Source organism: Arachis duranensis, chromosome 4, assembly GCF_000817695.3.
Source record: "Arachis duranensis cultivar V14167 chromosome 4, aradu.V14167.gnm2.J7QH, whole genome shotgun sequence".
Classification (NCBI taxonomy): Eukaryota; Viridiplantae; Streptophyta; class Magnoliopsida; order Fabales; family Fabaceae; genus Arachis; species Arachis duranensis.
The window spans coordinates 91,228,256-91,329,201 of NC_029775.3; the positions used below are offsets into that span (position 1 = coordinate 91,228,256).

The following is a 100,946-nucleotide window of genomic DNA, read 5'->3' on the forward strand; positions in this document are numbered from 1 at the left end:
TGTTTGGGCTGAGCTTGATCTATCCACGAGCTGAGGCTTTTCTTGGAGTTGAAGTCCAAGTTATAACGTGTTTTGGGCGTTCAACTCCGGATCATGACGTGTTTCTGGCGTTTAACTCCAGACAGCAGCATGTACTTGGAGTTCAACGCCAAGTTACGTCGTCAATTCCCGAATAAAGTATGAACTATTACATATTGCTGGAAAGCTCTGGATGTCTACTTTCCAACGCCGTTGAGAGTGCGCCATTTGGAGTTCTGTAGCTCTAGAAAATCTATTTCGAGTGCAGGGAGGTTAGATTCCAACAGCATCAGCAATCCTTTTGTCAGCCTTTTTCAGAGTTTTGCTCAAGTCCCTCAATTTCAGCCAGAAATTACCTGAAATCACAAAAAAACACACAAACTCATAGTAAAGTCCAGAAATATGAATTTAACATAAAAATTAATGAAAACATCCCTAAAAGTAGCTTGAACTTACTAAAAACTACCTAAAAACAATGTCAAAAAGCGTATAAATTATCCGCTCATCAGCATCCAATCATTCAAATGGTTATTTGAGTGTTGGCTCCATTGCATGGGAGTCAAGGTACCAAAAGGTATTCTCACTGACTAATGCACATCGATGCAAAGGGCCATCGAGATGTGCATGCTAACAACAATTCATCGTTGGTGCATCTGGAACATCATGAAGAAGATTCCAAACAAACTAAATGGGTACACGACACCAAGAAATTAAACAAGAGATGAGCCACATCATTTGAAACTCATACACAAAAGACGCATTCAACAGAAACTAGAATGATTTCCTCACAAAGTACGGCCTCGAAGGCAACAAATGGCTCTCAGATAACCCAATTTTCAATTCAAATTATTTTCATGCCGTTACCATTTGGGTCAAATCATGCACAAATTTTGGTTAACACAGCTTATTGGTTTGGTTCATTCTGCAGAGTTGTACGAGGATCGGCATATATGGATTTCAGTTTACCTGGATCACCACTTCTGGGCCAGGATGAGAAGCACACAAAGGAGCGAGAATATACACGCATTTTTTGACAAGCTCATTACACACAACAGCTCCCTGAGTCAATTCGTGAAGTAATACAACAATTGCCTAGCAAGCAGAGAGCAAAGAGAGAGAGAGAGAGAGAGAGAGAGAGAGAATTTGACGCTGTAGATTTTCCCACTGTGATACCGTGTACAATAAAATTAGCAATAGAGGTGCAATTTCAGCACGTGTATACCCACAAAAAGTTCAGAAAAGTTCAAGGATAATTAAGAGGAAAGGTGAATTGCATCACAAGATCAATGGATTTCACCCTAGGTTTCACAACATATGAAGTCGTAGAGTAGGTTTCCGACTCCACACTCAACACGTTTTTCATCACCTACGATGCAGTATCACGAGAGGTAAAGTGCCAGTGCCTGCTGTTCGAGTCAAGGGGCACACTGTGTCGCCATTCTTTGAGCATCCTAAGCTTCGAGAGAGTGGATAACGTGGCACCAAAATACATACTAGATCGCTGGAGAAAGAGCATAAAGAGGAGGCACACACACATCAAAAGTAGCCAAGACGAGCCTCTATTAGAGCCGAGAAGCAATAGATTCAATGATTTGGTGTTTCGGTCGCACAATATATATGAATTTGCATCCAAGTCTAAGGAGTTGACCAAAATTCTACACCGGGCGTTTGACAATGTCATGGCCGAGATGCAAGAATATCAAGCGAGAAACAAAAGAAAAAGTTTGTTATCCCACGCAGAAGCGACATTGAGCAATGTGAACGACCTTCAAAGCCAGCCACGTGTCAGAACAAGAGGCCGGCCCAAGAATAAACTTGGATCAAACCTGGAAAAAAAGATCTCTAACGCCACAAAGAAAAGGAAAAAGCCAACTCCAAGCGAGGTAAAATTAATTTGCTTTCGATTAGGCAAACATTTATTTGTGCATTTTGCTAATATACAATTTATTTTCTTTTTTTTTTGCAGTTGAATCTTTTAGACGGCGGACCAACGATCTAGCCAAGTTCAAGCTTTTACAATGCAGCAGATATGAATTATCCCGGAGAGGGTTATACGAGTTTTTATTAACATAACTTTCCTTTCATCTATGAGCACATTTCGGTTCACTGAAGTTATAGGAGGGTTCATTTCTAACTGTTATTAGTCTTTATTGAATAGTCACTTTTTTTGTTTATTGAATAGTCAAGTTATTGTGCTATATATATATATATTGATAAACACCCTGATTCCATTCACTGTGATTCTGGAACAAAACAGTAGCCAAACAATTCCAACAGATATATACATCTTAAATCAGATATAAATATTAACATTAGATATATACATTAAGATTTACATTAATACTCAAATATATACATTGAAAGAATGCTTTTTTAAACACAATAATGTTAATTACAACCAGTCAAACAAAATATATCCTATTTACTACTATATATATCCCCAGACGTGAATTTACAAAAAGGGCTGGAGAGGGCAGCAGATGGCTTCGGGAGTCTTATTTCTTCACATGCCCAAATGACTTGGTCTCTCATTTTGTTCAGTTTGTCGAAGATAATATTTGGACCACATTCAAGCCTGAAAGCATCAATCTCTTCCTACATTTCAATTGAAAGGAATTAGTTACATAAGAAATGAATTCAACTCAATAAGAATTTTATTTTATTAATTTAGAAACTACTTACTTGTGTCCAAACTTTATATTGATACCTCTTCCCTCTTTTGATCTTTTGAGGATCAATTGTTTCAAGCCATTTCACGACGTATATGCCACAATCATAGCTAAGCTAGAATTCAAGTAAAATACGATTAATAGTATACAAAATAAAACACATTAAAAATAGCATTATAAAATTAGGAGAATTAAAATCAGTAACTTCACTGAACCGAACACAAATCATAACATGAATAAAATATAATAAACATTGAATCAACAAGGAAAAAATTTAAATAACTTACAACAAATTTGTTTAGTTTAATCCTCAAATCGGGTATTTCTTTCTTTTGCTTGTTCACAGGGTCAAGCACATAGAATGCCTTTTTTCGGACATCGACAATCCACAACCACCAGTGCCCTCCATTACAAATCGGCACAAATAGCTTAAGTTTGGAAAAATGATAGAATATCTCAGTTCGAACAATAGCAAACAAGAGAATTATCAAAGAAGGTTTAGAAATCATGACTTACAAGTGGATGCGATGCGAGTTTTCTTTTGTCAAGAAACTGGCGTTGGTGTGCATATCGAACAACATCGAACCGGTAGGCCTTCTTAGTCATTGGATCAATGTAATCCTCGCCATGGTTTTCCAACATAAACATTTGCAAAACAAATCAAGTGAACGAAAATGACAAACTCCATTGAACCGAACGCAACTCATGTGCTGAATAAAATGTGATACATATTTAATCATCAAGAAAAATATTTTTTGCATGCAAAAGGACACAACTTAAGACACAAACAAACAAGTGAATGAAAATGACCAATACCACTAAACCGAATACAATTCATGTGCTGAATAAAATGTTATACACATTCAATTAGCAAAGAATAAAAAATTTGGCTTATCACAATATCCGTCGGAACACAGTATATATCTTTCTTAAACTGGGGACATTTCATGTCGTTGAGAATCATGCAATGTGTATTGACCGCCTACAAGAAGAAAATTTACGAGATATACGGTATTAAAGTCTCTAGAAAAATCATTAATGTTAATGCAATAGGCAAAGAATTTACCGTGCTTTCCACTTGTTCTCCGGGCATTAAAGACATGAAGTGATGTCTAAGCCCCTCAAAATTTGCTTTATGGTTCAAGATGAATAAGGGGTCATATTCATCAATACTATCTTTGGTTAATTTGACATGCGTCATCAAATGATAACACTTCTCCTTCAAATCCTCTGTGATTTCTTTTTCTTTTTCCGGAGTTTTGTAAACTTCAGTAGCTGTGAAGCTCGGCTCGGCACTCATTGCTTAAGCAAACTTCAATGCCATTGTCACCCCAGCATCTACCACCGCGTCTGCCAAGACTTCAAGCTCTGACACCGTCGGCTCAGAGGACTGAGTTGGTTGAGTCACTGTCACTTGAGACAGGGGAGTTTATTGAGATACTAGGGGACTTATCCCAAGGCTGAAGGAAGGCATATCATCTTCCCATCACCTAGGACGAGCAGCACTACAAGACGATAGAGAGAGTAATTGATTTTTGGATTAAACAAAGTAGTGAATCGAAACAGAACAAAATAGTGAACCAAAATTATCCAGATTTGAACAAGCAGAAAACTTACAAATCAAGTTATGCTTCTTGTTCCAATTGCCATATCGTCGGAGCTTCTTGGCATGGTTTCTGTTGTTCTTTGGGAGGGTTGCTGCATTAAACAGAAAAGAGTTCAATAATGACCTAGAATTATTATCCTATACCATTAAAACTAATAAAAAGAATTCTAATTACAATGTAAAAGAACAATGAAAAACCAGTATATAAGACATAAGATTATAAAAAATGATATTAATTAAAACTTACACATTCAATGGAGGTTGTGGCTCCGTCTTCTTCGGGGAAGATTCCTCCGCGGTCTGCTTTTCGGGTTCCACAGGATAGCTATAAGAAACAAAAGAGAGTCCAAAAATAAGAACACATTGAATTCATATTTGGATCCAATTGAACCACAATTAAACCATGTAGTGAACCAAAATTATCAAGATTTGTACAAGTAGTAAAACTTACACATCAACTGGTGCTTCTTGTTCTAGTTGTCGTGCCAGTGCTTCTTTGCAAGGCTGCTGTTGCGTTTCCAGAGGGATGCTGCATTAAACAGAAAACAGTTTAATAATAACCCCAAATTATTATCCTATACAATTAAAATTAATAAAAATAATTTTATGTGCAACTTACTCATTATCAGAAGGGACATAGATATAGTCATCTTTGAGTAACTCTTCCTTAAGAGAACTCGGAAGAGACACCGCAATAGGATCTCTAAGGAATGTAAAGAAAGAAGAAGTTAATGTTGAATAATTAGAATAGGTTCTGAGAAACCAAAATTTTCATATTAAAAAACTCACATTTCCAAAGGTTAAGAACGAGTTTCTTCTCGAACCTCAATTATTTGTAGGTCAGAATCAGGTGTAGTGCTACAGACATTTGAACACGATTTCCGTGTGATTAACTAAACAAAATTTATTACCTAAATCTAAAAGAGCAACATAAATATTTTTAACTTACACTGGTGGATTTTTAAAACTCTTTTTTTGATGGATTTTCTTTCTTCAAAAAACCTTTACCGGGATTTCCGGGGTATTTTTCCTAATAAAAAAGATACCAAATTAAAATCAGCAACCAAGATTAAAATCAGAGGTCTAGAAACACATGAAATTCATTTCTAGAACCCATTGAACCAAAAGTAAAGCCTACAATGAACGAATTTACCTGGTATTGTCCAGGGCATTCACAGACGGTGTGGAACTCACCTGAGTCTGTAAGATAGATTCACTACCTAGATTTACAGTCAGCAGTCTAAGCAAGATAAATAAATATTACTTAGTGAATCCAGAGGAATTAGAAGAGGTTCTAGCAAATGTTAGCAAACAAAGAAAAAGAACTCAATATAAGAAACCGAATCTTATGTCTTAGAGAAATCATTTCATGCATCTGTGGAGTCAAACCTATCTAGAGCAATGTTTTCTATATGAGATCCATAATTTCTTCTCTTTGATCTCTTTTCTCTTAACATCTGCAATGCTTATCTTCTTCTTTCTGCAGCGCTGTCTTTTTCTTGTTCAGTTCTGAAAATTCATAAAATAAATATCAATGAACCTAAAACGAAAGCATTAATAACCAAAAATATGATTCGAGAAACTTATTCCTTGTCAGATTCAGTTTTACTCTATGAATCTGTGAAAATAAGCTTTTCTGATTTGGTTTGGTTTTTGGCTAGCCTCCCCGGTTGTTTTCTTTTCACTATGGGTGTTTTTTTATTTCTTTTTCTCTGCAACACAGACAAACACATCAAATTTATACTGGAGACAAATATCAGTAAGAAAAACATTTCGAATGCGAAAGGACCCAACTGAAGACAATAACAATCAAGTGAATAAAAATGAGCAACACCACTGAACCGAACGCAATTCATGTGCTGAATAAAATGTGATACACATTCAATCATCAAGAAAAACATTTTTGCATGCAAAAGGACAAGTGAATACACTAACAATTAAGTGAACGAAAATTACAAAGCCCACTGAACCGAACACAATTCATGTGCTGAATAAAATGTGATACACATTCAATTATCAATAGAAAAGATTTCTTCATATAAAAGAACTCAATTGAAAAATTAGCAATCAAATGAATCATCTTAACCAACTCCACTGAACGAAATTATATTTGTAATTTACTTAACAATAATACATAAACAATTTTCAGCAAAGAAAAGCACAGTTCAATATCTTACAATCACATAAATGAACATCACTCGATACTTACTGACTTTCAGCTTGGCTTGTGCTCTCTGAATCTATCGGAACAGGCTTCCTTTTTTGCTTTCTTTTGTAACCACCTTCTGCGGTTGTTTTCTTTTCTTTGTTGGTATTTTTTCAATTTCTTCCTCTCTGCGATACATAAGAACAAGCGCATAAAAACAATTTTAACCAAATACAAGTAAAATGAAACCAATATGAACATCAAACTTACTGGTTTTTGGATTCACTTCTGCTTTATGAATCGGTGGGACTACTTTCAGTTTCTCTTGTTGTTTCTGAATCCATCTCAATAATCTTTTGTTTTATAACCAGCCACTGTTGTCTTTTTATCTTGGCTTGCGGTGTTTTGTCAGAATCGGATTCGGATTTGGAAAAAGTATCTTCTTCCAAAGAATAATACAGATCAAAAATTTTATTTTCTTCTTTCTTCCCTTTTTCTTCCTCTTTCCCCTTCAAAAAAGTTTGTTTCTTCTCCACCTTCTTTCTTTTTGTTTTTTCCTCCTTTATTTGCTTTCTGTATAGAAGTCCCTAAAACACAAACTTATTTAGTTAGCAGAGTATTTTACAAGCATCTGAAATGAGCAAATACGGTAACAATTAGGTGAATCAAAATGAGCAAAAACACTGAACTGAACACCATTCATGTGATGAATAATACGTGATAAATATTCAATTACCAAGGAAAATATTTCTGCATGCACCAGGACTTAACTGAACACACTATGAATCAGGTGAATCAAAATTACAAATCCCACTGAACCAAACAACATTTATGTAGTGAATAAAACGTGATAAACATTTAAACATAAAAAAACATTTCTGCATGCACAAGAATTCAAATGAACACACTAACAATCAATTGAATTAGAATTAGAAATTCCACTAGACAGAAAGAAAATAAGAACATATTTCTAAATAAGTCGATCTACTAAATGAAGCAACTCAATCTAATAAACTTAAAATGCAACTAAGATAAATTTTAGGGAGAAATTTTTGTTTAATTTACCATTGTGTCCGTTGCTTCTTGATTAATCCGGTCAAGCATCATCTTCTTTGTCCAATGGGCCACCCATGGTGTCGGGGGAGCATCAGGTCCATCCGAGCGAGGGAACTTGGTTTCATGGAAATAAATAAGCATCAAAACAAAAACACAGCCATCAACAGACTATTTCTTTCCCTTTCTTTTGTTCTCGATTCCCTTCCTCGAGAAGTTGAGTGCATGATTTGCCCAATCCCAGTGTCGAATGTTGTCCACATGAAAGATAGGCGGCTTATAGATCGGGAAGGCCATGCTTACCGTCATCTGCAGCAAGAAGCACTTCTGTATGAAGACGACAAAAGTCCTTCAGAATTTTTGCCGGTTCCCATCCCCTTCGACACTCATATCCAGGATAGACTTTGTCAATGACGCCAACGTAACACATTTGAGGCTGTCAAATATTGCCTTGTCTACCTCATTCAGTTTGCTATTCTCAACCTTTTCAGGAAAATGATTTCCTACAATATTTTAATCAAGTATGCATCGACAAGCACAAGTATGCATATCTTAATCAAGTGAATGAAAATGTCCCGGCTCACTAAACTAAACTCACTTGATGCACTGAATAAAACATGATAAATTATGAAACAGCTAGAAAAGTATTTCTGCATGCGAAAAAAGCTATCTGAACACACTAACAACCAGGTGAATCAAAATTATCAACTGCACTGAAAAGTGATAAACATTCAATCATCAAGAAAATCATTCATGCATGCAAAAAGACCAAACTGAACACACTAACAATCAAGAAAAATGAAATGGCTAACCCCACTGAACCGAACGTCATTCATGCATTGAATAAAACATGATAAATTATAAAACACCTAGAAAAGCATTTCTGCATGAAAAAGAAGCTATCTGAACACATTAACAACTAGCTGAATAAAAAATTATCAACTCCACTGAAAAGTGCTAAATATTCAATCATCAAGAAAATCATTCATGCATGCAAAAGGACCAAACTGAACACACTAACAATTAAGTGAATAAAAATGTCCCACCCACTGAACTGAATGCCATTCATGTGTTGAATAAAACATAATAGACATTGAATTAGTAACAAAATCATTTTTGCATACAAAAGGACCCTACTGAACACACTAACAATCAAGTGAATGAAAATGACCAACTCCACTAAACTGAACACCATTCGTGAATAAAACGTGATAAGCATTCAATTAGCAACAAAAGCATTTTTGAATGCAAAAGGACTCAACTGAACACACTAACAATCAAGTGAATGAAAATAACCAACTCCATTGAACCAAACGCCATCCATGTGCTGAATAAAATGTGATAGACATTCAATGATCAAGAAAAATATTTCTGCATGCAAAGGGACTCAATTGAACACACTAACAATCAAGTGAATAAAAATGAGTAACTCCACTGAACCGAGCAACATAGATGTGCTGAGTAAAATGTTATAAATATTCATTCATCAAGAATAGTATTTTTGCATGCAAAAGAAGTCAAGTGAACATACTAACAATCTAGTGAATCAAAAATAACAACTCTACTGAATTGAATGAAAATAAGAACACATTTCATTTGAAGCCCTAGTTATGCTGTAAAAATAGAATCAGAATACGTCGATCTACTAAACGAAGCAACTCTATCCAGTAAACCTAAAATGCATCTAGGAGAAATGTGAGATTACAATATTTAAAATGACCAGTAGTTTTTCTCATACCTTCGTCAATCTTTGTTGCTGTGGTGGTTCATTTTTACTTCTTCCTTGCGAAATCTTCTGGCGATTCTTCTCCAGTAATGGTTTTCGCAGAAAACGTGAGTGAAGTTCGAGTGATTTTGAGAGAGATTCAAAGAGAAGGAATGGTTTCATGTATGTTGAAGAAGAAGGAACGTTTTTTCATAATAAAGCGCGAATGAAGTAACGGTTCGTGTGTGTTGGGCGCGTGTATTTCACGTTTCATTTAATGGTATTGGGTTTTTTTTGTGTTGGACCAGCTTGGATGGACTTGGATACAAAATTACATGGATGTGTAGCATTATCGTTCGAAAAAACACCATTTTAGTCCAATCTATTCTATTATATAAAAATTAAATTTTTGCACTTAATGATCAAATTGATGTAGCATATTTCTAAGAGTGTTACTTAATTTATTTCTTTTAACTCATTAAATACAATTCATTACGATAGCTTAATTATATCAACTAATTGATTTGATTAGATATTTAAATATCACACAATTTAATATTATTTACATCAATTAATTGAATATAATTGTTAGAGTATAATTAGGATCAATTAGATCAATTAGCATTATTCAACATATCTGAATATTTATTATAGGATATTACGTCTTTATTATTTCGATTCTTTTATCACCTATAAATACTCTTCTATATTGCATCATTCTACACAACTTAAATACTCACAAACATTTTTCCTATTGCTCCCTCTTTCCTTTTCTAACATAGCCATGGTATCCTCCTTGAGGAGGATAAGTTGATTTTCTTCTGGTGAAATCACCATACTTTTCATACTTTTCTTCCGTGCCATTTTTTTTCTTTCTCTTTTGTCAATACTTTGATGCTTTTCTGACATCACCAATTAGTTCATCCACTACTTACTTATTCTCATGAAGAAACCATATTTTTTGTCACCTTCCGATAGTTTGTCATCTCTTTGCACTTTGTTACTTTTCAACAGTTTTTTGGCAGTTTGCCATCATTTCAGCAGTTTTTCGGAAGTTGGCCACTCTTGTGGAAGTTATGTTTGCGTTCTCTTCCGGTAGTTCCATCTACATTCCCTTCCGACAGTTTTGTCTGCACTTCCTTCCGGCAGTTCCGTCTGCGTTTCTTTGTGGCAGCTCCGTCTGCGCTTCCTTGTGGTAGTTCCGTCTGCGCTTCCTTGTGGTAGTTTCGTCTGCACTTTCTTGTGGTAGTTTTGTCTGCACTTCCTTGTGGTAGTTCTGTCTGCACTTCCTTGTGGTAGTTTCGTCTGCACTTCCTTGTGGTAGTTTCGTCTGCACCTCCTTTTGGTAGTTCCGTCTGCGCTTCCTTCTGATAGTTATGTCTGCGCTTTCTTCAGACAACTCCGTCTGCACCCGTTCTATTAGTTTATGCATTTTTTATTTAGTTGATTCAAATAAGTTTCAAACTCAAGTTATTACTTGAGTTTGAGGAAGGATATTAGAGTATAATTATGATCAATTAGATCAATTAGCATTATTTAACATATCTAAATATTTATTATAGGATATTATGTCTTTATTATTTCGATTCTCTTAGCACCTATAAATCCCCTTTTATATTGTATCATTCTATACAACTTGAATACACACAAATCTTTTCTCTACTGCTCTCTCTCTCTCTCTCTCTCTCTCTCTCTCTCTCTCTCTCTCATAATAATGAATACAATTTAATTTAGTTAGAAGTTCATTATTTTATAGTCTTCTATATATATAAATATGATAGAATAAAATTGTAAAAATAATCTTTTTATCACTTTGAATATTTTAACTCTTTTTTTCTCTTTACATGTAATTTTGTTTTGCGTTAATTTTATTTATTTACTTATGAAATATACTCATGTTAATTCTATCATATAATAGTTTATTTTTCTCCTATGTATTTTGATTTGTATAGTTACTATTAATCTTGCAGTTTTTATTTTCTTGAATTGTTCTTTATTTTTTTATGACTTGATAATTTAAATAAAAAAAGCAAAAAAAAGAAAAAAATGATAGCCAATGGCAGAGGCTAGAAGTTTAAAGTAGCAACATCATTCCTCAGCATTATTATTATTAATACGAACTTTATTATTTTTTTCTAACATTCTTTAATATAAGTTTCATTTCTTTTTCTTTATTATTATTATTAATGCTTTTATTATTTTCTTCTCTAATTACAAATTTCCTTATAATAATTCTTTGATATAATATTTTTTTGATTTAATAGATATTTTTTCCTATTTTTTGTCAAAAATAAATTATATTAGGAAAAAAAGATACAAATTAAATTTTAAAATTTAAATTTAAATAAGATGTGCAAAGAGTAACTATTGAATTCATTTGGTAAATTTAAACTCTTTGTATTATCGTCATTAAAAATTTCAAATACTATTATAAAGTTCTAGATATTTTTTATCTTATTGTTCTTAAATTATACATTATACTGTGTATTTGAAGAGTTTTATCTTTTTTGAAATAAGTGTGACATTATATACTTTTTTGGATACAAAGGGATAATGAATTTGAAGTGAGTAACAAAATTGATTATATAATAAAATACAAATTTTTAGAATTTCTAACATAATTGACAAATTTTTAGTTTCAAAATAAATTTTTACTCTATTTTTTATCTTTTATTTGATTTTTTTATAATTTTTTTCTCTATTTTTTTAATTAATTATGATTGTAATAATTGATCACAAATTTGTGTTTTGTAAAGAAAATTTATTAATCATAAAATACAGAAAACTTAACCAAAAAATTTAAAAAATGTTGATTAATCACAAAATAAAAAAGTATGAATTGTGCTTTAATTATATTGTAAAATAAGAATTGGAGTTATTTAAAATTATTTTTTTACCATCAATGTTAACTTAAGTTATAATAAGGTAAAAAATAAAAATTGTATATAACAATTTAATTTAATTATTTATACTACCAAAATTATTCTTTATTATATCCTATTCATTTTTATTCATTGGTGATCTTTAATTGTTTATTTTAAATAAAAATGTGAATGGATTTAATTGATTTTTTTAATTAATAATATAATTATTGTGATATTTACTTTGTTCAGTAATATTTTTTAATTTGTTTAATCTGATTAATCATCTCTTTCTTATTTTATGCTAATTTAACTAATTAAAGTTAATAAATTTCAGTTATTTTAATTCTGCAACTTTTTATTCTAATAATATATTTTAATTAAAGCATTAACATAATTTTAATATTGAAGGTTGTAGAAGGCTTAGAGAATGCCAGGGGTGAATCTATGACCTTCTTTTACTTTAATGAAATAACCCTTTTAAAACAAACTTTCAGTCTAAATCTGTTTGAACTCAACAGCGAAAAATTTATGAGACAATTTTATTTTGTCTCATGAATATCAGAAAACAAAACAGAGCAGGGAAGAGAGAAGCTGACACCATCATGTATCCTGGTTCGGTTGCCTTGTGCAATACAACCTACATCCAGTCTCCACCACAACAGTGGTGGAATTTCCACTATAGTTAAAGTATTACATACACCAATTCTGCAGGATTGACATAATCTTTTCACTCTCAAGTGCTGACCTAACTTGACTTATTATGCTAATATCTAACTCTTCACTTTTAGTGCTCACCCAACTAAGAAAAACGTAACTCACTGGTACAAGATACAAGACATAGAATCCACTTATTCTCATAAATCTTGCTAAATTAATCAAGGTAGTATATATATATATATTTTGTTCTTCTTTTATATACACATAAAATTTATTAAATTATTTTTCTCCCGTCTAATAATTTTGTTTCTCTCCTATTTATATTTCTTTCCTTCAATATTTTATTGGTTCTTATTTTTCTAAATTTTACTTTAATTATGTATTTGTTCTTATTATGTAACACCCTAATATTCAAATCCTTATGCTCGAGTCATAAGTCAATGATATTACCGTGGCACGACTCTCAGGTGAATTTTTAATACATAAATATAAGTATAATTGAAAGGAGTATTAATTGAGAAGCCTAAAAAGATTAAAAATAAAATCGCAAAGACGTATCACTCACGTTTCGACAACAAAAAGATAAACCGTGAAGCCGAAAGCGATATAAGGATAGAGGCATAAAGAAGATTAAGAGATAGACAACATATATATATATCAAAAGAGTTAAATACATAATATAAACTTTTCAAAATAAAGGTGGAGAGGTTCTACGCAAAATATAAAGTAGAGAATATAAAGATCTTCGCCGTCTCTCAGATGAACCACAACTCACTTCTGAGCACCTGGACCTGTATCTGAAAAACAAGAGATATATACGGAATGAGAACCCCTGACCCATGGGTTCCCAGTACGGTAAAAGTGCCAAATAAATATAATGCACTGCAATAAAAACTCACTAAGCATCCTAAACTTCCTTTCACCAATATTCACCCTATGTTCTCGCTAATCCATAAATTGGCAACTGTCATAAGAGAAAGCTAAATCTAATTCAGATTTCTCATGCTTCCCAACTTTCTAACTCTCCCACGAACCAAAATCAGAATCATAAATAAAATCATCACCAGTTGTTCTATCTCAGCAATTCTATAACAATACATCATATCCTCACCTGGAGCAGGTGAATTTACTTTACTCCGTCTACCTAGGGAGTTCAAAATATCTCATTCAATAATCATCATCATTATTCATTCACATCATCAATTCATCTCATCAAGAGTAGCCCTCAGCGTCTACTGACACCAGCATGAGGGACCTCTCAATTGTACAAACACAAGCAATACAGACAAGTAATGCACAATTAAGGTACAAGTAGAACAAGTAGCACATAATCAGGTAATATAGCACATATGATATAGCAATTCAAAACAAGTAGGAAAACCCAAACAATTCAAACATATGCAAATGATGAATGCCTGCCCTATGGCTGATGATATCATCTGTCAGTTATAAAGTCAACCCGACAAGTCCTGGTAGCTAACAATTGGACTGTCCCTCTATTATGCATCCCCAACTCGAGTTATTCTCGATCATCATCATGATCATAATGATAATCATAATCATACAACACCCACAATGGTTTGTATCCATACAACACCCACAATGGTGTTTATCTACGGGGGCGAGCTCATTCGGAACTTTTACAGTGTCCGGCCACACTTATGACATAAAGTCAGTAGAGTATCAAGTCTCCACTTGGAGCACGTTGTGGCTAGCCACTGCTTTCATCCAAGAAAACTCGTATCTCAGATAGTGGAAGTGCAACATTAACATTTCATTCAATAGCATATATGCATTTATACTCGACCATAATTTAATAATGGCTTCGCCGTAACTTAGCAATAACTCAGCCATCCGGCGCATAGTTCAATCTAGAACTAGCCAATTTATTAACAAATATAGCCCTTCAGCTCATGGCACATAAAGCACTTCCACCGCCATCCTCCGTATCTCATACAATCATCTTTGATCATCATTGATCATTAGTTATCCCTTTTCTTCATTCACAAGTTACCACATCGTTCCTTTCTCATTGCTAGGCATATCATAATTATTTAAGACACAAGGGGTGAGATCGAAGGCTTAGAAGTATGAAATTTGGTTTTTAAAACTCAAAAATCAACTTTGGGTTGAAAACAGGGTCACGCATTCACGTTGCCACGCGCACGCGTGGATCGTTAAAAAATCCATCGATGCGTATGCGTCGCCCACGCGCATGCGTGGATGGAAAAACAGCCAGGTGATGCCTATGCGTTAGCCACACGTATGCGTGGGTGTGGTTTATGCCCCACGCACAAAACTAGCACATTTCTCGCACAACTCTCGGGAAGAATGCTGGGCAATTGGTGTAGCACATCGACATGTACGCGTCGCCCATGCGTACGCGTGGATGGTAAAAATTTGAAAATGACGCGTGCGCGTCGGCCACGCCTATGTGTGGGTACACGTTCCACCAAAATTTTTTCTAAGTTAAAAGCTGTAGAGAATTCCCAATTTCAAACCCCAATTTTCCGACGGACATAACTTCTCCGTTTTAAATAATTTTTTGCCCGTTCTTTGAATGGCAAAAACATTTCCGGATTCAATTTCATTTCTAAACAAAATTGGTACAAATTGGGGATCCGGAGCCTAAGTTATGCTCCGTCAAAGTATGTCCAAAAACCACATTTTCATATAAAACCACAAAGTGCCATTTTCAAAACAAACCAATTCCAACCCTTTTCAAAATCAACCAAAACATACCAAAATCAACCTCAAGCCTCCTCAACTCATACATTACCCCTTTTATCAAAACACAAGCCACCACCAATCCACCATTTTAACCAATCTCAATCAATTACATCAATTTCAAACACAATATCACGTATTATATATATCTCTTCATCCCAATTTACAACAATATCATTTCCAATCAACCATCAACATATACAATCGATATCATTCTCACCATCAACATGGTTTCATCCACTACTCAACCTCCACCAATCATCAAACATATATCAAGCATGCATATCTCTCATGCTTCATACCATCAAAACATCAATATTCATAATCACACATATGACCGCATAATTTACCTCAACCAAAACCAAATCTACTTCATCTACACAATTTCACCCACAACCATCAAATTCCACATTTCAATTCCTCAAACCTTATTATTCAATAACCAAACAAATTGTTCACACATTCAATATCTAAAATCCATCCAATCATTTATATCATCACACAATACACACATCAATTTACCTTCCTTACCTCTTCCCGGCCTTTGGCCCAAAATTCACAGCCTCTGGCCCAAAATTCACGGCCTCTGGCCCAAATTCACAATTTAAATGCATATTCCACAAATTAATACTCAATATCCAATTTGACAAATTCTCAACACACCAAACGTACAAGGCCACACAATCCTCAACTCAATTATTAATTCACATTACAAATCAACTATGCATATTAGCACCAACCATTTACACAATCCAAACTTAATCCTAGGGGCATCTAGCCTAAGAATTCTCATCACACCACACGATACTTAAATGAAATTTCACCCGTACCTCTTGTAGCCAAACCAATTGAGCTTCTTCTTTGGAAGTCTCCACCAACTTTAGTTCCAAGCCTCACCAAAACTCCTCAAGCAACACCAATCTTCCAATTATGTACCAACATCACCAAATACACTAACATAACCAATTTCACATATATACATTAACCTAGGGTCATGAAATTGATAAATCACAAGGGTTTGAGTACTTCTTACCTCAATCCACTGAAATTTGTGATAAATATCACCAATGGCTCATACTAGAGCACTCCATAAAACTTAGATAAAACTGTAGAGGATGAGAAGAGCAACACGTGGCTACAAACAGCTCGTCAATCGGAGTTCCAAAGAGAAAGTTATGGTGATTTGAAGATCAAAGAGAGTTAAGTTTTCTCTCTTCTATTTTCTCTTCTCCAAGCTGCGCCCAAAACCCTTTCCTTAGGGTAAAATGAGCTGAAATGCTCATAATTAATGTTTATATATATTGGGTCTTGGGTCCACTTAGGCCTGGTTCACTTATTTTTGTCCGTTTGCTCAGTTTTGGGCCAAAACCTTTAAGATTAGCGCTCTAAATCGCACTTTAGATATTTCTACCTTCCCTAATTATAATTCCTCATTTCTTAACCTTATTTACTTATAATCAATTTTCTCAGCTGCAGTACCAGATAGATCTCCGCCGGTATTGCCGGTCAAAATTCCAATGCGCGTTTTTACACATAAAACTATGTTTTTCGACTCAGAAAAATTCACTGAATCCAAATATCATATTTAAGTTATCAAATTCCAATTGCCAAATCTTCTAACCATATTTGCTCCTATTTAATTTATTATTTAATTAATTACGGTTAGACCGGGTTTTACATATTACATACCTAGCATTTTTTATTTATGTGTAATATATATTCTTATATATGTTATATAAGAATATGATTTGATTCCATTAACTTGTCAAATTTTTTTGAAAAATTTAAAGCTAAAGCACAAAAATATATTTATAGATATTTTATTTTTTTAACTAAAAAATATAATATTTTTTGTCATATTTGTTGAAATCTTAAGTGAAATATGAATATTGATTTTTGAAATAGGATAGATATATTTTAATTTTTTTTGCATCTAAAAATGATATTCTATCAATGTTAGGATTATTTAGATAGATAAGTAATAGTGAATATAGAATTATTTAGAATGGATACGAATAAGTACATCTTTTTATTGAAAATATGAATTTAAAAATATTATATTTAATTCTCAATAGTCAACTTCTCATTGAACCATTGTATGTTTAAAATATTTTTAAAAAAAATGAAATAATTTTAGGTATATAATTTTTTTGTAAAAATTTAATTAATTCAAGATATTTATTGTCGTTGATTAAAAAGGTAAATTGAAACAAAAATTTAATATTTTTGTACTCTTAAAATAAGGTTATTGTTTTTCTATCTTGATTAATATATTGAGATTTTCTTAAGAAAAAGTTTTTATTTTTCATCCAAAAGATTTGAATGTGTTAGAAAACAATTATTCTCTTGAATTCGTTTAATATCTTGAAAAAAGTTAATTAACTAAATTAAACTTAAAAACTTCTTCTCATGATTCCTAAATTTTGAACTTAGACGTGATAAGTGACATCAAATCAACTAAGTTTAGCTCTTGAGAATTGTGTGGTTTTTAAATCAGTAAATGTTCTTAACCTCTTGTCACAATTAAAATCAAGGAATTGATAATTGACTAGGATTAGAGAAATTGAATTAGTAAGAAATTAGAGTTTGATTAATTATGATTTGCTATAGGTACATCATTGCCTGATCAAGGTAAAAAGTGAAAAAATGTTTTTCCAAAAATTTTAACATCTCTAAAACTTTAACTCTTTTGAATCATATTTTTTCTCAATTACTAACGACTTGCTTTTATTCACTTTGTTTTTATGCAATTTCTCTTGAAATCTTTGATTTTTATTGTCTAACTAGAATAATTAATTATCTATTACTTGATTAGTCCGTTAATTTTTATAAAAATGATAACTCACTCCCATAGTATTACTTGATATGACTTGATCTACTTACCAATTGTTTGTGATTTTGAAAATTCGCATCAATGTCCAAGACAGGTCCATGGAATAATTTGCTTCTTGTTGGGATCTCCCATTTCTTTGCTTGCAGTTGACCTATGTGCTCTTGTATGTAGGGATGGCAAAAATTCACGGAAAGGCGGGTATCCGCGAGGATTTATCCGCCGGAAAACAGGTTTGGGGGACATTTTTTCTCGTGGGGGCGGGTACGGGTACCCGTATAATAAATGGAGCGGGGGCAAGGGGAGAGGTCCCCGCCCCGTGGGTATCCGTTTATTACCCGTAATTGTAAAATTACAAAAATAACCCTCATATATATATACATAATTTTGATGAAACCCTACCCCTTTAAATCAAAATCCCTGCGCTTCTCTCTCACTCACTTCACTCTCTCACGAGCCTCTCTCTCACAGTCATCTCACACTCTCCGTCAATTTCTAGCTCTCTGCATTCTCACTCTCAATCCCTCACCTTTCTCTGTTACCGTCACCGTTCACCTTCTTTCGTCGCTGTCATTGCTCACCTTCTTTCATTGCTGCCATTGCTCACTCTTCCTCTCACTGTTTTGCTCACTGCTTGCTGCTAGCTTCACCGCCGCCTCCACCTCTGCTTTGCAACAAAGCCTCAGATCTGTGACGTTGATGACAAGCTTCCTCCAGCAACGCTTCTGCTCCACAACACCGATGACGCCTCTCCCACCACGACTCAGCGTCGCCTCTGCTCAGCGAAGATGATGACGACTGTGCTCCATCTCCGTGGCTGGCCACCTTACAATAAGTTAGATGTTTCTGTTAATTGATTAAATTGGTTTTAACATATGTTTTGATTTTTAATCGATGAAATTGCTATAAAATTTGGACATTGGAGTTAGGGTTTAAATTCTGTTTATGTGAACTGGGTTTAGATTTAGGGTTTTGATTCTATTAATGTGAAATTGGATTTAGGTTTAGATTTTGGATTTTGTTGATTGATAAATTTGGATTAGAGTTAGATATTATTGCTGTAAAATTGAAATTAGGGTTTGGATTCTTGGTTTTTTACTGTAAAATTGGATCATAATACTGAGATTTTTATAAAATTATTGTTGTTAACTGGATTTTTTTGTTTTAAAATTTTTTTCTTATTTGTTTCTTCGATTCCTCCAAATCCCGTGGATATCCGCAAATATCCTAATATCCGGCGGGAACGGAGTCCCCGTTATTCGTCACGGAGATAGGACGGGGACAGGGAGGGTTTTTAGAGGCGGAGGGCGGAAGGCGGAGGGCGGGGACAAGAGATGGGGCCCCATAAAGACCCGTTGCCATCCCTACTTGCATGTACCACTTTTTCATATCAAACCTACCTTTGAAAAAAAAAATAAAAATGTACCATATAAATCTTAATTGGTGTTAGTAGAAAAAACTTTTGTGCATTATAAAATAAAATGATATGAAAATTGTCATAAACTTTTTTCGATGTTAAAATTTAAATTTTTAACCTTAAATTCTAAATACTAAAGTTAGTGAATATTAGCTCACTAAAAGTTAGTTGCTATTTTTTTGTTTTTAGCAAATCAGTTACCACACACATTGTTTCTTTCATTCAACTACTTTTATGTTGTTCCATAGATGTTGCATTAAGAAAAATAGTATTTTCAAGTTCAAGAAAAAGAGAATGCACACGCTCCGCAAAACAATTACGCTTCTGAAGTTCATGTAATCCCCGGCGCTCTCAATTGTTTTCATAATGAGCTAGTTAGGCTGCCTTTCTGGGTTTAGGATGGAGTGGGAGGCGGAGGAACGGGATTGAATATTGTGTTTGATAAATTAAAATTTTAGTGTTAAAATATAAAATTGGTATCTTTTATATTTTTAAAAAGTGAAAATAAAAAAAATTAAAATTTTGAGATCATGACTGAAATTTAATAATATTTTTTTTAAAAATTTATTTAATTTTTTAAATTTTAAATTTATCTTTTAATTTTTATATTTATTTTATATTAAATATTATACTGAGACATAACTCAGTCAAATATATTTTATACTAAATACAATATAAAAATTTAATATAATTTTTGTCTTTGTTTTTTAATCTCTGAATCTCAATCTCCTTTTTAAACACAATCTTAATGTACTCGTGAGCTAGTAATAGAGAATTTTTGTGCTCCTTTTAGGGATTATTGCGCTCCATCTTTTTAAAAAAATATTGTACAAGTCTCTTGGTATTGTTGTTACCGTACGTAATCCTTTTTCACTCGATTCCATTAGTGAAAATTTTTTCACCTCCATACAAGGTATAGTGATAATCATGTATGGAAATATGTATTGATGGGAATGGATTACGTTAACAAAGATTTTTCATACAACTCAAAATTGATACGTTGAAACGTTGTGTACTCTTATATGGAGCATGTTGCTACAGGGGATGATGTCGATATCATCAACAAACATAGTTAAATATAATTCACCAACTAAATGACCTAACATGTATTGATTTATAATTTATTTACGTACATATCGAAGCTACGTAATTATATTTTTTACGTAAAATATTTTAGATGTAATTTATCCTGTACATCTTCCTCAAATAAAAACGTATCCAACAAACTTTTCTAATAATGGTAAAAGTGGCTTCATTGTTTCATCTTTGTCCAAGATTGCTATAAGGCTGGGATCCCGTGTTCGAGACTAGTGGATTAATCTGCGAGAGGCTCTTGGTAGAAATTAAGACAGCGGACAAAGGAATTCAAGATTTGAGAGGGAAAAAAAAAGAGTAAAGATCTAATCTAACTCCTGTCAAGTGTTTTTTATCTAAAAAAAAAAAAACTTCACTTTTCAACTTTTTCATTTTTAAATAGTAACAAAAAAATAGTTTTGTGTCAATTTTATTTGTAATTTAAAAGAATTTTAAATTTTATAAAATTCTTTTCAACAATATAACTAATTATGATCACTACTATCACCACTTTTTTTCATTTTTATCATTATTACTTTTACTTTTATTATTTCTATTTCTATTGTCTAACCATACTTTATCACTATCGTTATCTCCTCTAATGCCATAATGACCGTGGCTCCTGAAGCCACGCGTCAGTCCCTCAATAATCTAGAATAAAAAAATAGAAACGGTGAGTAAGGTAAACACATTACATTCTCCTCTCCACTCATCTTCTCCCTCTTTATCTCTCTTTCGTTTTAACGCGTGCCTTCCTCTCTCTTTTTCTTTTGAAACCCTAAATGGGGCGGAGGACGGCTCGAGACTTCTCCTTCTGAGCCAGTGACTCTCCCTCCCAAACACAGCAACGGCAGAATGATTACAGTAAGAGGGCGATGAGGAGTCAAAGAGGCGAGATGGACTATAACGGGGTGGAGGAGGGCTCGATGGGAAGGGAGTTCTTCCTCTGATGCGGTGAGTGTGACCTCTGGCCGATGTGTTCTCTCTCTCTCTGTGGCCGACTTCCTCTTAAGGGTTTTTTTATTTTGTTTCAGGTATCACCCGCGAAGTCATTTTGGGACCAAGAACCACTGCCTCATGTCGAGTGATGATGCCGTGAAACCCGTAACCTTCGCTAGCCGGCGCCCCACCGGAAAAGCTAGCAGCAGCTCCGATTCCTCTCACCGCAAGCGCACCAAATTTCTCCATCATTCAAGTGAGATTTCTATTATTTTCTTGTTTTTAAAGTTAACATTGTTGGAAATTATAAGCTCAAGTTGTATTTTGGTATGATTATTGGCTTGCTGATAGAATATTTTGGTCCAAGAGGATGGATTTGATTCTAACTATGAGGTAGAGGCCAAAGGTGAATGTGATGAATCTGACGTAGCAAAAGTAGATCAAAGGGTCAAAATGGATCTCATTGAGGATTTATTGCAAATAGTATGCCCCCAATTTTTAAGTCAATTTGAGATGTTAATGGTTTTAAAATTATCCACTCATGCCAATCCGGTAAATACAAGTTTTCTCATTTTTGGATCCTCCCAATCTATGCAAAGCTGTGCCAGAGTTTGTATGCAGTGGAGCCCCTGATGAGCATAATCACGGGTACTCCATTTAGATTTCTAGCTACTTCTAAAAATCGCAAATCTAGATACATTTACACCGTATCTCTGCCAACTGATTGAGATTCCTTTTTTTTTATTTGGAGGTGAATGATGGGTTGGCATGAACTACAAATTACTAAAAGTTTTAGAATTAGAATGTAATGAATGTGTTAATTTTGGAATGTGATTTTTCATTGGTAGTTATTGTTTGTGTCTTTGCGACTGCAATGGGAGATTTTAGAATGTAATGAATGTGTTAATTCTGAAAATGTTTATTCCCATTCCGTGAAATCATATCCTTCTTCAAATGATGTTTTGCCTTTACAATACTATACAAATGAGAATCAGATATCGGGACTCTTTGGAGTTTGCAATACTGGTGTTTTACGTTACGCAACGTCTGTGGTACCTTTGGAAGCATTGTGCTTTGGTGAAAATTCTTTTGCCTTGCATGATTTTATAAGTAAGGATATCTTGTGTGTTAGAAATTTCTTTATGTATCCCTTAAAACTATTATCCACATAGGAATTTTTAAAATTGGGTTTTATCTTCTGCCTGCTTATATTATGTCTTAGTTGACAAAAAAAAGTCATTTCTCCGATAATAAAGGGGTTTGTTCCTTGTCTTCTACCTCTACTATTCTAACTTTTAAGGCCTTAATTGTTTTTCATCTGAATCTAGCTATTTTTGTCTCATATTCGAAGCCAATGATTGGTAACTTGATTGGCATGCAAGATCTGTAATACCCAACCATACAGAGTCTTATGCTTAAGTCATAATTCGGAGATGGCAAGGTATTACGACCTCTAAAAATTAAAATTTAGTACATATAGTAGTGTGAATAATGATTATAACTAGGAGCCTTTGAAGGAAAAGGGGTAAAATAAAATCGTAACTCGAAAGCGCAACACTCCGATCGAAAACGTAACGAACAAAGGAAAGAACTATTGCAAGATTATATATATACAAGGAGTGTCAAAAACAGGAATATCAGAACTTAACATCCGGTTGCGAAGATAACCGGTCCGAGCATAGCAATATATGCATGTAAATAAAATAAGAAACCCCAAGGAAACCCAAAGGGACATGAATATAGGAAACCTAATCTCCAAAATCCCCTCTAAGAGGAGTCATAACAATTCGTATTATTCAGTGGAGATAAAAGTGTCTAAGCAAAACATATAAACCAAAATAGAGTCTCGAGAACAAAGGCTCTCTGCAAATCCAAAAGTCTCCAGCATGCTTCAGCGAGAAGTCTCACGTCCTGCATCTGAAAACCACAAAATCTGCATGGGTCAGAACCGGAGGTTCTCAGTATGGTAACAGTGCCCACATATCTAACATGTAATATCCTGGAAAAGCCAAAGGCAATCCTAGAACTTTCAACAGATAATTCAAAGCTTATAAACAGGCTAAACCATAAATGGCAACTGACTAAGGATTCTTCAATCTAACTAATAGTTTTCTTTCCAATTCCTTCAAACCTCTCAACCACCAGCAGAAGTATAATATGGCAAACACAGCTATATCAAACAAGAGATGTACAAATAGGAATAGATAAGACATTTAGACAATTAACAAGTAATATGCAGTCAAATAGGCAATCTCAAACAATTTACATAGTATGCATATGATGTATGCCTGTCCTAATGGCTGATGATATCATCTGTCAGTTACATAGCCAACTTGACAAGTCCTGGTAGCTAACCATTGGACTGTCCCTCTGTCGTGCATCCCCAACTCGAGTTATCCTCGATCATCATCATGATCATAATCATAATCCATATCCAACACCCTCACTGGTGTATATTCACGAGGGCGAGCTCATCCGGAACTTTCACACTGTCCGGCCACACATACGATATAGGGTCAGCAGAGTATCGAGTCTCCACCTGGAGCATGTGGTGGCTAGCCACTGCTTTTATCCAAGGAAACTCGTATCTCAGATAGTGGAAGTGCAACATTCACATTTCATTCAATAGCATATATGCATTTATACTCGGCCATAATCAACAATGGCTCTGCCAAAACTCGACAATAACTCAGCCATCCACCTCATAGTTCAATCCAGAACCAGCCAATTTGTCAAGGAATACAACCCTTCGGCTCATGGCATACACAGAACTTCCATCGCCATCCTCCGTATCGCATTTAATCATCTTTGATCATCATTGATCATAACTTTCCCCTTGCTTCATTCACAAGTTACCACATCCCCTAACTCTTTTCTCATTGCTAGGCATATTAAAATGATTTAAGACATAAGGGGTGAGATCGGAGGCTTAGAAGTATGAAATTTGGCTTTTAACACTCAAAAATCAACTTTGGGATGAAAACAGGGCCACGCATACGCATTCTCCACGCGCACACGTGGATGGCCACGAAGTTCTTCGACACATATGCGTCACCCACGCGCACACGTGGATGGAAAAACAGCCAAATGACGCATACGTGTGGGTGCGTTCGTGCCCCACGCACAAAACTGGCACAATTCTGGCACACTCTCGGGAAAATGGCTGGGCATTTGGTGCAGCGCATCAACGTGCACGCGTGGATGGTGCCTTTTTGAAAAATGACGCGTACACATAACTTCTTCATTTCAAATCATTTTTCGCCCGTTCTTCGAACAGCATGAACATCCTGGATCCAATTTCATTTCTCAACAAGTTTAGCACAAAATCGGGATCTGGAGTCCAAGTTATACCCCATCAAAGTATGCCCAAAAACCATATTTTCATACAAAACTACAAAGTGCCCTTTTCAAAACAAACCAATTTCATCCCTTTTCAAAATCAACTAAAACATACCGATTTCAATCCTTTTTGAAATCAATCAAAATATACCAAAAATCAACCTCAAGCTTCCTCCACTCATACATTAACGTTTTCATCAAAACACAAACCACCAATCCACTATTTTATCCAATCTCAATCAATTACCTCAATTTCGAACACAATATCACATTATATATATCTCCTCATCCCAAATTCCAACAATACCATTTCCAATCAACCATCATTATACATAATCAATATCATACCTGTAACACCCTAACTACCAAAGCTCACGCTTCTGGCTGCGCGACTTTGATAGCTTGGACATTACGACGACACCTATACTATTTAATACTAAAATATGATCCTGTTTAAAACTTTAAACCGTAATACCACTCCCAAAGATACTTTTGCTATACAACGTACATCCATACATATCATACAACTTGTAGAAACTCATAAAGGGTACATCCATATACATACATACATATATATATATATATAATATTACAAGCATTATCCAATACAATCCCTATACCTCTTACAGAAGATATCAAGATAAAGGCGAGGGTACAACAAATAATAATCTAAAGCATACAGAGCATTTCAACAACAACTAAATGAACTCTTCGTAACTTCTGCGCCCATATCCTGAAAGGGGAAAAATGTAGGGGTGAGAACATCATCCTCGAAAGGGTTCTCAGTAGAGGATTTTTGGAAATTACTGTAATAGGGTACGTGAAGATAACCGCACCAGTGATTAATAACCGTCTTATGCCTCTTTTCAAAAACAACGATTTTTCGATAAAAGTAAAGTCGGAAATCTTTTCTGAAAGAAAAACCGTTCAATTCTTAAAAACTCAAAAGCCTCTCAAAAAGGTTTAACCATGCTGAACCAAATTAGCATTTCATACTTTTTTTAAACCAGAAACACCAAACCGAAATCAATTATCGGTCCATCTCAATTCAACCACGGCCCTAGGCCCAAACAATCCAATCCGACAACCCATCACCACAAACCAACAGAGTCTCAGTAGCAATCACAAATAGGAAGATACAAGCACAAACAAACAGTTATTACAAGTAGAACAATTAGCAGTTAATCACATAGGCAAACCAAGTACAGTATGCACACCCAAACAATGTCACATAGATGCATATGATGCATGCCTGTCCCTAGTGGCTAATGATATCATCTGTCGGTTATATAGCCAACCCGACACGTCCTGGTAGCTAACCATGGACAGAAACACCCATCGCGGAGCAAGTAGGTTTGAGCTACAACCCCATTGCTACTACCCGCTCAACCCAGAGCCAGTGGAATAACCACTACTGCGGCTACTACCCAAGCGTCACAGTCTCTGACCTGGAGCAAGTGGGACGAACCACAACCCTTGCTACTACCCAGGTATCTCAAGCATATATTCATTCAGTCCCAGCCATGGATCAACATCCATCTCAGCCATCCGGCTTAAATTCGTAATTCATAGTCAGCCATACGGCCCATAATTCATTCGGCAATCAACCATAATTCAATATCATACACAGCCATTCCGGCTCATAACAAAATAGCACCTCCACCATTCAATATCATCAAATTCATAAATCGGCATTCAAGGCATAAATCACTTTTCTCGATTAATTCACTTTGAAATCAAGTTTCAACTCTTTTCAGCCTTGACTTTAAATATCTCATTTCTCAAATCATCTCAGGCTCATAAGCCACTTTTTCTCAAAGTAAGTTCTCCTTTTAAAAAAATAATGCCACTCTCGGCATCTTCTTTCCACAACTTCCATGACCATGGCAAGTTAAAGATTCATTTTGAAACATTCAAAATCATTCATCCAATAAGGGGATTTTATAACAAAAGTTTCTCGACAGAGTCCCAAGTCTTTAGGGGAGAATAACATAACTCTTTTCGCCAAATTCATTTAAAATCATCAAAACCTTGGCTTTCCGATTTGAGTATTAAAATAAGATCTAAGCCAAATCGAGTCACATAATCATTTACTTCTTTCAAAACCATTTCCTTTACTTAGGCAAAACCAACTCCAACCCCCATGATAAATTCTAAAGCATTTCAACTGTTCAAAATTGTTTTAGTCTTGCAAGAATTCAGAATTCAAAGAGTACTTAAAACCTTTCTCAAAACATTTCAAAATGAAACATGTCAAGAGACATTCAAGTTCTTTCAAAGTCATTGAAACTCCTCTAATTGAAACTCTCAAGTCAAATTCAAAGGCATTGCCCTTGTCACATTTAAAGCAGCTTTAAAACATAAGTTTCGCATAAATAACTTTCTCCTGAAAGAGATACAATGCCTTTCTTAAGAAGCAAGACTGAATCACAATTTCCTCTTTAATAATTCATTTCAAAAGCATGAATCATCCTTTTCTTGATAATTCAAATAAAATAGTAGAAGTCTTTAACCCGTCATTTTTCCAAACAACATTTCAATAAAGACTCAGATTTTATAGAAATTTCGGCAGCACCTCCCCTAAGACTTGGACTTTGCCACCCGGTTTGGGTCCCAACTAAACCGCATTCCTTTCCAACAGCTCAAAACCAGAAATCAATTCAAAAGCAAGCTAAATCCAACAGTCGCCTCAGTGGCATATCTCAAGGAAACCATTTCAAAATCAACTCAATATCAACTAATTTAACTCATTTCCAAAGTTTAAAAGAATTGGTTCAGCAATAAATCATTTATCAAAGACCAAATTAATTAAATCAACCCAGGCTGAATTTCAAGAGTATTCTATCTTTCACATCATCAAAATAATTGACTCAATCCAAACCAATCCTCAACGAATTAAACTCATATTTCAAATCTTTAAGAATCAACTTGAAAAGCATTCTGTTTCACAAAATCACACAATAATCCGTTCATCAAAACCAAATAATAATCCATTCAAACATATAATTACATTCATCCAGGATAATCAACATCACATAAGGCTTATATAATCACCAAATACATTATCGCACATCAGTATCCATATATAATAATTCCGACATATAAAATATAGTTTTTGGAAAGCGCCCCTACCTCAAAACGCAATTCCATAACCCAAATGCCTCATCAAGTCCTTTCTATCTCAAACCGGACTGACGACAACCAAAACCTCAGTTCTAAGCTACTTTCGCAACAGTCTCAACAACTCTAATCGCAACATATAACAACCGAACTCAATCTCATAGCAATTAATGCCACAACCTCACCGCATGATAACAGAACGGTAACTAAAGGACTTTCAAATCGAAACACTTACCGAACTGAAGGAGCGGCTGAACCGAAACAGCAGCTGTCTCCAAGCCGGTTCGGCGGCAACCCGGCAGTCAGCCCCAAGCAGCAGCGGCGATCTGAACCACACGCAGCAACAATGAAGTTCCAGGAAACTCAACTGAAGGGAAACTCAACTTAAAAGCCTTACCGACAGTGGAGCTCGGTGGCGGCAGCGGCATTCCCGGCGATTGAGGCTTGGCCAGAAGCTCCGGCGGTGATCCCGGAAGTCACAGAACCACTCCCGGCGGCCAGAATCACAGAGATGCAGCTCCCTTCTCCAGTCAGATCCAATAACCGTATGAGGATCAGCCCCAACTCACAACGCCATTTCCTCCTCCCTTCATGCTTGACGGCGGCAGACCTAGCAGGAAAGGGACTCTCGGCGTGGCGGAACGACGGCGGTCGGTGGCGCGTCAGCGGCGACTAGACGCAGCTCCTCCAGCTCGCGTTTCCTTCTCTCCCAGCGTCGCCCAGTCTCGGCCTTCCTCCTCCTTCGAGTTCGACGGAAATGGACCCACAGCGGCGCTGTGCTTCCTCCATGATTGCGGGCCCGACGGTGGCACAGCAGTGAGGATGACAATGGCAGACTCCAGACACGGCCCCTTCCTCTCCTCACACGTTTCTCTCTCTCTCGGTTCTCCATCATCAGCGATAAGGACGGCGTAGCGAGGATGCGACGAGCAGCTGTGGAACGCAGCTCGTGGTGAGGTGCGGTGAGGACGATTGGCGGCGCGGTGAGCCTCCTTCCCCCTCCACGCCGGCAAACCTTTCTCCCTTCACCCTCAAATTCGTTTCTTCCTTCATCTTGCAGCTGCTGCTGCGGTAGCATTGGTTGGAGGAAAGGAGAAGCAAATTGCGTTACTGCTGCTAGGTAGGGTGGGAAGGAAATCGGGTTATGGGTTAGGTTTTTTTTTTAGAAAATTAGGGCTAGGAGCAAATTGGTAATTTCAAATAAAAATTGGAAATAATATAGTAATTGAAATCCAAATTAAATCCAACACTAATTGTATATAGAAAATACTATTTGATCATCCATTTTTACAAATTACTTTTAATAAAATGCCCAAATCAAATAATTAGAAATAATATACTTAATTTCTTCATTTTCCAAAATAGCAGTATTAATATTTAAAATATTACTTATCTAATCCAAATCATACAAAATTCTTATTATTTCATAACTATCAACTTTATAATTCAAATATAGAAAATAATCCAATAATTATAAAATTGGATAATAATCATAACTCATCTCAAATTCAATAAATCAAAACTTGCCTTACTTATCTTTAATAAAATAATTTCTGAAATTAAGGCTATAAATAACTATGATTTGAGACTTGATCATTATAAGACTTTTCAAAAGTTTTGGGTCTTACAATACCCACCATCAACATGGTTTCACCCACAAATCCACCTCAATCATTCATCAAGCATATATCATAACATGCATTTTCCTCATACATCACACCATCAAGGCATCAATATTCATAATCACATATATGATCACATCATATATCTCAACCATTTAACAACATCAACAATTCAATGTCTATCTTAGGGCCTCTAGCCTAAGTTTTTATACCACATTAGATTTTAGATACAGAAAACCGAGACCATACCTTAGTCGATTTCCCCACGCTAAACCGGAGCACTTCCAAATCACTTGTCCACAAGTTTTCAAGGCCTTAACACCTCCAAGAACAGATTTTTATCACCAAAACCCTCTTCTAAGCTTTTCAAAACCTCAATCAAGCTCCAATATTCACATACACACTACCTAAGTCACAATTATCATACCCAAACACCACAACTCAATACCCAAGCATCATAAATCAACAAATTATACTAAGATTGAGAATATTACCACACCCAAGGTTCAAGGAGACAAGATTACTCTTCTCCTTCAAGAGAGTTGGGTCCTATAACATCAAAGAGCTCAAAATCTCAATCCATTTCTCCATGAAACTTGAAATTTAGGGATGAAGAACTAAAATGATTTTGTGGCTTACCTCAAGAATAAAGTGGTTAGAGCACTTTGCGGTGATTCTATTTCAACAACACCCCACAATTCACATAACAAAAAAGTTGCAATCTTTGAAGCCAAAAATACAACAAAATTAAGATTGTTAGATGACAACACCCCACAATCAACCCAAAAAAAAGTGAGATGTTTAAACTAAAAGTTTGAGGCAAACCTTTTATTCTAGAACCAAACCTTGATTTGCTTTGGTTCAATGTTAGAATGAAGGCGCACTCTCGGATAAGTTGTTGCCACCTGAGAAAACTTGGTTTTGGACACTCAGCATAGACCCTTTCAGGAGCTTCAACCTGTTCAGCAGTGTACCTCGCATATTTCCCAGAATTAAGGTGCTTATATAAAACATCGATTTCTGTTCAGTTTGCAATAGGTATTTTAATGTTTAGTTAATTACTTCATCAATGAATATTCATCCACAAAATAAGCAAACAATCTTGATTCGATACCTGTTGGAGACCAAGAGGACCCAAAGACCTTGGTTCTTCTTCAATATCATTTCAAAAGCTTTGGTCTTCTGAAAGTTACAAAATAATAGTTTCTGTAAACTTCATCCATGGAAAAAAAATTCAATATGAGTAAATTAAACATCCAACCTTATGAGAAAAAAACTCCAAAATATAGAAAAAAAACACACAAAATATCCAACACACTTTTATTCAAACTTAAAAAATTAATGATATGAGAAACATAAAAATTGAAGCAGCACTACAAAGAGGAGATTATCGTGTTGGTGGGCGTCAATCGGGGGGAGCAGGATCGCAACAAGTTTGGTGCGTGAGGGGGAGGCCGTCAAGCAACATGAGGTGGCGAACTTCAACGGCCACGCTAACGATGGCCAGTGTCGCTGCAGCATGATGGAGGGCGACATGAGGGAGGACGCGCCCGCTGAGGCGCGATTGAAGAGGGCGACACGAAAGGGGCTTGGTGCGGTGGATGATGGCAATGCGAGGGAGAAAGAGAGAACGTCTGTGTTGAGAGAAAAGAAAAAGAAGAATGACGCTGAGAGAGAATTAGAATTAGAGTTAATGTTAAAAAATACTGACCCTAATATTTGAATTCAAAATTACTAATTATTAAAAATTAATTAAGTTAATTATTATATCATTTTAATTTTTTTAAATTTTATTATACACATTGTATATTAAATATATTGGTTCGTCATACTTTCTCAATTTTAATGTAATTCTCAATTTTAATGTAAGAAGCTCTTATTAAATGCAGGGAACAAATTCTGAAAATATTTCACCATGTCCAAAAAACAATTACAATATCCTTGCTTTTAGCATTAGCTAAAACTATACTTATATACGAAATTTGTCTTTATCAAATGATCATATGATTAATTAGCTTTTACAATATTTACTAATTGTGGTAAACTCTAGGAAGTACAGACACGTCTAAAACATACAATACGGATACTCTTGCAATATAATTGGATAATAAGTCTAAAATATTTATACTCATGTCGATCTATTCTTTAGTTTTTTTAATCTGTAAATATGCACAAATTCTAACAATAAATATTTTTACTCCTTTTTAATGTTATTTTTTATTCTAATTTATTATTTAATAATGACAAAATATCAATTATTATTTATATGTTTTATTATATTACGTGAATTGAAATCCAATATACTATAGTTACATGATTTGAAATCCAACAAAATAAAACCTCATTAGATGAAATATCAATAATTATTCATCTCTTTTTTTTACATAACAGGCAAGACTAAACAGTTAAGTCTGTTAAAACTTAAAAAGAAAAGCCTTCAAAGACAGAAACCAGCCATAAGAAACTTTAGGATTTGCTTTCTTTCTGTTATAATCTCTTGCTTTCTTCTTAATGTTTCTTACTTTTACAAGATTTAGAAAAGCATAATAAAAACAGATTTAGTGATTTCAACTTTTGTTTTTACAAAATCTTGAAAACAAGAGATATTATTTTGTTAAAAATCAAAGAAACCATGTTCAAGTAAATTTGATCTGTTGCACTTATTTAAGCCTAAACCTGTTTTAGATTCCAACTGTGAACCTTTCAGCAGATTTAGTGTTCAATAAAACAATTGAACGAGCTCATCAATTTAAACTTTGAAGTAAAATGTCTTGTACAAACAATCCTCGTGCCACAGAGAAGAGAGGCTCAACCATTAGTACATTTGGCCAGGAACATGATTCCACAAAATGCGCTGGCGCTTGTTCTACAGCAAAGAAAATAAGATGGCAAGAGCACTTGGCGAATTTCACCTCTAGCTTCCAAAATTGCTCTCTTCAACCTCGCTTCCGTCACAAGATATCGGTTCAGAGCTCGCTGTGCTGCTTGTGGCAAGGGGAGAATCAGAAACACCAGCTGCCTTGCTCTTCAAGGAACCACCGGATCTCACGCTGTACATGGAAGAGGCTGGAATGTTTGTCACGTGTGGCCGTATATTTCCCTGAAAGCTTCGTCTTATATCCTGCCAAAAAAGAAAAGAAACCGGAGATAACTTGGTAACTGCCTTGCCTAATATGAAACAGACATAACTCAAGTAATCTTATTTACTCGTGTATTTTAGCAACACATGATTACCATATTTTCTTGCCATGTAGGAGTGAGTTACTTCTAGAGAGTGGCAACTGTTGGAAATTTATTATAATATAAACTTCTACTCTTGTCTAATTGTAATTAAAAGAAAAGACACCTATAGAGATTGTCCTCTCTATGCCCATTGATAACGACATTTTTCAATTTCTTTCTAACCGACGAGAAAAACTTCCATCATGATGAATATCTGAAAGGGGAAAGAGAGAGAAACCAATCGTGAAGTTCCCGGGTATGAAAATCACAACCTTCAAGATCCTATTTAACGTTTCTACTTAAGTTAATTTTTTACAGCAAAAACTCTCAATGTACTAATTTACTTCAAGGCAGTTATTTCAACGACACATATGAAACAGAATGCATAAAGTTATGAACATACCATGTGCCTCATTGCCATATCCAAAGATTTCTTTGAGAGTGTAGTTCCAAATCCAGAGCTACCAGAGGAAGATTTTCCATTAGAATTGTTGTTGGCAGAGTGATGATCAACATGCTTAGGAGGTGCCAATTTTCTCATGTTCACAACTCTTTCAACCATTTTTGTCCCAATGACAACCGGGCTATCTTCGTCGCCATCAGTGAAACGAGCTCTACTCAAAGCATGCAAGGAGCTCTGACCACTATAGGCAGACCCGGTTGAAGGCCGCCCCTTGGACGGCGCGCTTGACTGCCTTCTAGGCTTTTCATTGCTGGTAGCCTCGCCAGAAGATGATGGTGGTCTGGAGCTAGGTGCTCCAGGCCTACTCCTCGTGACTGAAGCCGGCCTTTCAGGCAACGATGTTTTCAAATTCGGAGGAGCATCATGAGAAAATCCAGGCATTTGTGAAGGCTCCCAAGGTCTAGACTTAACTGATGGTGAGATACCACGCGATTGAGCTGGATTCTTTGCAGCTGCAGGGCGTGCTTTTGAAGCAGAAGAAGGCCTAGTCGGAGGAGCAGACACACCAAGTGTCCTTGATGGGGTTGATGATCTAAGATTAGGTGTTGCTGATCTTTGAGAAGCCTTAGGAGCTGTCGAAGAAGATCTTGAAGTAGGTGTTGAGGCCCTGGAAGTGGATCGGGTAGTAGGCGTGGATGATCTCAGTGATGGAGCTGCAGGCTTTGCAGATGTTAAGGTGGGCCTGGAGGAAGGTGTGGAAGGCCTAGAAGTTTTAGTAGTAGAAGGTAATGTTGACCTTCTAGAGGGCGTTGAAGACCTCGAGGAAGCCGAGGATGGAGGCCCAGATGAGGAAGGCTTTTTGTTACTAGTGGTGGAAGAACCATGCCCTGGCATTGTTACATTTTTCTTAGTGACTATATTGGACTTGGTTCTTGAACTAGGTTCTACTTGGATATTAGAAACCTGTAACATGATAATAACAAGAAAGTTGCACATATCAAATCAACTAGAGAAAGAAAACAGAATGTCTCAAATATTCATAGGTGGAATTTTAAAAGATAACTTGTCAATTGAATTTGAGGTTGGTGCATCCAACCAATTGTTATGGTTTTGCAGCATACACAAATTTAGATAGATTAAATTGTTCATACACACCCTAGGCTTTAATGCCGTTGGACGAGTTTTATGAATCTCTGCTTCGCTCTTTACTGATATATGTGGTTCCTTTTCAAGAGTTGGAAAAAGAGGAGCATCTGGCGGCGAAAGAAGCCTAAAACAGAACAAACTTCTCGTCAGAACGATGGATGCAATTGCAATGGACAAAGCTTATAATGCAACAAAAATCCAGAAAATATGAATGAGTCATATGTGATTATATTATTCAGTTTAGACAATTTCAGCATAGCAGAGAAGTCCAAATTTACATAAGAAGCAACTTGGTGTGTTGCACACAAAGAGAATACAATTGTTTTTCCACTTCTTAAGGTTTCAATTTGAAATCAGCAACAATATGAATATTTTGAAGGAGTATATTTGAAAACTAAAGCTTGATGCTAACTTAATTCTTTTGGAGGATCAGAAAAGGTACCAGAATCAACTTTGATGTTAAAATTAGAAATCGGAAATTTCAAGATATACCAACACCCAATCATATATTTTCATGTAGACAAAAGTAGTTAACTTTCCTTAACAATGTATGAGCCATTCATCATGCTTGAATAATGATAAGAACAAAGACAATTAAGGTTTAAAGCATAAAAAGATATCTCAAGTGGGGACTGCTCAAAAACAAAAACAAAAAGAAGAAAACAATCATACACTTTTATCATTCTAAAAGCCAACTTATGAAATAATTATCTGCAATTTTTATATACTTCTCATCTCATTATCTTAACTACTTTCGACTAAACTAGCACACCATTTTGATTTACTATCAGTTCCACACCAGATCAGCTATAAAAATAGTGGCCCACAAGAAAATTAAGGTTTAATTAAAATTCCCTTTTGAATCCAATTATAGTAATCTACAAGATCTAGATACTCTCATAAGAGTATGACTCAAATTAAACAATTAACAAAAAGTTTAAAAGACCCAATTACCAATCATAATCAGACTTATCATTCTCCGAATTCAAGAACTCTTCAACCCCAGTCTTCCTAGGAGGCACTGAAGATACGATCTTAGAAATGGTAGAGTTCTCTCTATTGGATTCTGCAGTGAACAACAGCATAAGCTCACATAATAAAGCACCATGAAAAAAGAAAAGGGGCGTGAAGAAAAAGATAAAAGAAAAAGAAACATACCCAAATTGGACAAATCAAGTTCCTCAGAGTCTTGGAGAAAGAGCAGGTTGTTCTTCTCATTCTCCTTCTCCTTCCTCCTCATCTCAAGGAACAAGGCAAGTTCCTCGTCTCTCTCCTTCATCACCATCACAGCTTCTAGAAGCCTCTTCTGATGTTAAAAACAAGAACTCAGAAGATCACACCTTTGATTATCCCCTCAAGCACCAAGTTCCAAAGTTGAACTCTTTCAATCAGAACGATGAGCCAAAAGGGTATCACAAGGATCTAAGAATGAATGGATATGGTGTCAACACAAGTTGCCTTCAAAGTTCCAATAAGCTAAGAAACTCAGCAAGAGAGAGAGGTGAATCAATCGATCAATCAATCATTCAGATCACATGTACAAGGTAGATTGGTGTGATGTGCTTTGAATGTGCTCGAAGATTTTGATCTTATGTTTGCTATGACAATGTTGGAAGCTGCGGTGGTGGTGGTTATTGCTGCGTGCAACTTTGTCCGTAGTTGACTGTTTGGCATTCAGATGTTTGAAAATGGAAGACATAGACCAAAGATAAAAAAACAACACTAGACTAGATTTGAATTCAATTTATGCGGTTTATTTAATTGTTCTGCTGACATTATTATTTATTACATTAAAAAATTCGAAATGGGTTTTCTTTTAATCTTCCTAAATCTATAATATTGGAATTTGAATTGGCATTAGAGTTGCTCCACATGTTTTAAGTTTAATGAAGTTGCCCCCTATTCGGGTAGAAATTTTTCTCTTTCCTATTATAAGGTATGTTTACATAATTTTTAGAATCGTGAGAGCTATACACAAAAAAATCAACCATCAAATTGACTATTAATAATATAAAATATGGGATAAAATATTTGAATAAATTAAAAGGGAGTCAAATATTACTAATATTATCTAAAGCAAGAAATGGTATCTGAATCACGCAAAAGCCTTATTTATATATATATCGAATTAGAATAATTCGATTTGCAATTTTTACTAGTAAATCGAATTAAACTAAGTAGAATTATTAGACCGCATATAAATCGAATTAGACAATTTTGATTTACAGATGAATCAAGTAAATCAAAATAGACTAGTCAGATTTATGTATGGGTGGTTTGACTCCAAGTAAATTGAATTAGGCTATTCCGATTTATCTTGTTAGAGATCAAAACACATAAATCGAATTAGTTCAAGTAGATTTGCTATTGTTTTAGCAACATATTTAAATGGAGGCAGAGTAATTCGATTTAGAAGGGAGCAAATGTGTATAAATAGTTGTGGAATGTGAATTCTCCATCATAGTGAGCCTCACAATGGCTAGTGATAAGATATTTTTTGTTTTGGTGCACTATAGAGAGTCGATTAAGAAAAAAAATGCGTTCTAAAATTTAGTTTACGGATAAGGATCCGCTTAGCATTTTCATTAGAGTTTCGACGAGTTTCACCGAGTTTAAGGATAATATAATCCAAAAACTAGGTCTACAAAGCTTGAAACGAGTGGAGAAGTTATTTTACAGAATTCTGATCTTGATTTTGCGGGATGATGTGAAGTATGATTCGTTTGTCATAGGCAGTGATGAAGATTTGGAAGTGTTGTTCCATTGTCATCGGTAATTTTCGGAGGTAAGTACCCCCTGAGCTGTTGACAAAGCTTGTAGATGTGGTCTCTAAATGAGGAGGTTCTAATTGGAGGAGCTTTAAAGGTCCTACCAACTTAATAGCATTCTTGATGGCTACACGGCATAGGCACCTGTATAACCAATACAGAGCGGTAAATTTCCAACTATAACTGTCCATGTCCTCTAACCTCACCATGTATGAAAACCACCTGATATGCATACGAGTACCGGACTTGTTGTCGAAGATCTACGTTGATAGTAGCATCATAATGTACGCTCTGGTGTACCTCCGAACTGTCTCCTCGCCTACCCCCTCTGGAAGGTGACTGAAGGTCTGCTGCATCCAAGTGCACTTCACAATGAACTTGTCGATGTAGTCAGGTGGCGGCATCACACCCAACAACTCCTGAAACCACGCCCACACCGGCCGTCCTCCCTCGATGTATGTCTCAAAGTCTGTCAAACATCCACTGACATAGTGACCGTCGATTGGGAGCCCTAGCTGATAGGCCACATTCTGTAACGTAACTGTGCACTCACCGAACGGCAGATGAAAGGTATGAGTCTTTGGACACCATCTCTCACAAATTCACTAACTAACGGCTCATCCAACTTGAACCAGTGATCATTGAGCCTCGTGAGATGGGCCAGCCGAGCTATCTGGACATATGGCATGATCCTATCATTTAACGGCATACCGTCTGCCTCCTCATACTCGAGATGCAGCAATGGACTGCATGACATCAAAAAAATACTCTTATAATCCCAAAATTTTACAAAAAAATAACTTATTTAAAGCGGATTTTTTTAATTGTCTTTTTACTTTAACCATATACTTCTATTAAATTCTTAGAATCCCTTATCCAACATCTATTTTTTATTAGTATACTTTAACACTCTACTATCTTTCTAACTAATTATATTATCCCTCATCGAGATTTACAGATTCTATTAATTATAATATTCACCTTCTAAACAGTTTAATATCAGTAAATGACTTCTAACATATTGTGACCACTAAATCAAACCTCTAACTACTACTACAAGTTTACACCTTTTAATCATGTTGATAAACAAGATCTAATCGATTTAATCAAAACTAACACATAGGGTTTTTCTTACATAAAATAAAACGTTTCATTATACTAATATCAGCGTGCACACTACCAATGATATGTGCGATTTCATCTAAGCGGTAAATCTGAGTCGGGTCGTCTTCCATTATGCTAGGCAGCATTGCTTTCTCTGGATTTGGTGGGATATGGGTTGGTAAAATGTAATTCGAATGAAGTAGATTCAAATTATATAGAATCAGGCTCTATGTAAATCGAAATAGGTGAATTAGATTTAGTGTGAGTAGAGGGTCTTATATAAATTAAATTAGATTGGTTAGATATATTATTGGGTAAATCGAAACCACCTATTTTGAACTACTATGGACACAAAACTATGGACTAATTCAAATCAGCCTAATTCAAATTAATATGGGTTTCAAAATCGTGTGCTAAATCTACCTAACCATTCGAATTATATGTTGTTAAAGCTGTCCTAATAAATCTATTCTACCTAATTCGATTTACATAGAAAAAATCTTTGGGTGATCCACTGATCATTTCTTGCTTTGGGTGATGTTAGTAATTTTTGCATGCAATTGGATGACCTAAGTATTTTACCTTAAATATATATATTAAAAATAAATTAAACTATATATATTTATATAAAAATACATAATAATTGATTTAATAGTTAATTTTTGTGTATATATAATTTTTTTATAGTTTTTATCTTTCTAACCATTGAGAAAAGAAAAGTGAGTAATCCCACACCATTGAATGAAATCTCACACCATTAAAAACATCATTAATAACTACTTGATAACAACAAATCACAAATATTACTGACCCCTAGCACTCCTCATAATTTAAGTATTTAGGCTGAATTTACCTTTTACTCCTCTCACCTTAAATGTTTATTTAGTACACAATACTGTAAATTAATTAATAGAGATATGGATACTTGAAAAGATAGTATGATATCCTAAATAATATGAAATATAAGGTACTTGAAATGTTCAAAATTCTTAATATATTGAGGTAGATAGGACATATCTAGAATTCTCACCTTCAAGAATTCTTTGTGATGGTAGATAGGACATATCTAGAAAAGAAAAATAAATATCCAAGTTCAAACTTTGAATAAGATAACTATTTAAAGAACTTTGAATTGCAACACAAAATTATGCCTAAAAATAATAATGATATGGAAATAATGCATATAAAAAGCCTCGGTCACGCTTTTGGTATGAAACTCTACATCGCATTTATTTCTTGTCCCTGTTTGCATTTACGGTATAAATTTCAAATGAGCTCAATCATGACGCAAATCACCCATCATATTCTTCCACTTTTGACCATGTAACTCTCAAACTCGAATGCATATAGTACTAGATTTTAATAGCTCTATTCCCTTTTTAGGTGCTCGGATTTGCCAATTCACCATGATCAAAAAAGGTGAAAATGGGAGCACCATATGGTCCATTATCCTTTTTTCTTATAAGGATTTAGTTAATTTATTAAGATGTTAAAATATTTATGCAATTGAGATTTTGATTGAGCGGTTATATATGGTGTTTCTTAATATGTTAGCACCTAAATTTGAATCTTGATGGTGGCCAAAAAATAGATAGAACATTTAAATATGTGTATAAATGTGTGGTGTGTGAGAATATATTATCTAATGCTTAAGATTGGAAATTATTCAATCTATCCGATTAAATATATATATATAGTATAAAAATAGTAATATTTTCTAACATAGGTGACTTAATAGTTAATTCTTTAAGCACTCCTTGGCAAAATTAAAAAAAATCTGTTAAGAAAATGAATATTAAAATGTTCAAAGAATTTAACAATTGTTAAGTTTTATATTAATAAAATCATTAACAAGTAATCTAAATTAAACCTAAAAAACTTAAGAAATTAATTACTAAATTGGTTTATTTAATTAATTAATACTTTAAAGATATTAGTTGAGGAATTAAATTGAAAACTTAAATAATTTCCATTTGTAAATTTTTTTAAACAGTATTGTTAGAAATACTCTAATTTAATTCTTTTCATAAAAAAATTCTAATTTAATTAGTAGTACATGAAAAAGAAATTGAAAAACAAATCAGCCATATTATTCTTACATTATTAAATGTAGAAAAACATTCTCAGCATTCATACACCTGCACAACATCACATGCAGCACCAACCAATGAAATGGCCAAACAAAATTTGAGTAAACAAATTGCATCCATTAATTTAATTTGATTATCAAACAAACATAAAATAGAATCATTCAATTTCCATAGTTAATGTTTGATAATGAAATTTAAAGGCAGAGGTGCAATTAGGAGTTAGCAATTGGCATTGGCATATTTCCAAAAGGGTGATGAGTCAAACACTCAAACATGAAACGTGGGCTGTTGGATTCCTCGAGATGTAGGAAAGGGTAAAATCGAACGGCTGTAATTAAGTGAGAGATGATGGGGCCTCGTGTATCGTGCGGTTCAAAATTTGGATTGGAGGAAAGACGCTCCTATCTGATTCGTGCGGGTCCCACTTCTGAGGGCGATTAAACTTTGGGAACAAAATATTTAGCATTTATGATTGGTGGCTTAACTGCTGATCCACCATTGCGCCCCTGACCCCCCACCCACATCAACACCGCCAGGCCCCGGTTACACCCACCCATAATAAATCGATGAATTTTCCTTCTTTTATTTTCCTTAAATGAACAGTCCAATTATGGAAATGAAATTTTTTTATTTTCTCATTTTAGTGATTTTGTCAAGTATATTTTTTTATATATTTTCTAGACAAATGCTTAAAAATCAATAATTTAAAGTAAAAAAAAAGTTTGATTATTCTACATATTTTTATAATTTTATCGAATTTTTAATTAAGTATCTATACTTTTTTTTAATTGAATTTCTATACCATATAATTTTTTTCAATTTAGTCCCTACCGTGAAAAAAATATTTGAAATAAAAGAATATTCTATTAAAAAAATAAATATTCTCACCATTAGAGTAGGAGACCTAATTGAGAACATCTCCATATTTCGAAAATTCCAAAAAAACTGTCATTTTGTCCCACACTCACACAGCCCTATCCCTAAGTTCTTTGTTGAGCTCCCACAAGATCCATTGCACGGTCCTATCTCACTATGTCTCCTCCGCTCGGCGTCCATTGCGTGCTCGTTGTCCCTCGCGTACTCATCACCTTCTGCTTCGTATTCTGCTCATCTGCCATCACTGCACCCAATGCCTTGTGTGCTCCACTGCTCGCGTCTCGCCGCGTCGCGCTTCCGTCCCTCCCTTGCTACTTGAAGTGCTGCTCGTCGTCCACATTCTGCCTCTAGAATAATAGGTGATAATTTATGTTATTTTTTTGTTTTTTCAAGATTGATTCCTTGATGTTATTGATAGGAATTTTATTGTTGATTGGTTCATAAGCTGATTAAAAACAAATATTGTAGTGGTTGAATTCATATGTTGAATTGGTTTTCTAAATTAGTTTATGAATATAAATATGAATATGCAGGAGTTTTGTTAATTGTTGAATCGGTTTCAGTGACTGTTGTCTTGTGTATACATAAGAAATTGTTATTGTCGTATAAGGAGCACGCGTAAATTTTTATACAATTTTAACTCATATATTCCATTGATTAATTGGTATGAGTGGTTCATTTTATTTAGTTAGTTTCTCTAATGAGGTAAAGAACACTTTTTTATGTTATTTTCTTTTTTTATTAAGAAGCATGGTCAACTAGTGTCAGTTTTTATTTGGACTCTTCAAGATAAAAGTTGGGTAGATGAACTACGGATCTTAAGCTACAAAAGGCTTGTTAGGTTTATAGATTGCCAGGTATTTGACAACCTTTCTAATTTTTTAGTATTGAGTTCAGTTAGGTTATTATACGAGAGTTTTGCGACCACCTTACGACCACTTCTGAGGATACAGCATCTTAAGTAATTTTTTAGAGTTCTTTTTCATTTGTTTTTTTTAGGTTTTAATCAAATTTCTTATGTTTTCTAATGGAATTTTATAAATAATCAAGTATTTGGAGTTCGGTTAGTGTTTTTGTGTTTTCAAGAGTTTTTATCTCAAAATAAGCAAGAATTGAAGCTTTTTGACAAGAAAACACATATACGATTCAAGGATAGTTCAACCGGGCCCAAACTGAATGCCCAAGCATTCAAACAAAAACGTCTGGCAGTCGTCCTCATCCCAACATGGACACCCAATAGCTGCACAAGCAAGTCCGACATGGCGGCATCCCCCTCATGTGATCTTGCACGCCTAACGGCCAAAGTCACAAGCCCGACGTGCCTTCCTTCTTGACACCCACGCCCAGCTTCTCTCATAACAAGCCCCGCGTCCCTCTCCCTGTAGAGTGCAATTGGGTCACACACTCAAAAAGAGGAGATCCTAAACCCCCCACCATCTCGCTGGAGGCGATTTTACAATACCAGGAAGAGCAAAGAAGGGGATCCTGACCTTCCACCATCTCATTGGGGTCACACTTTCGAGAAAGAGTTCTCAAGATGAAATAATCATGCCCAAATTAGTTTTTTATAATCAAAATATATTTTCATAACCAAAATATGCTTCTTTAAACTTATCTCCACTATATTCCGATATGTCTTCTTTAATCCAACAAATACATTCCACAAAACATTTCTAGCTAAACCACCCACAATACTCTATAGTCCTAAGTCATCGGTTCTAAATTCATAACAAAAAATATTATTTTTATTTCACTCAATACTCTCTCGCTCATCCCAAAGCCTAATCACTAGCTAGAAAAATCTTAAATAGTGTTTACAGAGGTTTAGAATGCTAGAAAAATGTTTTAAAACACATAATACATTTTCTGCAAAACAAGATGCATGTCATGCGTATGCATGCCTTCTGCATACGCATGTATTGTTAAATTTTTCATAGTCGCGTACGCGACCATTCATGGCGGAAGGTTTGCTCACATACGCAAGCCATATGCCGCATATGCGAGAGTTCAAAACTTGCCCTTTTCGCATACGCATGCCCTCCGCATATGCATGAGTGCTGGACAGAGCCAGTTTCTCATGTACGCATGGCCTACGCATACGCATGAACATGGGTTTGTTCCAAAAAGCTGTTAAGGTAAAAAAATTAGTTTTTTTCACCAAACTGCAAACGCGCATAACGTTTTCGTTAAAAAAAAATTTCAGTCTGTTCTTTGAAAGTTATAAACTTCACGAATCTAATTTTTATTTAAAATAAGTTTCACCAAATTTAGAAGTCCGGAAGCCAAGTTATGACCCATCAAAGTTGGTCAAAAATCGATTTTTACCAAAAATTACAAACCCTCTAGTTTTCCAAAACTCATAATTCAAACCAAAATTATTCACAACCAAATCAATATCATCACAACCATACCAAATTCAATCCTTCAACACCTAACAAGTATCATTTTCAAATTATCAACCCATTTAAACCCAAGTCTAAACTCTCACTTTCAAACCAATTAAATCCACCATTCAAATCCCAACCAAAATTTTCCATCAATCATCATTAAAAATCAAATTCATCATCATTCAATAACATCACAATTATTATTCATCACATCTAATTTTACTTTATCAACTTCAATTAACAATTTTACTTACAAAAACCACTAACTTCATAAGTTACACATTCAACACCAAATTCCACAATTTTCGTTCATAAATTAACCAATTCATATAATTCAAATCTATTTTAAAGGTTACTGACCTGTGTTTCACACAGCATTATATATTAACTATAAGAAATCGAAACCATATTTTGGCTGGTTTCTTCCCAAGTTCAAACACTACCGAAAACCCCTTTTCCACAAGCCTTCGAGTTTTTAATAGTCCTAGCCACCAAGGCTCCAATTCAAGCGCTCAAGTGCACCAATTTGACTTCAATTCACATGTATTCAATCTAATTTCATACAATTTCATCATAATCAATATTAGGGTTTACTACTTCACTAATTCACAAGAATTAGAGTTTTCTTACCTTATCCATGGAAGATTGGGATGAAACCTAATGATTACCCAATACTAGATTACACCTAAACAATTAAAATCATGAAAATCTCTCAATACCCATAACTAAAATGCGAAAACAAAATGGAAGAGAGAATTGGATAAGAAAAATAAAGTGCCTTACCGCTTTGTTCAAATAAAATTGAAGAGCTCAGCGAGACGAATGCATGGCCGCAAACAGTGCGACGATTGGAGCTCCGGATTAAAAATTATGGACAAAAGAAGATTGAATTGGAAAATGGAAGTTAGGTTCTTCCGTTCCTTCTTCAACTCAGCGTGAATCATAAAGAAGAAAAGGGAAGGAGTGGCTGATTTTAGCTTATATATGTTGAGCCTTGGGTCCGGTTCAATCAGTTTAACATGTTGGCCTAATTTCGGGCAAAAAATATTTAAAATTAGTGTTTAAATTCGTATTTTAAATACTTTTACTTATTATAAAATTTATTTCTTAATTTCTTTAACTCATAATTAATTTATTAGTTAATTATTTATTAATTTATCAGATTTTATATTGAGGCCGTGTAGGATTAGGGTTGACATTTTATAAATCCGCGAATAAAATAGGGTTAAATAGTTTCATTGAAAAAATTAACCCACGAGTAGAATTAGAATTAAACCTAAACTCTATCCTACTTTATTCATTGTCATCTTTATTTGCACACAATATTTTTCAAAAGTTTTTATTCACTACTGAGTCTCAGTCAAATTTAAAATTCAGACACGACGCCAAAGCCTCAATCGTACATTAAAGTTTATGAAAGAACCCAAGCCAAAATATATGACCAACACCTGTAAAGAATAAACCGCCAAATAGAACAATATAAAAGTGTATGGAAAACAATTTATTAAAGCACTATATTATAAAGAAGAAGAAAAAGGGCTCCATGTAATTATGTAAGTTTTGTCTTGATTGTTGTATTATACTTAAAAGTTCCATAATTTTTTCTTTTTTTATCTAAATTTTGTAACTTTTTATAGTTTGAGTTTTGATCCTTTTCCATTTCTTTGCTACAACAAATATATAGTTGAGTTTTAATTCTTTAGGAGTCTAAAACCAGAAGAAATTAAACCGTTAGAGATTTATCATATATATAAACTAAAGATTGAAATTTCATTTACATGTTATTGGAACCAAAAGTTAGGGTATTGTATTTACATAAAATGAATGTATTAAGAAAAAAAGAAAAGATAAATATAATTGAGTTTAATTTTAATCATCGAAAAAATGTACTTTTTACACATCGTCCAATGAATCGTATCCGTTCTTTTAAATGACTATTTATGCTATCAATGTAAATAGTGATGCTATACATTCAAGTCTTTTTAATAACTAAATCCAACCAAATTGGTTCAAACTCAACAAAAACTAACTTTATTATTAGCGCGTGTAAACACGCTACCTTTTCATATCCCGCATTTCTTCCTCACGTTCTTCTTTTTCTTTGCGCTCTTCTTCTCCTCCGTGCTTCTTCTTCTTTATATATTTTCTTATTATCGTCATTCTTTTATTGCTTTGTTATTGTTGCATTTTTTTTCTTTTCTTCCTTCTCTTGGTGATTTTTGCAGCATTATGTATGTCTTTTTCTTTGTTTGATTTTTTTCTCTTTTTCTTATTTTTATTCTTGTTATAAGGGTAAAACAAAAGAATTATGAGAAATTAAAACAAAAAAATATGATGATGATAACAAAGAAGAAGATGAAGAATTTAAAGTTATGTAAAATTTATCAGAAAATAAAACTGAAATTTTTTTACTGTGACAAAAAATTTTTGAATTGCACTTATTTGATTGAATTATTGCCATAAACAAAAATAGTATCGAAATTTTATAATTTTAACATTGAAATTTTATTACAAAACACATAAATTTCTTTTTTAATGCTGTATTTTTTTTTTTTGCTTCTTATTCTTCTTTTTTTTCTTTTCTTTTGCTTTTACATCTTTTAGGAGTATTGCTTCTCATATTAGAGTTAAATAAACATGTATTGTAATCTTATTTAGTTGAATGAAAATAGATTCACACTTATTGAATTAAATTCTTGCTAGAAATAAAAATAACATTGAAATTTATTTAAAGAGATATCGAAACTTCGGTGTCAAAACTAAGATATATATATATGTTATTGTTAAGAAATTTTGGTGTTATTTTTCTGATAAATTATGCATAATTCAAAACTCTTTCTTTTCCTCCTCCTTATCTTCTGCTCTTACTTCTTCTTTTTCATCTTTTTTTCTTTATCTTTTTCTTATTTTATTTTTCATAATTCTTTTTATTTTACTCTCTAACGATAATGATGATGGAGGAGGAGGAAAAGGAAGGAGGAGGAAGAGGAGGAGGTGGCGACAACGGCGGTAGTGACAACAACGATGATAATGAAAGAGAAAGATGAAAAAAAAAAGAGAAAAAGAAGAAGACGAAGTAACGGTGTACAGAACAGGAAGAAGAAGAAAAAGAAGACGAAGCATCAGTGTACAGAACAAGAAGAAGAAGTGTGCGTGAATATGATAAACTGTTATACAACTTAGTTGGACTTAGTTGAGTAAATCACTTGGTTGTAGAGTATTTTTTGCAATGTAAAATATAATTATTTTACTGATATGTCATTATGTAATTAAATATACATGTAAAATAATTTACACTATCAGAACATCAAAATTAAATTTGATGTAATCTGTAATGTTAACTGTATATTTATTTTTATTGAATATGCCCCGGCTTAAAATGACAAAAATACAAAATGTGCCCCTGTTTATTTGCACATGGCCATGTCATCATGCTAAAAAGAAACTACCTACGGACATTCTTGGAGGGAGAATGGCTCTTGGTCCTGTCAACCAATGTTTCGTTTTTATTCTTTTTCTGGCGTTGGGTTTATCTTCTGTGCTTTGCATTATGTCACAAATAAGGAAGATGGATGAACTATGTAGAGCTCAATTCTAACTATCGTAATACGCTAGAAGCGTATGTTTTCTCCAAGAAAATCATTAGAGGAAAAGGGAAAAATCATCATCATAATTGTTTGGTGTAAGGACAAAAGACAACTAGTGATGAACAAGTTTTGTGTTTGAAATGGAAATGATAAACCACAACTTTCTTCTACATCCTCTCTCTGCTGTCAATCTACAAAATTACTACTAGTTTTTGTTGTAATCCAACAGTGATTATTTAATATTAACTAGCATTTATAGTAGCAATCCAGGACATTAAAATTACCTCTCCATAAAAACCAGAGACTATAGAATACGGAAAAAGATTGACAACCAACATCCTTTCCATTTCTTTCTCTTAATCTTGCTCATTTACTACTTTGTTGGCTAATATTTTGTTAAAAATAAGTTGGTGTCTTAGCAAAACCGAATATAATATAAAGCTTGTGCTAACATATTTCAAATATTTTTCTTTGATAAATGCATTACAACAAAATTGGAAACTTCAAGCTTTGGCTTTTCAAGGGAAAAACATCGTTAGTGTTTGCACTAAGGCTTACTTTCTATACCGAATCTGATTAATCAAATCATATAAATAGTTCACTAGTTTCATACAATTCCAACATTTTGGCCTAGTTGATTTTGAATTAAGGGTAAGGGAACTATTGTAACCTTTAATGCATTGTAATAAGGGAACTATTGTAACCTTTAGTGCATTGTAAGTGTATACTAATAGCTGAAGTATAACATATTTTAACAGGAAGAAGCATAGAGAATGTACAGTTTCAAAATGAGATTAGATCCTAAATGAGCAAATCAAACATCATCAACATCACTTCCAACAGCATTTGGTTCTGGAGCTTCCATGTAGAGGCTGCCATCAGGTCCCAACACCTTAAACCTACTCACAATAACAAATCGCAAATCTCGTTAAAAAATACTGGCCACCGACCATTACCAGATCCCCACTGCCACTTATTCTCGTTTGAAAAACAAATAAACTAAATGGTAAATTACATTAATCTCCACTGAAATTAAGTGGTTCTACTCCCGGCATCCCTTGATATGTCATGCAGACACTGACCTCTTCTCATGTTTATAAGGGAGGTTAGTGTCACATTTTATACACTATAAGGGTGCCAAGTGTCAATATAACCCAAATTTCAAGGAGTTTAGTGTACACTTCTATGAATAGAGCAGTTGTTATCTGTAACACTGCCTAAGCACAAGAGAGGTTATTGAAATTTACCCTGAATATAAAGATAAAACATAAAAGCTATAAATGCAGATTAACTAACTAGTCACCTTTCAAGGATAAACTTTCCTTCTTTATACTGTTGAGATTTCTCACAAGCAGACTCCTAAAGTGAAATGAGATAGAAAGTTAGTCTATTTTGAAGAATAACTTATATAAGCCTTCGTAAAGAAACTTCTAGAAAGTAACATATCAATAAGTAATTCTATATTTAAATGCTGACTAATGACTAATAGAAGTACTTACTTTGAATGTTTTAAAAGGTTCTTTTTGAGGAGTAATAAGTTATCTAAACAGATAAAGAAAAAAGTAGGCAATGTGATTTTCAACTTGCAAAAAGCTGTAGTGTTATCTGATGAGTCTATGTTATAAACAGGCATTTGCAAATGTCAACAGCATCTGAACAACTAAATCGCGAGCAACAGGCCATAAAAATTGGTCCTTACATATTTCCATCCAACAATGGATCCACATGCAACACAGAATATGTCAACAACAGTGTGCACTCCAGTAATCAGATTTCGTTCTTCTTTCTCTCCAACGGTAACATTTACACTGTCATAAGATGGAATAACAAGTTATTTCAATTACTCAATGCTATTACACAACAAAGTCTTGTACTCATCATGATTTTTCATCCAGTACCAAGTGCATTACTAAAGCATTCAAGATATTGAAAGCATTGAAGTGTAAGTTATTCTCTGTGAAATCACCACTTTTAAAGGAATGTACTCGTTGATAGATATGAAAATTTGTATTAGACCTAGAAGAGTGAACTTACTCAATTGCATGATATGTACTAGGCTATATATTTGACAATTATTATTTTTATTCTGATGTTTATTGTTAATTTAGCTAAACATTTATGCAACAGTATCAAAAAATTCTGCAATGGCACTAGAGATGCTTATTTTAATTTTGTAATGAGAAGGTCAAATGAAACTTACACTTTATCAAAGAGATAAGCTTTCCCATGCCTGGACTGGAAAGACTAAAAAATAAATAATAAACAAGAAAACCGGGTTAGTTTAGATTGTCTGCACTGTACAATTAAGATGCATATGCAAAATGCAACACAGGGAAGGTAATCATACTCAAAATTCTCTATTTATTTAGTAACACATAACCACGTCAATGTCAAAATAGCCAACCTGATGTCAATCAGGTGCCATGATCAAGGAATAGAAAACTTCCAACTTTTAGTGGTCAACAAGTTTCCAGTGAGGACATTTTATGTTGCTTTGTTCATATATAAGTATATAACCAATCAAGATAATATGGCCCAACAGACTCAATATTGATGACATTTGAATCCAATTTTAGAGATAAAACCCATACAACAACAACAAAGTCTTGTTTCACTAGGTGGAGTTGACTATATGAATCAAACGATGTCATTGCGTCAAGTCATGGATTATTTCTAAAGTCAACCCATTTATGTTTAGATCTCTCAAACAAATTCATCAGGCATAAATGGCTTCGCAGAGCTAACCAGAAGTGGGCATATTTAAATCTGGATGAAATTTTAATTATAAAATTTGATAAGGAAAAAAAAACATCTTTTTAAGTCTGTTAAGACGTATATTCTATTTGAACAAATCTTTCAAACACTTCATCTCCAAACTGGACCATTTTACTTTCTGATTTATTTACTTATTGGGATAATGCCATGTCCTGTATATGCATATTCTACACCACTACTTATATGCCTATGCCCATTACAATCTGTCTCAAGAATTAAAAAAAAATATAGTCATTGAATTGAGAGAATCACCAGGGTGAGAAACATTTTTGCTTAGAAACACTAGGTACTCAATGTGAATATAACAGAACCACAATGCCTACAACATGGCTTAAAAAAATTGAGGAAGCCATACTTTAGTGCTCCCATACACATTTGTAACTAGTCCAAAACCTTTCCAAGGAATTACGTAATTACAGTGAATAGAATGTCAATGCGAAAAAGTGAAACACAACTATGGAGGTATGAATGACTTGACACCAAAAATATAGCAGCACACAGAAATTCAAAATCTTATACATTTAACAACCAAAATAAAATATCAATAATAGTTGAACATCATGTAGAGTCCACAAGTTAGTATCGACATGTTTAACCCAAACACGATCCTATCTAAAAATGCCACTGCTTCATATATGTATGTGTTCCAGAAACAATTCCTCTTAAGCTCCATCAATTTCTCACTTCATGTCGATCCTATATTCTATTTGGCCCCTCTGCGGTTAATCAGATTCCCATCATCATGATCAACCAGTAATGGGGCATGATGGTTAAAATTGTGTTTGCAACCATAGCGTCGTGATACTCCCTTCAACACTCGACAACGATTTTGCTGCCTTAGCAACACTCTTGCACAATTAATGGTAATCACAGTAATCACAAAAGCAAATATACCCACTATTTTAAACGATCATCACAAAAGGCATTATTATATCACATAATTCTCCAACAAAAACCCAGACATTAAGATATCATCAAATTGTACATTCAGCCATTCAGGCATAAAGATATCATCACACAAATGTATGAGAGGAAAAAGAAAAGGAAAATAATAACAACACAATAAACAATTAAAAATAAACCTTGGAAATGATATCATGAGCAAGGGCAAAATGTGTTTGGCAGTGCTTGCAGCTATAGAAGTTCCCTTCAAGACTAACCAAAAATAGCCTTCCCATGTCTTCTCCCTTACCTTAACACCAATATATCAACTTGAAACACAGCCATAGAAAGAAGGAAAAGGAGAAATCACAAACACAGAAAAGGAAATCAGAAAGCCAAAAAGAACCGTACGACAAATTAAAAATAGAATAAAATAATGCCATGTAAATGGGAAAATACCAATTCGGTGAAAATGCTGGGAATAATAATGTTAATGAGAGAATGATTACCGAGAAAAGATGAAGAAGATAGAGAGTTATATCAGTGAGAGAAGACAGAATGGTAGCGCATTGTGAATGTGATGAATGGAATTGGAATGGGTTCTGTGAAGTGAAATTTGGAGTGGGTTTGTTTTGTTAATTGGAAATTAGAATGTGAATGTGAATCGCGAAATGAAATCGAAGGGGCGTGTGGGAGTGATGATGATAATCAATAAAAAGTTTGCCGTTCCTTGTTTCTACGCATACATGTCATGTCACTGTCACCCTTCTCTCTGTCTTTTTTCTGTGTAAGGCGCCGGACTGCTCCTAATATAACTTGTTATGCAAGCCACTCTTAGAGACTCAATTCAGAATATAACCCTTAAACAAGGTTGAAAATGTTACAACTTCCACGGTTCCTTCGCATAACCATTCGTATTAAATTATTAAAAACTATAACTGAATATACGAAAATGCGCCTGAATTCGCCGATTTAATTGAGATTTAAGAGCATAAAACTAAAAAGAATGTAGTTTTTTTTTATCTTCCCTTATTAAAGTCTTATGTGTATTTTTAATAAGACTAAATCATAATTCTTTTAATTAAAAAACACACAGAAGTAATTTTGNTACAATAAATAAAAAACCATTATATATAAATCTAGGGACAAATTTACTTGAAAACTTATAACTTGTGAGGACAGGACAAGTGCTCTTATTATAATTTAAAATATTTTTTAGTAGTACATAAAAATAATATTTATTTGGCTCTATTAAATAATTAAATTTAATTCCATTATATTAAATTATTATATAATCAGTTAAGATTTAAAAGAATATTATTTATTTATTGGTATTTTTTCTACAGAAATTAACTTTGGACAAATTTATTATTCACATCAAATTAAATAATTATCACATATTTATTATCATATATGTGTATGTAATTTGACTAAATACAGAATTTTTTTTATATCAATCTATACCCGCATAAATTACGTACACATAAATTCATTTAGTACGATTTACTAAATATTCTCAAAAAAATTCTGTCAAATAATAAGTTTATCTTTAGATTGACTCATTATTTCCATAAAAACTTGAGAATTATACCTATTTATTATTGTATATATTTTTTATTAATTGGTCAAATGCTAACATTCTTTTAGACCGATTAGTAGCTGCATAATTAAATAGAAAATAAATATAAGATTCAATGATTATTATTTGGTCAAATAAAAAAATTTTTTTAGACCGATTATTATTCGCATAAATAATAAGTATTGATTCATTCTTAATCACCCAGTCACCGTAAATATAATCATGTAATTCAGTCAAATATATACTATTTGGGCTGACTAATATTCGCATAAATTATATATTACTATATTTTTTATATTTTAAAATAAATTAATTTTTACAAAAAAATATTATTTTAGTAGTATAATATTTAATCAATTTATTATAAAGTTAAATTTTATAAAATAAATAGGTATTATATTATTACTAATTTCCTCATGTAACAAAATCAAATATTTATATATAACACAAATAATAAAATAATAAGGCACCATATATAATAATCACGTAGTAATATTATGAGTCCTTATTAATATATATAATACACATTTACATATGCAAAATTATTAATTTTCAATTAAATACAAATTAATTGATGAAGATAACTTAATCCCTATAACTATATGGGGAGCCAAAACACAACGCCAAAATTGTACTATTAATAATAGCACGAATAATATCACTGCAAAGAATGAGATTTTTATATAAAAATATGAGAATGTATTTATAGTTATTGAATTAATTTAAAAATTTTGTTTATCTTATGTTTTAAGACATATATTAAGTTTATAAATTAAAATTTTTTTATTAAAAATATAAAAAATTTAAATTTTTAATACATTTATTTTCATTCATTGAATGAAAATATTTAAAATTTTTTACTAATAATAAACTTATCATGTGTCTTTAGAACACATGTTAACGAAATCTTAATTTAAATGATGAATATTAAATATATCTAATAAATAGTATACAAGTTGTTGGAGGAGAGAAGAGGGACGCTGAAGGATTGAAAGGCGTTGCCGCAAGAGGAGTTGCATGCAGAGGGCGCGCCGGTGCGGCGAAAGGAGTTTGCCAGGGAAGGCGCGGCGGCGCAATGAGAAGAGTTGGAGGGGGAGGGTGCAGCATCGCAGCGAAAGAAATTCAAAGGAGAGATCGTAGTGTGAGGAATTGGAGTGTGAAAAACTGGAATGGGAAGGTGCATATTTTCTTAGCACAATCCTAGGTTTTCAAAATTTTAGAATCCTTTTTTTTTTTTGAAAAATTAGCTCTTAGATTAACCAATTAACTGCATATAGAGTTAGTTACCTATATTTTCTCATAGTGATTAATTTTCCAGTTTATCACTATCAATCTCCTTACTTTATAAATATTTTTTCAATGGGTATTATGGTTATTCAAGTTTTTTTTATTATTATGGTTTTATTGCTCCAACAGACAAAGAAATATAAATAAAATGTATTTCAAATTAACTGACCATGTGAAAAGCAAGGTTGTGAAAATCGGAAATCCAACATTTGCCTATTTGGTTCACCAACTAAAAGTACAAGGGTTCTAAAATATACGTTATTCACGTATTTGATATTAAATTAATTAAATACATGTCCCAAATCATCTCTAAAAAGAGAGCAAGGAGAAAATTTTGGACAAGGAGACTAGAAGTATCAATTTTGAATATTACCATCTTAATCTCTTCTGCTAAAAAACGAGCAACATATCATGCATCTCATTTCTATTTTGATTAATTGCTCGGTTCCGGGAAAAATAAATATAAAAAAATTGAAGGGTTAAACGGTTATACTATAATCCAATTAACAAATGAATTATAGTAATTCTCCTCCGCAAAGCAAAACAAATGGAGCAAAGAATGGTTTCTGTGTCCGATTAAAACAACATTAGGGAAGAGAAAAGAATACTCCAGGAAGGATTCTACTCACAAAATTCTGCACTGAGGAGGCCTGGCAACAGCATCATCAGGATCCAACTATAAAGAAGATAATCTTTCTCGTGGAGGACTCTGGATGGCGCCTATTCTTTGTGGAGGCCACACAACATGGGTCACCCTTCCTCGTATGAGGCCCAAGGGAATCTGCAAACACAATTTACATGTTACCAAGATGTTAAAAGGTTGCAACCATAGATGACGCGTGGTCTGATGACGCGTGGTCTGAGGCCTTGGCGCAATGGCAACTCACTTGACTCGTGAGCAACCACACCCTGGTTCGATTCTCGGAATCGATCCTTTCCCCTCTCCCCCTTGTGTGTGTGTGCGTGTGATAATGACCAAAAATAAAAGGAAAAGAACACAGACAAAGTCTACAACAATGAAAATCCAAATCAATAAAAATTTTCGGTCAAGGCTAACAGCATGGTACCCTTATTATCTATCTCAACATCAATGCACATGAAAATCAATATACAAAACTCAAAAAAGGAGTCTTGTTAAACGACTGATATATTAATGTATGCAAGCATTCATGTGAAATATAAATCAGTAAGATGGCTCAGCTGTAGCTGTAAAACCACAATGGATAGCACTTTGATTGAATACATTACGCATGGAACATAAGGTTACTGGATTAAACAAAAAAGCTCATATACACTATTATCTTTAAAGATGTCAACAAAATTGACATTGACGGATAATAAATTGCTTTTTTTGTGGCAATAGAAGCCTGGCTGGTCAAGTTTTGCAATATATTATATAAGTAACCACACCTTAAACTAAGTGATAAGAGAACCTTACAGGTCCAAATGACTTTGAATCCATGCTAAAAGCCGCATTATCTCCTTCAACCCAACAATGTCCTTCTGGAACCTTCAACACATCATAGTTCTGACGACTACCAAACCATTCACCAGATAATGCAACTATTCTCTTTATGTGTCTCTCCTTGTGATTCAATGGAGAGCTACAAAAGGTTTGGGATGCACTAATTAAAGTCTTAAAAAAATAAATAAATAAATAAATAAAATCACCAATTAAGAATTTCAAAAGAAGCAACTAAGATCTAATCTACATTCTAATAAAACATGAATTATCTTAGTAGCTGAATATAATAGCATAATCATTCACCAGTCACTACCAATAACTTGAACAGAAGTGCAACATTAGTCCAAGAAAAAATCCTTTGTGAAGTCAAACAATCACAGGGTCCAAGGTGGTTATTTTCCGTAACTATGTTGTTTAACTTCTCTAGACATCATATACCAATGTAAAATATGGCATATAAATGCAAACATATATTCAAGAGTGAAACAAATGTATTACCTGAAGACCACAACATCTCCATGTGAAAATCTGTATTTGTCAACGCAAAACTTCTCAACCAAGACATAATCATCTGCAGCATAACCAAATGGTCAAATAACAAAATCTGCAATCCCAAAATACCATGTTTCTTATGAACCCCCTTTGGCAAGAATATTACCAGAGAAGTTTCCTGCAGAAGAGCTGGTTTTTGGATTAAGTGTGGGAGACATAGAGCCACCCCGAACTGGAACCACTGTTACATAACGATCAGATACAGTAACAGTAATGATCCCAAATGTGACAAACTTTTTGGTAAAATTCCACAGAAAGCTGCTTGATCCCATTTGTTCAAGTGCTTGTTATGCCAAATGTATGAAAACCATCTGCAACCAACTTCCCGAAATAGCAATGAGAACAGGGGAATAGAGGAATGTAAAAGGATAAAAGCACATTCATTTAAATAAATTGCATTAGTCAGTCAAAATTTTCCTTTTTATGATTTTTTAGTGCAGAGCTGTTACAATTTTTAAGAAAAAATAAAAGAACAAAAAACAACATAAACTTTTATGCAAAACAGATGAAACTAGTTCTCCGTTGTCAATGGAGTGTGGATATGTGAAATGAAAAAATTTGTAAATAAAAACTTCATCATGTTATAAGCCTTCTCATTTATTAAGACCCCACCAAGCCCTAAACATCCACAAACTCTAATAATATAACATCTAGTTTGCCTAATTAATTAAGGAATTTTGAAAAGATAAAGCCAAGAACAAAAAGTAATTTCCTCTTTCCAATATATTGCTGATACAATCAAGCTAGAACAGTAATCCAAAGTGCTTTAAAACATACTTACTTAACAAAACAAATTAAATTAAAGAATCTAACAGGTCTAGCTGAGGCTTATTCATTAATGACATTTCTTAACTACAAATATTGACCACATGATTTAATTTTTCATCAACATTAATCTTCATTCTGTATTCTCAAGACATCTAAGTAAGACTTTCCATTAAGTTTGGGAGCAGAAGCACCCTCTCTTATAACACATCATTTATTATTTATAGATAATACATAAAATAATAAAAGCATGATACACAGTATATATAAGATTCGAAAAAAGCCTTGTACATTCTTATTTATATAAAGTAGGAGAGTAAAAAGTAACAAATAAACATTTAGTAAAATTCGAGGTTCTGAATACTGAACCAGTCATTGAACTGCTCTAACTACTGATTCACTGGTTTATTGATTCAACCAGTTCAACCGTTTTGTATTAAAATAAAAAATAAAATATAAATAAACACACTAAAACATAATTACAAAGTTCTGAAAACCGGACTGGTCATCGAACTGCTCAAGTCACTGGTCCACTGGACCAACCGGTTCAACCATGGTTCAACCAGAATAACCGTTTCATAATAAAATAATAAATAAAATATAAATAAACACACTAGAACATAATTATAGTCTAACATAAACTTTAAAATGTCATTCAAATCTACATAAAATATCATCAACCAAAATCTTAACTTTTCTGGTTATAAGTTTAAAACAAGGTCTATTGTTACTTTAGCTAAGAGCATAGATCAGACAAAAAATGAAGTGTTAACTTCTTCAATTATAAGTTTAAGAGCTTTGTGATATAGTAAGAGTATTAAGCACCAACTTATGGCAATATGTACTATCAAAGGATACATACGCTCATGTTTTGTGTGTTTGTTGCCACTTTGTTTGGCTAATCAAGTTTAGTTTTAAAGTATGAAATCCCAAAGATTCTAGACGGTGATTTCTTAACCAATAAAGTAAAACTAACAATATTCAAACTTTACACACAGTTACTTTCAAGTTTCAAGTTGACATAATAGTGATTAATCACATATCATTTCTGTGTTTTTCTGTATTCAATGGTATTAATACAGACAGAGATGATAATTACCTAGTTTCTGATGGCTAAAACAGTAAAACATAGTTGCTAAAATATCATTAAGACGATAATTAGAGTTTATTTCAATACACAATTTGTTATATTTTGTGATTAAATTACAAGTATTCCTTTAGGAGGCATTTGTTTTGTTTTTTGGTTTATAAGTAGTTCATAGAAACTCAACTTGACAAAGCAGGGACAATCCATTACACAGTACTTGCAATAACCAAAACATCAATATCAAGAACCTGCCATAACTTGTGAGTTCATTTCAATACCCATTTTTTTGTTTTACTATGATGTTGTTATCCATGATTTCTAATTTTTAACACAAAAATTAACATGCTTTAACAAAGATTAACAAAGCTTTTAACCCAATTTTTAACAATCTCAGCATAATGATTAACAACAGAAAAAATACTGAATGAGGCAATGAGCACAAAATTTATCACCAAGAAATTTTAACAAAATTTAACAACAGAAAAGAAAAGCAAGAACAAGGTAGTAACAATTTATCAGCATCAATTTATCATCAATATAACAGAGTTAACCAACCTAGAACAAGCAAGAACAAGCTAGTAAGCCAGTAACAGAATTGAAATTTATCAAGAAGCAGTGAACACTAACTGAGCATCCGAGGCATTACCTTCGGCGAGGGCAGTGACCAGAGATTTGCGGGAGAGCGACGGACGACGGGAAGCTGGCGACAAACACTGGTGAGCTGGCGACGAACGACGGGGAGCTGGCCACGAATGCTGGCGAGCTGGCGATGAACACGACGGACGGAAGACAGCAGAGCAGAACCTGGAGACGTTGGCGTTGGTCGAACGGGAGGGCCTTCGAGCAAGATGAACCACGAGGAATGGCGAACAACCACGATGAACCAGGCGGCGATGGTGAGGCCACCGGCGGCGCGATGAAAGCTAGGGTTTTCAAGGAAGAATGGGAAGAGCTTTGGCACAACCTCTGCCGCTCTGCAGTGAACTTGAAAGGGGAGACTAGAAAGCAAGGTTCTGAAAACCGGACCGGTCATTGAACCGCTTTAGTTATTGGTTTATTGGTTTATTGGTCTAACCGGTCCAATCGGTGGTTCAACCGGAAAAACCGTTTTAGAATAAAATAATAAATAAATTATAAAGGACCAAAGATGAGGGTACTCCAAGAACTCCTATTAGATGCAACAGCATTCAACATTATCACATTCTCACACACACATACAAAGCCTTAACTCAAAGAACAGCCACAACAAGTGACTTGGAAAGAAAATGTAAACACCGAAACAATCACAAGCATACAGAACATGTGAATATTATTATAGCAAACATAATAATAAAATAGCTCTTCTAATGCGTCTCCGAAAATATCCCAAATCAAGAAAACTACATAATCTGATCCACTTGATTCAGATAGCTACATATATTAGAAAAATTAAGAATCAACTAAAAGAAAAAGAAAAGGAAGGCCTGGTTGATTCGATTCAATTACCTGAGATGAAGAATCAAACAGGGCTGACAAGCTGAGAGTTTAAATGTTAAACCTCAATATTCAAATAACATGACTCCATTATTGTTATTATTACACCCTTCTAATGTCACAAACTCAATATATATTATAGTCTGTTGAGACTTGTGTATTCACAACTTGGCCTCATCATTCTGATTCATACCTTAAGTAGAAGAAAATGTCCCAATCAGCTATTGTTACAATTTTATCCAGAGAGTTGGGGTTTTGGTTCGGAGTTCATGCCAATGATAATGACGAGGGGGATGAATCCGTGAATCAGTCACATAGGCAGGGGAAATTTTAACAAAGTTCATCACAATGATTAACAACAACAAAAAGCGCTGAAGGAACACTCAGTATTATAGGCAATGCAAATTTTAACAAAGCTCATCACAATGATTAACAACAACAAAAAGCACTAAAAGAACAGTGAATCAGTAACATAGGCAGTGCAAATTTAAAATTTAAAAGTTATCATCAAATACAATCAGTGAGCAAAGCCAATCAATCAAGCACTGACTGAGCATTCTGTTCTGATTCTGTGACCGGGAAGCAACAAATTCAGCAACAAATTCAAGTTACAGCAACAAATTTAACAAATCCTAGTAAAGTCCCAATTTACAGCAAAAAGGCAAATTCATTAATTACCAATTCAGCAACATGCAGAAATACAGGGAAAAGGGAAATCTGGAAAAGAGAGAACACTAAACCAAAACATTAACCAATAACCACAAAACACTAAACCTTCACCCAGCAATTACAAACAAAGCCAGCAATTACAAACATTAGCACATTATGAAACATTCCAAAACACTAAACCTTCACCCAGCAAAACCAGCAACTACGAACAAAGCCATCAGTAAATTTGAACAAAAAAAAATTAAGAGCCATCAGTCTACAGCATTCAACAATATTGCAACAAACAAATTAGGAGCCATCAGCAACTGGTAAACCAGTAAAACACTATCAGAGCCATCAGAGTAAGTATTACTGACTAACAGAGCAATCAGAGTATAGTGAATACAAGACAAAGCAATCAGAACCATACATACAAATTTGCAAATTTGTAAAATTTCCACCATTAACCACCAGCAAATACAAGGGAATACCAAACTGGAAACCTAGAAGGAAGACCGAAGAAGAAGAATTAAAGAACCAAACTTCAAAGTTCAAACCAAGGCCGAAGAAGAATTGAAGAAAAATGGAACAAAATTGAAGAAGAAGACCGAAGATGAAGACGAGCCACTAACCTGGGTTCCGGGCCGAGAAGCCAGCGAAGATGAAGAGTACCAGCCGAGTTACTGGGTTAGGGTTCGACGACCTGGGAACGGCGGTGCTGACGACCTGGGGACGGCGGCGGCGCTGACGATCTGGGAACGGCGGCGGCGCTGGAGGGCTAGGGTTCCTCGCTAGAGTTCCGGCGCTCCGGTCCGGTCCGATTTTTAGAACCATGCTAGAGAGAATGGTTTCTCAATTCAGAACCCTTTTTCTTTTTTGGTTTTTTTTAATAACAAACGGTGTCATTTAGAGTAACCGGCTGGGTCCTGGTTCGGTTCGACCGGTCGAGTCTAGATTCGATTCGACCAGTCGGAACCTGGATCGGTTCGACCGGCCAGGAACTGGTCAATTCAGCAGTTTTGAAACGCTTTTTCCATAGATGGTTTTTCTCATTAGACCGAACCAATATTTGCACTGGTTTCGGTCAGATTGGTTCAACCGGACAATCCAGTCCGATTTTTAGGAATACATAAATTTTAAAATATCATCCAAATTAAAAATATCACATCTACCACAATGTTATAATCTCGTCTAAATACAAGAACAAGGCCTGAATAAAATTCAAGCAACCCAATAACAAGAAATAAGGACAATCTCAATCTCAAGAATCTCAACAATTTAGCAAATTAAAACAACATCAGCCCAAAAATTTAGCAAATTATCAACTTAACAAGTTCAAGAACTGAAAATCAGTAAAAATAAAAAAATAAAAAAGCAGGACAACGACAATATAACAGAATCAAGAGCATGATCAACAATCCTAAATCGCAGTAACAACAATAATTGAAGAAGAAAAATCACAGATTAATAATCATAAACCAATTAAAACAACAATGACAGTAAAAAGATAGCTTCTAGAGTACAGAGGTTAGGGAGCACGAAGGGCTTGACACAGCAAAATTGGAGCAAAGAAGGGCTGGAGCCCAGTGGAATAGAGCCGACGCGGTGAAACAGCGGCTGCGCAACGGAGGAACAGTGGGACGGAAGCTTCAAGCAGTGGCAGAGACGAGCGCAGTGGGGATGTCCGCTTCGAGCATATGCGACGGTGGCAGTGGCTGGACGGAGCAAGTGATGTGATTTTTTATTTTTCTTTTGCCGAGGGAGTGAAGGAGGAGCGGAGAGCTCGAAAAGGAGGAGATGCATGTTAGGGAAATTAGGTTTACGTTAGGTTTTTCTTAATTAATTATATGATGAAATGGCGCCACTTTATGTCAAAGTTGAAACCGGCCAGATCTCAGTCTATTCAACCGGGCAATTTTCAGCCGATTCAGAGGTCCAACGGTTTTTTACAAAGGCAATTATGCTTACTAGCCGAACCGATATGCCTGTTGGTTTCTAATTTGACCGATCGGACCGGTTCGAACTAGATTTCAAAACATTGGTAAAACTTCATCATTTTGCAAATAATAAAATAGAATCAACAATGAGGGTTTTCACAGCATCAATAACACCAATGGCTGTTTACAAAATTGCAGCTGCAAAACTAATAGTACTATGTAAGAAACAGCCGTAGCAATAACAATGTAGTAAACAAGGGTTTAAAATGCAAGACACAGCAACAAGAAGTGTTAAACTTTAAATAGCATCAACAAAAACAATATAATAAACAAGAAGTACATCAGAAACCAATACTAGGAGAAGAGATCGACGACAGAAGGTTGCAAAGTCCGAGAAGCAACGGTGAGAAGGATGAGATATGGAGAAATCGACGAGAAACAGCGAATTGGAGGAGAGGTCCAAGAGAAAAGGAGATGATCGAGGAGATCGAGAAGCAGAAGGAGGTAGACTGAAGAGGAGCAGAGTAGTTACGCAGCTCGTGTTAGGGGTAATTAGAGTCGGGTACACTCTTAGCATATTAAATACTATGAGCGTAAGTGGAAGCACACCAAAAAATGATGTAGAATATCACTAGTAAATACAGCAAACAAAAATATAAGTGCTGTAATTTTGTACAGGTGAACAATAACCGCATAAGTAAATAGTAGGGTTAAGTACTCTTTTCGTCCCTAAGGTCTGATGTCAAAATCAAAATCGTCCCCCGATTTATTTCTTATTAAAATCATTCTCAACGTTACAAAAATGTTATGAAATCGTCATTTTTCTACCTCAATTTTAATTTTTTGACAAAAAATTACCTTTAACAATAATAAAAATAATATTAAAAAAAACAACCCCTACCCCCGGTATTTCTTCACTCTCTTCCCACCCTATCCCCTTCCTCCGACTAGTCTCTCTTCGAACTTCCTCCCACTCCCCCTCCCAATTTTTCTTCTCTCCCTTTCTGCCACCCTAACACCTCCGCCGCTGCCTGCTTCTCCACCACCTTCTTCTCCCTCTCCATTACCAACCTCAACCCTTCTTCCATTGGCGTTGACTCACCTTCTTCATCTCTCATAACGACCTCTCCCTCGGCGATCTCAGCCCCTCCTTAGACCTCAACGACAACCATATCGGTATCGACATCAACAGCGTTGTTTCAGCTCAGGCTGCCGATTCGGGTCTCCTACTTCAGTGTCAAGCTCAGAGATCTCATTTTGAAGTTGAATCTCGACTTGGTTCTCCTACTCCACCGACAGACCAACTCAGCCACACTTTTCACAGCCTCAAGTTTTCTGTTCCTTTTTTTTCCTTGCTCTCTTTCCTTATTCGATGTTCTTATTCTATTCTTCGTTCTTCCTTTTTTTTAAGAACATATACATCAGTTTTTTTGTAGAATTATTATTATTTTATAAAAAAGTTTTGATTTTTTATTTTGAGATCTTTAAATTACAATTAAATTTGTTGAAAGTGACAAAAAAACTAGAGATAAGTACTAGTTATTTTCTAGAGATGAGATATTGGTGTGTTTTTTATGAAGATGGAATGAAAAATATAACTTTTAAGTTATTGTTGCCACTGAGTTGTTGTTGCTAAGCTTTTTTCCTCTCTTCTCACTTCAAAATTGAGTTGTTGTTGCCATTGTTAGTGTTGTTTAGATGAAGGGATGGTGTTGTGATGGGTTTAGATTGATGGAAGAAGAGTAGTGTGGTGGTGGTGGCGATGACTGATGATGCAGGGGGTTAGTGGTAAGGGTGGGGCAGGTTTTCTTTTTATTTTGGTTTAAGATCAAAATTGTCTGAAAAATGTTATTTATAGACAAAACGACGATTTTATAACATTTTTTAACGTTGATGGTGATTTTAATAAGAAAAAAAAGGTTGGAGACCATTTTGATTTTAACTTCAGACTTTAGAGACGACAAAAGTACTTAACCATAATAGTACTATACAGTGAATAGTACCTGTATATTGAATAGTAAAATACGTACTATGTCAGCAATAGAAAAACACCCTCAATTTAACATGGAAAATCCATACAATGTTGGAAAAAAATCACAGGTCAAACTACAAAAAATATCTACTATATTCAATCATAATTACAATATAGTGTAATCACAATGGTACACTCTTATACCACAATTTATAATAACGAATGAGTACTAGAGAGTCCACCTAAAATTCAGTATGTATTTCTTATAACACTCCAATTTTACATTACACACTCTCTACAATATTACATTCACTACAAGAGACTTTATTTCACAGAAACTATTAATTGTTTCTATTTTTAGACAAGGAACTAATGCTTCATGAAGATCCTATTTATAGAAAAAAATTGGGTATTATAGCACAACTAAACTACAGCTGTCTTGCCCTTTTCCTTCTCCATATAGTGCCAACTTTGAATCTTTCACTGTCTTTATTTTCTCAGTAAATATTATTTGCTCAAGTTTCCAAAAGACAAGTCAATCATACACAATTTTTAATAGCTTGAGAAAGAAGGTGGCAAAGTAAAGACTGAAAAGGAGGAGTTGAGACTATGTGTGTGGAGAAGATAATTGAAGAAGTAAGGTAGAGTGGAAAAGGAAGGTGGCATCAGTGGAGGCACAGAGAAAAGAAAAAGAAAAAGTCTGTTGTGTTTCATTAGAGTATCAGGTTAGAAGATTTTAGAAATTCAATTCATTTTATTATATATTTTTTATTTTTTAGTAAAATTAATTTATATAATAAAAATTATATTATAAATATTTTAATAAAAATTAATTTTCTTAGAACCAGTGAGAATCAGTACAAACTGGTCAAACTTAACCGGCTCGCGTGTTCACCTGGTCTAGCACTGTGTACTGCAAAAAACTATCGTGCTCCAGTAGTCTGCATGTCTACGTGTACTCCAACGCCTTGCTTTTAGTTCGAACCTGTGTCTTCAGCATTGCTACATGCCTGCACTACAACTAGACTATGTAGCTCTTTAATACTATATGTCCTAATTATATTATATATAGAAACAAATCCTAAACTAATCCGGTCTAAGGCCATGACCCAGCACTGTGTACAGAGAAAAACTATCGTGCTCTAGCAGTCCATATGTCCATGTGTACTCCAACCTCTTGCTTTTGGTTCGAACCTATGTCTTCAACTTTGCTACATGCCTGCATTATTATTAGAGGTGGAAAATGCGCAGAAATTTAACAGGCCAACCTACGTAACTTGCCAAAAAAGGCAAACCGGGCTAAAAATTTGAGACCGTCATAATAAAAAATCCCGCTTAACTCACACCGCCTAACCCACGAGTTTTGGCAGATTTCGGTGGGACAAGGCGGGCTTACCTACGGGGCCCGTCATTCTATGATTTCACTTCAAAAATTTTGGTTAATGATTATATTTATTAGATATTTAGAATTATAAAGACTTTAGTGTTTGTGAATTTAAAAAGTATATTTTTTTTGTCTTTAGAAATTATAAGTTTATTGAAATGTTTGTGAAATTATATATTTTTTAATATTTAATGGTTGAAAACAAAATTTACTGGGCTTGGCCCACCAATCCATCATTAAGTGGGGTGGGTTAGAAATTTGCGGTCGCCTCACTAGGCAAGACAGGGCGAACTAACCCGTTTGCTACCCCTAACTACCATTAGGCTATGTAGCTCTTTGATACTATATGTTTTAATTATATTCTATACATAAACATTTTAGTAGATAGTTTATACTTATTTGATTTATTTTAATTTTAAATTCACTCATTCTTAAAATTAAATATATTTTTATTTAACTATAAATTTTATTAAATATTTATAAATTAAAAAATAAACATAATTTTTTTATTAATCACAATTTACTTTTTCTTTCCCTTTCATGATTATATGATATCTATCAATATTATTTTTCAACAAATATTTGTAGTGTATAATAATATGATAGGTATAAATTAATTAATAAATTATTAAAATTTAAAAATAATAGTTATTTTAATATAAAAATAAAATAAAAATACTTATAATAAAGAAGAAAATAATAAAATGTTATATAATTAGAAGAAAATAATAAAATTTTATACAATTAGTTAATTATATTAGATCAACCTATTCAACTAGTAATCCAACAATTAAACTATTGACCCAGTAATCCAATGTTTTAACCGGTTTAATTATCGATTTAGTTTTGATAACTATGAGTAAAAGTAAAAGCACTGGAATTTTTTTTCTAAAAGCCGCAATTTATATTTTTGAAGTAACTACCAAATTGGTACCCTAAATATTCAAGTGCTGATAAAAAAGACCTTAAAAGATGTTAACCACAAAATAGTTCTTAAAAAATTATAAAATTTGACAAAAGTAACTAGACATCAATTTCTCCTGTTCTTGTTAACGAAAAACGTTGAGGTGACAAACGAAAAGTGTGACATGACAAATTCTTTCCTATTCTTTACTAACAATAATTTTCTCTTTCATCTTTGTCTCTCTCTCCTCTATTTTCCTCCTTCTCTCTCCCTCTCTCTATAACACTCATTGTAATTTTTCGTAAACACAAAGCAATTTTAATATTTCTAGAATTACATCAATGAATACAAACACAAAAATACTAAAACATATTCAAATTCAATCATGCCTAAAATGATCTCAACATCAAAATCACATGATTCATTTAAAAAATAGAACAAAAATGGAAAAACCACAACATCTATTAATAGAAAATAAAAAAGAGAACAAAAACAGAGAAAAAAAAGAATAGGGAAGAACGAAGAAATATAACACAAAGAGATGAGAAAAAGAAAAATAGGGTGGGGGTAGAACTAGGTAGCATAATAGAGATCCTAAGGTTTGGAACCGAGATGAGTATTGTCGTTTGGAAAATGAGTCATTCTTTGTTTTTGTAGATTATCTCTCTGAAGATATATCGAAGAAGAAATTGTACCACTTGTTCAATTAGACTGAACGTATAAATGATATATATCTATCACGAAAATAAAAAATGGTAATATTTATATTTTTACTTTCATACGATATACTGCGAAGGGTGGAGCTATGAAGACTATTGCGAAAATGGATAGAATGAGATTGTGAGAAAATGTTGTTTCAGTAGGAGAAGTTAAGTATCGACGAGCGAATGAAGTAAAGAATATAAAGAGGTATCATGAGGTTCATGGAGTTCCAAACATTGTAAAGCATTATTCTCAACAAGGAAAGAGTCAAAGAAATTCAGGGATGAATGTGAAAGATCTGAGAAAAGAGAAAAAAGAAGAAGATTCGCATGGCAATGGGTGGACAAAGAAGATAGAAGTACCCATTACAAAAAAGAACTTAGACTGCTGGTGACAAAGGAGTTTAGTAGACGATACGAGGAAGGCCATTGATTATAATTCTTTAAAGGCCATGATTGGGAAGAATTTTTCTCAAGCTGTGCAAGTACGAAAACTAGGAGCGTACAAAGCACTTTTGACTTTTAATAGTTTATTGAATGCAGAAGAAGCCTTCACATTCAAATTGAACAGCCTTTTGCAATTTTTCTATAGTGTGTGGAGATGGAAAGAGGAGAAGCAAAGTGAAACTCGAAGGTGTGGCTAAAGTGTGTTGGTGTTCTTTTGCATACGTGGTTAACGGAGACATTCAAGATGAAAGGAGGCAAGTAGGGAGAAGTAATTGGGTGTGACAAAGCCACAGAATCATGCATATCATTCAGTGTGGGACGTGTACAAATTAATACTTGTGTTATGGACATAATCAACGAGTAGATCCACATCACAATAGGCAAAAGTAGATTCGATGTTCTAGTAAAAGAGGTTGGCAATGAGAGTTACAAATTGGATTACAAGCTGGAAGAGGAAGGTGAAATCGAGTCTTACAAGAGCACCAGAGAATTTGGTTGTTAGCGGTAAAAGATCCATAGTTCCACAATAGTGGGCAGTGATCTGGCGGTTGAGTTGGTGATGGTGAGGCCAAGGGAGAAAGATGCGGATACGGGTAGATTGGTAATTCTAGAATATATTTTGAATGAATGGATTAATTGAAATTCAAATCAGAAGAAAAATCATAGGGTAACGTATCAGAAAGATTTAGAGAAAAGTGTAGATTTTGTGGGTTATAAAGATATGAATAAGGTGGAATATGAAAAAAACTCTTAGTTGGGATTATTGAGGTGGAATAATGAGTTGAACAAAGGGGTCTTGAGGCAAAAAAAATATAAATACAAATAGACTCATTGCTTGGCCCAATAATATGGGATGTGCCAACGGTACTAGGGAAAATAAATTGGGCCTCATCACATTAACCAAAGGCCCAGACCATGCAGAAGTGAGTACAACATGTGGGTTGGGCGTCGAGATTCTGGATCGGGTTGATTCCATTCCAAATAATGGGTTCTGCAGTTGTCTCCAGGGAAAGCATGATGGGAAGCAAGAAGGAAGTGGCGGCGTGCAAGAAAGCAATGAGAGAGACCAACGAGCCGGCGTTCAAGAAGAGTGCTTATGGCGACGGTGACGTTGTCTTCTCTACCACTGGACAGGAAACACATCTGACGGAGTGCCAACATCAGAAGCTTGAGACTGAAACTGATCACCTTGCTTCGTTGGTGATGGAGGGGTTCAGTTTTTCTAGGGACGATGGGTCTGATACTGATCCGGAAGTGAGTTGTTCAGAGCCTAAAAAAAATAACTTAGTCTGCAGGGTCGGATCTGTTGATGGTGAAAATAAAGCAATCAATGGAGATTGTATGGTCTCGGATGATGAAGGATTTAATGATGGAAATGTTGAGATTGACTCAAAGATTGGCGTGGATATTGAGGATGTAAAATAGAGAACTAGAGATGAGAAGGCATTGGAAGAGAAAGGATCAAATGCTTGAAAATAGGAGAACATAGAAATTGGCAGTTGAGTCAAGAGCGGTGCAGTATAATGAAGAAGACAAAAATGGCTATTCTCCAAGCACAAAATGTAGAAATTGGTAAAAAAAATGAGATTGGCAAAACAGAAAGAGAAAGCACGAAGATGCAGACTCAAAAATCATAAAAAGATGTGTTGTAAAATTTTAAAATGATTTTTAGCTCTTAGAATGTCAGAGGTTACACGGTGCTAAAAAATTGAGTATGGTGCAAGACATGAAATAGAAAAATAAATTGAACATGTTAGGATTGATTGGATCTAAGATATAGGTTGTGACTAAGTTTGACGTAGTACGCATTTGGGGGAGTGATGCTATGGAATGGGAGTATGTAGGATTAGAAGGTGCGTCCGGGAGTCTGTTATTCATGTAGGATGATATGCTGTTTAGAATGAATAATTGCTACAAAGGTGAGAGATGGTTATGTGTTGAAGGAGTTTTACTAAAAACTAAGTTCAATTGTGCTTTTTGTTTGGTATATGGTGCTCATACTAGAGTGGAAAAACTTGCTGTATGGGAGGAATTGAGTTATATAGCTGACTTATGTCAGGTCTCGGTATATTATATAGGTGACTTTAATGAGGTAGTACAGGTGGAAGAGAGGAAAGATCAGGATAGGTGCAAAAGATTTTAAGTTTTGGATTCAAGATATGCAGTTAGTAGACTTGCCATTGAATGATCAGATGTTTACATGGTTCAGAGGCCGATCTTACAATCATATTGGTAGAGTTATATTGAGTATGTAATGGATTGAGGAGTTTCCGGAGATTATACTGAAAGGTGGATTTAGAGGTTTCTCATATCATTGCCCAGTAATAGTTGAGGATACTAAATTTAGAGGTGGACCACTGATGCATTCGCATCTTTGGTAGTTTTTATCATGTTTTTCTTAGGTTTTTCTCTTATTTCCATATGGTTAATTACTCAATCTTTCACTAATCTCGTTACTTTTTGGTGTCATTTGCTACTAAGTATTTTTAAAGTGTTTTCAAAGAAATACAAGATTAAAGAGATAAAAATCAAGTGGCAAAGAGAGGATGAATGAAGAGGCAAGCATTGCAAGAAGAGCCAAAACAAGTACGTGAATATCAAAACCATGCAAACCATGCAAGAAGCTGGCGTGCAACACCTTGGAGAGAAGAAGGTAGGGCGTGCCACACCTTGGAGTCAAATGGAGCTGGCGTGCCATGCCAGAGGAGGGTGTGAAACGCCTTGGACACAAGAGCAGGGGCGTACAACACCATACATAGGGTGTGAAATGCCCTGCATTGGAGAGTGAGGCAAGCGTGGTAGGGGGCATGTAATGCCTAAGCAACCTTGGAGGAAGAAGGCAGGACATGCCACACTATGGTGTAGGTGTGAAATGCCCTTGGTACATTTGGAGGCTGGCGTGCAACTCCTAGAGCAAGGCGTGCCATGCCCATGAAGAAATAAGGGGTTAGCGTGCCACTTTATGAAGCTAGCGTGTCACGCTTAAAAGAAGGCAAGTCACTGGGAGCAAATTTATAAATGTTATCAATCCTAACATCTTCATACTTAAGTGATCATAACTTAAGCTAGGTAGGTCCAAATGAGGCAGTTCTAGTGGCATTGGAAAGCTAGCATCTAGAGTTTCGAAACAATATGCATATGTCCATAGTGGACTTTTAGTTTGGGCCCGAATGACGCTCACCTATTCAGCTTGGAAAACAGCGAAAATAGGCATGGAGTACCACGCCCAGAACTAGCGTGTAACACCTTGGGAGAGGGCCCAAAGGCTGCGTTACACTCCTAGACACCAAGTGCCATGCCTAACAGCCAAAGTACCATGCCCAAGACCCCATTTACATTCCCAGGACCCCATTTGCATTGATCTGTTTTATGTAAAAAAGTTTTTCATAGATCAGTTACCAGTTATAAAGCGTGGAGTAGTGTGGATCACTTTTGTTATTGATGGCAATATCGGAGATGACATTGGGGGATACTTTTTATTTTATGTTACATTGGGTGTTATTTTTTTGTGATTTTGTTCTTCTTTTCGCTTCACTTTATTGTGTTGAGCTCATTTGTTAAAAAAAACCTTAAAAATAATACAACATTATTAATCATTTTACTAATTGTTTTACATATATTACGAATATTATATATTGTATGTTAAAATTATATATATACCGCGACGCATATTCCCTAAATCTAACTCCACCCGCCAAAGACCGCGTCCCGCCAAAAATTCACATCGTACCAAGTCGAAGGGACGAGGTAGATACCCACAAATTTGGATAGTGTTGTCATTCCTACTGTCGCCGACCGCTTCTTGAATTCCTCGATCATCTCCTTCTCTCATCGACCTCTCCTCTAATTCATCGTTTTCTCTCAATTTTCGTTACATCTCATTCAATTTATGATTATTTTTTGGGCTTTGCAACTTTCTGTTATTGATATCTTCTTTTAGTATTGATCTTGTTTGTTACATTATTTTTGTAAATAGAATATAAACAATTATTTCTATAATAATAATACCAAATTATTTAACATTTTTATTCATTTATTTGATTTGTTAACCGATAAAAATATTAAAGTATGAATAATGGATAAAAATAATGTTATACTTCTCTTAAGTTATGTTACAAAATTCTTTATTTTATAACCAGAGATTTAAATAGAGTTTTGTTCTTTATAAAATAATTACTTTGTACTTTAATCTTTATAATTTTCTTTTCAATTTTGATATAACAAAATAAGAAAAGAACCTATTTTAATTTTTACTTATTTATTCGGTTAGAATAATTTTAGAAAGACAATAATTCAAAATTGTCTTATTTAACTTAATATTTATAATTTTATATATATAATATTCATAATTATATATATATATATTACATCTTATATTATATATTTGTTTTAGTAAAAAATAATAAAGACAAATAAAAATAGGAAAAAAAATTATAACCACCTATGAGACTAAGTTGGCTCCAAATATTTTTGTTATGTTAAGGTCCGTTTAAAAAGTTTTAAAATATTTTTTTTGAGTTTTTATTATAGAAAATAGTAGTATTAATGTCTAGTGTAATTTTTAAAATTAAATTATAATTTTTTAAAAAATTATTTAAAAATTTATAAAAAAATAAAAAAATAATTTTTCTCATAATATTACTCGCCACACTGCATGGCTTTGTCGTTTCTCTCCCTCTTATTATGATCTTGGACTTCACATTGATCATTGGATTGAATTCCCATTACCCATAACTTCACACGGATCATTGGATCCACAGTATTTGGATTCCTATTCTCTATTCCCCCACTCACACTGATGCCAAGTGCCTGCAAACTCTGGTCGTGTCTTACAAAATTATTAAACTAATATTGGAAAAGCAGTCACAACAATAATTAATGATATTCATTCATCATAAATATCTTCCTCCTTTCACAACCGGCTATTGCAGGTTCCACAAATGAGTTGACTCATGTCAAGGTACTAAAACTTGCAAGTCTCTCTCTCTGCCCGTCACCGGCTGTTCCGGTCATTACTCGGTTGTACTTGTTTACCTTCTTCCTTTGTTCTTAGCCTTTCTCGCTTTGATTCTCAGCTTGTGTGTTCGGTTCTGCTTCGCGTGTTGAAGTTCATCTATTTGGTCCTTGTGAGGTAAACCCCTTTTTCTTCTTTTTTTTTTCTTTGCTTAATATCTGTTTGGTAGTTCAGACTTCAGAAAACGAAAAATCAGATGATTTTCCCAACTTTTTTGGTACAATTATGTATTTTTGGACTTGAAAAGGAGATATTTTTGAGTTAGGATATATATGAATTCAGAATTATATGATGTTTATCCGCTTTTGATGTTAATTTCCATACCTAATTTTCATGATGATTACCCTGATATCTGATGTATGAATTTTAAATGGAAAGCTATCTGAAATTGTTTGACTCTGTATTTGTATGAATTATGCTGTGGCTACAAACACTTTACATGTAAAATTGATGTGTGTGGTGGGCAGCTAGGGTGGATATATCATATATGACCCTTGGAAGGCATGTGGTTCCTGAAATTTTTTCAAATTTCTGGAATCTTACCTCGTAAAATTACTCCAATATAAGATTTTTCAACTATGCTACATATATACTGAAATTAGTCACTAAAATCAGCCATTAGTATAGAATACATATTGAAATACAAAATACACATTGAAAATGAGCTAAACTAACACATGTATTTGTATGAAAATATATGATTGCTGATTTGGGTGGCTAATTTTAGGTTTAATAAAGCTTTTCGAAGAGGTGCATGTACTTTTCAAAAGCACAAGCACCTCATTGTGTTTGGTAAATTAAAAAACTCATGTCCTTGGGATTGCAGCTTTTAAAAGTTAGGAGTATTTTTGAAAGCACCTAAGGAGGAACTTTTTGAAGTTGGCTTTTGCTTATGAAAATTAAAAAGTCTAATATAAATATAACCTCATACATTAATTAATATCCAAATTTAATTCTTACATTAATGTCTATTATAGTATTTTAAAAATTTTAAATGTTATTTTACCAAACACACTTCTTGTTGCTTGTGTTTATTAAAAGTCATTTTTAATTTAATTTACCAAACATAGATGCTATATCTTTTAAAAGCTAATTTTTATAAGCTACTTTTAAAAAGTAAAAACTTTACCAAACCAAATCTTAGTGTACAAATAGTATTTTTAAAGATATTTTTGGTGTAAAATTCTCAAGAATGTAAAAATATTCTTCTAACCACACATGTCCATGAGAGGGTATGTGTGGGTTAGAGGGTAAAAGTGAGATGTAAATTTTCATAAATGAGTTTGGCGTGTAAAATTACGTAGCTATATGTGAAAATTTTGTTCCATTTTTATCCCCCAACCAAACACATCTCCTGGATGCATTTACCAAACTTTGTAAGCCATATTGTACCATGGATTTGGCTAATTTTTTCGTTGGGTATTTCTTGATTCTGTTTAGTGTTTACTCTTCGACTGTAGACCATCTTAGTACAGGACTTAGAAGATGACGAAGGGCAAGGGGACCGTGAGGATCCCAAAGGAAGTGTTGAAGGCTGTTGATGACCGGTTAGTTCTTGTGGCCATCGCGTTTAATGTGGATTGTTGGAGTATTTTGATGTTTCATATAACTTTCTATATATGTGTATGTGCATGAGGGTGGTCTTTCTGGGGACTTGCTTCTATATTTAAAATCTCCATTAATATCTGATTATGCATAATTCATGGTGGAAACAGCTGTTACAGGAATAGTGTAGTGATGGAACATATATCTCTGTTGTTTATAGAAAGGTAGGAAAGCGAAAAGCCGCTGCCAAGCCTGACAAGAGTAGCGCACGGTCAAAGAAGGCAAAGAAAGATCCCAACAAACCCAAAAGGCCGCCAAGTGCTTTCTTTGTGTTCCTGTTTGTATCCAAATCTTTGAGTCTCTGTTACTTCAAGTTGTAGCTCATAGCTCCTTTAGAGAACCATCTGACTTATCTCCTACTTTGTGATAGTGAGGAGTTCAGAAAGACGTTCAAGGCAGAAAATCCTCATGTGAAGGCTGTATCAGCTGTAAGTTACTTGTTAAAATCCATCATTTTGTATGCTGCTGTTTCTTTTCTGAATTAGCATCTAAGTTTTTTTGGCATTCTTTTGATTGAAGGTTGGTAAAGCTGGAGGAGAAAAATGGAAGTCCATGAGTCCAGCTGTAAGGGATTCAATCTTTTTCAATACATAATGGCAAATACTTACTCTTGTTGAATAGTTTACTATTTGCAATGTCTATAGATGCTTTCAGAGATAATTTGAATAGTAATTCTGTGAGTAGTGGTGTGTCATCTATAGAAATACGACTTCTATTGAATCCACCATATCAAGTACCCGTATTATTGTAATGACATCATTGTATTGAATATTGGATTTATTTTGTTTAATATTCTAACACTTATGATCGGAATGGAGAAAAGGAAAAAGCTACTTATGAAGCCAAGGCTCAAAAAAGGAAGGCTGATTATGAAAAACAAATGAATGCTTATAATAAAAAGCAGGTGAGTATGCCGTTATTTTTTTACTGTTCTGTGTGCGCTTTTAATGGTCCTATTTTCATGCTTCACTTTCTATAATGTTTCCAGGCAAGTTCAGCAGATGATGGAGATGAGGAATCAGACAAGTCCAAATCTGAAGTGCATGATGACGAGGAAGAAGGCAGTGCAGAGGTAGTTTTATGCCCTTTGTCCTTTTCTTTTAATTTTCATCATGTTAACTGGCTTGTATTCTCTGAACCGTTAAGTAGGATTGGGAGCAGGATAATTTTATTAGAAGGGTTTGGAATATAAATAATAATCTCGATAGAGTTGCTTTCGCTTCTTTGGCTTATACTGCTAATTCTGAAATGTAAAATGAGAAGGAAAATTCTCGCAAGGGATAAATGACATATGGTCTTGTTTCTTGCCTTTGAAATATGTTTGATTCTTTTTCATTAGGGAAAATTATATTAAGGTTCGGTAAAATTTACTACAAATCCCCTCTATTGGTCCACACCTCTCATCTTTTAAGGGAGGTTAGAATTATATTTATAAGGATGTTAGTGCCACGTTTTACAAAGGTAACGGGTTAACTTACCTGAATCTCAAGGAAGGAAGGGAGCAACAATGAATTTCAAAGACCTCAGGAGAAGCTAGTTTAGTTTTCCCTTTCTATTAATAGCCTCTACATGTCTTTGTTAAACTAACCGTTGGCATGGATTGTATATCGTTTACTAGATTACAAGCTCCAAAATTTGAAAGGTGGTTTTGAATCATTTTATTCTCTGTCCAGGAGGACCATCAAGAGGAGGATGAGGATGACGATGACGACGAGGGGGAAGATGAGAATGACGATGACGACGATTGAAATTGGCGTGCAGACTTGAAATGTGATATTTCATTGGTAGGGGAGGCCTATATAATTAATATGTTGACTGTGCATAAGATAGGCTACTTTTGGTTTATGCTGGACCAGCTACTTGAGCTTCCCTGTGTTGTTAGTTATTGTACTGTAGTTCACCTTTGTGCATTGTAGCCTTAACTGTTCTGGACTTAGTAATACGAATGTCTTTTGGATCAGTACCATTGGCTTAATTGTATGTAGCGAGTTCACCACGAACTTAAGAATAAATTTACCATCTTGTCTCCCTAGTTGTTTAATGAAGTGCTTGGATTTAAGAAAAGGTCCGAGTCAAATTGGATTATGGTGTTTTGTGTTAAGTTTTGATTTAAAAGGAGAATGATTTTCTTCCCTTCACTAAATTTTCTAAAATGCAAACTCATCAATACATCCTTAGAATCAGTTTTTCTTTCTCTTTTTGACCAAAATTCTTAGAAAAACATGGATTTTGTGGTTATTGATCTTAACTGGGATCTTGGATTCTATTTACTAAAATGATCATTTTGTGCTGATAGAATTATATCTTGTATTGCTCATTATTATTATTGGAGCACATAAGCTATCAGCAAAACCTAATGTTACGTGATACCCGCAAAGGACGAAACTTTGTTCTCGTTTGAATTTGTCATGAAAAAGGAGACGAGCGAGAAAAATAAGACTTCCTTGTCCGAACGTTTAAGTTAATATTTTATGTTACAAGTCAATCTTAAATGCTTTACCAGCAAGTGGCTGATGTTTTTAAAAGCTAGTTGTATTTAAGTAAAATTAAAATAAATCACTGAATAAACTCCCCAAATGCATCACCAATGATTTTGATATCAGATAAGTTAATCTTTTGAGTTTGTACATTTTATTTTTGGTTAGTTGCGAGGTCATTAAAGGCTGAAAGCCTGAAACTGTTGAGATAAGCCAGTCCCTCGATTCAAGCCTAACGAGAAGTATTCATGTCGATTATTAAGGTTGTATTTTCATTTTCTGTTTTTATTTTCAGTATTTTGTATTTTTTAGATTTTATGAAAGAAAAAATGAAAACAGGAAATAAAAACAGAAAATTTTTTTTATTATTTTCACTATTTTTATTTTTTTCACAAAATTAAGAAAACAAAAACCACTAAAAATAAAAACGCAAACCAAACGCACCCTAAATATGTAGATATGTTAAGTGTCTATTATGTGCCATTTTGGATTGTTCTCTTGCATTTTCGAACAAAGAAAAAAAATCCTTTTATTTTCATTAGGAATCGCTTTGTTTGTCGGTTGTCACAACCTTAAACAAATGTTTGCGAATACTTTAGTTTCAAAATGTTCTAAAACATTCCGGAAAGTTCCAGGAGACCCTTGAAGGTTTTAGAAAATTTTAGAAGGTAATAGAATATTCTAAAAGAACGTGAGTATGTATATAAGAATATCAAGTAGTTTAGAAGAATCTAGACGAGTTTAGATAATATAATAAGTAAGATATTGTAACTAAGATTCTGGACATTCAATCTAAACCATTGATTAGATTTAATTTTAATCGTCCATTTAAAAGATGGATGACTACAAAAGGAGATAACGGTTAGAATTTGGGTGTGTTAACCATTTGTAAAAAATACTTGTGTTAGTAAAGTGTTATTTTCAATAAAGCTTTCTTTATCTTGTGTTCTTAGCTTTTTTGGTTAAATATTGAGAATTAAGTTGACTTGGTCTTAATTTAAGAGGTTGAGTGAATCCAAGTGCTGACCTATTTGCATTGGAATGTGCCCAACATCATGACAATTTGATATCAGAGTAATATTTGAGAGGAAATACAAGTGATTTGTGGAAATGACTTTTGGTGTGACTATGGAGTATGCTAAGACCTAAAAGGAAAAAGATGTTATTCATTCTCAATGGAGAAGTAAGAATGTGCATTTACAATTGAGCCAAGAGGTAAAGACTCTAACTTCTTAGAAGAGAGAGTTTTCTTGTTAGAAAATGTTCTATCAAATATGAATGTCCGCTTCCAAAAGATAGAACATAATAAGAAAATCTTAGAGGCTCATGTAGTGGGAGAATTAGATACTTTCAAAGAAAGCATGTATCAAATAGAAGAGAAATTTGAGAATGTCTTGAACTTATTTGAGGAGACTCAAGTTTGATTTGAAGAGGCAAAATCTCGACCGACAATTATAAGAGAAAATCAATCTTAAAAGCATCTAATTTTTCCAACACATGAGCCTCTAAGATCTTCTTATCATTTTCTATCTTTTAGAAGTGAACATCCCAATGGATAAAAACATTCTCCAACAAAAAAACTCTCTTTTTTGAGAAGTTAGTATTTACCTTTTTGTTCACTTGAAGAACGTATCTTCTTACTTTTTCATTGAAAAGAAATAATATCTCTTTCTCTTTGGGTTTTAACATGCTTCATGGTTACACTAGAAGCCATATTCACAAACCACTTGCTCCATCTCAAACTTTACTCTAATGCCAAATTGTCAAGGCCTTCGATACACTCTAACGCTACTATACGTATTTAAACTCACTCAACCTCTTGAGTTAAGACCAAGTCAGTCCAACCCATAATATTTAACAAGATAAGAATACAAGAGAACACGAGAAATAAAACTCTGGTAGAAATAACACTTCGTTACACAAGTGTTATATAAATAGTTTACACAGTCTAAACCAAAACTCTCACTTTTATTTATAGTCATCCTCCTCCTAAATGGACGATTAGAATTAAATCTAATCAATGGTCTAGATCAAGTGTCTAAAACCTTCATTACAAATGTCTTACTTTTTATATTTATCTTAACTCTTCTAGATTCTTATAAATCACTTTGTGTTTTTATATATATTTACGTTTTTCTAAAATACTCTATGACCTTCTAGAATCTTCTAAGATCTTCTAGGATTTTTAGAAATATTCTAAAACCATGTAGAGTATTCTTAAATACTCTAGAATTTGTCTAACTTTTATACGAATACTGCTAAATGTAATATTATAAAATTTAAGACACATTTTTTTTTATATCTTTGGGCCATTTTATAATATTTTTCACTTGGAAGTTGTTTAACATTGTCTTAGGATGTGATTAAGGGCAACAATAGACATGTAGGGACGGATTTTTACCATATCCGATTTTGCTTCACCCTACAACAACTTGCATAGAACCTATCTTGTTCTTACCTGCAAATGATAAAAATGAAACCCACCCTGTCTCTACATGTCTCTTATAATTATTAAAATCCAAAAAAATAAAATAAAATTTTAAAATTTATATAATCATCATCACATACATAACATAAATTAAAATAAAAACTAAAAAATTGATACAATATTATTAATTATTTTACATATATTATATATTAAAATTATATATATACCAAAGTAAGACAGGATTGGATATAAGATCCCGTCCGGCACCGAGACAAGTAATTACTTGCCCGAGTGGGTAGAGATAGGGTAGGTACTCGCAAATTTAAATAGTGTTGTCATTTCTAAATGTGACCGCATATATGTAAATGAATGGTCAATACTCAATATGAAAAAAAGTAAAAAATAAATAAATTAAAAAGTTAAAAAATTAACAATACATCCACCAATAAAAGAAAATAACAAAAGAAAAGTAAAGTGACAAATAATTCTCCTAAAAATTTACACTTCAGACATATTAATCCTTAAAAAAAAATACCAATAAAATTCTCCAGAATAACAAACGTGAATAAATTGATTCAAATTAAGACTTTCTATCCTAATCATAAAGACTAATTTAAAGATAGTGTGTCCACATTTGTTATCGTGAAAAACTTTATTAGTATTTTTTTTAAGGGACTAATCTATTCGAAGTGTAAGTTTATTTGTCACTTTATTCAAAAAAAAAAAACTTGGTAAAAAGAGAGTTTTCGTGAATCCTTTAGAGGTAAGAAAGAGACAAATAGGTCTAAAAACAAAAAGAAAAAAAAAATGACTAAAGACTAATTATTTAGCTATTCACAGCCTAAAAAAATCATTAGACATCCCATGACTATAAAACTTATCCAACGTCATTTTCAAAGGAAATTGCACATCACTAAATAAACAAATATTCATCCATAGTTGCCATGATAAGCTTGATCATTGCCTGTTCTATTGGAAGATTGGAAGTTCATTCAGCTGCTTTTGGCTATAATTTATATTAACTTGGAGTTGGAGTTGGCTATTTGAAGTCTCTGCAATCTCATTTGCCATCTTTAAGAAATAACTATGCCTGCAAAGTTGGAAAATTAGAATGTCATACCTATAAAAGTTTGAAAATTAATGGCTCAAAAAGGAAGGCCTAATGATCCTGTAAGTCAATACAATGTAACTCATTTCATCCTTATAGTTTAAAACTTTTAATCAAATCCCTGTATTGCATAAAATTTTTTAATCAAGTCTTTGAAACTACCTAATATTTCAAAATGTTTTTAACTTTTGTATAATTCAATGTGTTCCTAGTTAACTTTGTAAGGTTGAACGTAGCAGTTTATTCAATTTAACCGAAATTTTTGTAACAATATTGTTCTAGGGATTTTATTAATAAAAAATTTCAATATAGGGACTTGACTAAAAAAAATTCTATACTCTAGAGGCATGATTAAATATTTAAGCTAAACCATAAGGACCTACAGATTAATTTCTTTTTTTAAAAAAAGAACATATATGTATCTACCAGCGAGTATCTGCTGTCAATTCAGGATGGAAAGCAGTGGCTAGTATGTTCCCTTGTCTGACAGCAACTATAACTTTACTTTGTTCAACATTCTCCTGTCACAAGCACAAAGAAAATGGGAAACAATCTTAAAAGCAAGGCATTATTTTGCAAAATTGGTTGAATGCAATAGTAATAAGCAAGGAGTGTTGTTATCAAAATAGGTAGGCGAATTAGACTACGAATAAGAAGACGGAATATTTTTCTTAGGGTAAGAAGAAGAATCAATATTGTGAAGATGAATTTGGAACATCACTCTATCTTAAACAGTTCAGAATATCGACACCTGAAAGATTTTAATTCCGACGAAATAGGCCTAGAAAGAAAACAAAGGCATAATATACTTAAGAGACTAATGACATGAAGTTTAAGTCATAACATGGTTACTATCTAGAGATATAATTTAAAACTTCAATAGAACTAATTAGGAGGAGAATCAATAATACAAAAGATTTCATCCTTGGTTTTCACATTCCTAACACAGGAACTTGAAAGCTTTGCCTGGATGAATCTGTAACTGACGAACCTTTTGCTCTTCACCAGAGGAATAGGGACTTGTTGATATGTTAGAAGGGACAGGATAATCAGCCAGAACTTGAACTTCTGGCCCAGCTTCAAGGATTGCTGGAGCACGAATGAAAACTCCACGAAAAGTTTCAGGACCGCCTTCTTTTGATGCAACCTCTGGTGCTAAAACCTCGGCTTCAAAGCTTTGAATCTGAATCATTATGCCTTTTGGTTAAAAGTGACCAAGAAGATGAAGTGCAAAGTTTGTATATCCAGCTCAGTGCTCTAAATCTTTAGGAAAAATAATTCTGTATCACATAGTATTTGCCAATAGTCAATACTAACACAAAGATCCCATGAAAGCTACTTGTTATCAATTATAATTGAAAAGAAATGCACTCCCAATTCTAGAACATGAGAGGTTTTCTTACATAAAGTCTACTCTGAATAGCTAAATTGAAAGTAAGAAACCTCAATCAATAATGGAGTACAGAGAATACCTGAACACAAGAGGGAGGGAGATAGTTTTGAAAGCCTCCAAAATATATAAGTTGATAAATATTGCTTATAGCCATTAATTTTACTTATAAGTTGCCATCACAGAAACTGAAAAGTTTGCCCATTAATATCAGGCCATTCAGCAGAACCTTTCATTTAAGTCTATGTAGTTGCCAATGGCTTTATAAATTACCTGGCTGCCAAAGAAATTTCTATGGACAGTACAATCAAGTCCACCAACCAGTTGTTGTCCACCAGTCTTCTGTCCTGAAATAATGTTTACATTTAAGAGTTTTAGTACTCATTTTCAGATGGTTTAAGTTGAATGCAAACTACAACCAAAAAACAATACAACAACAACTAAGCATTGTCTCACTATGTGTGATCGGTTACATGAATAAAACAATGTCAAAATGTCTTGCCATAAATCATATATGTATTTAAACCAGTTATACTTAAATCTCTTTTCACAAAGTCCTCTAAAGTTTTCTTAAGTCCCCCTCTACCTCCAGCTACAGGACTACCCTCTATGTGGTTAAGACTAAAAAACAATAAACTATCCAAAATTTCTACAGCAGGGAAAGAAGTAAAAGAGAGAAAGAACCAACCTGTAGCTTTATCAGCCAAGAATATGAGCCCTGCACAGGTTCCCCAAACAGGCCTTCCCATTTTCACAAACTCTCGAAGTGAAGGAAACTGACATAAAAACATTCCAAGTTCAACGTCAATTATCTAACATGGTTCTCCCTCCTCTGTGCGGAAGCACAAATTAGTTACACGAATTCAAAATCAAGAAATACCCGAATATAGCAACACCATATGTCCTGTCATAATTCATATCAGTGCTTAGCCCATTTCTAGTTAAATCAATAATGTCTTCCAAGGTTCTCTTGTGTCGCTCTCTAATTCTAGCAACAAGCCTATCCTTCATTTGATCCACTCCCCTAATTGGAGCCTCTACATAACATGCCCTTCTTAGATCATGTTTATATCACCTAAGCCAGAATTCTTTTACTTCTCAATAAAGTTCCCGATGCTGGACAAAGCCAACACCAAACATTACAAAAATCACTTTCCGTTGCATTCTTTTCCTCTTGTTAATCAAATCAGAAACCATTTTCTCTCCCCAAGACACCTCAAACTAAAGTTAAATCATTTAATAGCAAGAATCCAATGAAACCAACAATCAATACAAGGCCAACAAGCACAAAGTTTATGTAAATTTATGTCAGTATGGCACAGAAAACACATAAATTCCAAATGGGGTAACAAGAAACCGTTGCAAAGCATTAAAAATACAAACACAAAACATGCAAGATACATACCAGGTTATGGTACTCAGCAAGCTTGGCCATGGTGGTGCTTTCTCCACCAGGTATGATGAGGGAAGTAACATTTTGAAGCTGCTCTGGCTTCCTAATCTCCACACCTTTCACCCCTAACCTCCTAAGAACTGCCACACACCAACAACAAGCACAATTAACAACGTCACAAAATTGCACATATTGCAAATGCTGTTTTTTTTTTGCTATTTTCATTCGGAATCACCCTTATATGAAATTATGTTAAGATTCTAACGAACTAGGAAGTATATATTTGGTTATTTTGAGTGAGGAGAGCGAGTGAACGTGAGGGAAAAATAAAAAGCGAGGGAAAATGAGAAGTTGCCTGCTATGTGTTCGTTGAAAGATCCCTGTAAAGCTAAGACCCCAACGAGCGTCATGTTGCTCGTGTAGTAGAGCGACAGAGCGAGAGAGAGAGAGAGAGAGAGAGTGAAGTTAAGTGAATGAATGAATCAATGAGACGTAGTGAATTTGGTTCTCTCCTTTTCTTTTCTTTTCTTTTTAAATGCTATAAGAATAATAAGATTGTGGCTGCTACCACCCTCCTTTGACTATATGTGATGAGGGTAAACGTTCAACTTGGTTTCTGATCAAAGTACCAGAAAATAAATTTAAGGGTAAAGCACTTAGTGCTTTTAAGGTTGGGTGTAATTATATTTTAGTTTTTAAGATTTAAAATATTTTTTTTAAATTTAAAAAATTTTATTTAACTTTAACGTAGTCCTACGATAAGATCAAGGTTAAATAATTAATGGAATTTTTTATATAACTTTTTTACAATTTAAATAAAATATTTTTTATAAAACTAAAGAGAATGATAAATAAATGTATTAATGCATTTACGGTTGATTTTTTGTATCTAGATCTTGTGCTTATTCACAAGATTATCGATCTTGTTCTTGTACTGCTTTTATGTATGACATTCCGTTAATTATTTAACTTTGACCTTACGGTGAGACTACATTGAAACTAAATAATTTTTTTTGGATTCAAATATGACACTTTAAACCTTAAGGACTAAAACAGGATTACGGCTAAACGTAGAGAACCAATTTAGTACTTTACCCTAAATTTAATTTACTTCTATTTGCATTTTAATCTTGGGATATTTTAGTTTTTTTTTTTTAGATTTTTGTAAAGAAAAAAATAGAACAATAAAAATACACAATAGAATTTTATTTTTTATTATTTTTTTATAAAATTTTAAAAATAAAAATACTAAAAAATAAAAACAACAATTAAATGCAATCTTTAATTTAATTTATCCTAAAAAAAATTTACATAATGACGAAAAATTAACCAAAACAAGCTAAATAGATTATATTTTTGAAGGAGAAAATTAGTTTATACAGGTGTTTTGATAAATTTTAATCCATAGCGTATTTAAAGGCGGTATGTAATGAGCTCGACTACCACAAAATTTTAAATCTATTATATTATAACTAAATTTAAACGAGTGTGTTGGGTGAGAATAAAATAGATATATATTTTATAAAATATATAAATTAATTTAAAATTTAATAATTATAAAAAATAAAAAAATAAAGTAAACGCTAAATTGGTTTTCGAAAGATTTTGGCACTGATAAAATGGTACTCAATTTTTGTTATTAACAAAATAGTCCTTGAAAGAACTTAAAATTTGACAAACATATTCTTGAGTTGACCGCCGTATTTTGTTGAGATGGCAGTCTTATTAATGTATATACCTAGTTGGATTAATTAAACAACACAATCCAACCTAAAAAATTAAAACACCAAAACTCTCCCTTTCTGGAATCCTAATCTCCCTCCCCAACGCACTCTATGAGTTGTCTCAAACTTGGAAAAAATCACCTGAACCCTAATCTAACGAAAGATCCCCAAACGCATATGAGTTGTCCCAACTTTGCAGATTGATTTACAATTTAAAAAGATTAATGACAATAAAGCTCACCTAAAAGGGAAAATAAACAGATTCATATTCAATAAATAAAGCTCAACACATACACCACAGAAGCAAGAGGTAGAGTCAAACAAGGCTAGAAGAAGAGAATCAAAAACAAAGGAGGCATGGCACGTAGAAACAGAGGTGAAAGCAGAAAAGACGAGCCACGACGGAGCCAAGATGACGGCTTCAACACAAACAGAGAAGACGAGAAAGCAAGCAGTTGCAAGCAGCCACTGGCGGTGAGGAGATGAGGCACAGCTACCGGCAAGAGGCATAGAGACGAGGCCGATGAGTGGGATGCCGCTGGTGTATGTGTCTATTCTTACGCTTAATCGTAGGGAGAGAAGCAAGCCACCGCAAAGCACAGATCAACGAGGTGATGTTGAGGAGAAAGTAATAAAGGTATAGGAATGGCGGATAGTAGGTTTAAACGAGGGGACAACGGTAAAGGAGCAAACCGCGTTGAGCTCCATTTCAAAGTGAGAGAGTGTATTGAAAAAGGGGGAGATTAGGGTTCCAAAAAAAAGGGGTTGGTGTTTTGATTTTCCAATATCGTCTTCTCCGGCTACTCCAATTCCGGTAGAGGCTTCTACAAGGTGTATTCTGGAGTGGGCGAAGGTGGATAAGGGCGAGGATGGGGAAGATGATTTGTGGTTTGAGGAGGCAGAGGAAGGGGAAAGAAGGGTGGTGAAAAGGAGTTTTATTGTCTGGGAAGAAGTTCAAGAGTGAGAAGCAATGAAAAAACCATGAGTAGTTCAAAAAGCATAAAGAAAAGGTTGCTGAGTTTAGGGATTCGATTGAAGATGAGTTTTAGTCTATCAATGATTATTCGCAAAGAACATGTTGAGTGGAGTTTTGGGAAGGGGGAGATTAGGGTTCAAAAGGAGGGAGATTAGGAGTTTTAGTCTATTAATGAACAAGGCTGCCATCTCAGCAAAATATGGTAGCCAACTCAGCAGTATTCTCGTCAGAGATATGCTCTGACAAGTTTAAGAACACGTTTGTCAAATTTTAAGTTCATGCAAAGACTATTTTATTAATAACAAAAGTCAGGTACCATTTTGTCAGCGCCAAAATCTTTTGGATACGGATTTGATATTTACCACATAAAAAATTTATATATAAATTGGACTTTAAGTAAAATTATGAAAATACTCAGTTCAAATTATTTATTTGATTTCATATTATTATCTTTATCTTCGTTCTTTTACATAGTCACTTTTGTTTATTCTTTTTAGATTATATTTAAATATTATAATACAAATATAAAACTATTAGATGAAATGCAATTTTGAATATAATATTTTAATAGTTGAAATTAATATTTAATTTTTTAATTTTATTTTTTATGATTCACAATAATACTATGTATTTTTAATAATATTACAACTAAATGATATTAAAAAATATAAATGGTTGAAAGGAAAACAGAAGTGATATATGGGTGATTGTTAGGATTAGTATTGGACCTATAGCTCACTTAAAGAATTATGTTATAAATAGGAATAAGATGTAATAGTGTAAATATGCATGATGTAATTGGAAACTCTAATTTTTCTATTGGTCTTAATTCTATGAGTTCTATTCTATTCTCTATGTTTTCTATCCAATTCTCTCTATCTCTTGATACAATATCGTACCAAATGGTACTTTCATTCAACACCATGCGGGCGGCGATCACCGCTTCCCATGGTGGTTCAGATTAAAGTCACCTTTCTTGGCATGATGCTCTTCCAAGTTTGATGGTGCAAACGGCTATTGGTGGATTCTTTGTGTTTGGAAGTTGTGGAATGCCAAAGGAACTTCAGAGGCTCAACGTTTTTAGGAGGTCGCCAAGGGACTGATCAGTTGCGATCTGACCTGGTTCCAGCTTTGGTAGTAGTGCAATCCAATGGCAGATTGGCTGACCTTCGAGCTAGTATTCTTGCATCGTTAATACCCAAATTTTCAACCAGTATTATCATATATTGCAGCAAACAACATTTCAGATCAAAAAATTGATTTAGAAGAAGCAAACGCTAAATTCAGATATCAATCACCCAACAATTTAGCAATAGCAGGACATAGATTTAAAGTTTCAATTCCAAATTTTCCAACCACCACAGATCCAACACTTCGAGAAACAAACGATTATAATACAATTCCAAAAAAATACGACCAAGAACAATGAGGAAGTTACAAATGGACCTGGTGGTAGCGATACTGTGTGGACTGAAGGAGATTAAAAGTTGGGTTCGAATCTGTGATGACGCACAGAGGAGATTTGAGGATAGATCGCGATGTAGAAGGGGAGGACAAACGGCAATTTCTACCATGGAAGGTGCCGAACCCATGGACAATCATCACAGATGATGATGCGAGGCAACACCATAGAGTCGCAATCAACACTAAGGATGATGCCACATGATAGGGAAGGATGAGAACTGTAAATTCCTGAAAATTAGTAAATACTTAATCAATAAATTAATTATTATTTAAAGAAATTAGAAGATTAAATTTTATAGTTTATAATGAAAAAATAATTAAAATATGAATTTTGACACTAATTTTAAAAGTTTTGGCCCAAAATTGGGCCAACGAGCCAAACCCGTCGAACCGAGCCAAATAGGCCCAAGCCCAACCATTAAAAACACACTCCACACTTAGTGAAGCCTTCGTAATCAGCAACATCAAGAAAGAGGAGGGAGACACGATGAGAGTGAAGAAGAACAAAACCCTTGGCTCCAAATTTTTATTTCATCATAACTTTCAATCCGAAATTCCGATCACCGCACCGTTTGCGGCCTCATGTCCACTGCGTCGAGCTCTACAAATCCCAGTCATCAATTTGGTAATGAAGTCACATTTTCAGTTTCTATTCTCTCTTTCCCAATTTTGAAAATCCAATGTGTTGGGTGTTGAGATTTTTAGTTATTTTGATCTTTTAGGGTCAAATCAGCTTAAAGAATTAGCGGACTTTTGTTTGATTAAGGCACGTATAAGGTAAAAATTCTCTAATCCTAGTGAATTCCTTGATTAATTGTGGTTGAGCATTAAGTTTGTGTATATGAATGTGGTAATATGTATCCAGTGTATACTGAATTTGGAACACATTTAAGGAGATTGGAAGCTTGATTGATCTTTGGGTGCTGAATATTTGGTGGTGGAGGCTTGTAATTTTGCCCATTTGAGGTGTCTTTGGCATAGGGAGTGATGAGCGGATAATTTATACGCTTTTTGGCATTATTTTTAGGTATTTTTAGTATGTTTTAGTTACTTTTTATTATATTTTTATTAGTTTTTATGCAAAAATCACATTTCTGGACTTTACTACGAGAGTATGTGTTTTTCTATGATTTCAAGTATTTTCTGGCTGAAATTGAGGGACCTGAGCAAAAATCTGATTCAGAGGCTGAGAAAGGATTGTAGATGTTGTTGGATTCTGACCCTCCTGTACTCGAAGTAAATTTTATGGAGCTAGAGAAGCCTAATTAGCGCGCACTCAATTGCGTTGAAAATTAGACATCTTGAGCTTTTCAGCAATGTATAATAGTCCATACTTTGCTCGAGATATGATGGCCCAAACTAGCGTTAAACGCTAGCCAGATACCCTTTTCTGGCGTAAAATGCTAGAACTGGCACCAAAACTGGAGTTAAAAGGCCAAACTGGCACCCAAGCTGGCATTTAACTCCAAGAATGGCCTATGCACGTGAAAACTTCAAAACTCAGCCCAAACACTCACCAAGTGGACCCCGAAAGTGGATTTCTGCACTATATGTACTTAGTTACTCATTTTGGAACTTATGACATTTTACATCTCATATTGTACCTTCTACAGCATGAGTCTCTAAACCCTATAGGTGGGAGCGAGGAGCTCTGCTGTGTTTCAATGGATTAATGCAATTACTATTGTTTTCTATTCAATCACGCTTGCTTCTATTCTAAGATACTCACTCGTACTTCAATATAAAGAATGTGATGATCTATGACACTCATCATTATTCTTAAATTTATGAATGCGTGCTTGACAACCACTTCCGTTCTATCTGAGCTCAACGTAGTCATTGGACGACAGCTTGAGTGCGTTTCACTTGGGTTTCTAATCCATGAGTTTGACTTGCATCTCCTGACAATAGAGCATTCAAACTCGTGAGATCAGAACCTTCGTGGTAGAGGCTAGAACCAATTGGTAGCATTCGTGAGATCCAAAAAGTCTAAACCTTGTCTGTGGTATTCCGAGTAGGATCTGGGACGGGATGACTATGACGAGCTTCAAACTCATAAATATTGGGCGCAGTGACAATGTGCAAAAGGATAGAGAGATCCTATTCCGACACAAGTGAGAACTGACAGATGATTAGCCGTACAGAAACTGTACTTGGACCATTTTTGCTGAGAGGACGGATGATAGCCATCGACAACGGTGATCCACCAACATACAGCTTGCCATGGAAAGGAACATGCGTGTTTGGAAGAAGAAGACAGTAGGAAAGCAGAGATTCAGAAGACAGAGTATCTCTGAAACCTCAACCTATTATCTATTACTGAATAACTAGTATCATTCATTTCATGCTCTTCTACTTTTTACAAACGAAATTATTTTTATCACTAATCACCTGACTAAGAGTTACAGGATAACCATAGCTTGCTTCAAGCCGGCAATTTCCGTGGGATCGACCCTTACTTACGTAAGGTATTCCTTGGATGACCTAGTGCACTTGCTGGTTAGTTGTAATAGAGTTGTGAAAAGTGTGATTTACAATTCCGTGCACCAAGTTTTTGGCACCGTTGCCAGAAATTGTTCGAGTTTGGACAACTGACGGTTTATCTTGTTGCTTATATTAGGTAATTTTCTTCTTGTTTCAACCTTTATTTTCCATTCAAAAATTTTTTTCTATTTCTTGTTTGAGTCTTGTGTCAAATTTTAAGTTCGGTGTCAATTGCATGTTTTAATTTTCTTAAAATTTTTTGAAAATATATGCATTGTGTTCTTTCTTGATCTTCAAGTTGTTCTTGTTTATTTTCCTTGTTTGATCTTTAGTTTTTCTTGTTTGGTGTCTTTCTTTATTTTTCTTGTGCATTTTCGAATTATTGGTGTCCAAAGTATAAAATTTTTTAAGTTTGGTGTTTTTTGTGTCCTTATTTCCTTAAAAATTTTTAAAATTTGTTCTTGGTGTTCATCTTGATCTTCAAAGTATTCTTGGTTTTCATCTTGACATTCAAGTTTTCTTGTTTGTTTTCTTTGTTTTGATCTAAAAATTTTAAGTATGGTGTCTTTTGGTGTTTTTCTCTTTCTTTATTAAATTCAAAAAAATATCTTTTCTTTTATTTACTCATAATTTTTGAATTCCTTAGGTTGACTTAGTCAAAATTTTTAAAATTTAGAGTTTCTTGTTAGTCAAGTCAAAATTTCAATTTTGAAAATTTATCTTTTTTAAAATCTTTTTCAAAATTTTCTAACCACCCTCCCTCTCTTCATTTTTTCGAAAATCAACAAAAAAAAATTTCAAATCTTTTCAATTAATTAATTAATTTAGTTTTCAAATTTCTTTTATTTCTTTTTCTTTTCTTAATTTTTGAAACTTGCATCAATTTTTTTATTTTTACTTTATTTTAATTTCTTTAATTCAATAAATAAATAAATAAATAAATATTTTTATTTACAATCCACATCATCTCCCTTTCTCCATCATAGACCTAAGTGGAAATGAATAGTTTAGAAGGACTCTGGGGTCATATGCTAACCCCACTACTACTTCATATGGGAGTAGTATCTATATACCTCCCATCAGAGCCAGCAATTTTGAGCTAAACCCTCAGCTCATTAACATGGTGCAGTAAAATTGCTAATATTTCGGTCTTTCATAGGAAGAACCTACTGAGTTTCTGGCACAGTTCTTACAAATTGCTGACACAGTACGTGATAAAAAAGTAGATCAGGATGTCTACAGATTGTTGCTGTTTCTATTTGCTGTAAAAGATCAAGCTAAGAGGTGGTTAAACAACCAACCCAAAGCAAGCATAAGAACATGGAAACAGTTGTCAAACAAATTCCTGAATCAATATTTCCTTCCAAAAAGGATGACACAGCTAAGGCTGGACATCCAAGGCTTTAAACAAGAGGATAATGAATCTCTTTATAATACCTAGGAAAGGTACAGAGAGATGCTAAGAAAATGCCGCTCTGAAATGTTTTCAGAATGGGTGCAGTTAGATATCTTCTACTACGGGCTTATAGAAAAGGCCCAGATATCTCTAGACCACTCAGCTGGTGAATCTATACACATGAGAAAAACAATTGAAGAGGCTCAAGAGCTCATTGATACAGTTGCTAGAAATCAGCATCTGTACTCAAGTAGCGAGTCCTCCATGAAAGAAGAGGCTAAAGCAGTATCCACTGAACTTAGTCCTCCAGAACAAGTTGCTGAACTCAATCAGCAATTGCTTTTTCTAACAAAATAGTTAGCGAAATTTAAGGAGATGCTACAAGATACCAAAAATGCTAACAAGACTATGGAAGCACAATTGGATCAAACAAGACAGCAGTTATCTAAACAGATAACAGAAGAATGCCAAGCTGTTTATTTAAGGAGTGGAAAGACATTGAATGTCTCAACTCAAAGCAGCAGAAAGCCAAGAAAGGAACAACTGAAAGAGGATGACCAATTCACTGCACAAAATCGCTCTGAGGACAGTAAGAGCCCAGAGAGGAATGATTCTGGCGTTCAAATGCCAGAAAAGGGTCAGAAGTCGGTGTTAAATTCCCATACTGCATTTAATTTTGGCGTTCAAACGCCAGAAAAGGGTGGCAACCTGGCGTTAAATGCCCATACAGCACCCAATTCTGGCATTCAAATGCCAACGAGGGATCAGACACCTGCAAATGCTGATAACAACCCCCTTAAGCAGGCTTCTCCAACCACTTCTGTAGGAAATAAACCTGCAGCAACTAAGGTTGAAGAATATAAAGCCAAGATGCCTTATCCTCAGAAACTCCATCAAGTGGAGCAGGATAAATAATTTTCCCGCTTTGCAGACTATCTCAGAACTCTTGAAATAAAGATTTCGTTTGCAGAGGCACTTGAGCAAATACCCTCTTATGCTAAGTTCATGAAGGAGATCTTAAGTCATAAGAAGGATTGGTGGGAAACTGAAAAACTTTTTCTCACTGAAGAATGCAGTGCAATCATATTAAAAAACTTACTAGAGAAGCTTAGAGATCCTGGAAGTTTTATGATACCATGCACATTAGAGGATGCTTGTACCAAGACAACTTTATGTGATCTTGGGGCAAGTATCAACCTGATACCTGCATCCACTATCAGAAGGCTTGGTTTGACTGAAGAAGTCAAACTAACCCGATATGTCTCCAACTTGCTGATGGCTCCATTAAATTTTCATCAGGCGCAATTGAGGACATAATTGTCAAGGTTGGGCCATTTGCCTTTCCCACTGACTTTGTAGTGTTAGAAATGGAGGAGCACAAGAGTGCAACTCTCATTTTAGGAAGACCTTTCCTAGCAACTAGACGAACTCTCATTGACGTCCAAAAAGGGGAGGTAACCCTGAGAGTAAACGAGTATGAGTTTAGGTTAAATGCTGTCAAAGCTATGCAACATCCAGACACACCTAAAGACTGCATGAGCGTTGATATTATTGACTCCCTGGGGGAAGGAGTCAATATGACTGAGAGTCTCGAATCAGAGCTAGAGGACATTTTTAAAGATATTTAGCCTGATCTGGAGGAACCAGAGAAAACAGAAAAACCTCTGAAAACTACCCCGGAAGAGGAGAAGCCTCATAAACCTAAGCTCAAACCATTACCATCATCCCTGAAATATGCATTTCTGGGAGAAGATGACACTTTTCCGGTAATCATAAGCTCTGCTTTAGAGCCACAAGAAGAGAAAGCACTAATTCAGGTGCTAAGGACACACAAGACAGCTTTTGGGTGGTCCATAAGTGATCTTAAGGGCATTAGCCCTGCCAGATGCATGCACAAGATCCTATTGAAGGATGATGCTAAGCCAATAGTTCAACCACAAAGGCGGCTGAATCCAGCCATAAAGGAGGTGGTGCAGAAAGAGGTCACTAAGTTACTAGAGGCTGGGATTATTTATCCTATTTCTGATAGACCCTGGGTGAGCCATGTCCAAGTTGTCCCCAAGAAGGGAGGCATGACAGTGGTTCATAATGAAAAGAATGAACTGGTTCCTACAAGAACAGTTACAGGGTGGCGTATGTATATTGACTATAGAAGACTCAATACAGGCACCAGAAAGAATCATTTTCCTTTACCATTCATAGACCAGATGCTAGAGAGACTAGCAGGTCATGAATACTACTGCTTTTTAGATGGATATTCAGGTTACAACCAAATTGCAGTAGATCCTCAGGACCAAGAGAAGACAATATTCACATGTCTATCTAGAGTATTTGCTTACAGAACGATGCCATTTGGTCTATGCAATGCACCTGGAACCTTTCAGAGATGCATGCTCTCTATCTTTTCTGATATGGTAGAGAAATTTCTGGAAGTATTCATGGATAACTTCTCAGTATTTGGAGACTCATTCAGCTCCTGTCTTAACCATTTAGCACTTGTTCTAAAAAGATGCCAAGAGACTAACCTGGTTTTAAACTGGGAGAAATGTCACTTTATGGTGACTGAAGGAATTGTCCTTGGGCACAGAATTTTGAACAAAGGAATAGAGGTGGATCAAGCTAAGGTAGAGGTAATTGAAAAATTACCACCACCTGCCAATGTTAAGGCAATCAGAAGTTTTCTGGGACGTGCAGGATGCTATAGGAGGTTCAAAAAAGATTTTTCAAAAATTGCAAAATCTCTGAGTAATCTGCTAGCCACTGATACACTATTTGTCTTTGACACAGAGTGTCTGTAGGCCTTTGAGACTCTGAAAGCTAAGCTGGTCACAGCACCAGTCATTTTTACACCAGACTGGACATTACCATTCGAACTAATGTGTGACGCCAGTGACCATGCCATTGGTGCAGTATTGGGATAGAAACATGGCAAGCTTCTGCATATCATTTATTATGCTAGCTGTGTTTTAAATGACGCGCAGAAGAATTACACAACCACAGAAAAGGAGTTGCTTGCAGTGGTTTATGCGATTAACAAGTTCATATCTTATTTAGTAGGATCAAAATTGATTGTGTACACTGACCATACTGATCTAAAATATCTCCTCACAAAGTAAGATTCAAAATCCAGACTCATAAAATGGGTGTTGCTTCTACAAGAGTTTGATATAGAAATAAGAGATAGAAAAGAGAGACAGAGAACCAAGTAGCTGATCACCTGTCCCGGATAGAACCAGTAGCAGGAGTGTCCCTCCCTCCTACTGAGATCTCTGAAACCTTTCTGGATGAGCAACTCTTTGCCATTCAGGAAGTGCCATGGTTTGCAGACATTGCAAACTATAAAGCTATGAGATTCATACCCAAAGAGTACAGTAGGCAGCAAACAAAAAATTAGTTTCTGATGCAAAGTACTACTTGTGGGATGAACCATATCTCTTTAAGAGATGTGCAGATGGAATAATCCATAGATGTGTGCCTAAAGAAGAGGCACAGAAGATCCTATGGCATTGCCATGGATCACAATATGGAGGACATTTCGGAGGTGAGCGAACAGCCACAAGGGTTCTCTAATGTGGCTTCTACTGGCCTACTCTCTATAGAGACTCCCGAGAGTTTGTTCGTAACTGTGATAGTTTCCAGAGGGCGGGTAATCTGCCTCACGGTTATGCCATGCCTCAGCAAGGGATCTTAGAGATTGAGTTGTTTGATGTATGGGGTATTGACTTCATGGGGCCTTTCCCACCATCATATTCAAACACTTATATTCTAGTGGCAGTAGACTATGTATCTAAATGGGTAGAGGCAACTGCAACACCCACTAATGATACTAAGATAGTGATAAAGTTCCTCCAGAAGCATATTTTCAGCAGGTTTGGTGTCCCTAGGGTACTGATTAGTGATGGAGGCACTCATTTCTGCAATAAACAACTTGACTCTGCTCTGATCCGATATGGAATTAACCACAAAGTGGCAACTCCATATCATCTACAGACAAATGGGCAAGCTGAAGTCTCAAATAGAGAACTAAAACAAATCCTGGAACGGACTGTGGGTACCCGTAGAAGGGATTGGGCAAGAAGTCTGGATGATGCTCTGTAGGCATATATAACCGCATTCAAGACTCCTATAAGGACCTCTCCATACCAGCTTGTGTATGGAAAAGCCTGTCATCTGCCAGTGGAACTGAAACACAAGGTCTACTTGGCAACCTGGTTCCTAAACCTTGATGCTAAGGTAGCTGGAGAGAAAAGGTTACTCCAGTTGAATGAGTTAGAGAAGTTCAGACTCAATGCTTTCGAAAATACTAAAATTTACAAGGAGAAAGCAAAAAAGTGGCATGACAGAAAGCTGTCATCTAGAGTCTTTGAGCTAGGACAGAAGGTTTTGCTGTTTAACTCTAGGCTCAGATTGTTCCTTGGGAAATTAAAATCCCAGTGGAAGGGACCATATGTGATTACAAGTGTGTCACCATATGGATATATAGAGCTTCGGGATATTGACTCTGACAAAAAGTTCATTGTTAATGAACAGAGAGTCAAGCATTATCTTGAAGGCCATGATGAGCAAGAATGCTCAAGACTGAGACTAGATTAAAGCTTGGTAAAGTCCAGCTAAAGACAGTAAAGAAGCGCTTGCTGGGAGGCAACCCAGCCATTAGCAAAAATTAGATGTTTATAACAATTATATGAGTTTACTTAATTTTGTTATTCATATTTGTTAATACATTTTAGTAAATAATTCAGAGAAATGAAGGTTCAGAACATAAAGCGGAGGAATCACAGAGAAACAGAGCTCACTAGCGTTAAAACGCCAGGAAAGAGGCATTTTGGGCGATAAATGCCAGAATGGCTATTATTCTGGGCGTTTAACGCCAGTAAAGGCATCATTCTGGGTGTCAAACGCCAGAATGGGCAGCATTCTGGGCGTTTAACGCCAGAAACAGCAGCATCTTGGGCATTCAGAAAAATGCCCAGTAACAAAGGATTTCTGGCATTTAACGCCAGCCAGGGTACCTAGCTGGGTGTTAAACGCCCAAAATGGCCACCAGATGGGCGTTAAACGCCAGAATGGCTATCATTCTGGGCATTTAAAAACAGAACAGCAAGGGGGAGGTAATTTCGTTTCCAAGTCAATTTTTTTCGAATTTTCATGTTTTAATTCATAATTTTCTGCATAAAAACCTTACAATTATTCATCTTTCAATTTCCATTTCCAAAACTTAATAATCTTATAAATTCATTTTAATTCTTTTTCAAACGTTTTTTAAAACTCATTTTTCTTTCCAATTTCTTTCCAAATCATTTTCATCCATCCATAGTATCTTTTATTTCTTAGATGCATTAACAAAAATTCCGATTTAACTTCCTCTTATCTTTTTCATATCTTTAAAATTTTAAAATCCTATCTTTTTCATATCATATTTATCTTTTATCAATCAAATCTCTCTATCTTATCTTTTTCTAAAAATTCGAAACCCACTCCCCTTCCCTTTGAGAATACATTTGGCCAACATCCTTGAATCATTATTCGAATCCTTCTCTCCCTCTATTCCTCTTCTTTGTTTTCTTTTGCTTGAGGACAAGCAAACCTTTTAAGTTTGGTATGGAAAAAAAAGCTTTGCTTTTTGTTTTTTGATAACCATTAATGGCAACTAAGGCCGGCGAAACCTCTAGGAAGAGGAAAGGGAAGGCAGTTGCTTCCAACTCCGAGTCATGGAGATGGAGAGATTCATCTCAAAAGCCCATCACTAGAAAGAGGATGGAGCAAACAAGAGAGCCCACTTATGGACCTCACCAAAGAGTCATGAGAGAGGAGCAACAAAGGCAAAGAAGAGACATAAAAGAGCTCAAGAACTCCATTGGTTCTTCAAGAGGAAGAAGAAGCCACCATCACTAAGGTGGACCCGTTCTTTAATCTCCTTGTTTATTTTCTTTTCTGTTTTCAGTTTTTATGGTTTATTTTTGACTATGTTTGTGTCTTCATTACATGATCATTATTGTCTAGTGTCTACGTCTTAAAGCTATGAATGATTCCATGAATCTTTCACCTTTCTTAAATGAAAAATATTTTCGAAAAAAGAAAAAGAAGTACATGAATTTTGAATTCTATCTTGAAATTAGTTTAATTATTTTGATGTGGTGGCAATACTTTTTATTTTCTGAATGAATGCTTGAACAATGCATATTTTTTATAGTGAAGTTTATGAATGTTAAAATTGTTGGCTCTTGAAAGAATAATGAAAAAAGAGAAATGTTATTGATAATTCGAAAAATCATAAAATTGATTCTTGAAGCAAGAAAAAGCAGTGAAAAACACAAAGCTTGCGAAAAAAAATATATTTGAGAAAAAGAAAGAAAAAGAAAGAAAAAGAAAAAGCAAGCAGAAAAGGTCAATAACCCTTTAAACTAAAAGACAAGGGCAAAAAAGATCTAAGGCTTTGAGCATCAGTGGATAGGAGGGCCCAAAGGAATAAAATCCTGGCCTAAGCAGCTAAATCAAGCTGTCCCTAACCATGTGCTTGTGTCATGAAGGTCCAAGTGAAAAGCTTGAGACTGAGTAGTTAAAGTCGTGATCCAAAGCAAAAAAAAGGGTGTGCTTAAGAACTCTGGGAACCTCTAACTGGGGACTCTAACAAAGCTGAGTCACAATCTGAAAAGGTTTGCCCAGTTATGTGTCCATGGCATTGGAAAACAAAATGCTTAGGGTCACGGCTAAGACTCATAAAGTAGCTATGTTCAAGAATCAACATATTAAACTAGGAGAATCAATAACACTATATGAATTCTGAGTTCCTATGGATGCCAATCATTCTGAACTTCAAAGGATAAAGTGAGATGCACAAACTGTTCAGAAGCAAAAAGCTACTAGTCCCGCTCATCTAATTAAAACTAATCTTCATTGATATTTTGAAATTTATTGTATTTTCTCTTCTTTTTATCCTATCTTTTTTTAGTTGCTTGGGGACAAGCAACAATTTAAGTTTGGTGTTGTGATGAGCGGATAATTTATACGCTTTTTGGCATTGTTTTTAGGTAGTTTTTAGTATGTTTTAGTTACTTTTTATTATATTTTTATTAGTTTTTATGCAAAAATCATATTTCTGAACTTTACAATGAGTTTGTGTGTTTTTATGTAATTTCAGGTATTTTCTGGCTGAAATTGAGGGACATGAGCAAAAATCTAATTCAGAGGCTGAGAAAGGACTGCAGATGCTGTTGGATTCTGACCCTCTTGCACTCGAAGTGGATTTTCTGGAGCAACAGAAGCCCAATTGGCACTTTCTTAATTGAGTTGGAAAGTGGGCATCTTGGGCTTTCCAGAAATGTATATTAATCCATACTTTTCCCGAGATATGATGGCCTAAACTGGCGTTAAACGCCAGCCAGAGACCCTTTTCTGGCGTAAAACGCCAGAACTGGCACCAAAACTGGAGTTAAACGCCCAAACTAGCACCGAAGCTGGCGTTTAACTCCAAGAATGGCCTATGCATGTGAAAGCTTCAAAGCTCAGTCCAAACATTTACCAAGTGGACCCCTGAAGTGGATTTTTGCACTATCTGCACTTAGTTACTCATTTTCTGTAAACCTAGGTTACTAGTTTAGTATAAAAACTACTTTTAGAGATTCATTTTGGAACTTATGATATTTTACATCTCATATTGTACCTTCTATAGCATGAGTCTCTAAACCCTATAGGTGGGGGCGAGGAGCTCTGCTGTGTTTCAATGGATTAATACAATTATTATTGTTTTCTATTCAATCACGCTTGCTTCTATTCTAAGATACTCACTCGTACTTCAATATGAAGAATGTGATGATCTGTGACACTTATTATCATTCTCAAATTTATGAACGCGTGCTTGACAACCATTTCCGTTCTATCTGAGCTCAACGTAGTCATTGGGTGACAGCTTGAGTGCATATCTCTTGGGTTTCTAATCCACGAGTTTGACTTGCATCTCCTGACAATAGAGCATTCAAACTCGTGAGATCAGAACCTTCGTGGTAGAGGCTAGAACCAATTGGCAGCATTCCTAAGATTCGGAAAGTCTAAACCTTGTCTGTGGTATTACGAGTAGGATCTGGGACGGGATGACTGTGACGAGCTTCAAACTCACGAATGTTGGACACAGTGACAGTGTGCAAAAGGATAGAGAGATCCTATTCCAACACAAGTGAGAACCGACAGCTGATTAGCTGTACAGAAACTGTACTTGGACCATTTTCACTAAGAGGACGGATGGTAGCCATTGACAATGGTGATCCACCAACATACAGCTTGCCATGGAAGGAAACATGCGTGTTTGGAAGAAGAAGACAGTAGAAAAGCAGAGATTCAGAAGACAGAGCATCTCTAAAACCTCAACCTGTTATCCATTACTGAATAACAAGTATCATTCATTTCATGCTCTTCTACTTTTTACAAATGAAATCATTTTTATCATTAATCTCCTGACTAAGAGTTACAGGATAACCATAGCTTGATTCAAGGCGGCAATCTTCGTGGGATCGACCCTTACTCACGTAAGGTATTACTTGGACGACCCATTGTACTTGCTGGTTAGTTGTAACATAGTTGTGAAAAGTGTGATTTACAATTCTGTGCACCAGGAAAAAATCGGCCAAGGTATGGTTTTGGTTTCTCGTATGTAATATGTAATGTCTTGTGAACTTATGCTAGACGACCTAGGATAGGTTGAATTATATGATGGGTGCATATTTAGTGGTTTAATGGTTTTAGTTAATGCAATATGTTGATTGGATGTGGATAATTGGTATGTTGGCTAATGATATAAATGTGGTGGATGGTTAATGAGATCATGATTTTAATGAATAATAATGATACTTCGTTGATGGAGTATAAAGTTGTATTAAATGTGAATTGTTGGAGAGAAATTGATAAAGTTGTGTATTAATGTGTAATGGAATGAATGAGAAGGTTGACGTAATGGTTTGGTATGTTTTGGTGCTGTTTAGAAGTTTGGAGTGTTGGTATTGAGTTAGGAATTGGTAAAGATAGAGGTTTGAGATTTGTTGAGAAAAACTTATTTTTGGCCGAACTTCGACAAGCCATAACTTGGCTTCCAGACTCCTAAATCTTTTTAAATTTATGAAAATTGAGTCTGTGAAGTTTACACCATTTGAAGAACGGACTAAAAATGATTTCTAATGAAAAAGTTATGCACATCGAAAGTTTGGTGTGTAAAGGTGGATTCTACAGCACTTAACAATTTTTAGCCATTATGCAGAACTCGCATACGCGACGCAGGCATTCCATTCGGGTTTGTTGTCCTGCGTATGCGAAAGCGTGCATGTATACGCGAGGACGTAAATTTAAGGGGTCGCATACGCGGACACTCGCATGCGATGCGAGCAATCAATTCGGGTCAAGGGGGCTCGTGTACACGAGCAGGGGGTCACGTATGCGAGTGAGAAAAATGCACTTTCGAGTTCCTGGAAACATGGTTGCGTACGCGGGATCCCTTTTTTTCCTGCAATATTGTGTTTTCTGATTTAAACATTATTTCAAACTTCTAGACCTCTATTTTTACTTTCTAAGACCCTGAAACTTAGTTCTAATCATAGGGAGAGGGGTAAGTTTAGAGAAGGAGTTAACTTAACAGAGAAGAAAGGTTTGAAGTAATGAATTATGATTGAGAAAGTGCGAAAATGATGGTTTGTAAATGAATATGATATGTGAACCCTGGGTAGTAGGCAGTGACATTATCCATTTGCTCTGGGTATGAGATGAGGACAAAGAATTATGAAAACTGAGTTTAATGATGGAATTTTGAATGAATATGAAATAATAGAAATGATAACGAAAATGATAATGAATTTTTGAATGTGAAACCTGGGTAGTAGTGATGAGCGGATAATTTGTATACTTTTTGGCATTGTTTTTAGTATGTTTTCAGTAGGATTTAGTTAGTTTTTAGTATATTTTTATTAGTTTTTAGTTAAAATTCACTTTTCTGGACTTTACTATGAGTTTGTGTGTTTTTCTGTGATTTCAGGTATTTTCTGGCTGAAATTGAGGGACCTGAGCAAAAATCTGATTCAGAGACTGAAAAGGACTGCAGATGCTGTTGGATTCTGACCTCCCTGCATTCGAAGTGGATTTTATGGAGCTACAGAAGCCCAATTGGCGCGCTCTCAACGGCGTTGGAAAGTAGACATCCTGGGCTTTCCAGCAATATATGATAGTCCATACTTTGCCCAAGATTTGATGGCCCAAACCGGCGTTCAAAGTCACCCTCAG

At 34.5% G+C, this 100,946-nt stretch overlaps 6 protein-coding genes across 13 annotated transcripts; 1 reads left to right on the top strand and 5 right to left on the bottom strand.

The window, feature by feature from the left end:
• Nucleotides 1-23,327: 23,327 nt before the first annotated feature.
• Nucleotides 23,328-29,266, bottom strand: LOC110280458 (uncharacterized). 4 transcript variants are annotated; one of them, XR_008008274.1, is made up of 3 exons: nt 28,562-29,266; nt 28,400-28,490; nt 23,328-23,622 (listed from the first exon to the last, which is right to left on the bottom strand). XR_008008274.1 is itself a non-coding variant. In XM_052260163.1 (2 exons), exon 1 carries the CDS (start codon nt 29,240-29,242, stop codon nt 28,775-28,777), a length of 468 nt encoding a protein of 155 aa, XP_052116123.1. In that variant the 5' UTR covers nt 29,243-29,266; the 3' UTR covers nt 24,942-25,777; nt 28,400-28,774. The 4 variants fall into 4 exon arrangements, 2 of the variants coding, with proteins under 2 accessions (XP_052116123.1, XP_052116122.1); XR_008008273.1 differs by lacking the exon at nt 23,328-23,622 and adding an exon at nt 24,942-25,777; XM_052260163.1 differs by lacking the exon at nt 23,328-23,622 and adding an exon at nt 24,942-25,777 and having other exon boundaries at nt 28,400-29,266.
• A 3,155-nt stretch (nt 29,267-32,421) lies between these two features.
• Nucleotides 32,422-36,270, bottom strand: LOC107484033 (cell wall protein DAN4). The gene is made up of 5 exons (XM_016104637.3): nt 35,716-36,270; nt 35,512-35,623; nt 34,567-34,681; nt 33,412-34,374; nt 32,422-32,907 (listed from the first exon to the last, which is right to left on the bottom strand). The coding sequence occupies exons 1-5, from the start codon at nt 35,840-35,842 to the stop codon at nt 32,701-32,703; spliced, it is 1,524 nt and encodes a 507-aa protein (XP_015960123.1). The 5' UTR covers nt 35,843-36,270; the 3' UTR covers nt 32,422-32,700.
• Nucleotides 36,271-47,971: 11,701 nt separating this feature from the next.
• LOC107484035 (protein yippee-like) lies at nt 47,972-54,627 on the bottom strand. Of its 2 annotated transcripts, none has more exons than XM_052260986.1 (6): nt 54,522-54,627; nt 51,227-51,336; nt 49,570-49,613; nt 49,069-49,177; nt 48,673-48,728; nt 47,972-48,268 (listed from the first exon to the last, which is right to left on the bottom strand). In XM_052260986.1, the coding sequence occupies exons 1-6, from the start codon at nt 54,556-54,558 to the stop codon at nt 48,184-48,186; spliced, it is 441 nt and encodes a 146-aa protein (XP_052116946.1). In that variant the 5' UTR covers nt 54,559-54,627; the 3' UTR covers nt 47,972-48,183. The 2 variants fall into 2 exon arrangements, with proteins under 2 accessions (XP_052116946.1, XP_015960129.1); XM_016104643.3 differs by lacking the exon at nt 54,522-54,627 and adding an exon at nt 51,536-51,883 and having other exon boundaries at nt 51,227-51,355.
• On the bottom strand, nt 54,241-60,683 carry LOC107484034 (uncharacterized). 3 transcript variants are annotated; one of them, XM_016104638.3, is made up of 6 exons: nt 60,515-60,683; nt 58,408-58,774; nt 56,016-56,220; nt 55,856-55,928; nt 55,331-55,496; nt 54,241-54,673 (listed from the first exon to the last, which is right to left on the bottom strand). In XM_016104638.3, exons 3-6 carry the CDS (start codon nt 56,179-56,181, stop codon nt 54,569-54,571), a joined length of 510 nt encoding a protein of 169 aa, XP_015960124.1. In that variant the 5' UTR covers nt 56,182-56,220; nt 58,408-58,774; nt 60,515-60,683; the 3' UTR covers nt 54,241-54,568. The 3 variants fall into 3 exon arrangements, with proteins under 3 accessions (XP_015960124.1, XP_020996004.1, XP_015960128.1); XM_021140345.2 differs by having other exon boundaries at nt 55,303-55,496; XM_016104642.3 differs by lacking the exon at nt 58,408-58,774.
• An 11,522-nt stretch (nt 60,684-72,205) lies between these two features.
• Nucleotides 72,206-75,806, top strand: LOC107484036 (high mobility group B protein 1). 2 transcript variants are annotated; one of them, XM_016104644.3, is made up of 8 exons: nt 72,206-72,358; nt 73,702-73,788; nt 74,007-74,123; nt 74,217-74,274; nt 74,366-74,410; nt 74,670-74,750; nt 74,835-74,918; nt 75,520-75,806. In XM_016104644.3, exons 2-8 carry the CDS (start codon nt 73,727-73,729, stop codon nt 75,592-75,594), a joined length of 522 nt encoding a protein of 173 aa, XP_015960130.1. In that variant the 5' UTR covers nt 72,206-72,358; nt 73,702-73,726; the 3' UTR covers nt 75,595-75,806. The 2 variants fall into 2 exon arrangements, with proteins under 2 accessions (XP_015960130.1, XP_015960131.1); XM_016104645.3 differs by having other exon boundaries at nt 72,211-72,358; nt 73,682-73,788.
• A 3,789-nt stretch (nt 75,807-79,595) lies between these two features.
• LOC107484037 (probable pyridoxal 5'-phosphate synthase subunit PDX2) lies at nt 79,596-83,158 on the bottom strand. The gene is made up of 7 exons (XM_016104646.3): nt 82,998-83,158; nt 82,655-82,782; nt 81,938-82,025; nt 81,523-81,596; nt 80,851-81,042; nt 80,286-80,380; nt 79,596-79,841 (listed from the first exon to the last, which is right to left on the bottom strand). The coding sequence occupies exons 1-7, from the start codon at nt 83,050-83,052 to the stop codon at nt 79,721-79,723; spliced, it is 753 nt and encodes a 250-aa protein (XP_015960132.1). The 5' UTR covers nt 83,053-83,158; the 3' UTR covers nt 79,596-79,720.
• Between the last annotated feature and the right edge of the window lie 17,788 nt (nt 83,159-100,946).

What these genes read in the sequence shown, in the direction of transcription:
- LOC110280458 (XM_052260163.1), bottom strand. Translation starts at nt 29,242, where the DNA reads ATGCTACCGCAGCAGCAGCTGCAAGATGAAGGAAGAAACGAATTTGAG.
- LOC107484036 (XM_016104644.3), top strand. Translation starts at nt 73,727, where the DNA reads ATGACGAAGGGCAAGGGGACCGTGAGGATCCCAAAGGAAGTGTTGAAG. An exon ending in ATGTGAAGGCTGTATCAGCT is followed by an intron (nt 74,275 to 74,365) that starts GTAAGTTACTTG and finishes TTTTGATTGAAG; the next exon opens with GTTGGTAAAGCTGGAGGAGA. An exon ending in GGAAGTCCATGAGTCCAGCT is followed by an intron (nt 74,411 to 74,669) that starts GTAAGGGATTCA and finishes AATGGAGAAAAG; the next exon opens with GAAAAAGCTACTTATGAAGC.
- LOC107484037 (XM_016104646.3), bottom strand. Translation starts at nt 83,052, where the DNA reads ATGACGCTCGTTGGGGTCTTAGCTTTACAGGGATCTTTCAACGAACAC. An exon ending in TTGCTGAGTACCATAACCTG is followed by an intron (nt 82,026 to 82,654) that starts GTATGTATCTTG and finishes TTTTTATGTCAG; the next exon opens with TTTCCTTCACTTCGAGAGTT. An exon ending in CTTGGCTGATAAAGCTACAG is followed by an intron (nt 81,597 to 81,937) that starts GTTGGTTCTTTC and finishes ACATTATTTCAG; the next exon opens with GACAGAAGACTGGTGGACAA.
- LOC107484033 (XM_016104637.3), bottom strand. Translation starts at nt 35,842, where the DNA reads ATGGTGATGAAGGAGAGAGACGAGGAACTTGCCTTGTTCCTTGAGATG. An exon ending in GATAAGTCTGATTATGATTG is followed by an intron (nt 34,682 to 35,511) that starts GTAATTGGGTCT and finishes GTTCTGTTTTAG; the next exon opens with GCTTCTTTCGCCGCCAGATG. An exon ending in CAACGGCATTAAAGCCTAGG is followed by an intron (nt 34,375 to 34,566) that starts GTGTGTATGAAC and finishes ATCATGTTACAG; the next exon opens with GTTTCTAATATCCAAGTAGA.
- LOC107484034 (XM_016104642.3), bottom strand. Translation starts at nt 56,181, where the DNA reads ATGGGATCAAGCAGCTTTCTGTGGAATTTTACCAAAAAGTTTGTCACA. An exon ending in GGAGATGTTGTGGTCTTCAG is followed by an intron (nt 55,497 to 55,855) that starts GTAATACATTTG and finishes AACCTTTTGTAG; the next exon opens with CTCTCCATTGAATCACAAGG. An exon ending in ATTCAAAGTCATTTGGACCT is followed by an intron (nt 54,674 to 55,330) that starts GTAAGGTTCTCT and finishes TTGTGTTTGCAG; the next exon opens with ATTCCCTTGGGCCTCATACG.
- LOC107484035 (XM_052260986.1), bottom strand. Translation starts at nt 54,558, where the DNA reads ATGATGCTGTTGCCAGGCCTCCTCAGTGCAGAATTTT. An exon ending in CCTCCTCAGTGCAGAATTTT is followed by an intron (nt 51,337 to 54,521) that starts GTGAGTAGAATC and finishes ATTGGTGTTAAG; the next exon opens with GTAAGGGAGAAGACATGGGA. An exon ending in CTCATGATATCATTTCCAAG is followed by an intron (nt 49,614 to 51,226) that starts GTTTATTTTTAA and finishes TTTATTTTTTAG; the next exon opens with TCTTTCCAGTCCAGGCATGG.